Raw genomic sequence first — 142814 nt, forward strand, 5'->3', positions numbered from 1 at the left:
ACTGTCTCCCCGGAAGACAGCTTCTTCGGCTCGGCCGTCCCAGCAGTGCGCTCCAGCAGGTTGTGGCTATCCACGGATAACCCATAAAGGATGTAGGGGAACTGCTCTTCCGCAGCGGGGAGGGGGGGAAGTCATCACCCCATCCTCCGCTGCCTCATCTTCCTCCCCCTCCTCTCTCCGTTCCCCCGTGCCGCTGGCGTGGTTGAGGCCCGGTGCCGGCTTTAGGTGCCTTTTGCTTCCTCTCCTTTGAAGCGCTGCTTGAGAGGAAGAGGAGGGGTGCGGAGCCGCGGCTTTGCGGGGAGGCGGGAGGGAGCCTGTGCCCTTTTCCATGGCGAGGCAGGAGGAGAGGAGGCTCCCGAGGAGGGAACTCGGGAGCTGACTCAGCGGAGCAGCCCGGCATGTCTTCCCGGGAGCACGGCTTCCCTGCCGGAGCCTGCGGAGGGTAGGTACTGGTGCGGCTGGAAGTGAGGTTCCTAACGGGAGGTCAGAGGCTGTGGGCAGAAACGGAATGGAATTGGTTCTTTCGAGTTTTAGGGGTTTGTGTGTGAGCACTGAGTAATTAAAAACACACATTAGTGTCTCATTGCAAGAATCACTTACCAGGCTGGGACACCAGTTATTGTACTGACTGTTGTTAGCTGAAATCATAATTAGCTGAAAATCGTGCTGTATTGTTCTTCCTGCTGGAAAGCTTCCAGATTAGCAAAGGTTTTTACAATAGCTATACACCTGTTTCCTTGTGAACTGTTAGGAAAATAGTTACCTGATGATTTGGGAACCTGTCTGTTCAGAGTGCAGCAAATCCCCTTTGCACCTGGAAAACTTAAAGGTAGATGCAGGGATGTGTGAAATCTGTCAAGGCCAATTTGTGTTTCTCACAGAATAAATACTAGCATTGACTCGGTTATTGAACTGGCTCAGCTGCAGCAGATGAGAATTATTTTGAGGGAGCTGTATAGAAAGATCCCAGGATTGAAATAGCAAAGGATACTGCAATACAGGAATACAGGGCATGAGCAGAGTTGTGTGTGTGGAGGCAGTGGCTTAGAAGTCTGCAAAAGGGATTCTTGCACTTCAGAATTGAGAGTGGAGTCTTTAGCAGTGGATCAGCAGTGCCTGTTTTTAGTTTGGCTACCTGCTAGAAATTAATGCACTGCTACCTGCCACCAGTAAAATCCTAGTTTAGTCTGCAGCATTTTCCAGGTCTTCTGCTTCCCCTTGTTGCCACTTCCTAAAAATTAAGCTTCAGCAAGTGTAGATTCACACGTACATATTCCTGTCTCAGCCTGTGGAATTGCTTTCCTTTTCCAGAAAGATGGCATTCTGCTCTTTCTATTAATAAAAAGCATAGTGCTTTTCATTCCAAAAGTTCCAAATTCACAAATGGGCTTTGAAGCAATAGTTACAGTGACTGCAAATAATTGTGGTATTTTGAAATGAGATAACATAAAATCTAAGTAATTCTCCTGGACTTTTAAAGTCCCTCAGCACATTTCTAATCTGGGGTCATGGCAGAACTGAGAGCATCTCTACGTGTGTGGTAAGACCACTGATTTTGGCATCTGCTGGCATCTCTTGGCATCTATTTGGTATCTGTTTGACAATAGAACTGTACCAGGATTGACTGGTCAGGAGCAGTTGCTACATGGAGAGCTCAGGTCAGTCCAAAGTGTAGGGATGAATTTATGATGAGAGAACAAGGGCAGGACTGACCACACTGACCTCATGTAGGAGCTGCCAAATTTCCATGATGCACGTGTGCATTCTACTCTTACTGAATGATTCGGGATTGAAACCAGTGCCATGCCAAAGCAAAGCACTATAGCATGGAACAAGGCCCGGGGGTATCCAGTTGCACTGAAGTTCTACTATTACACTTCTCTGGAGTTGGCTAGTTTCTGAAAATGAGAGCTTATCAAATTAAGCTCTTACCCTTTCCAGGGCTTACAGAACAGAAAGTTCATGTTTCTAAAAGAAACAATAAAATCTTTCATATACTGCCTTGGGCATCAATTTTATCAGTCCCAAACATACTTCAGGTAAATGACTAAGATGATAAGTAAAGTTTGTGTTGGTATTACTAATTTAGAATAAACTTGCCATCTAACTATTCCAGTATTTATTTGAGGATATCAAGACTTACTCCTACATCTCCTTTCCCATATACTTTATGGCTTTAATCTCTAAATGCATTGCACAGATGTCTGTCATTTGAATTTCAGGAGAAAATAATGGGATGGAAGCATTGTGTTATTTTTGTGTCGATCAGCCTATGTGCAAGTTACATGATGCCTTTGGGCTGCTAGAATAAGTTGTGAATTGTCAGAAAGTTAGTGGTCATAGAAGATGTAGATGGAACTTGTAATACAGTGTAGCTTCCTGATTGCAGAAATACGTTGTATTTCCATACAACAGGGAATGTAGCCACTGGTTTCAAAGCAAGAGTCTGCATGACTTATAAATACCAATTTCTTAGTGTGGAAGAAACTGCAGTAGGATGCAGTAGGAGTCATGCATGTAACAGCTAGAGGATAGCAGTTCCATCACTGCATTATATGATCGCATAACAACCGTATTCATGCTTGCATTGCAAAGTGAAGTCTTGTCTCTTGTATTAGAAACTTGCTTTTTTGTTCCAAGCTCCACCTGTGTGACCTTCATGATGACTTAAAACCCAGTTGTGACTGCTAGTAAAAACTGTGAATAGTGTGGGACATTTATTAACGAATAGTAATAGAGCTGCATCAGTGAGACTGTCCATAGTGCAACGGGCAATGCAATATATGTCTTTTAAACTACTGTTTGAGTTACTTTTTTGTTTTCTCTTTTATGAAATCAAGCAAATGCTGCTGCTATTTGTGTACACTGCTGCTCTAGCAGGGGCCACAATAATAGTAAGTTTTCAATAGAAGTTGTACAGACAAAAGCCTGGGCATGCTGGCCTTACCAGCAGTGGAGACACAGAACTGTGTCTGCATCTCTCCTGCATGGTGTATTGGTTCTGTTCTAGCACCATCCCTGTTATGCTCCTGTCTTGGAGACTAATACCCAGACTGTGACAACTGGGGCTGTTCTTCAGCTGCTCATATTCAGGTATTTCAGAGCTTTCAGCTCTTTTAATATGGTTCAGTTTTGAGATCTGATCCCAAAGCGTCCCGTGGGACCTAACTTTAATTCTGCTGCAAATCTGTAATAGAGGAGGAACTTGGCAAAAAAGATCATTCAGCACTTACATGGCAGTTGTGGGGAAAATATTGCATGTGAACAGAGACGGAACAGTTGGGGTGGGAAGATTTTTGCTGTTATATCCATAGTGTTTGCAGGTGGCAAGTCTCTCAGGGAATGACAGCTTCCTCATAGGCAAGAAGTGGTCTGGGTAGAGGAAGAGTAAGTGGAAGGCAAAGGAGACAATGCGGGCAAGCACTGGCATCTCGAGTTCTCCAAGAGTTAGAAGTTCTTTCTTCTTCCGCTCTACCCATTCTGCCTCTCTCTTGCAGGAGGTCTGAGAAGGGGGTGCACTGCTTCAGTGATGTTATAGACTCTCCCACCCAAGGCTTTCCATGTGCTCTCAATCCTGCTGTCCCCAACAAGGTAAAGGCAGTCCGTGTTCATGTGGCTCAGGGGTGGGATGTGCCTGGAACCACTGAGCAGAAGTGACTAAAGCAAGCTCGTGTGCATACATGTGGTCAGGCACTGGAGCAGGCTGCCCAGGGCAGTGCTGGAGTCACCGTCCCTGGAAGTGTTCACACACCTTGTAGATGAGGCCCTCAGCGCCATGGGGTAGAGGTTGGACTGGATGATCTTAAAGGTTTTCTCCAACTTCATTGATTCTGTGATTCCATGTGTTATAGCTACAGTTGCCCACTTCTGTAAGAATCCTAAACTTGTTCATTTAATCGTTTCTTATGCTATGCTGTATCAAGTTGATAGTCTGACCCACTGAAAGAGAGAAATTCCTGATACCTGTCCAGTTAGGTTCCAGGTCAAACTTTTGCAACCAAGCTGAAGACTATTTGGCCAATTGTATTGTCCATGCTATCTGTTAAGGAAGAATGATTTAATCTTCAGTGAGCAGGTAGTTTCTGTGCCAAAACATGGAAAAAGCTGTTGGATCCTTCACTAACCTTCTGTGGGTTACCACAGAAGCTAATGCTAGCTTCTGCAAATGTTCAAATTGTTTTCCCTGTTGTCTTTTCCTTTTCACAGACTGTGGACTTGTTTGAGATGATTGAAAAAATGCAGGTAAGGAGAAGTTATTCTGTCAAACTTTGGGATCTCTTGATTTTGTTTTCATAGCCAACTGAATAATCAGCTCCTATTTGTCTTGCCGCTTCAGACCCAATACCCTTTAATTTGGGCTTGCAGAATATTTAGATCTTCTAGGCCTAAACTTCTGTGCCTACTCTTGAATGGGGTTTCAGAAGTGTTTTCCTGTGTTCATTTCTCCAGCCATCACAATGGAAGCAATTGACACAAATTATTATAGTTGTGTCCTTTGCAGAAGTGTGATTCTGAGAGAAAATCAGAGCTGCATTAAGGTATCTCTGTCATCTTTGCCATGAAACTGTGTATCTGCTGGGTGGCAGCTGCTAATGACAGGTGATTAATGGGATGTTAACATAACTGTATTTAGTAAGGTCAACCAGTTTAATAAATAACTACTGCAGACCCTGTCTTTAACTTGCAGAAGACAGGAGGACTCAGGCTTAATTCTCTTACGGAAATATGTGCATTTAATTGCATGTATTACATTATAAAATTAAAATAGAGTAAAAGGGGAAAAAACCCAACTCTGCCCTACCAAATAAAAAGATCATGATGTAATAATGTGTTATATATGTAAATCAAAAAAATCTTTAAAACTGAATTTTCAGATGATTTGTTCACAGAGCATTCTTGGAGACTACCAAGATTTTCTCTGAATGGTACAGCTGTCTTTAAAATGCTGCAGTTAACTTTGACCTAACATAAAATGTAACATGGCACATAACTCCTGCTTTTTATTATGTGCAGGAATTAAACTTACAAGAAAAAAATAACTTTCTGGAATTTGGGTAATCAAATTATGGGCATGAGGAAAATGCAAGACTTCGGTGGGACTGCAGAGGTGAGGGGGTGGAAGGTAGCAGCAAAATGCTGGGCATTTTATAACTCAGTATAGAGTTATGAGGCTGATGTATAGAGTTATTTGACAGACTAGAAAGGAAAAGTGAGGGAAGGAGGGGCTGAAGGTATATCTTCTGTATATTCATGTGTATATGGATACAGATCTTGAAACCACTGACACTGAAACTATGGGGTATGTTCTCAGTACTTTAGAATAACAAGCATGGCTAGCTCATTTAACTCTGCTAGAAAGTGAGCTGGAGTGTGGAGAGCTTCTTGTTCAATTCAAGAGCATGTTGAAAGGTGTGACAATCCTTTCCAGGCCTTTTGGAATCTGTATAAGGAAGAATCGCTAGCAGATTTCCTTACTGGAAGACTGTTGCTTAAGATTCTCAGAGTTTATCAGTTTCCAGCTTACCAGGGCCACGAGGATGATCAGGGGACTGGAGCAGCTCCTGTATGAAGACAGGCTGAGAAAGTTGGGGCTGTTCAGCTTGGAGAAGAGGAGCTGTGTGGAGACCTCAGAGCAGCTTCCAGTATCTGAAGGAGGCCTACAAGGATGCTGGAGAGGAACTCTTCACTAGGGACTGTAGTGATAGGACAAGGGGTAACAGGTTAAAACTTAAACAGGGGAAGTTTAGATTGGGTGTAAGGAAGAAGTTCTTTACTGTGAGGGTGGTGAGGCACTGGAAGTTGTGAAGGCTCCGTCCCTGGGCAGTGTTCAAGGCCAGTTTGGACAGAGGCTTGGGTAACATGGTTTAGCATGAGGTGTCCCTGCCCATGGCAGGGTGGTTGGAACTAGATGATCTTAAGGTCCTTTCCAACCCTAACTATTCTATGATTTTATATGAAAGCTGTCTCTCACTGGGTTTGGACCTCTTTAGTTAGAGATATAACTGAAGGAACCGATATGAATTTCCAACAAATGCAGACCACCTAATGTTCCATCTAGATTCGTTTCTTAGCTGCCCATTGTTAAGACATAAGGGGTTTTTATTTAGCTTGTTTCGTCACCTGGCTTGCACTAGAAGAATTAGTAACTGCTCCTCAAGTATGACAGCAGTTTCTTGAAAGAAAAGCTTTCTGCTTTTAAAGAGGTGTAAAGGGGGGGGAGCTTTCCAGTTTTGATGTCAAACTAAGGGACTGGCCAAGTTCTAGCTTTACTCCTCATCTTTATTCCAGACTTGCGTAATATAGAAGTTTATGGAGACAATTACTTATATTGGAGATACAGAGAAGGACACTGAGGGTAAGTGAAGCAGACATGCTAAAACATAGGGTTCACTGTCTGTGATTTTTATGTTTCCAGGGAAGTCGTCTGGACGAGCAAAGATGTTCCCTTCCAGCTCCTCTCAAGGTCAGGCCAAGTTGTTGTTGCCTCCTAAATTGCTGAGAATGACAAATAATTACTGACCTGGCTTGCAGTGTATTTTCATCTTGAAGTGAACAGGGAGACTACAAATAGCCCAAGAATGCATATGTGCTTGCCTTCTTTTCTGCTTCTTCCTTGAGCTGTTGCACAAGAGGGTGAAACTATATAGCTGAAATAGAATCAACACTTGCCATTACAAATTTAAGTGGTTCCAAGAGATGTTTCCTATTATTAACAATCTTAGCTTTGACAAAGTAATTTCTTAAAATTTATTCAGTTGAAAAGCTATAATAATAGTTTTGAAACCACATTGTGTTTATTTCAGTAGTCTGCTTGAGGACTCATATAGATGCTACTAGAAAGCTGGTGTATTTCCCTCAATATTAGGCCAGTAAGAACAGATTCCCAACTTCAAAGTCTGAAATCTTCTCCATTTCTTCAGTCTCCGCTCAGGCACAGTAACCTTAAAATCCATCTTGACATCAAATTTAATCTTGGAATGACTTTAAAAAGAAGCCACATAAGGAATTGATATAGCTGAATTCTGAAAGAGATAGTCAGTGCTCTTTGTGGTGATGGAAGGGGCATCCGACTGGCATAAAGTGGCTCAGATACTGCTCCTGTTCTTACTGTGATGCCTCAGGACCGCTCAGTTGTATACCTCAGGTCTAGCTATGGAGATGACACAACCTTGATCCCATTGTCAATAATAGTACTATTTCTACCATCCCTACTGTCATCTCTGTCTTCAGAAGAGCAGCTGTCTAGCACTGTGTGGAAAGAGAGGAGAATGGCTCTCACTCCTAACCTCATACAATTTCCCTGTAGTTTGGCTACCTCCTCGTTTTGTATGCCTGTATTCTGTGTAGTTTCAAAGAGGAAGGTGGGTGAAATCCGATTCCTAAATTTATTGTTCTCAAAGTTCTATATTGCTGAGACCTGGAAAATGGAGTCTAACTTTAAATCCTAAAGTAAAACTCTAAAGATGAACTACGGCAGAGTGGAAGCTGAGGGCACAGTTTGCACCATCATGAATTCATAACACTTAAAAGATGTCGTGCATTTTTACTAATGATCTCTTCTGATTTCAGACAGAAGAGGAGTATATTCCTTACCCCAGCATCCACGAGGTGAGACCTCACCTGGAGTATTGTGTGCAGTTCTGGTGTCCTCAACATAAAAAGGACATGGAACTCTTGGGACAAGTCCAGAGAAAGCCATGAGGATGATCAGGGACTGGAGCACCTCCCGTATGAAGACAGGCTGAGGAAGTTGGGGCTGTTCAGCCTGGAGAAGAGAAGGCTGCGTCAGACCTCATAGCAGCCTTCCAGTATCTGAAGGGGGCCTATAGGGATGCTGGGGAGGGACTCTTCATTAGGGACTGTAGTGACAGGACAAGGGATAACGGGTTAAAACTTAAACAGGGGAAGTTTAGATTGGATATAAGGAGGAAGTTCTTTCCTGTTAGGGTGGTGAGGCACTGGAATGGGTTGCCCAGGGAGGTTGTGAGTGCTCCATCCCTGGCGGCGTTCAAGGCCAGGTTGGGTGAAGCCTTGTGTGGGATGGTTTAGTGTGAGGTGTCCGTGCCCATGGCAGGGGGGTTGGAACTAGATGATCTTAAAGTCCTTTTCAACCCTAACTATTCTATGATTCTATGATTATTGCTGTCCTCTGTTTTCCCTTGGTCTTATGGGCCTGTCAGCATTCATGGTCTCTGTCCTTCCAAATAGGTATTACAGAAAGGGTGGCCATATCCTCTCATTATCTTACCCCAGTTTGGGGGCTACTGGATTGAAGGGACCAGCCACAACCTCTCCAGCTCGAGTCCAACTGTGTCTGATGTACCGTTTCCCTGGAGTGGTAAAGTGAAACTGGAAAGTGACCCTACAGCCAAGCTGTACCGCAAACATTTCCTGGGGAAGGTAAGGGTGTCCTTCAGAGCCTTCTCTGCCAGCCCAGCCTCAGGGCTGAGATGCATCTCGGGCTTTTTCTGATGGACTTAGAAATAACTGCACAGCTGCTGCATTTCAGTTCCTCATGATGCCATGAACCAATGTAAATGAGGTACAAACTACCATATGGCCTGTAGTGTTTTAAGTTGGTCCTGTCCCTCTGTGATATGTGCATCATCCTATGTGCTAATAGAAGAGAAAGATTTGTACAGGAAATGCTTATATTTGGTAAGAAGCTCTTCTGAGGCTCCATGACCAATAACAACCTTGGGATGATAAAAAGGGAAAAAGTGTAATAATACTGGGAATTGAGATGGTACTCTTTTTAGAGGGGACTTCAGCACTGACAGTGCAAGCTCCTCAGTAGTAAGCAAAGTGGTTCATGTTTCTCAATAGCAAGTATAGTCACCACAGAATGCACATGAAGAAACTGGACAATGTGCTTTATAGTTGTTTGTTTGGTGCTAAGTGTTCCTTGTCTGTGCTAAGTGTTCCTCAGTCTGACAGAGGGAAACAGAGCTTGGCCTCACAAAGTGGATGTTTGCTGCCTGGCCATTAAGGTCTTTTAGCCTGTTCAGGGAATTGATCGATTCCCGAACTAGATCTCAGGATGGTATTAACCATCAAGAACAAGTGAGAGCAAACCCATGATCTCTTCTGAGATTTGGTTCATGGCATAAGGAGATAAGAAAGCCTGACAGGTATACTTGCAAGGCATCTTAGTGGTCTCCCTCTGCAGCTGCTTAACAAGTTCAAAACTAGGGAAGAGGTGAACCTTTGAGCAATGCTGGGGACCTCTTCTGCAGCAGTTGGGCTTGTCTGAATGATCTTTTGTAGTATTCAACGCTAGAAACCAATATTAATATGATGTTTATGTAGTGGCCTTTGTGGAGGCTTCCCCTCTAGATTGACAGATAGGAAGAAGGTTGTAAAACTTTATGTCTTACACTGTGGGAATTATTCAATGTCTGTGTTGTTTCCAAGACTACAATAAAGAGAAGCAGCTTTAAGCCAGGAAGGATTTAATAAAGGTATACCTTGGGAATACCAGACAGAGAACCTTAGGATGGAGTTTCACAAGCACTTGAAGCTGACAGTGTTGATGAGAGAAGCTTTCTTGCCATATGTTCATATGTGGTCATGTATTTCTCCATCATGCTGTCTTTTCCTTGTGCTGGTTTAAGTGTTGCTGCTGCAGTGCTCTGAATATGGAGTATTCTCAGTAGAAGGAGCTATGTCTTAAGTTATTAGTGTGAAATTCTAGCTTAACCTAGGATAAAGAGGTGGAAACTATTTGAAGTAGTCAAAGGACGTTTTTATTATTAGGTGTAACTGTGATAATCTCTTTTGTTACTTTAAAGTGTCACTAATTTTGCTTCACTACAAGTCTGTGCTTTTAGTAAACATGTTCTTCAACTTGCTGAGACTGCAAGTCTTCTCAGATTCTTAATCATTTCCCTCTGGTATGCAAGTACATGTGTTTTGGAGCTTGTTACTGTTTTCCTGTCATGACAAGCCCAAGACAGAGCAGAGATGCAGAGAGGGCCTGCAAGAAGACAACCTTATCAGGTATTATTTCAGTACCAGCTCAGCCTTAGTGACTCTGCAGTTGACAACAATTGCGGAGAGTCTCGGTCCTTGTCATCTGACTGACAAATTAACACCTTGAACTTTTCCAACAAGAAGGCTTCAAGTATATCAACAACTGGAATAATGACGCTGCCTACTCAGTATTGTATGGTTTTTAGTTATCTGTCATTGTTAATAGTTTTAGATGCTCAAGTATCATAATATTCCTGTAGGTCATCATGTAATCATTCGGCCACCAAGGCTGCTTTTCTTCCTTCTTCAGGGATGAAATTATCCCAGTATTTTACCAGGTGATGAGAAGTTGCAAGCTTTTTCAAAGTTAATTGTTTTTCATAATTTTCAGTTGTTTGATCAAATAGAATAGGCTAATGACTTTTGAATCCTGGAAAGACCTTTTCGTGTTCTCTGGCTTCCTATTGCTAAAAGAATTGATGAAACACATAAGGCTCGGAAGCCTCTGTTCCATTTTTTGGTCTTTGTAGCTCAGTGTTAAATTTGGCTGCAGCTAATTTCAGGCTTTGGCTCCTATTCCTGTCTTCTGACTTCTAGTCTTGACTTTTGGTGGCATTGTGCCATCTTTTTCCTTAAAGCCTCTATTGGACATCCACCTGAGCATATGACTTCTTTGATTCATGTATCTCTGATTCTAAATTTCAACTGCCCATTGAACATACTCTTTTGCTCTTGGAGTCTGCCCGTTCTTCAGCTGCTCTGTCTTTCTGCCCTTGGACACAATGACTACTGCACCTGATTCTTGTTCACATCCCAAAAATGTATTAGTATCCTGAAAGTCATTGTCATGGAGAAATAAATTGTCCTGTCAGCCTTGGGATTCCCTGGATTTCATCTTTTCTTCCCAAGTAACGTAAGTTCAGTCACAACCAATGATTTGTGTGACAGATCAGTCTGGACTCCTGTGATTTGAACACTGCAGCTAGCAGCCACGTTATTCTATTTGCTGCTCTTTACCTTATACCTTATCTTTTCCAGGACCCACTTGTTTGGATGATGCTAACACCAGAAGCCATGAAATTTCTTCCCTGTAAGTCAGTAGCAAGGCAGTTCTGGGTGCTCTTGTGTGGTTTTGTTTGTTTTACTTTCTGTGTCAGAGAGGAAGTGAGGACAATGACGTAAGGACTCTAATACTTAAAGTAAGGTCAGTGGCATCATCATCACATGCAGGTTCAGGGCAGTGACTGTGGTCTTAGTTATTCTTTTACCTTCTCCGCAGAGAGGGGACTAGTTTCTCTCTGTGTCCGCCCACATAATCAGAGGATTTCACTAGATGTATCTTTACTTCACAGTGAGTCAGAACTATGACTAATATGAAAAAAGAGTTCAGAGTTTTCCCACAGCAAAAGCCAATCTCACCAGTGTGTTGAGAGAGGTTGTGATCCACCAAAGAACAGTCCTTCTGTGTTTTCTAGGCAAAAAGCTGAGGAAGGAACCATCAGATGAGCAGCTCTTTGATCAAATTACACACTTTGCTCCTATGGAGTTCTTCTTCTTATTTTTTTTTGTGTGTGTCTGGAGTGTTCCTTTCACAGAGCATATTCCAGATTTGCAAGTGCTGACTGTACAACTGGACACTTACCTTACTGTCCTAGTGCACAGCACCCTTGTGTCATGCGCAAGAATGCATTTATACAGTGCTTCCTGTGATGCTTCCCCTGAGTCTTGCAATCCTAGTTACTTACTTCACACTCTGTCACATCTGGCTGTCTTCTCAGGTTGCAAGTGGGTCTGTCCTTGATTTGAGGTGACTGCTATTCTGGTGGTAGAACAGCCCATTCATTAATTGCAGGGCTGTGCAAATCTCTCTCCCCCATTTAATTTGACCATGACAAACACTTCTACAACCAAACAGCATAAAACCTTTGGTGTACATCAGAAAAAAATCTGTACACACTAAAATGCATGCAGAGTACTTTGAATGTATCTTTCAGGTAAGCTGGTGATGGACAGTGCTGTGATTAGAAAGTATATCAACAAGCCAGATAGCAAATGGTGCCTTTTCTCTGTGAAGCAATTGACCAGTGGAATTGAGGAATCAAGCTCCCCATTAGAGTGTGTGCATTTTATCTCCTGGGAACATCTGACTTTTGAGTGAGTGGACAGAGCTTCTTTTTCGTACAGAACCACAAGTGTGTAATCCAGCTGGGTATCTTGACATTCATCATCTGTCTACAGGAGATTCCAAAAGATACCCTTGGTTTTTATTACTTTGTTTTCTGTTGCCTAAACTGATTCTGCACTGACGATCTCTGTGGACGCATTCCTGGTTCCACTATCAGCAGATTGCTGTATAACAGTCTCCGTATTTGCATGGTGCTGAGGCATAAGGAGGCACTGATAATTCTGCCAGCTGTAGGGTAGCTGAGACTGTCTTGGTTTGGAAATTCTTTATTCTGTTTTATTTATTATTACTTTTCTTTGCTGAGAAGAGGTCCTACCCCAGCTTCCATCGGTGCTAGCTCAAAAGTGTGATACAGATCTTACTATATTCTCTTGGGTTGGAGGCTGAATACTGGAATGTACTACTGCCCCTTTCAACAGAAGTATTTATTAGCAGCAAGAGATTAAGATATTAATCTAATAAAATCTAATGCGAAGAGAATTGGATTCCCTGCATGACATTCGCTAGTCTCTATGTCCTGCTTATACCCCAAATCTGGGGTATATACCCCAAATTTGGACTGTTTGCTGAAAGCATGAGTTCAGTCTCAGTTCTTTGGTCAGACTTTATACAGCAGCCAGCTCCAAAAACTAGCCATAAAGTGGTTTTCCACTAGGAAGACAGGAGTGATCTAAGCATTTCTGGATGATTCCATCTATACAGTATTGTCATTGTGCTAGAGGTTTCCGTTCACATCCCTTGCCGAAAGGCCTCTAACCACTTGATGTTAAAGGTCATATATATTGATACCTGTTGTATATATCTGTCTCAACATATAAAATATATATTGTTATACCCAGGCTGTTGGCTGTATACCCAGGAGAAACGTATGACTGCAGCCACTTGCATATAGAGCCTGTGGAAATGTCTGCATTGCAGTTCATTGTTTGACTGAATGACACTCTCTGTTCGAGGCATGCTTACGCTTTAGTGTAAGTAGTGTTAGTGGCACTGCTGAGAACAGTCTTCATCTGCAAAGAAGCCACCTGAACCTCTGATGCATCCTCACTGAGATGCGAGTGCTCTTACAGATCAGCCACTTGCTATAATGATCCTGCCATTACTCATTCGTATCGAAAATTCCCATGACCACATCCAATTGAATGTGCTGGAGACCACTATTTAGTCGTGAAGGGCCTGAATGGATATAGGGAAAGTCCGTGAAAGATACACATTTATTTACGGGAAAATTGATTTCTTCAAAATGTGTTGCTGAATGTTCTCAGCCTGTTCCTTCTCAGGAGCCCTTATGATGATGGACTGCTGAGGAGAAGCTGAGCTGAGAGTGGATGAGCTTTGATTGATATGCTTATGCACTGATCATCAAGGGGGCTGGGAGACAGTATATGCCTGTCTTCAATCATGCCATTGATAGTCAAAGAAAAAATCAGCTATTCTTGGTGACAAGTTGTATGCAAAAAGTCTGGTAAACTTCTCTGGGGAGCGTGTTGGGAATAAAGCATTTTGGTTTCCTGTTTTCAGGAGCACCAGAACTTTTACTCCAGTGACATGTCCTTGGGCTACCTGGTACTTTCTGTGAAGTATGAACAGATCGAGAAACAGGAAAATCTACGCCTGTTGCTCAGGTAATAGTGCCTGTTGTTGAAGTGTGTGTCACTGTGCGGTGTCTGTCGCCTTACCTTGAGCTTTCTCAATATGGATGCAAATCTCACGTCTTTCTCTAGTAGTGGACTGCAAAGAGACCTTTGAGCCTTCTTTTCTTGCCTTCCCCTCTAAGGGAACTTAGCAGTTTCTTTTAGGAAGCTGAAGTCATGTTTGCAGGAACATCTTTATAGTTCCTGGGTGAACATCTGTTCTTCTCTCAAAAAGAAAGTTTTTCTGTTTATTCTGCTTACTTAGAGGCACGTGAGTACTCTGTAGGAGAATATGGATTCCCTGATGGAAGGCAGCCTAGCCCAGGCCTTTGGACTTTGTACTTGAAACTAAGGCTTCCTTAAAGGTGAGCTAGAATGTTCTTTGGCTTCCCAGGACAGCTTACAATGTGCCATAACCTTTAGGGCTTCCACAAAGAGCCATTACCCAGAGAGAGCTGATGAGTGAACTAGAGGACGAATGGAGGCAGTCTTGCATAGGTGAGAGGCACGCTGCAGGAAAGCTTTTTACCACACTGTGGTGCACTTCTAGTAGGCAATATGCTCCTGGAACCAACTGATGTGCAGTTGCTGCTGTCAGGGACTCACCAACGACTGAGGGGAAAATACTGGCTGAATAGGAGTTGGCTACAAGAGAAGCATTGGTGGGTTTCCTCCATTGTATGTGGAGAGCACTTTAGAGTGCCATGCAGAGCAATAATCTGGAGAGGGAGAGAGAGCCTATTCGTGAGCTGTGCCAGGAAATATTTCCTACATGGAAGAGACTAGTGAAGAAAAAAAGGGGTAGTAATTCTTTTATTAAGATACTATATTATATGCAGTACCTTTTGCTCAAGAGCTTTTTATAACGGTTTGAAGAGGTCCCTGACAGCCCAATATTTCTTCTTCCCTAGAAAGACCTATCTCTTTACATATACATATATAGAATCATAGAATATTTTGGGTTGGAAGGGACCTTCAAACCTTATCTAGTACAACCCACCTGGAATGAGCAGGGACATCCTTAACTAGATTAGATTGCTCAGAACCACATCCTTTATCCACTGATGTAGTTACTCCATCATAGAAGGCCATTAGCTTTGGTCAGGCAAGACTTGCCCTTGCTGAAGGTGTGCTGTCTTGAATCACTTCCTTGTCCTCCATGTGCCTTAGCGTGGCTTCTAGAAGGATCTGTTCCATGATCTTACGAGGTGCAGAGGTGAAGTTGACAGGTCAGTAGTCCTGGGTTCCTCCTTTCTACCCTTTTTAAAGCTGGATGTGATATTGCACTTTTTCCAGTCACCAGGGGCCTCGCCTGACTGCCATAACTTCTCAAATACTGTGGAGGTGGCTTAGCAACTACATAAGACAATTCCCTCAGGACTCTGGGATGGATCTCATCAGGTCCCATAGATTGTGTATATTCAGGTTCCTGAAGTGGTGATGAACTTGATCCTTACTTATAGTGGGAGGGACTTTGCTCCCCCATTTCCCACCTTTCAGTTCATCCACTCGAGATGTGTGGGGAGAGAGCTGCTGGTAAAGACTGAGGCAAAAAAGTTGTTGTGTGCCTCAGACTTCTCCTTGTCCATTGTTCCCAGTTCACCAGTCTTGCTCACTGAGGAGTGGCACACTTTCTTTGGCCTTCCTCTTCTGCTTGACGTACCTGTTATTCTTTGCATCCCTTGCCAAGTTCAGCTCCAGCTGCACCGTGGCCTTCCTAACCCCATCTCCACACAGCCAGGCAGCATCCCTATACTCTTCCCAGGATGTCCCTGCTTCCATGGTCTGTGCATCTCCTTCTTGCCTTTTAGTTTGACCAATAGGTCTCAACTTCTCGCCTTCCTTACTTGATTTTTACATGGGGGATCACAATCTCTTGTGCTGTGTGGAAAATGTCCTTAAAGATCTGCCAGCCCTGTTCTGCTCCCTTATCCCTGAAGGCAGGGGGTCCTGATGACTAACTCCATGAAGAGGTGGAAGTTGGCTTTCTTAAAATTCCAGGTCCTGACTGTACTTTCTGCCTGTCTCACCTCCCTCAGGACTGTGAACGCCACTAGTGCGTGATCACTGCAGCCCAGGCTGCCTCCAATCTTGACATCACCTATTAGCTCACTTGCATTGGTGACCATTAGGTTCAGTATCATATACTCCCTGGCAGGGCTATCTGTTTCCTAGCTTAAGAAGTTATCCTCAGTGCACTCCAGGAGTCTCTTGGATTGCCTACAGCTCACCGTGCTACTTTTCCAGCAGATGTCAGGGTAGTTGAAGTCTCCTGGCAGGATAAGAGCCTACTAGTGTGATGCCTCCTGTAGCTGGGGTAAGAAGGCTTCATCAATAGTCTTGACTTGATTGGGTGCCCTGTAGTAGAACCAATCACAGGGTTTCCTTTGTTGCCTTGGTCCCTGATTCTTATCCATAAGCTTTTGAATCTGCTCGTGGCTATTCTTGAGAGACAATGCTTTGCACTCTACCCCTTTCTTAATGTAGAAGGCAACCCCTTGACCCTTCCTTCCTTGCCCATGTCTTCTAAACAGCCTGTAGCTATCAAGAGCTGCACTGCAGTCATGGGATCCATACCACCAACTTTCAGTAATGGCCACCAGGTCATAGCTTTCTAGCTTCGCGGTGGCTTTCAGCTCCTGTTTGTTGCCTATGCTGTGTGCATTGGTGTAGTGGCACTTCAGCTGGGCTGTTGGCCTCGTCACCTTCTTAGAGGAACACCTCTTAATTCCTTTGGAGTGTTCGATTTGTGTTTCCCTGTTGGCTCCTATTTCCTCAGGTGCCCCTTCCTCATCTCTGTGGGACTTCATGTGTGTTCCTCTGTGATCAATGCATTTCAGGGCCATCAGCTGAGGATCCTCCATCAGCTTTCTGGAACAATGCTACACCAGTTTGTACCTCCTATACTTGACATAGATCTGCTTTCTGAGGCTGTCTCTCACATACCTTTTAACAGTCTTTCAAACATTCATTGTATAATCTTATGAATCCATTATAATGCTGTGTCCATGAATTGTATTTTAGCATTTAGATTTCTGTGAAAGAAAATGGTAGTAGTGGGAAAGCAAAATACTTCTTCAAGGAAGAAAAGAATGCAAAGGAGCAAGAGACTAAGCATCCCTGTTTTGTCTTCCTCTGCTCCCTACAACAACTGATTAGCAATAAGAAGTGTAAATAACCTCCCTTTTCCAGTGATTTTATGCACCAGACTTCAAATTAACCCTCTGGAATTAACTGCTTTAAGGATAACTTGAAGGAATGGCTACTGTAAAGAGCCAGTGTTGCTTGTGTCTCCCTGCAGCCTTTTCTCTAATTACTTTTTGGTTTTGTGTCAGGACTCGGACTGGCACCAAACATGACCTGATCCCTATTTCCTGTCTGAATGAGTTTCCTAATGCTGTCCAGATGGCAAAGGTGAGATTCGTGCTTGCTTGATATTAATGCCTCATTCTTCAAATTGTTTTTACCTCTGTGCTCCCACTTCCCTATTTTCTACCATTCTTCAACAGTACTGTCATGTACTTCCCTTATATACTTCCCTGTATCTTCCCTTCTTTCTCTTCTAAATTTACCTCAAGAGTTTTTGCCTGACTCCTATCAGATAACTGGAAGCAGTGCCCATGCTCTCATGCCCACAGCGAACCAGGACACATGATAATCTCACTTCTGTTTCCCTCTTGCTCTCTCTCACTCGACAGCTAGTGTGTGAGGATGTGAATGTTGAACGCTTCTTTCCTGTCCTCTACCCCAAGGTACAATATTCTGACGTGTCCGTATGTCCCTTTTCCGTTAAGGTGTGGCTAATGACGTCCAACTGATAACTTGTATTTTCATTGCCTCAGGCTTCGCAGCTTATTGTTGCGTTTGATGAACATGTCATAAGCAATAACTTCAAATTTGGGGTCATCTACCAGAAACCTGGACAGGTAAGCTCCCTTAGATCCCACGATAATTGAGGCAAAACAGAGTCAGTTCTCTTAGCTTAAGTGTAATAAGAAAGTCTGTGTTACACTGTGAAAAATAAAGAGAGAGGATGGAAGCTTCATCCATCAAGTTGATTGATTTGTTTGAACAGGTCCTCAGAGCTGGTTGAACTGTGTATAGAAATTGCTGCCTGTTTTTTTGTACTGCTTGTGCTCCTTATGACTTCTCCTTTGTCTTTTGAAGACGACGGAAGAAGAAGTCTTCAGTAACACAGAAGAGAGTCTGGGTTTCCTGGAGTTCCTGGATTTCCTTGGTGACAAGATTCAGCTGCAGGATTTCCGTGGGTGCGTACCCAGCGCAGTTAGAAAGTCAGATGGAGTTAGCTAATACCATGTGTTCAGAGACTGTGACGCTGTTAAGTGAGGTGTCCTGTGAGTCCCGGTGCAGGTGGAGAAGCCCAGAATGCTTTTGTCAGCAATCATGTCTGGGAACAAGTTGGAGTTTAGGTCTTTGCTGGTATTTTCATTTAAAGGTCTCCTTGTATTTTAATCTGACCCACAATATCAGCAAAGAATAATTTTATTGGGCTATTCAAAGGTAAATTTGTTTCACAGTGATGTGGGTCAATATCGTTTTAGTCTCTCTGTGGGGCGGCTCATCCTTCCTTTGTTTCTAAAATATGGATTGTATTTCTCAGAAGACTGTCAAAGAAAGTAGCTCCTTTGAAGATCCCTGGTTTAACTTCATGACTTTTAGCAAGCAAATATGCTCATCACCTGAAATACTGTGCAGCTTCAATCAGTGCATTTGTTTTGGGAAGCTTATTGCCTTCACTGTCGCTGAATGCTTAATATATACCTCTGCTAATATTGATGTACCAGCTACTGTTATTGATACCATTTTTCATCTCTCCACTTTCTAATCTCTGTCCTAATGCCTGACTGGTGGCACGGTATGGATTTGCTCAGGTTCCGGGGAGGCCTGGATGTTACCAGAGGTCAGACAGGCACTGAGTCAGTCTATACAAACTTCCGGGGCAAGGAGATCATGTTTCATGTATCTACGAAGCTGCCCTTCACAGAGGGAGATTCCCAGCAGGTACTCAAGGGAGAACTAAGGAATACAAGAGTGGGGCTAAGAGAGGAGGGGTATTTGGTGAAAGACTGCATACAGGGGAGAATGCCCAACTGCATAATATTGGGAATTACTGCTGGGGTAATGGTAAAAGTAGTGATGAGGGATTTGGTAGAACACATGGGTTAGAGATGGTACACAACTCATGTTTGAGGCTCTATTTTACTGTTCTGCTCATTTTCACCTGCCTTCTTGCTTTATTATTTTTTCCTCTCCAGCTTCAGCGGAAGCGTCACATTGGGAATGACATTGTAGCCATCATCTTTCAGGATGAAAGCACACCTTTTGTCCCTGATATGATTGCTTCTAATTTCCTACATGCTTATGTGGTAGTTCAGCTCACTCATGGCGCCACAGGGGACACTCTCTACAAGGTATACAGAGCCAATAAGTTCCTCTGTACTGATTTACTGATACCGATGCTTGAAGTGAAAAGCTGTTCTTGGGCCTTTGGGAGAGGCATAGGTTCAGCCAGCTGTCATCCTAATTTAAGTATCTATACATGAAACCTTGAATATAGTTATATGTTTTTCAAAGTAGCTGATGAATTTCTGAAGCTTAAAGCTTGGGAATTGAAGCAGGACGAGTTAAAATTAAAAGTTCTGCTTACATCAAAGAGCATGGGGTACAACTGATCCTATTTTGGGAGATGTCTTGCTTGTACTGTATAAGTCACATCATAAAACTCATTCACCTGAGTGACGGCCATGTCTGCATTGCTCATGTGCACAGCACAGTGCTTGAGATCATGCACTGCCTGAGACTGTACATCAGGTACAGCTGGTTGGCCTTATCTGAGCCAGTTACATCTGCTTTGGGGGATCCCAGAACTGATGCCCATCTAACAGGAAAGTGCTACCTGTTAGGGCCCTCCAGTTGGAAGAAGCCCTGCCAGAACATGAATTCCCTATCTGCAGGCTTTGGACACAGCTCTTTCTGTCACATGACCCTGTATGGATGCCTTAATGTTCAACTTTGTCACACTGACAGAGCAGAAAAATATATGGAAGCTTTCATTCTGTGATGTATTTTCCATTGTAGAACCATTTTAATCAAAGTGCTATGTCTCATCTTACGTAGGAATTCTGATGTGGTGATGATGGGTCCTTATACCATGGAGGTCTACAAGAACACCAAGAATATCGAAGTTAGGACAGGTTCCCCATCTGCACTCCCACCAAATAGGGTGCTGGGGATGGAATAGCCACCTTCTGTTGTTCTCTATGCTATGGGCAGCCAGGTCTGTAGTTAGCAGATAGCCTCATGTTGATTGGAGGCATGGTGTTCCAGTTCCCCTCTTGTCCTCTATTTTGTAGGGCACAGAAATTTGCTGGATTTTTTTTAATGACAAGGGAAAGAGCTGGGGAAGCTTGATATTTGTCTTGTCTCTTTCTACTACTCCTGCTTTCATCTTTGCCTGTCAGCAATGGCACTGGTTTTGTTAGTGTAGTAGGGTTGCTTGTACCTTTTAATGAAAAGCAAGTAGAACCATAGAATCATACGTTAGTTTGGGTTGGAAAGGACCATAAAGATCATCTAGTTTCAACCCCCCTGCCATGGGCAGGGAAAATAGTCCCAGTCTGGACACTGGAGCCAATGTAGAGTGTTCTGTAAGGTTTTTCCAAAGGGGTGTTAACTTACCCTGCCTGGAGAGTGTTCAAGTGCCTAAGAGCCTGCAGTTTGGGAATGTCTTTTCCTATCCATTTTGCCTTAACTTAAGCTTTAGTGCCTAGTGGTTAAATTGGAAAATTAATGGCATTTATTTCTTTGAATCAGCTTTTGAAGTCAGAAAACGAAAAATGCATGGCAGGATTTTAACTAATAGATAGCTATTGGGCGGCCTTGTAGCTACTGGGAGGTAGATAGCTAGGGAGAGGGGGGCCTTGTAAGTAGGGGAGCTGGCCTACAATGTAAGAAATCTGATTTAAATCAAGGGCCCCTTTCCTTCTTTCTCTTATTAAACTCATGCCTCTCATGGGCTCTGTGACATTTACACTGAAGTATTATTTTGAGGCAGTTGCTGTTGTTATGATATTGTTCCCTGTTGTATGAAATGGCAAATAATGGTATTGTTCCATTACATGTGTCTCTGAGAGGTGGTGTCACAGATACTCCCCTCTGTGTGCACTGTATCTCCACTGAGGATTCTCTGTCAAAAAACCCCCATACATATTGGTACATACGATACGGTACAACCATATTGGCAAAGGGTCTTTTAGTGGAGGTAAATATTGCAGGCTGAATAGAAGCATCTTGTTGTTGTTGTTCTAAATACACTGGTTATTATTAAAAATATTTACTGAAAATACTGTTTAAAAAACCTAATTATTTCAATTGGTTTTTGTTGCTCTTAATGTGTGCACATCCAGCTGACTGAATTTCTGGGAGGTAAATCAGCACATCCGTTCACTGAGTTCAGAAATAGGTGGGTGCACAGGGTAGCATGTTAGATCCCTTTCAACTATGTAAATGTTCCGAAGGGATTGGATGTACCATAGTAGTTTGAAGGCTTTGGTAGTCTCACTTGTGTTATAGTACTTATTTTTTGCCCCTTATATTGTTTCAGGTTTCAGTCACAGCCCGAGATGATGTCCCCTTCTTTGGACCCCCTCTGCCAAATCCAGCCATATTTAGAAAGGTTTGTTTCTCTGGTCCAGTGTTGATGGCAGGGGGATGTGGTGCACACCCCTGTGTTCTGAGTCAGTATTGTCAGTCTGGCTAAGGGTCTTGGAGGTCTAAAGAGTAGTAAGGTGGAGTGTGCTATTTTTACTACTGTTTTCATCTCCAGTCTAGTCTTCGTCTTGACTTGTAGAGTGCAGAATTCCGTGAATTTCTCCTGGTCAAGCTCATCAATGCTGAGTACAGCTGCTATCGAGCTGAGAAATTTGCTAAATTAGAGGTGGGTCTGTTGCCTGGTTGCTCCCATTAGAAGTTATAAAACAGCATTTCTGACAGATTAAGAAAATACAGTACAATTTTTTTACTTCCTTCTAATGTTGTGTTGCTTGAAAAAGGAAGATGAAATGGGATTATAATTGGCTGTGTGATGCTTCCTTTATGTTTCACAACAGGTGTGATAGAATATGCACAGGTGCATTCTAATGTAAAGATCTAATCCTCATGTCAGAACGGGAATATGATGCATTTCCTTCATTTTGCTGGAGGAAATCCTGTATTAGCTGAAACTGAGTATTGTGCTTCAGGTTTTGTATTAATATTACTGATTTTTGGCTCAAGGTACCAAAATTCTGTTCCAAACTCTGCTGCTTCCCTGATCAAGAACATACATGCCTCTGTTATGTCACCTGTAAAAAATACTGATGTCTTCTATGACTTGCTTTAGAAAGACCTTAAGAGGACTGGGTGTTACTGTAATATATTCCATGCAGATACAGCTAAAGCCACTTCATACTGTTCAAAGTAATTTTTGTGATGATTGATTTATTTATTTATGTATCAAGGAGTATGTGAGACATTGCCAAAATAGAGACAAAAAAGAATCCCTCCACTCCAAATAATAACTGTGTTTTCATTCCTGATATTGATGCAGGAAAGAACCCGGAGTGCCCTCTTGGAGAGCCTTTTTGAGGAGCTACAGCTTCGCAGCCGCAGTATGATGGGATTACCCATAGGGGAGGATGACAAGATAGAGAACGGCAGTGGGGGCTTCCTTGAGAATTTCAAGGTGAGCTGTAGTGGATTGATTCATTACCCAGTTGCTCACACTTTTCTCAAGTTCATCGGGTAACCTTGCAAGGAATATTGACCCTGCTGAGCAGCTGTGCTTAAGTCTTTCCATACTTTCTTGAGAGCATCTTCTGCTGTGCTTTACCATGTCTCTCAAGAAGAGACATTTTTCCCCTTTCTGTGTTCCTTCCTACAGAGCTGCAGTGCGGTCCAGGGTGGAATTCCATGCTGTCCCTCAGAAGTCTTTGTACTTCATGCTGGTGTCAGATGGGGTTTCACTCTATGACTACAGAAGAAGGAGTGTTTGGAAGAGGAGCTGTAGTAACTAGTAGCAAGCAGCTCTCAGTTCCTCCAGCAGATCTCTTCCAGTTCATTCCCACTATATCTGAAAGAGTTGCAAGAGCCACTGCAAGAGGGTTTCTAACATACCTGTTCATGCACTTTGTACAAACACTGTGATGCTTATTTACCCTGTAAAAGCCAGAGTTAATTTACCTTCATTCAGTGAAGATGATGCTTTATTTTTGTGATGTCAGGACCAAGTGACAGAACTCACTTTCAAAAGTGATCAAGATGATATGAGGAAGCAAAGTTTTCATGTGAATAGGCAAACCTGAGTTTTGAACCAATTATATTGAGAGAATCTTGTATCACTTTTCTATCTACTTCACCTTTCCACTTCTGTGGGTAATTCCTCAACACTTCTGTTGTATAATAGGTTATCTGTCTGGATAGAGAGATGTGTTATAAATAGCGTTTCTTCAGATGACCTCCACCTGCTTTGTATAGGGGGCTGGTTAGAATTTTTAAGGGCTGTGAGACTAATCCATTCAGGTATAGGTTTCATAGCTATATGCATAGCTTTGGTCAGAGCTGGGATGCTTTATTGAGGTGTATTCTTACATACAATCTGCCTATCCTGTCTTTGCTGCTAACCAGGAATTTTGTACTCATCCATATCTTACACTAATTATCCAGAAATGTCCTTTTTCTGACTTCTAGCAGATATTTCAACTTGCGTGTCATGTAGACATTTGGAAAAGGTTGTAAAAGGCTGAGTAAACTTAGAAAATGGCTTTTTCTAATGCTGCCGACTTTGGTATGGCTGCTTTCCCCTTGGAACCAGCGCTCAAGTTCGTGCAAGACCACCTAACAGTCTTGAACAGTATGATTTTGTGGCCTGTAGTGGGTGGGACTTGTACAGATTATGCTGGTCTATCCAGTATGCTGGGATAGTAGTAGGGAATCTATTGCAACAGGACAAGGGAAGTAAAAGTAGAGAAATACTTGAGGAAGAGTTCTTCCCTAGCAGTGAATTGCCTAGGACCAAAAATGGGTAATATCTAAGATGCTTCCTTCTAGGAATTAGGATTTCTGTGGTTCTGGTGTCGGTCTGTGACAACTTTCCACCCAATCTGTTGTGCTTTATTTTCATACTACCCTACCATGTGCATGTCTATATGTGTATCTGTGTTTGTCTGTTTCCCTGCCTCCCTCCTGTTCAGCGGGTGATCAGAGGCCGCAGCCAGAGCCTGGATACCATGGGAATATCCATGAGAAAGCAGCAGCCAGCTACCCTGCCCAGCCGCCCAACGCCAGCTGGCCTTGCCCTCAGCCAGAGTGTCGCCGAGGGCCCTAAGGCTGTTGCTGCGGTAAGGTATTCAGGTGGGCTGTCAGGAGAAACCTGGCATACCTTTGTGACCCATCCGTAGGTTTTGTTTCTCTTTTCCTATTAGTTTGTCCTCTTGTCCTTCTGTGAATCTCTTACCATTGTATCATCCTGTTTCACAAGTGGTGACAGCACGCGTTGCAGTCTGTTTTATCTGTGCTATTTCTAGCCACAGTTCAGCTGTAAACTAGAGCTGACGTTGCAGACTGGGGGGGGGGAAAAGCCAAACATGATTCTACATCAGACATCTATCTCTGTTATCCTGGATTAGATCCTGTACATTACCATACCTTAAAAGAATGCATGCAGAGTGGTTTGACCACAGTGGTATTGTATTGTCATGTGGCAAGTGCTCAGAACATAAGGACACTAGATCTGTTCCATTTGCTTCAATTTCACCAGTCAGATTATTTTCTGTAGGATAAACCAGGTGCGCAATGTTTATTCAAGGTGCTGTTTTGCTGTAAATAGAATTTGCATGTTGGGAGCAAGCAGCAAATTAATAAAAACTTGGGGTGACAGAAAAGAGTATTTCCAGTCATCATCAAAGACTTTATTTGATGAGGATACTAAACATCCTTGATCAGTGTAAGCGTGATAAATCCATGACAAACATTTCCAGGAAAGGATACGTGCTTCTGACATTGGAAATATGGTTACCTTGGTCAAAATCCATCCAATTGACTGTGGTCTCTGCACTAATGATGTCAATACAGGTAAACAACAAGAAAACATCTCTGTGTATGCCAGGAAGATGCCTTTCAATGTGGGAATTCCTTGGTGACAGGTTGTTCAGTTGCATGAATTCTGTATGCCAGCACAACAAAGTCACAGAATAGCAACAACTTGGGTTTGCTGCTACCTCCTCTCCTTTTAACTTGTAGTTTTCTTACCTTCTCCTTCTCTCATCATATGGGATATCTCCCTTTCTGAGTCTGTATCTCTGTATACGGGCTGTATATCTTGTTCTGCCTTTGTTCCTATATCTCTCTCTCTCTTTTTCATACCACCTTTATAAGCCTAGCTTCTCTTTCTCACTGACAGAGAGTGCTCCTTGCACTGGTGGAGCTGGGCCCTGCTACTGTATTTCAAAGTAAAGGAGAGAATCTGGATCCATGTTGCAAACCCTATCCCATGCTTCCAGTTCTCCACAGTTCTCCCTGTCTTGTTCCCCTCCTTTCTGTCACACTTTCCTTTTTTGTAGTCTTTTGCCTTGCCTGGTAGGAGCCCATCACGTACTCGAGCCAGCCGCTTCCATGGGCGACGGAGTAGCGCTATTGGCATTGAGAACATACAGGAGGAAAAGAGGTATGAGCTATGGGAAGATGAGACAGAGAAAAGAAAGCAGCAGGAGATGAGAAAAGGAAGATAGAAAGGCATATATAAGGACAGAAGGGAATCAACAGGAGTGAGAACTGAAATGGAAATGGTTGGAATGGGAAGAAAAGCCTAATTGTTTACTAATGGAGAAAGGGACAAATGGCAGAAACAGACAAAATAAAAACGGATGTGTGGAAGTAGAGAGTATCAATATTTGAGGAAGAAGGGAGGAGATGGATGGAGGAACATGGTAAGACTGCTCTTGAATATTGTGCAGTATGATCCAGGACTCCTGGTTCTTCTGCATTCGCCACCTTAGCTAAGAGTCAAATGAAAAGCTTTTACTTCAGAAGGGGAAATTGGGTGTGTGTGTGCGTGTTTTCACGTTAAAAAGTTCAAATAGGCAAAACTGCCAATATCTTAAAGAGATCAAATTAAAAATGCCGTAAGTCAAAATGATTAGTGTTTAAGTTAGGTGGGCTTAGAAATAATTATAATGAAGAGGTAACATACGGATTCAAGGCATGACATGGCGTATTTGACAGATTACAACCAGTTAGAAGTTGTCTGTTGATGATGAGAGATTATTTAGGTAAATGGATAAATTTGCCTCAGCTCTAGCTGAGACACCTTTTTAAGATTATAAAGTCTTAAAAGTCACAGGAGTGTTCTGCATGTTATACAGTTTTCCCAGTTGCAAGAATTCCAGGGAACAGTTTAATGACTCAGTGTAAAAGGGGAAAAGCCATCTTCTATGTGTAAACCAGTGATTTCACAATAGGGATAATTGCTACATTTTCCCCTTCATTTCAGTTATTCTCTTGGACCTTTTCTTAATGAGGTGCCTATGACCTAATCTGAATAAAAATACTATAGAACTTTCTTAGATAAAAATAAAATCTGAGCCAAATTCCCTGTAACAGTCTCAGCCAACACAGTAACTACAGCTCCTGACTACATTAAACAGTTTTGCACCTCATGCAGCTGTGCCCCTCAATTCATTACTTTGCGTGCAGCATCCTTCACTGTCCCCTTTTAAGATCTGTAAAAGATTTTCTACAACAAGGAAAAATCCTTTCTTTTTCCTTTTTTTTTTTTTTTTTTTCTTCCTTGCTCTTTGCTAGAAGGGAGTTTGGTTTCTTTAGCTTTCCTTTTGCTTATTTGTAATCGTAGGTATGAGGCACAGTGAGCCTTATCTTGTGTTCTGTGTAAGTCTTTCTGGGTAATTCTTGAAGGTGCAGTTTCACTAGCAACTGGTCTAAGTTTATTGCTACTGAAAAGCAGATACTGTACTTTCCCTCTCCTGGTTTCTCTTTCAGCTGTCCTGTCCTGTTCCTAAACTCAGATGTGTAGTGGACCCTTCATGGAACTGATTCAGCCCATTAATCTAACAGAAAAAGTGCCAACTTTCTTTTATTGGATTAATTGGCTGCCAGGTTCTGCCATGAACTGGCTTCACGGAGAAGCCTGATGAGTACCAGGGCATATGAAAAGTACACTCAGTAAGAGTGAAGGAAGCTGGAGTGGTCTCGCTCTCTGGCAACAGTGTCCTCAGCATGTCCTGTGGGACTGAAGCTTTATGATATGCAGGCTCTGATGACAGAGCTGACCCCCTGCATCCTACTCATTCCTGTGTCATACAAGTTTCAGGGTTGTTTCAGTTTCAGGATTGGTTTTTGGCAGGATAATTTCCAGCCCCACAAACATTTGTATTAACACAACTGAGGGCATGAGGAGCTGTGATGTGAAGGGGTACAGGTAGGATCAATTGGCCAAGAGAGCAGAAGAGGAACTTTCTGAACTCCATCACCGAAGCCACAAAAAACACCCCAACAAAATCCTGAGTTTTCCTATCCTTTATTAAACATAGCCCGCTTGTCAGTTACTCACATGGACACCTTTCTGCAGAAGTGTCTTTACCAGTACTAGTAGCAATCAAACTAATGGAACCATCCTGAAACAAGGAAATTTGCTGAATCCTCTTTTATGCAAGAAATATGTAAATATATTTATATTATATATTATGCATTATAAATTTATACATTATATAAATAGAAATATATATTATAGATGTGAATATGTTCTATGCAATAAATAAGCTCTAATAAATCATAAAGCTTAAAATCAATGAAATGGAAAAATGGGGAGGGGTAGAAGAAAATGTTGAATTTAAGGAGAATACTGGAATTTTATGCTTTTATATCAATTTATGCTTTTATATCAATTCATAAAGAGTTTAAAGTTGGTGATTTCTAATATATTGCCCTCAACAGGTGACATCTGAGGAGTCTGTCCTTTTCAACACAACTGCATTTGCTTCCCTTTCTTGTGTATACGAGAGATCTAGCTTTGTATTCTTGTAAGGAAGTGACTTGTACGGAAGTGTTAGAACAGACAGTGGTTAATTCTATCCTTGGGCTATAGCTGGTTTCTCTTTTTGTCCCAGCAGAGACACTGCAGAGAGGATACAGAAGATGCTGGACAGTCCGGGGACGTTCTTTGACCTGAAGTCTGATGGATCATCCAGTCCCAGCTCCCCAGAGTTCCCCAACAGGAAGAGCAAGTGAGTTGAAAATAATGTTAGTATTTGGAAGTTGCTCACTGTGTTTGGTATTGGCTGAAGTGTGGTGGTGCATGTCTTGCTCTGTTGGAGGTTTTCCTGACATTGTCCACATCAGGCATTTCAGCATCTTAAAAGTTAGATGTCTTCTGGCCATGGCAGAATAATTCAGAGCATGTAAGGAACTGAGCTTTCTTAAACAGCCAGTGAAGAATGATTGGATCACTTAAAGGTGATTTTGGCTATATCTTTACTGTAATGTTAGCTTGCATCCAACAGGATACACAAATCCCTAGCTGTCCAGTTACCCGTGCTTATTCATGTGTATATTTCCTCTATAGTTTGCTCTGGAGTGATTTTGGAGCTTTATGGAGAAGTTTGGACAAGGGTATGTTGGGTTGTACCCAAGTTCTGCCCCTCTAAGCAGTATGTATGCTGCTACTCCCAACCAGTGTGAATTAGGTGTCTTCAGTCATCCCAGAGTGTTACAGCAGGGTCTCATGTGCATGTTTCATTGATAAAGCATGCCACACCACAGCCAGTGTTCTGCAAAACACTACATGCAGTAGTCTGCAAAAGAGTTCTCCAGCTTCTGGTGGTCAAAAACTGGAAAAATGCACTTTCTTGATAGTGCAGCTTTGCTGTTGCTAAGCTGTATTATGCTGGGCTGTGATCCTATCAAGGATCCTTTGGAAATTCATGAAAACCACACATTTCTATTTCCAAGACTCCAGAGCAGTCTGTCTTTTAAACCCATGACTGCAGCTGACTTTCTGGAACAGCCTGCCCACACCTGATTTTTGTCATGAGAATTTGGATGAGACCTGTGGCAAAAAGGGCACCGAGTACTTTGTAGTGGGGCATGTCCCTTTCTCAGGACTGGGACTGCTCTAAGAAGATTTCAGAAGGTGCCCCACAACCAGGCCTGGATTGTTGTAGTTGCTCCAGGTGCCAAGTCTGGCAAGGAAGGGCCTTCCTTCCAACTAGACCCAGTGTTCCCTAAGAATTACAGCCTGGTGACTGTTTGCAGTAGTTCAGCTACCCAATTGTGTGCTGTAGGACTGCCCAGAATTTTATCACAGCCCAGATGCAGAGTTCTGGTAAGTATGTTTTTGTTATACTAGTTTCTAGGTTGTGTGGGTGTCCAAAATTTTGGTGTGGAGGAGGATAAGAGCACAGCTAGGAGATAACAGACCATTTAAGATGCCAGCTCTGACAGCCAAGGACAAGAGAGAATGCAGGATGTGGAACTGCTGACTGGTCAGCAACCCCCATCTTCCAGCATTACCTGGACCTTGTTAGTGAACTAGAAGTTCCTGGCTAGGCGGGTGTGAGAGACTCTTGCTCTAATTAAGTAGCTGAAGTAACCTTGCATAATCAGCCAGAATTCTGCCTAGTAAGAAAACACCTCACCTTGGCTGGTCCTGGTTACCCTCCTGTAGAACATGTCCTGGAACAAAAGGATGAAGCTTTCTTGACATCAGTTCCTGATTTCTGCACTTGATTATGGGCTTCTCCCACTTCCCAAAGCCCCATTCTCCATTCGTCAGCTGAGGAAGTGAGCCCGCTGCAGTGGCTGTTTCATATTGGTATCACATGCTTTCAGAAAGCAAACATAGCATGGGATTTCACTAACGATACTTGCATAAATATTGTTCATGCACACGAGGCATGACGTATACGACTTAGCACGCTGTCTACTTCTGTCCCCAGGATTCTCTCTAGGCCTCTTTTTCCAGTAATGGGCTCAAACCCACTTGTACAATCACCAGAAAAAAGTCCTTTCACAGTTGTGGTAGTTTAGCCCATTCCTGGACAGTTTATTCGTGAGGTTGGATGTAGCATGGAGTTCTGCAAAACTGGTGATTAGCCAGAGTTAGAGTTGTGATTTCAGAGTTAGGGACCAGCCCTTCTGCATCGTACCTGGAATAAGGAATCAAGAACATGTAATTCCACCATGTAAAGCACACCATTTTCACCAAGAGAGCATTAGCGCAGTATTGCAGGAGCAAGCATGGAGTGTAATTCTAAACAGTCTGTTCTACTGAAGTTTTACTTTAAACTTTATAAGTTTTATTCTATTGATTGGTTGTGGAACTGCAAATCAGGATCAGGATATAGACATATTTCTAATGCAGAAAGTGTTCTGGCTGGTTCTGTGGTAGTTTATGCAGCTCATATTAAAAATATTATCTCTGGTAGCATGTCATTAACCCACTCCGGGTACTCTCCAGGGAGTAGCATCACTAGAGATTTCTCTGTCGCAAAAATGCCCAGCATCTTGCTGCTAAACTTAAGTAACAATTTCAAATTCCAGACTTCAATGATCAAACTCTTCATCTATGTTCTAAAAACAACTTGGAAAGAAATGCAAGGGGAATGCATAAATAATAGACTTATCCTTTTACAGTAGAGACAAACCAGCATTTACTTTTCGTGTTCTTGCATGCTGGTTTTCAACACACCCTTCTGCAGCAATCAGCCCAAAATCCATGAAACCTCATCACTCACTTGGCCTAACAGTGTCTTCTCTCCTACACATAGGGACAATTGTCCGTAGTTTTTCTGGTCTCCTGTTCACGTAGCTTTCCAAATAATCTTTTTTCCCATGGACAGACTCAACAGAATGAACCCAGCCTAAGTAACCAAGTAGCAAAACTCCTCAGGAGCAGATGGCTTTTAGGGTTGCATCTCAAAAATCAAGCACTGTACTGTGTATGTTCATGTCCTAGGAAAAGTACATGGGTTTTTTTGTGTGTGTGTTTTCCCTCCTCAGACACATCTGAGTGGGGACATCAAGCCAATCAGGAGTGGACCGGATGCTACTCAGTCATTGGTTGCCTCACTGAAGATACTGGCAAGACTTTTGGGGTGAAATGAGAGTCCGGGCTAAGAGGAGCATGAACTTACTTAGAGGACCTCAAGGACTGTGGAGAGACCAAGTGGCATCAAGTAACGCTCCACTGGCAGTTTCTGGAGCAGGAATCCTGGGAAAGGGAGATGGACAGATAGCTCCTATTGGAGCATTTTGGCTCTATGCCCTTCCTATTGCTCAGTCAGCAGCCACTCTACTAATGATGGGGAAAGGAGGCCACCTTGAATGCCTCCCCTTCTGTTCCCCTCCCTCACATGAGTGAGAACAGAACAGCTTGGCCCACAGAAGGCAAGAGGAGAAGAACGTGTCTCCATCTGTCTCTAGTGCTTTTCAATGACATAGGTCAGGAAGTGCAGTGCAGAGAACAAGGATGGAGAAACCTGCTGAGGAAGGATGCGGATAAGGAGATACTTCGTGGAAATCTAAGTCCCAGTTCATTTAAATTCATGTTATTGATTTGTTCTGCCAAGGGAGAAGCATGTTGGCCTTCATTTCCTCCAAAATATATTTCCTAATCTCCTGAGGAAATATCGTGGCCTATATTGGCCCAATCTTTACTGTTCTCCCTATTGCATGCTGGCATGTAATGTGCCTGGGACTTTAGGTTTCATTACTGCTTGTAGGTCAGACTGGCCATATTTTGCAGTGTTTCTGAAGGAATAAATATATTTAGTATGTTAAAGGTGTCTTATCGTTCTTGCCTCTTTTAGCTTTTTGGGGTTTCTTAACATTTTTGAGCACTTCATCTCTCTCTTATTAGCTGATCTCTTGTGCAGGCAGTGAATATTCTGTCACAAATGCCAGGCTTACATGCACAGTGCACCTTCCACCATGTGAGCATATCAGCCTCATGGACTGCTCTTTCTCCGAGACGACTACAAGCAGTGGATCCCAAATTCTGAGCTGTGAGAAACTGACCTTAAGGGTCTTTCTTGATAGATAAGAAATATGCACCAGGCTACCTCAGTGTCCAGAAACATGGTGGTAACAGTTTATAAGATCCATTACATGAAAAATATGCCTTTGTAGTCCCTTTGTACTGTCTGGAATTTCACTTAAGACCAGATACGATGGGCTGAGAGTGGCTGTGGGAATAGGTGGCCTTAGGCTGAATAGCACCTTCCCTTTATACTCAGTTTAACACCTCATAATGTTTTATTTAGGCTCCTAAAATCTCTGCTCTCCAAAATGAAGGCATATGTTGACTTCAATGAATGTCTACAGGTAAACAGTGCTTAAATTCAGGTGGTTCGACTCTGCATTAAGACTGTTAGGTCATACAGTTATCAGAATGGAAATAAGAAGTGGTGTTTCTACTAAATGAAGTAGCCACTAGAAATGAAGGAATGCAAGCCAGTTGATCTGAATTCTCTTCCTAGGTGGAAAAACTAGCTGTGGATGGAGAATTTCTTCTGTTTCTGACTGCTATATAATAAAATATGTCACAAGAAGTGCAAGCCTGTGTATAACAATAAACATGATGATGTTTGAATGCTTACATTTCACAGAATGCTCAGGAGTCAGACTTCAGGATACTGTGTGATGCAGCCGTTATCACGTTCTTCATCCAGTGTAAGCAGTTGTTGTAGTGGTTTGAGAGAAAATGAAACATCTGAGGAAGACGAGAATGACAGGGTGGGTGTATGATCTCTAACAGAGGCTACCCTCCCTGATTTTACCAAGTGCATTGTCAAAATACATCTTCTTTGCCCTCTCCAGGAGCTGATGTGCTCTCTTGAGGGCCCTCCAAAACAGGATTCAGTGGTTCACAGCGTATGGCTGGATGACAGTGACTGCACACCCAGTACTTCCAGCTCACCAGGTAAAAAAGAAAGAAAAAAGGAAAAATCCTCTACTTGAGCTTCTGGAGGCACAGGAGAGGTTGAGCCATGTCTTTTGTATGCTATACTTAAGATCCGAGAAGCATAGGTAGATGATAGGCACTAGTAATGCGGAGAGAAGACAGCATGTAAACTTTAATGGGGAGAGAATAGGAGGGGAAGTGCGTTTCAGTAGCATGAGTAAATAGTGTTGTACACACTGTAGAAGAAGTTAGAGTAAATTGCAAATAATTAATGTGTTTGTGTTGCTATGGAGAGCATGTATTTTACTGGTTGCTTTTTTGAATGCAGTGCCCATGTCTCTTTATAAACAGGATCGTTCAGATATGGGCATTACAGAAACAGTCCTTCCTGAACAAAGCACTGTGCTTCTGTGAAGGTGGATAATCAGGTAGCTAACCTACACTGAGCTATTTGACTGCTGAAGCTGGGCTCTTAATGTAGTACTTGACTAAATTTTGTAGTTGATTAAAGTCAGCTTGGATTCATTCACAGTGCAGAGATGATTATAGCCATTACAAGTTCTCTTTAGTGCTACGGCAGGCAGAACTACTGCAATATCTGTTGTTGAGGTTGTATCAGCTGCCCTGATCTCAGACCCTGTTTGCAGCTGTTTCACTTTGTTAAAATGAACTGGTTTGGATTGAAGCATTCCTTATTGAGCATCAGCCTAAAGCTAAAACAATGGAAAATTTAAATCAGTTTCAGTCTGTTTCTGAGAATTCAGCTGAAGGGACTGTGCAAGATTCTGGGAAGGTATGATTGAAATGACTAAGCTTTTTTGAGACTGGGAAGCCATTAGGAGCTGTGGAAGGCAGAACTTAATGTTTCTTGGTGAAGGATTCTGGAATAAGAGCAGGTTGAGATGGTAAGAGATACTAGGGATTATGTAGATGGTAAGAGATACTAGGGATTCTGTAGAGGGCAAGGAAGAGACTTGTTTGGAAGGAACAGTAAAATCTTTATAGGGATTACGTGAAAAGGGATTGTTGAAAAAGGTTACAAGGGTCAGAAAGCAGAGCAGTACTCTGAAGGCAGAGTTAGGTCTCTCAATCTCTGCAGCAGCCCTGTATGAGGTACCAAGAGCAGACATCAGATCCCTGCTTAAAATTGCCTATGTCTTAGCAACGGCAATGGAACTGTGCTACTGCAAGATGTTCTGCAGAGACCTGTGTTCTGTGAGATGTTCTGTAAGATTTTTCCACTCCTGCAGAACAACTCACAGCATGATTGCTGAGATGCACAAGAGAACCCAAAAAGATGATAATTGAAACTGGAAGAAAGGGATAAACAAATGGAGCTACTGATCATGCAGAGGAAGAAGAGAACCATACGTTATGTTAGAGTTAGGAAGTAGTGTGCTGCATGCAGGACCTGCCTGTCCCGAGGGTGAGACATAAAGGTGTTAAATGTGGTGATACGGAAAAGGAACATGTAGGGAACCTTCACAACAGGAGACAGCTAATGAGCTGCTATTAAGAGGCAGAAGCTGGGAATGAGCTTCTGTAGATCCTTGTGTTTAAGGCTTTCAAGTTTAGTGTTATCGGCTCAGAGTGATAAATAGATACTATAAAGCCAGGAGGTCCAACATGATGAAACTGTGTCTCTTTGAAGTGATCTGAAAATGACACCGTAAAGGCAATATCTCCTTTGTGCCTGGTGGTATGAGGATTTTCACCGTATCACCATGGCACTGTGCAGCATACCATTTCCACAGGTCTGGGACTATCCTGAGCAGGCCACAGGCCCCCTCACAAACATTTGAGCTATATTCACTCCTGCAGTCTTAGTGGCAGGTATGATAGCTCCCCATCAAAAGTGAACTAATAGCTTGTGTTTACTTGTAATGAGAAGTACTAACGGGAGCAGAAAATAAGTGTAAAAGCAAACTGATTTGTTTTGCTTGAGTCTATTGTCATCAAGTAAAAGATTTCACATTCCTTTTGACCTTTTGGGTAACTGCAATTCCCCTTGCCCTCCATTTTTTCCAAGAGCACTCCCAGTCAGATGTAATGCAGTGCTGTTTTTAACAGTGCTGTATGCCTACCCTGCCATGGCCCATAGTTTAATCCATGTGTGATCTTTTCACAAATCCATTTACTACTCCCATCTGCCGGTGTCAAATAAGGCCAGGTGGAAGTGCTCCATTATAAACTTTTATTATATTGGCTGGTGTTCTCTTTCCTTTTGCCCCTCTACACACTTGTTCAACAGTTTTCTTCCTGCATTCCTGTTTAAACAGAAAATCCCACTGGATCCTAGAGCTGTAGCTGAGATATGAAAGTTCAGATTGAGATCCAAGGGTGAGGTTGATAGTCCAGGTCCCAGCCCGCTCTGAGCTCCCAGCTTGTCACCTAGGGAAAAAGCTGCTGACTCAATGTACTCTCCAGTAGAAGAGTGCTAGATAAAGACATAGAGAACTGCTGCTGCCAAAACTGCCATTTTCTGCGTTGCTTTAAAGCACCAACATGTCTCATGTGCCACCGCTTGTCACGTGAGGCAGAGCTGACCTTCCCCCTAGCCTCAAGGCCAGGGTATCAATTCAGCTATAACCCACCTTAACACTTTCTTTAAGACACTTCTGGGTTAGTTAATATGCATAGTTGTTTTAAATGTGTTTTTAAGTGACTATTAGTCACTACCTACAAACATATATCATAATTAAATCTCAAAGTACTGGAGCTGGGATATATATAAAATGGAGAAGAACCCTGGTATTGCAAATTCATGTTGTTTAAAGCCACTGTTTGGCAACAAATGACAGTGATGTACCAGTCTTGTTTTTAAATGACAGAGTTTTAAATTACAGCATGAAATTGGGAAAGGGAATAGTCCGTCTTTGAGAAACTGCTGAAACACAGTTGCATCTCATCCGTTCCCTAGCAAATACTGATATGATCACGTATAGGTCAAAAAGAACAAATGTTCCTGTGAGGAACATCTTGGCTTGCCACCTTATTGCAGGAATCCGTTGTTAGCTGATTTTTACAGCTTTCTAAACCCGCCTGATGGAGCGGTGTATGGGTATGCAGCAAAGTAACTCATCTGCTGCTTCTGCCACACTGACACCAACTCCTTAGTTCAAACTCTCCCTTTTCCTCTGATTCAAAGAAAGCAGTTACAATTTGCAATAGTTACCGTTGCAATACAGCTATGCATTAAATCCCAGAAACTCTACTATTTATGAAATGATTATATTTAATAATTGTAAACCATCCTTAGTGCATAGGATGGAGGGTTACCTACAGATAAATGAGGCTGATGTAAGAAAGAGGGCTGTTACGTTAAAAGACACTATACTCATTTCTTGTGAAATGTGTACAGTGAATATGAGATGAAAGCAGAACTATGTTTTACATATGTGAATTTGCAAAGTATTTCATCCCTGGTTTTGCCATGGTGTTAATATGTGATGATAGGCAAATTCCTTAAACCCTCAGGTCAAATGTGGGAAGAAGGAAGAGAAGGAAGAGAAACAGAATGATTAGACTCTGCTTCACCAAGTGTATTCGTAAGGATAAGGGCACAGATGTATTCATTGGCATTTCTTAGCCTGACTGCATGATGCTGTCACCTGCTGGAACCTCCTGTACTAGTTTAAACTATTTTTTGTGTTGCAGAAATTGAAAATGGGGTCTGATGGAAGCATCTGGGAGGTGGACAATGCCTTCATTACTCATTAGGTATAGCTTATTTAGGCAAGAAGCTATAGCCATAACAGCTATGGCACTGAAACATGGCCTTGAACCAGTGGGCCAATGCTTTCTATTTTCAATTTTCTTTTTAATAATATGAAAGCCAAGTAGTCATTTTCCTTGTGTTGCAAGCTGAAATGAGGACTAGGTCAAGGTAACAGTCAAGTTAGGCGTGGATACATTCCTTTCACTCTTACATGTGCATAATCCACAGATCTGTGGAAATTTTGGGTAAAACTATGTGTGCACCTCCTGGATCCTCTTTTGATTATTTCTTTATTGTTCTGTGCTTGGTTCCCTTCTAGGAAGCAGGTTGCTTCCTTCCAGCAGCGTTGCTGGCTCCACTGGGAAAGGAAGAGACAGCAAAGCAGATGCTCAGCACCATAATCCAGTAAGTGCTTTAATAAGACATTTCCTTCTCACTCGCACAGAGGTAAGGATGGGAGAAAGGAGAGAAACCTGATTTAGGAGGCTTTGCTTTGCTGAGGGTTGAAAGGACAAGAAGATGATTGCAGAGGAAGGTTAAAGAACTGCCTTGTTCTGCAGGCTTCCATTTTGTGCTGCGTGTGAGGTCACCGCTGGAGGACGGTGTTGGTGCACACTGGGTGAGGAGCAGAGGTAATGGACATGGAGAAGTGCTGCAAGCCCATGGTTCAACATGGAGGCAGGCCCTTGGGCTACCTCTAACCTCACAGAAAGAGCAGAGCAAATACTGTGCAGCTTCACAGCAAACCTTCCCCAAAGGCTCTTCCATGGCCAGCCAACTCTGGCCTGTTTAATCCACCTAAGCTCTGCCCTTCTTAATTGCCTGCTCCCTGTCACAGACAGCATTTTTCATTGAGACACCTCTCTGCCTTAATCTCTTTTCCTTCTCTTCTTTCATTGTCCAGTTTCCTTTGCTCCAATGCAGTCTAGCCGCCTTTGCACGTATCCTCTGCTTCCTGTGGTTTCATTATACACAGAACCACTTTCTTTCTCTCATTTGTGACTTTCTGCCTACTCTACGCTTGCTTGTTTGCTTTCAGCCTAGCATTAGTGGGAAAGGCAATAAACAATGTAAGGAAAATCCCGAGTTTGAATTTTCCTTATCTTGGTATTGTTTAAGTACTATTTTAGTACCTATGGTGTTCAGCATTTCCTTTCCACTGATTTCAGGTAGGTCTAAGGGCCTTTAAAATCATTCTGGGAAATCATAGAATCATAGAATAGTTTGGGTTGGAAAGGACCTTAAGGTCATCTAGTTCCAACCCCCCTGCCATGGGTAGGGACACCCCTCACTAAACCATGTCACCCAAGGCTCTGTCCAGCCTGGCCTTGAACACCGCCAGGGATGGAGCACTCACAACTTCCCTGGGCAACCCATTCCAGTGCCTCACCACCCTCACAGTAAAGAACTTCCTCCTTGTATCCAATCTAAACTTTCCCTGTTTAAGTTTTAACCCATTACCCCTTGTCCTATCACTATGGTCCCTAATGAAGAGTCCCTCCCCAGCATCCTTATAAGCCCCCTTCAGATACTGGAAGACTGCTATGAGGTCTAAATATATAGTACTCTGTAAGATCCATCTCATTTGGTCCCTCTGCCAGTCAACAACGTTCTGTCACAAAGGCTGGTTTTTTTTTCAGTCAAGCTGGTTGAAAGGACAAAGTTTCATGAAACCGTCTTTCACCATGAAATGACTTCAAGATGTTCCTTGCATTCTTCCCACCTTCCTACCAGGGTTCATTACCTCCCCAAAAGTACATTTCACCCACTTCTGAGACAGAATTGCTTCTGGCAGTGGCCCCAGGCCAGTGGGGTGATTTGGCCTAAAGTAATGTTTCAGTCCTTCCATTTTTATCACAACCTCAGAGTCAGTTTGGTAGCACAGGTTGGAGACCAGCAAATTTCAAGGGGGGAAATGGTAAATTTCAAGAGACTCAAAGAAACCTGTGTCATCCGCCTACATAACTTCCTTATCATTCTAACCCCTAAAGGAGTGTAGCCTCTTGTATCTCACAAAGATCTCCTTAAATTCCAGGCAGGATTTGCCCAAAGAATAATGGGTGCACTGGTGGAAAGGAGGAAGAAGTTCTCAACTGATAGGATATTTCCTGAAGAGTTGAAAGAGGTGCAAGAAGGAAAAATTGTGGATGGGGAAACACATGATACTACCACAACACTTACAGGTGTAAGAACGTGAAGGATACAGGTTTCTTTTTTCTGATGCTTTGTTCCAGGCTTTGCTGTTTAAGTGAACAAATATGAGTGTGCTTTACTTAAATTTCAGAAAGCAACAAAAATGAAATTCCAGCTGCTTCTAGTTCTTCTGCTTCCTTCAGTGGTGTGTCAGAGACAGCCAGGAATCACTGAGAAATCAATATTCAAGTGTGTTATTCCAATTCAGCCAATACCAGGGCCAGGTTCAAACTATTTCAGTGTGAAATTTCTTAAATGCTGTTCATTGCCTGTCTTTCTCTCTGCAGAATATATGATGGGAAGTCATATATAGCCATATCCAAACCACCTTTGCATAGCGAGCAATTAGACCACCCTTGAGGAAGCAAAACACGGTCTGGTTCAGTTACCAGCTAAATTCACATGGTATTTACCACTGTCCTCCAAAGACATGACTGTAAAAAGAGCATTAATTTAAAACCCCTGCAGGGTCTGGGGTTAGTTCCCAAGAAAGCATTTGTGTGATGGTCTTCTCATATGTCAGTCACCACAGAGCAAGGTGTATAAAATACTGTCCAGGAGGGGCACAGTTCCTTCTGAGATACTTGACTGGTTCCCTAGAGTTTTCATTGGGCTTGAATTGTCCCTCTGTCTTCCACCCTTCTGTCTTGTGTCCTCTTAACTGCCGTGCTGCAGAGTAAAAAGCAAGTGTGAAATACCTCGTCCTGTGCTTCTCGTGTCTATGTAGTACCTTGGACTTAAAATAAAAGGAGAATGTGGCCAACTTCTCTTAAGCTATGTGTATGTGTGTTTATACAGGACAAGCAGGAAGGTATGTGAAATCCAGAGATCACAGTCCCATAACAATTTAATCCTTGTGCTTTTGGGGTAAGAGAAAGAGAACTGATCAGGAAAGAAAAACGTTTACTCTCCAAGAAGTTCAATGTTTGATCTTTAATGTTAATCATTAAGCTAGTGAAAGAAAATAAGCACGTTTTAATTAGCAAAGACCTCACCAGACTGGCAATACTGTCAAACCTTGAAATTCGTCATAATAAGAGAAGAGAATGAGCTGTAAAGTTAGCTGTTAAGGATGAGAAAGCCATCTCTCCATAAAATTGGATATGTTCACATAATCACTGAGGACTGACCATGTACGGATATATTTTAATTCTTATACGTTTCCCCAGGACTTTTCACATCTTTGGGCTTGGAACTGGTCCCAGCCATTTTTCACCTGCAAGACAAACCAGCACAAAAGAGAAAGTTAGATGCATGTTAAGTGATCGGTCAGTCACATTTCTGCACTAGGATGACTGTTCCTACTTCCTTTCTGAAGGGTATCTACTGCTGATGAAATACAGGTTTGTATCCTGTCCAGCATGCTTCAGCCAGCTCCATACATCTGTCACTGTCTAGTCACAACTGAAGCTGTACAGGAGGACTGTTTTCCTCTGTCACACAGATTTTGCAAGTCTGGGGCGCTCCACATGAGGGACTCCCGTTCTGAGGGGCTGGGGGTAAGGAAAAGAGTAAGGGTGGAAGGCTGGGGAGTCAGAGAAACAAAAGGAAAATCTGTTTAAATCCTTGGAGTTGAGGCTAGATACCAGGCCACAACATTCCAGTTAGGGTTAGTGACTATTGTAGAGGGTGTTGGGTATTCATCTTCCTCTCTCTCCTTTTCAACAAGAGTATTTTTATAGGATCAGAAACCAATCCAGAAAATAAACCTCAAAAAATTCCCTTCTGTTTAAGCCTATCACTTAAACCAAACGCATCACAGCTAATTTATATGCATAACTCTTTCTAGTGACAAACCCTTTCAAGTGACAAATCTTCAGATCAAGAGTCAAATGTGCTCCAACTCATATAAAAGCAGGTGACTGAGTTTTATTAATCACAACCTATTCCAGTTATCTTCGAAAACCCAAAATTTGCATAGAAAAAAAGAAAAGAAAGATGGTCAGTATAGGAACATCTGTTAAAAAGTTGTGTAGTTATGAAATTACAAGTTATGGACTGGGAAGTTGTGATAATGTGCTCCTATTAAGAAGGAACATCAAGTGTCAGCCATAGTCTTAATCTTAGCCCAGTACTGAAAGATTAAATATGAACATCTGAAAATTAAAGAGTTTTGGTACTAATTTGAGAATGGCATGTGGAGCACAAAGCCTTGAAATATAGAGAGAGAGGACGGAGGACTCAAATTACTTCTTGTTTGGAAAAGGACTACATCTTTGGTCACTCTTAACTGTACTGAGATACATTCCAGTCAGCAGTTTCATCCCATGAGAAGGACACCCAACATTATTTAATATTTGAAAGACCTTAAGAGTGTTTTGTTTAGCTGTATTACATACTTCACTCAAAGAGGGTGAAAACATTAAACCCAAACTGATTTTATTAGGTACACTCACCTATAACGCTGCCTAGCAGCTCTAAACGATCAGAGCCAAAAAAGAGATGAGGTTCCCCATTAAAATGTGCCACAACAGCAGGCATCCCAAATGCCTATTCACACCATGGAGATGAAACAGAGAACGTTACAATGCGAGAAAGTTTTGCAGACACATCATCAAGCCTCTGCAATAAAAAGCAATGCCTGACTTTTTTCCTCCCCTTCTTTTCACCTTCTTCATTCTGAAAGATAAGCTTAATTGGAGCCATCACAAAGAAGACTCTCCAGAGCCTGTGTGCCCCTTCTGAAGGAGCAAAAAAAAAAAAACCAACCACCAAAAAACCTCAGCCTGACAAATCCACAGTTTTATGTCAAGTAGCAATAAATGGTATCTCCTAGTGCTGGTCCTATAGCTCCCCATCCTTGTTGTCCAGCTGGAATGAGCTGGATGGCTCAACCTTGGTTTTGCAGATGACAATGAGAAAAACTACCAGTGACAGTGAGTTAGCTTTCACATGGTCAAAAAAAAAAGCAAAGACCACTTAAGGGAGATGGTCTATATTCTGCTTTCTAATCATCACCTTCACTGTTCCTTGCTTCCCAGTATTCTTAATAGGAAAGGAATGCACAGCTGTGATGCCAGCTGGCATTGGAAGCATCTCACCCCATATTTTATTGCTTCCTCTGTTGTCTCTTTCAGTCGATTCTTCACTGCAGGGGATGAAATCATTTCAAGTGTTTTCTGGGCAAGTTCTGAAGATAGCCCAGCCTGTCTGGCAACCTGAGAAAACATGACAGAATTAAGAGTATTCTCATACTAAATATTCCAACTCCTACTATGGTCTGATTAGTTTAATCTTCAGTATTGTCACCCAAGGGCTATTACCAGAAACATTACAAAATACCCTTGAAGTACTTCCTGTGCAACTGCCTTGCTGTGTTCCCAACCCATTCATCATTGATGAACTCGTAGACAGATAGAAAGCAGAAGGGCTATTCTAAACTTCCAAGCCCGAAGCTGCACGCACTTTCAGGAGTTACCAAACAGGGAAAAAAATTTAACCTCTGATCTGATGACTTATCAGATAATAAAAAACAAGTGTTCTTCTGAAAATCTTACTGTACAAGCCTGCCAAGACAAAATTTATGGCCACGTAGGATCTGCACGTGATACTGCATGAAAAAAGACCGTAACTCACAGAGGTTAAACAATTGCTAGTGTTCTTGCTCTATCTTTTAAACCTCCTCTGCACCTCTGCCACACAGGAAGGAGATAAAGTGATCAAAGGTAAAGGTTCAATGTTTACCGGTAACTGCAAAGTTACAAGTACCTATTTTAATCAAGTATTCCACAAATGAATGTTAACTTCCTGCCATCTACCTGAGTGACATAAATTCTATCAGTATTGCATGCGGACCAGTAATCCTGCACATGCAGGTGTTAATGGGTTTTAATTTCTTTCTCTTAATCACTTTCCTGTTTAGCATCCACATTTTCTTGTGCCTTCTCCTACTTCCCCATGGAGATTAACAGCTCTTTTTCACTCTGCTTGACTAGCAAATAAACAAGTGCAGCACTGGAATAGAACAAATTCCTGTGTATGTTTGGTAGCCCTGGTGTTTAGATGGCAACATTTACAAAGAGATGTAGTATCTGGTCCTCACCATTTTAGGGCTGAAGGGGTATTTAAGTGGATTGGGGCAGGAGTCAAAGACTGTACATTCCAATTTATGTGAAGTTACTGCTGAGTAGAGAAAGAAGTGAAAAATACTGAGGAACCATACAAATATGGTTTATAAATATACCATCTATAAATACACCAGCTATAAATACGGTAAAAATAAACAACATTTCATTTTTCTAATTGATGTGTAAAATAAATTCACCTATAAAGACTTGGATGAAAGAGTTGGGATGCCTCACCCACCTCCGAATGCCGTATTTCCAGAACCAGTCTAGTACTTGCTGCGGGGGTGAATGGAGACAGACATGAGCAAACAAAATGCTTACCTTGTTCATGCCTTGCTGAACACAGGGGGATGCTCACAGGCCACCAAGCAGTGGTTCTGTGTGTCATTCAAAGCCTGACCCTCCACCCAATCATTCCAAACAGAGCTGCTAGGAAATGAAATCCACTTTTTTCTAGCTGAAATTTCTCAAGACTCCAAGTGATCATTTGACTAAGCTGACTTCATGTCTATTACTGATCCAAGCACCAGTAAGAATCTGTACCTGAAATGCAGAAGCACCAACAAAAAGGAGACACTTACAGCCAATATATTTGCTGGCTGACTGACATCTTCATGCTGGTAAAAGAATAAAACATGTGATTCAGTATTTAAGAACAAAAGCTTAACTCTGGGCTTCAAGGTTCCTGACTTTGCATTAAAAGACATTTCCTTTCTCTTGCTCAAATTCCACATTTGAACAAAGTGGGATGGGAAGGGTGACAGAGCACGGATCAAGAAGTTGGCTTCATAAAACACTGACCTGTGACCAAAAACGTAGCCAGAACTCCCTAGATAAGGATTCCACATATTGTGGTTGTGTCGTATCAATGGCTGTGATAAAGCGCATGGCTCCAAGAGTGCCTGGGGTTAGTGGGAAGACAAAAACATACTGAAGGCACAAGATCAGGAACAGATATGGTCTGCACAAGTACTACCCAAGAACAGTTAAGATCTTCTCTGTAACAGTCCCCACACAGTGAAGGTTATGTTGTTTCACAGTATCTTCCATGCTAGTATCATTCATAACCATATTTCTCTATAAATTTATGGTTGCAAATGTACAAATGTCACTGCTCAAAGATATAGGAAGAGGCTGTGGACAAGGAATTCATCTTTACTGTTAGGGAGAACTTGAATCAGAAGTGCTAGAGCTGAAAGATGCCAACTAAGCTAAGACTCTAACTTACCTGTACCAAGGACACGTTTGAAGTCATCTCCTGAAATGTGTACAGGCACTTGGTAGTATTTTGCCATCCTTTTTATGTCCTTCACCAGGTATTCTGCACGCTTTGGCAACATTGCTGGGGGCTTGTTACCTTTCAGGGAAATAGTTCTGTTGAGATTTTTCTGGACAAAACCAAAACTGGACAAATGAGACCTCATGCATACACGTGCCTAAGGAAGAGCGTAATTTCATACTGACTTACTGAAACATACGCAGCTTTTCCAAAGATAATGCTAACATTTAAACATGATGTAGACTGGTTTTGCACAAACGGACCCTTTAAGTTAGCAAAATCAGTTGTAAACCATAGTAAAAATGCCCTAGCAGGGATTTATACTGATTCAGACAGATGACTTTTAAGCTAAACAACTGTTAATGCACGGGCAAACAAATGCAGAGACTTGTTAATTTCATTATTTGTCTCAGTGATTAATTTCTAACAGGGCCATTAATTACTAATAAGGCCACTAGTACCATTTTAGGTCATACTTGGATCCTTTATGCATATTACAAACTGCAAGTGTTCCACAAACTAATTCTGGTGTGAAGCCAACAGAAAACCCTTAGGAAAACATTCCATATCAAATTACTATTATCCTGTTTTAGAACTGATGCACTTTGTCATACACTGTATGTGCCACAATCAGCGGCTGTGTAGCTGCAACAGCATGAAATTCCTTGCGGCTTATTTCTCAGTCACTACTGAGCTCTGCAATTCTATACTTAGTTATTGGTGCCAAAACTCAGTTTAAAGCTGTCTTTGTAGAATCTGCCCTCACAAAGAGCTTACCCACTAGCATCGTACTAGTGGAGAAGGTATTTCCCTACGGAGCTAATCTCCCTGTATTGCCTACCAGTTGCTTGCATTATGCCCCCAAGGAAAGCTGGACGAAAGCGCAGATCAATGTTCCAGATGTGCTGGTACCGGCAGAGCACCTGCAACATAAAAAACCACTGATGGATTAAGTCAGAATAGATGCCTATAGAGCTGTGCACAGCTAGGAAATAAGCTAGGGCATTAAATAGATACTGCAAATAAGTCCTTTCCTATTGTATTAGTTATAGTCTTAAAAGCCTTTTGTGGATGCCGCTAGAGAGTTCTGATCTCAGAGAAACTGTGTTACAAGTCTAAGCAGGGCTAAATAAAGGAAAGATCAAAACCATGAGTGGATCCTTCCGCTTGTTAAACATCAGAACTCCAAAACACACACAGGCTGTGCTGCCATTCGGCTGAGACGCGAGAGGAAGAAACCGAAATGCCCCTCACGAGTGGGACTAAACCAAAACCTAAACGTAAGGTGGGAAGAGCGCTGCCGCCGGCCGGACAAGCTGCCCTTCAGCCGCCTCCCAAAGGGGAACCAGCAGCAGCCGGAGCCCGCACGGCCGGGCCGGGCAGCGGGGGGAACGGCGAAGCTCCCGGGAACGGCCTCCCTCTGCCTCCGCCATGCCCTCACCTCAAACGCCAGCCAGGAGTAAGGGGAGACCACATCGTAAAACAGCTCCACCACCGTCCGCCCCATCACTGCCCGTCACGGCGCCACTACCCAGGGAGCCCCGGCGGCAGCGGCACCTCCCCCGGGCGGGGCGAGGCACGGTGCAGGCGGAGCCGGAGCGCCCTTCGGCTCCCGTTGGCAGCGGTGTCCGCTCCTCAGCTCGGCTCCCCCGCCCCGTTCCCCCGTGCCGCTGGCGTGGCTGGAGCCCGGTCGCGGCTTCAGGTGCCTTTTGTTGCCTCTGCTTTGAAGCGCGGCTTGAGAGGAAGAGGAGGGGTGCGGAGCCGCGGCTGACGCCTGTGCCCTTCTCCATGGCGAGGCAGGAGGAGAGGAGGGAACCCGGGAGCTGACTCAGCGGAGCGGCCCGGCATGTCTCCCCGGAGCACGGCTTCCCTGCCGGAGCCTGCGGAGGGCGTGTAAAATCAAAGGGAGAAGGGAAATCGCGTCATTTGGGGTAACAAAGTGAAGTCTTTGCTGGCTGGAAAAACCTTGCCGTTAAGAACCATTCTTTCTAAACCCCGGCAGTTTTTGTAAGCGTTTTCGTCTGGACATTAAGGGGTGTTAAAAGACAACTGACATGGGCATCCTCTGGGGTCTGGGAGTTCCTCCTCCCAGGCCACTGGAGCAGGCAGATGTGGTTGCTGCTGTATGAGGTGCAGGTTCAGCCAGCGGTGAGGCTGCGTGTGTCCCCCACGGAGATAGGTGCGTGCACACACATACGCTGAGGATGCTAACGTGGCTGCACGGACTGAAACAGGCAGAGTGCTGACTGTAACAGCATTCACATACAACATACCAGAACTAAAAGTACATACAGATGCGTAGTCCCGTCCTGGTGCCCTATAGCTGATTGGGGTTAAGTTCACTAGTGAAAACATACCCTTCGCCCTATTGATTCACGAGCACGTGAACATTTACAGACCCCTTGAACGGGCACGGCCCCCTAGCCCCTCTCATGTTCATGCCCCGATCCTGAGCCGTCTTACCCACTATATGGGTCTTTTGCTTGCCAGCTGGCCTGGATCAATACTCACTGGCAGAGGTGCGCACTTACACGCTTCTCCCACAATCATTGTTACACGCATGGGTCCCTCGATTACCCACAGAGGCTTGGCCTATGGGCTGTGCTCTAAGCTCCCTTAGCAACCTCCCACTCAGACATGAGTCTTTCCAGGTTTTAGTTCTATGAACCAGGTAACACAGCTTGAAATTGTAGGTTATCATCAGGTAAAAACAATACTCTGCGCATCCACAGAGGAGCACAGAAAGACAATGGGGGCTGGGGGAAGTCCCCTGCCCTGCTTACTTCCAAGCCTATCCCGGGAGCATGCCACAGGTACATCTCTGCAAGTACAGAGGTGCTCAGGGCACCTCAATGGCACGTGAGAACCCAAACCGGGTCTCTCTGGAGGTGGAACACACTGTCCTGCCCTACCAAGGGCTGTCCCGGGACAGACATCAGCCCCATGGTCTAGGCACTCATGAGGTGAGCAGGAACAGGACTGTTGGAGGGTAGGGATACTGCAAAAGGGTCTGAGTTCCAGGGGAAGGTCATGTTGGTTTTACAGTAGGGGTGTTTCTGGGAGGAAACAAAGACAGGGAAAGGAGTGAATCCGGGTGGTTTTGGGAGGAATAACTGTGTGAAATTAGAGGTATAAGGGGATAAAAAGGGTTGGTCCTATGTAAACATGACTTGGCTGCCACAGGGACCAGGGGTGTCCGAGTAAGCTCTGTGTATCTGTCTCAAAGGGCAAGCCCACAGAAGGACTTGGCTACCAGAGGGGACCGGGGGAGTCCCAGCCAACTGCTGGGTAATTACGAGTGTATGTATGTGTGTGTCAGTGCCTGGAGGTCTGTAACAGCACCCGGAGTTAGGCTGTGGCCTCAGGGGCTTCTGTGACCAAGTGCCAGCAACTGAAGAGACTGGGACCCAGTAGCTAGCTGCTATGTAGCCGGAGTGTGCTAGCCCAGCTGTGGGGTGAATCCACGTTGTACCTAATGGATCTTTGTTCAGATCAGGTGGAGCAGGAGCAGTATGAGGGTGCTGGTTCTTGCCTGGATTTAGATGTCAAGGTGGTTGCATTCCCTTAGGATCTCTTTGAATGAAGTGCCTTATCTTTGCCAGACTTGTCTGTCCTTTTGAATTTCCTTCTCACTACTTCCAGGCCAGCTTGGAAAGGAGAAAGTTACACAGATAGAAACATCCTATGCATCACAAAATCATAGCAGTACAGAGCACTCCGGTGCTCCCACAATATTCCCCAGGAAGCTCCACTCGGTGCTAAAAAGAAGGAGACAGGGAAGTGTAGATTTGCCAGGATACTCACTGAATACAATGAGGTATTCAGTTCATCTCAGTCCAGTCTCTTCTGCCACAGTCCTTGGCACAGGGTTGTAAGGTGTCCTAATGCTGAGCTAATGAGGTTAGTGAGGTTATTTGGGAAAGGATTTCCTTGTCTATGTGTCTTCTCAGCTGTTTGGGACAAACTCACGTTTCTTTATGTGCCATGATGGCTAGAACCAGTGTTGTTTTCATGTGCAAATGAGAGTCTCATCTAGATTATGGTGACTGTTACAGGTATTACTTCTACGATACTTAGTTGATTTGAATAAGGTTCATTAAAACATTCTTTCACATTCACGACCTGAAAGAAACTTCATTAGGAGCCAAGACAGCAATACCTCACCTTCTAGTCCATCAAAATGTTGTCTTTTTCAATCTGCTTTCATATGACTAGAAGAAATGACATGACAGACACCTGTAGGTATGACCACCACTTGCCATTTGTGGAAAGAAATTGAACTCGCTGTATAATTGGTATGGGTTTGGGAGGAAATAAGTCATGGTATAGAGAGAGAAAAGAGAAGCTTTTCCTTCAAATCAAATGTGTGATTCACTTGTACATAGCTCAGATGACAGACCTACATCTTAAGTGAGGATGAGAATTAACCTCCTGTTGAGTTTCTCATCTCTCAAAGCACTGTCTCAAAAATCAGTTCTAGTCCTCACATTCTGTGTGACAAGCAAGAGTATCCAAAAGGTGAGCTGGAACTTTGATGATTTTCTTACAGCTCAGTTTCTGCTCCTAATAAACTCCAACAAGCTGTCTCGTGGATCTGGGAGGAGAAGCATAAATTTGAGAAGACATCTTTACACAATTTCTGATAAAATATCCAAAGTTGAAAGGCAAATTCGGAAGAAAAAAATTGCAGTGAAAAATATTGTAAAATAAAAAGCAAAAACTGTCCAGGTAGTCTTGACAACAGGAAGTTATAGGGGAAATCAGAGAGATTTTCTTAACAGTCATGCTTGTGTATCTTCTAAATATGCAATCACTTCTCTGGAAATAAACCAAACTTAGGTAAACTAATCCTAAATGCAAGTTGTTCTGGTTCTACTGGTACCCGATTAGCATTCTATTAACAGAGGTGTATTAACAGAGGTGGTTGGTACAACTCAGCTGTCTCTATCAGTGTCACAGCTCCGCAATGTCATCGTAACCTGCATCTTCAAGAGCAGGGGATGAAAGTCTGTCCGCTGCAGAGGTCCTGTTTCCTGACACAGTAGGACTCCAGCCTGAAAACGGGAAGGGAAGAACACTGAGATAAATGCACATCCTGAACATATTATGTGGCTCTGCAGCTGTCAGCATGGGCTATCAGCTGTCTCCACCAGAAATCAGAACCTTACATATGCATGGCTATGATAAATGTTTGATTCTGCCTCCTGCTACACATACGCATGGTCATTGTACTAAGAAGTAACAATTCTAATTCGCAGCAGTCAAGACTTGGGTTAGTCCACAGGCAATAATTTTATAGCTGTAAGGTATAAAACACAGCATAGATTACCTTCAGAGGTTGTGGAAACACTGCTATTGAATGGCTGTAAGAACAGAATAATAAGCATCTAACCTACTCTCCTTGTGTAGGTAGGTAGTGTTCCTTCCTGACAGTGGTTAGGTAAAACCTGGGTGATACCTTGAGATACCCTCCACCTTGATTTGCCCCGAGTTCAGTACAGTAACTATAGATTATGAAAACCAACAGCCTGCTCTTCCTCACCTGTCCGTGAATCCTTGTTTCTGTTACTTTCTTCAGGGATCCCAATGATTTCCTGATCATTTTGCTCCGAAAAAGGAGCATCTTTAGGTCCAGGAGCTTCTGTCGCATCGTCATAACTATCTTCCAGGGCATTTTCAGGCAGTGGAGAGACCTCTGGAAGAGTAGAGGTATTAACTATAACAAGGAGAGATCTTCCTCTAGAGAAAGCAGTAGCTGATGATCCAGCCATAGTGGCCTGTAATACTGACATTGTCATCAGCTCCAATAGTTGCTGAGGGTGCACTCAATACCACTACCTATATCATTAAGAAGGGTATTGAACAGTACCAGTCCCACTATGGACCCCTGAGGGACGCCACTTGGTGATCTCCATTTGGACATTGAGCCATTGACAGCAACACTATGGATGCAGCCATCCAGCTAAATCCTTTTTCATTGAATAGTCCCTCCATCGACCTCGGTTCTGTGAGAAGCCAGCTGCCTGATTCCTCAGGGGCAGCTATCTCTGTGATCTGTACTTAACTGCAATCCATCCCTTGTTTCACTGTTTTATCATATATACGTACAAACATGGACATACAAATAATGCGTATATAAAATTGAAAGTCAGACAAAGCATTCCTATTTCACTTTTACCTTATACTCAATATTCAATCCGAATAAGAAAAAGATCTTATTTGGCATAATTATCTTACTGATAAGCATTTCAAAGCAAGTAAGGAATTATTTTGGTTTAATTTTAAGTAATAAAAACCCCGTAATATAAGAAAAGCAATAAAAAGTAAAATTAAAGACTTGGTAGCACAGAGAGTCCGAGATATGGGCAGATGAGGTCCAAAACTGCTTGTGCATATGGCAGCTGATCTCTCAGAGACCAGGCAACAGCTAAGAGAGCTTTTTGATCAGCTCTAGGAAAACACAATTCTTCTCCAAACACTTGTTTTCCCTCAGCTTTTCCAAATGAAAAAAAGCCCACAAACCCCTCATGTTTGGTAAACTGCCTTTTCTTCAGATCGCTTGGATTAAAATCCCTAAATCAATTCCAATCGTATGTCAATATTCTCATTTGGAGCATGCTTTTTTACTGTCTTAATTCTCCCCGTTTATTTCAGAAGAGAAGCTGCTGCAGTTGCAGTTGTCCAATTGTTGGGTTCATGTGACTGGGCCCTGTGAAGGCTGCAATACTACCAGCAAACATTTCTTTTCAATTTCGTATATAAAAGAGAGCATCAGCACTTGGGTGCGAGGGTGTACGACATTCTTCCACCATAAGAGTTAATCAGAAACTTTTGGTTCACATCAAAGCATCATTAGTAGATATGAAGTGCAGCAAAAACTAACAATCACCAATAATGCGTTGGGAATTAAAAGCTACTCTGAGTTTGGGTCTCTTCTTTTGTAGGTCCCCATTATCCATTACCTTGGGTTGCTCCAGGACCATTTTCTTCATCACTGTCCCCGCTATAAAATTGCGCCTTTGTTTTTGAACTCTCTGAATAAGTACCTAGGCAAATGAGAAAGAATGTGATATCAGATTAAACTCTCCTTAACTGCTAAGACTTCATGAGAGAAAGAGATCTCATGTATGTACTATCCAAGTCCAACAGGTTCTTGTACAAGTACAAGTCAGTACTATTCCTACAAAGTAAAGGGTTTACAGAGGAATAGGCAAGTATCCTTCAAGGGCCCCATAACACCTCTGTGTCTTATGGAGGAGGTAAGCCATGAAGGGAGAAAAGCGATCAAGAGGAGGAAGCTTACAGGGACACAGAATTGCTGGGATGGGGGATAAAAATTATTCCTTTACATGTTCCTGCTTTAAATAGTTGCAGCAAGAGTTGTTTGTGGTTTGGTTGGTTGGTTGACCGATACTGATCTGTGCTTTAGGGCTGTGGCAAGGACAGCGCAAAATGAATTGTTCCTAGGAGAAGAATTGGCTTAGTCCAGTGGGGAGGAAACACCTCTCCTCAGATATAGGAATTTTCAGTTTCCCAGTAGATTTGGGAGCTGCAAAGTACTACACCGGGATCTGGGCCACCAGGAGGAATTTTCCCTTGACAAGAGCAAGATATACAGACCTGAGAGGCCGGTTATGCCCTGCTTTTCCTTCGTCATGTTATAGTCGATCTCTTCATAGACAGCTTCAGAGAAGGGGTCATAGGGTAATCTGGAGCCTGAAATTAAAAGGCAATGATCACTTACACAGTTTCTGCTCATACTCAGGCTGGGGTAATGAAAAGGACAAGTGACCTAAAGGGGTCTAACATGGCCTGGTTGGTACCCAGAAAGTCACTGAGAGATGCTGACTGAGGATGAGCACTGCCAGATGGTAAGTGAAACTCTCAGTGTGGCAGCAGATGCCATTCGTCTCACTCACCCATCCCCAGCCAATTAAACACCCACCAGCCATGTCAAGGAGGCATTTCATACAAGTCCTGAGGGACCCACCTTTCTCCTGTGCCCTGGCACGTTGGATCTGCCCAGCAAGAATGGCAAGGACCAGGCAGAGAAGGGCCCCCAGGACGATGCAGAGGATGATAGGTGTTGAAAGTCTTGTGCTGCCTGTTGCAGGGCGGCGGGGAGGATCTGAATGGAAATGAAGAAGCAACAGGTAGAGAATTAGCTGATCAAAAGGGCTGCTCCTCTGTAGCCTCCTGCTGTGGCCACGCTGGCAGGTCACCTGCTGCCCAGTTGTGGGTCCTGCTCAAGCAGCTAGAATTCAGCAGCTGGGGATAGTGCCACTTAGCTCTCCTTTACAAAAGGCTGCTGGAGATGCTTTCTGATGAGCTGGAATATACTGCTGATGTACCTGCTATGCAGTATCAGGGACATTAAATCCTATTTGATGCGAGAAAAAAGGGGGAAGGAAGAATGTTTTTACCTGCTCTAGTGGGTGATGCTGTTGTTTCTGTTACACCTGCAAAAAGAAGGGAAGTGCAGATAAGAAAGAGGCAAGTGTGAAAAACAGGGAGAACCCATCATTTGTGAGGTTTCTGCAGTCAAATTATGAAGGAGCTAGTCACTGGAATGTACAGCTGACATAAAGCTCTCCCTCCTTCACAGATCTGTGTAATGAACCAAAGGCCCAGTCACTAACCGGAGCACTCCACAGCAGCATCTTCCTTATGATCACAGTTTTTGCCAAACAAAGGTTTGGCAGGACAGTCCCAAAGAGATAGTTCTGTTCCTTTGCAGTGCACCTTCTCCAACCAGATGGGACCAGTTCCTTCCCCAAAGGCAGCTTCGCCCAGAGCAGACAGAGCAGATCCACAGCCCAGCTGCCTGCACACAACGTTAGCATCTGCCAAATCCCAGGAATCATCACAGACTGTTCCCCAAGAACCTTGCTGCCAAATCTCCACTCTGCCTGAACATCCGTACTCTCCTCCTATGAGTCGTAACTTCTCCCTGTCTGGAAAACACAGAAACCTTCTGTGTTACTGAAACAGCAGGAAGGTCCGGAGGGACCGATAAGGAGAAATGAAGAGGTAATGTACCTGAACAGCTTGTAGAGTTTGGGCACTCAGCAAATGTGGCTGGAGATGTTGCCTCTTTTCTTCCTGCAGAATTTAAATACTGAAGTAAATAGATTATTCTCTGAAAAGAGAGAGGGAGTATAAAATGCCTGAAAATTAATCATAAAGGTGGGGTTTTTTTCCTATAATAGATACACGGCCTATCTAGTACTTGGTGGATCGCTCTTTGGCTAATGCTGTGAATAAGATAACCTTCCTGGAGACTCTGCTTTGTCCCTTCTTGTGTGAGGCAGCTGCAATCCCTTTGAGGAGATCTGAATGTCATCTAGGATTCATTTATATTATAGTGGGAACCCACAGGTATGACATACTGTCATAAAAGCAGGCATTAGAAATGGACCTTTAGAACTGAGCTAATACATACATTTGATCATGGCTACGTGCATGCATATGAGTACATGTACATATGCACTGATACGCCTCCTTACATGTAGAAATACATACATGGCTCTAGACTTCTTGAGAAGTCTGATCCTAACTCAGATCTCACAGACTGATTGTCTATCATAGATTTTTGCCTTAAAAATATGTAATGGAACCATCCTATGAGGGACTTCCTTGGGATTTCTCCTGGGTAACTGCACTCAATGACACTCATATAATTTTAATACACTAATTTATGTCAAGGGTATAGAAGAAGAAAAAACATTTTCTCATGCCATTTGCTTGAGACTAGAAATAATACATACAAGATAACAAATGAACATGATGTATTTACTGCAATGTCTATAAATGCATGCATAGGTTTATGTATCTATCTAGACAGTCCTGTACAGATGCATTTCTAATTACCAGTGCAAGAAATATGGGTCTCTTCTGCTCGATTATCACATGACTGAGCATTCCAGGGGTCTGACTGACATTGCCAGAGAGAGCTTTGTCGCTCAGTGCACTCAATGTGGTCCAGCCATGTGGGCCCAGAACCTCTGCCGTATTCGAAGTCTCTTGCGATTTCCCCACCGTCTCCACAGTTCAGGTGTTTGCACACAGTTACGGCAGTGAGTTGAGACATCCGATTGGAACAAATGCTCCCCCATGTCCCATTGTAGAAAACTTCTAGCCTCCCAGTACAGTCATCGCCATTCGCCAGCCTCAGAGCCAGGAACTCTGGAAGTTAAGACATAAAAATTGAATTACAGGGGCCTGATTCTGCTAGGAACTTGGCTGTGATGGCTGAAACCCAGAATCTGCAAACAATCCTGTTCATCATTCTGAACGAGAAAGTGCCAGAGGAGACCACTCTAAAAGTGACAGACACTTAAACCCAAAAGTTGTACAGCAGCCCTCTATGGTTGGGCAGCATTCATCAGTTTGTACATCAACAAACAACGGTGATGGTTACCCCCTCAGTTACAGGCATATTTCTTCGGTATGTTGAAGCATAGGTGCCAAGGAGTCGCATGGAAAAGATGAGAGGTAATAGGCGCAAGTCGCTCCTGGGGACGTTCTGACTGGACACAAGAGGAAAATTTTTCACAATGAGAACCATCAGCCATTGGAATCATCTCCCCAGGGGAGGAGTGGATTCCCCAACACTGGGCACTTTTAAGGTTTGGCTGGACAGCGTGCTGGGACATCTAGACTAGGTCATGCTTTGCCTAGAAGCACTGGACCAGATGGTCCTTGAGGTCCTTTCAGCCTGGTATTCTATGATTCTCTTATTTTCTGCTCAGATTTGTTGAAGTTTTGGTGTGCAATGACTGGTTTACAGTGTTTTCAGAGCCAGCTGGAATGGCTCCCCTGCACAAGCACAGGGCAGCCCTGCAGCCTCCAGTGACCGAAACCCTGCCACTTGTAGCCGATGTATTTCACCACTCACGTCTGTGAAGCACCTATTTAAGAAGTATTTGAATACGCATCCACTATAAACTCTACTTTACCATCATCGTAATCACAAAATACATACATTATAAGATCTACCATTAGTTCCAGATAATAGGTATTGACATTGTAACAACGGGCACATGTAGTCACTAAAACTATGCCTCTCATTCTGGGAACCACATTATAGGAGTTAACATCATACCAGTCTCAGCATCTATTTATTACTAGATTCAGACCTTGTCCCTGCAAAACACATAAACAAGAAGGTAGTATATGAGGTAAAGTACGATTACTATCTTCTACTTATTTTATGTAAAGGCACATATTTCATTGGTCCAAAGGCCAATTGGTAAGTAAACCCTGCTCTTCAAATGGTAGAGACTTATTTTCTGAGGGATTTCAGTGGCTGCATGCTTCCAAATCCAGGGGAAGGGCTGTCCAGTACTTTATCACTTAAATGAGCTCAGGTTTTCTTTTGGGCTGCATGAGTAAACCATTGCACAGCTCTACTTTTCCAGCTGCCTGGCCATGTACCCACTCTGCTCATTATTGTATGACTGTAATTGGAGAATCATAGAATAGTTTGGGTTGGAAGGGACCTTCAAAGCTCCTCTAGTCCAGCCCCCTTGCAATGAGCAGGGACATCCTTAACCAGAGCAGGTTTCCCAGAACTACATCCAGCCTGGCCTTGAATGTGCCCAGGGATGATGCATCCACCACCTCTCTGCGCAGCCTATGCCAGTGTTTCATCACTGTCGTTGTGAAGAATTCTTTCCTCACATCCAGCCTGAATCTCCCCTCTTTTAGTTTAAAACCATCACCCCTAGTCCTATCATCAGGATAAGAGGCCCTGCTAAAATGTTCCTCCCCATCTTTCTCATAGGTCCCTTTTAAGCACTGAAAGGCAGCAATAAGGTCTCCCCATGGTCTTCTCTTCTGCAGCCTTTCCTCATAGGAGAGGTGTTCAATTGCTTTGATAATTTTTGTGGCCCTTCTCTGGACCCTCTCCACAGGTCCCTGTCTTTCCTGTACTGGGGGCTCCAGAGCTGGATGCAGTACTCCAGGTGGGTTGTCATCAGAGCAGAGCAGAGGGGCAGGATCACCTCCCTTGACCTGCTGGTCACACTCCTCTGGCTGAAGCCCAGGATATGATTGGCCTCTAGGCTGCAGGTGCACATTGCCCTCTCATGTCCAGTCTCTCACCCACCAGTACCCCCAGGCCTTCTCCTCAGGGGAACTCTCAATCCCTTCATTCCCCAGCCTGTATGATAATTACTTAGGTTGTATGATTCCTGCCTAAGCACCATTTCATGGTGCCAACAGATAGTGTCTGTTTAATCTTTCTAGGGTGCTACCTGTGTTTGCTATCTGAGTGGGCAAAGCTTCTAGCCACCCTTGTGATGCTCTACCACTATGAGAACATAGCATCTGATGATGCTGCTGGGGAGGAAAGGGTTGGTCTATATAATCCACTTGCCAGTCATCTCCAAACTTTCATTTCTCTCACTGTGCATACTGTTTCATCATCCACACTGTACGTTGTATTATTCCACAGACATCACACTATCTAATTGCTTGCATTATGTCTTCCCAAGACAAAAATAAGCATCCTTCTCTGTCCTCAACCCCCCACATCATGCTTAGCCATTTTGATGGGACCAAGGGGATATGCTGACCAGCTGTGCTTGTAGTCAAGAAAGCACGAGGCTGTCCAAGGAAGTCTCTGGTAATCTCTTCTTCCCTTTTATGCAACCCTCCCCTTTCAACCCACAGGCTCAGAAAAGGATTTTCTGAACACACCTGAGCATAGGACTCCAGCATCCTCTTTGTGTTGGCAGTTGTGATGGCCCAATGCCCTAGCAGGACATGCCCAGAGATCAGATTCAGCCCCAGTGCAGTTTACATCATCCAGCCAGATCTGTCCTGAGCCTTCCCCATAATGAGCAGAGTCAAATGCCTTGATGGCATGTCCACATCCCAGCTGCTTGCAAACAACAGTAGCATCCAATAGGTCCCAGTTATCATCACAGATGGTGCCCCAGATGCCATCATGATAAAGCTCTACTCTCCCAGCACAACGCTTTGTTGCATTCACCAGCCTGATCTGTCTGCTACCTGCAGGAAGAAAACCCATCTGTCAACCTGAAATAGAACAATAATACACAGGTGCGTGTTATGGCTGTATGTTTAAGGCACTTTTAAGGCATCATGTTCTTGTTATATTCCAGCTCTTCTGTTGCGGCTTCTTGGACAGAACTCCTGAGGAGCTAAAACCACATAAAGGGAAAGGCCTACTCCTGAATCAGGTAAATATTTGAATAATTACTGTGAAAAACCGCAAACAAGGAGTGTTTGGTCATACTACGTATATTCAGAGATCAACTTATCTTAGAAAGCTGGAGAAGCTGTTTTCTACCTAAACTCACTTAGACAGAAACAATTGCTGTTACAGATGGGTTACAAAATAAGAGTAGAAAGAGTTCTAATTTACTTTACAAAGGCCGCAGGTAACTATAAATATGGAAATGTCACAAAGGAAAACCTATTTAATTCCTAAGTGACAGTCAGAATGTGTGGCAATATTGGCCAAATCAGTATCGCTATGGCTCCTATATTCCGTTATTTCTCTTTTGATTTTGTGAGATAAATTCTATAAGAAATTCAGACGAAGAAAGCATTGAATCAGTTACACTTGCTTCCTTGACTATCATTTGTCCCTTAGGGTATACAAGCAGGTAGGTATTACAAGCTCAGACCCATGCCTGTTTAATATTTGGTGAGACCACAGCACAAGGTGGGCTAGATTTAACCCTGGGAAGCATTCTGCACCTTTTGCACAGTAACTCACCTGAGCAAACCACACCGACATCTTCAGCAACTCCCGATGGCACTGTGTGAGAATGGGAAGTCTTACAGAGCATCAGCTGAGTCTCATTTCCAGCACACTGGACACTTCTTAAGCCAACAACACCAGTGCCTCGCTTAGACCTTGGAAGGTAATAGGCTTTCTTGGCAATTCCACACTCTAGTTGTCTGCATACCACATGGGCGTCCTTAACATCCCAGTCATCATCCAGGACCCTGCTCCATATGCCATGGAGTAAGATTTCAACTCGCCCATCACAGCGGCTCTCACCACCTGAGAGTCTGAGTGATTCAGCAAGACCTGGACTCAAGAGAGTTGGAAAATGTGTTGAATAACATCTACTGCTCTGATTGCAGTAGAAATAACATGCGAGACAGAGATAGAATACATATTTCTATGTTAGTAAAACAATAATTCTCAGTACTGTTTAAAGGAGACAGACTGTTAAGGCTTTGTTTGCTTTCATGCACTTAAGTGTCTGCAATGGGAAGTGGGAAAGTCTTCCCCAGCTTAAAGACTAAATCCCATGAAAAGTCAGGCACAGCTGAGTCCTTCTACTAAATGAAGTTTCTATGCTGAAATGAAGACTGGAGGGGTGGGGCAAATAGGATTGGGAAGGGCAAAGGGATGGAACGTGGGGGGAAGGAAGAGAAGGGAAAAGGGAGGGAACTTGAGGAGAGGAGAAGAAAAGGGATAAGATAGGGAAAGGGACATACCAGACTTGCTTGGCAGAGTAACATCACAAATGCTGCTTTGGTCTGAAGCTGCACTACCCCTAAAAGCCCACTCCTGTCTTACCTGAGCAAATAACAGTGGCTGCTTCTCTGGCTGAACAGCTTGGATTTCCCAGAGTCACTTGAGCACAGTCCCACAGGCAGGACTCTGTCCCATCACAGTGAAAAGCATCTCTCCATACAGGCCCATCCCCGTCCACAAAATCATCTCCTGTCTGGATTGACTTTGCATAGCCACAGCTCAGCTGATGACAGAGAACGTTGGCAGCTTTCAAACTCCAGTGGGATCGGCATAGACTTCCCCATGTGCCTCCATGGCGGATCTCCACTCTGCCAGAGCAGGTGGTGCCATTCACCAACCTGCTCCCTGGGCACCCTGAATATAAGAAGTGAGTACCGAGATGTCATGTTTGTATGTGCTCATGGTCATGACCTGAAAGTGACTGGGACATGGGAATGACTTTTCCTTAGTATTCAGTAGTAAAATACTCCACCGGGCCGCTGGAACTCCCATACTCATAACTAGACTCCAATCAACCCTATTTTATGGAGAAGGATGACTAGAAACCAGGAGCTGTTCCCCTTTGCAGTTTTTAAACGTGGGGCACTAGGTTTCAGGGCTCTGGGTGAACCAATAGACCTTAGTTATTCTGACCAGCCTCACCCAAACGTGGACCAGGTCTTCAGTCCTCGGCTCAGCTATGTGACTGGTGTAACTTCTCCAGTCTTGTCTCCTGCTACTCCTGTCTGTTCTTTCCAGTTGGACCCTACATCTGATAGTTTACTTTGCCTTTTCTGGGACTGTCGAGAGACCAGACACCATAGCTTGGCTCCACGTAGACCCTCTGGAGTTTGGGTCCGTATTTTTCCTCAAAAAAAGGAGTTCTGCTCTGCTCTTAGACTTTTCCACTGCTCACCTGAACACACTACACGAGCGTCCTTCCCAGCAGGGCATTCATCACGACCTAGCACACTCACAGAACAGTCTCTCAGATGTGAGCCATTGTTCTTGCAGCTGAATGTCCCGTTCCAGACAGATCCATTTCCTTTCCCAAAGGACTGTCCGTCTGGTATCTGTAGGGCAACCCCACAGTCCAGCTGCTGGCAGAGGTCATTGGCAGCTGGTAAATCCCACAGGAAGTCGCACAGAGTTCCCCACGTGCCGCCATGAAGAAGCTCTACTCTCCCTGAACATGTGGTGCTGCCATTTGCCAACCTGTACCCGCCATAGCCTGCAGGAAGAAAAAAGGAACTCAGCAGGGTTGGAATTCTGGGTTTGGTGGGGGTTTGTGCTTTTGCATTGAAAACTGTAAGAGACATCTAGCTGCAAGGAACTAGCTACAAGGAACGCGCACTCACTATGCCTCCAGTTACTGGGAACAATGTTAGACCAGAATGCTCCTAAGACAGCTCTGAAAAATAACCCCGAACCCTTATTGTCCGTGTTGTAGCCTGCATTACATGACTACAAGGTTTTTGACTTTGAGTTCAGTCTCTCCTCCTCTGCTCTGCTCTCTCCTCCTACAACAGTAACGTTGCTACCCTGCAACACCTTTTCTTGCAGAGGCAGATCCAGCATTGCCTTGCGTTTGGAGCATGTGAGAAACGCTAAGTAGCAGCTACCGGTAGCACTCCCTCTCCCAGTAGTTGGTCATCCCAGTAAGCAGCAACTGCAGTGCTCAGTTTGCAGCTTTTGTCTATGCTGCAGCATAAGGCTCTGAACACAACAGTTCATGCCCGTCAGCATAGTCACAGTAATTTAAGTGTGCCACAGGTAGGACTGTGGTGTCCTGTGCCAGCCCCATGCAGTCTGTCTATTGCCTCACATTGTTACTTCTTACCCTTGCCTGGTTCTTGTATTGTACTCCCCTAATGAGAGCTGGATTTCTGCTCCAATGTGACAAGATGGTTGGTTACTGATACCTCAACTAGTCCATTTAGCTGCCACCGCTCCCCAGCCGAAGCTGAGGAGTCACAAATAAAGTCATCCAGACCCCTGACAATTCTTTAAAGCACCGTAAATTTGTAACTTATGCCTCCTTTGAGCTTTAGGAGGCATGGCAGCTCTCCCGGTTTTATCCTTAACTGAAGTACATGATTAACATACACACTGGCAGCAGGGAAAATGTCCCTGTGTGTCTGCTCTGGCCACCTCTCCTGTAATGTACGTAACAAAGACACAGAAGGAATTCTGAGCACTAATGAGTGCATGCCTCTAGTATCATGAAGGAAAACACAGCCCTCTTGAGATTTGAATCCCTGGTGCAGAAATGAAGCGGTTAGAACAGCAGGCTCTCAGTAGAATGAATAAGAGATCATGGGGCTGCTCTGTTACTTCCTGGCCTTCCTTGGATGGCTCAGGATGTAGCAGAAGTACCTAAGAACACTGAGGACGACAGAACTATGCAAAGGCTCCGAACTGTGGGTTGACAGGAAGAAGACACGTGTAAATTATGTCCATAAGTTCAGAATCTCACCTGAACATACAACAGTGGCATCATGAGAACATGTCTTACTGTGGAGCAGCGTTCTGGGACAGTGTGCGAGGTGAGTCTCATTCCCTAGACAGTGAAACTTTTCTTGCCAGATCAGTTCAGGTTTGTCACCAAAGTGAGCTCCTCTCGAGATATCCACAGCCTCTCCGCACTCTAACTCATTACATATAACAGAGGCAGTTTTGAAATCGATGTGTGAAAAACAGACTGTCACCCAAGTTTCTTGCTTTACTTTCAGATGTCCTGAGCAGGCAGTGTCCGTTCCAGTCAAACGCAGCCCAGTGAAACCTGGAGAAAACACAAACCAAACCAAACCAAGAAATCCAGCATCGAGAGCTGCTTGTACTGACCTAGTTTAATAAATCCCATGCCTTCATGAGCAAGACACATGTCACTTCTCTGAGGACCACTGACACGTGGAAGTAATCATTGTGGCGATTCCTGTATGCTGCTGAAGTACCTAAGAACACTGAGGACCACAGAAATATGCAAAGGCTCTGAACTGTGGGTTGGCAGGAAGAAGGCATGTAGGGCGCATGTAAATTTTGTCCATGAGTCCAGAATCTCACCTGAACATACAACAGCAGCATCACGAGAATGATGATTTCCACTGACACGTGGAAGTAATCATTGTGGCAAATCCTATATGCCGCTGACAAGAGAGAAAATGTATGGGAATGCTTATTTCTTAGTATTTGAAAATGCTTTATCATTGGGAAGCTACAGAAGGAGGGGAGTTCTGACTGTTTGCCAAATACTTGAGAAGGGGCAATCCCTAAATGAAAAGTCATTTACTAGTGTGTGTCCTTGAAACTCCATTACTGAAATGAATAGGGAGCTGGAAAGCCCCAGAAAGAAGAAACAGGAAATGTTGCATTCATCCTCAGGAAAGGCTAAAAAGACAGTCTGGAGATCTAAAGGCTGGTCAGCCTCACCTTGGTGCCTGGGAAAAGCATGGAGTGAGTCCTCTTGTAACACAATGCTGGGCACAGGGTGAATAGGAAGAGTCAACATGGATTTACCAAGGTTAAAGCATGCCTGTGTGATATTTTTACTTCCTCTGATGAAAGTGACTGGATTTGTGGATGAGGGGAAACCAGCATGTCATTTACCTCAAATTTAGCAAGGCCTTTGACAGTGTCTTGCATAATGTTCTTGTGTTCAGACCAGGATGTTACAGTCTGCGTGGGTGGACAGCTACACGGGAAAGAAGGTAATTGGATGGTCAAACTCAAATACTAGTGATTAGTGGGTTTCAGTCTACCTGACAGCTGGCAAGAAGGGAATATCACTTGTTGGGTCTTTCCTGGTGCCTGTTCTGTTTAGCAGCATTTTCAACAACCTGAAGGAGGTCATGGTGGGCACTCTTATCAATTTGAGGGGTGCGGGAGGAGATAACCCTGAGGGCAGAGCTGCAGTTCAGAGGGAACTGGACAGGCTGGATTAACGGGCTGACAGGAACCTTATAAAAATCAAAAAGGACAAACGTGGAGTCCTGAAGCTGGGAAGGAAAAAACTCTTGCAATGGTTCTTTAGCCAAAGAGCAAAACCAGACACACAGAATCATAGAATAGTTAGGGTTGGAAAGGACCTTAGATCATTTAGTTCCAGCCCCCCTGCCATGAGCAGGGACACCTCACACTAGACCAGGTCATTCAAAGTCTTGTCCAACGTGGCCTGGAACACCACCAGGGATGAAGCATTCACAACTTCACCGGGCAGCCTGTGCCAGAGCCTCACCATTCTTGCAGAGGAAGGCATACAAACCGCCATTGGGCTCGTTTGCCGTTGCAGACTGTCCCATCTTAGCTTACATGAAGATCTGAAGAAGGGCAGTTGTATGGCATAACACAGCACTTTCTTGCTTCTCCATCTACACCCACTTTTTTAGCCCCCAGTCCTCGCAAAGACAAGTTTACTACTGTTCTCTGGTTGCCTGGGTGAGCTGTGGTAGAACTAGTGTTTCTGTTATATGTCATTTACAATGTCTTCTTCCATTCTGTGTCAGTGCTGTGCCCAGGAAAAGGAGACATACACTTGTAGTCAGCAGAAGACTTAATGCTGGTGCAACTTATTTTGCCTGAATGGATTCCATGGAGAAACTGCTACCTCTGTGCAGTACATGGCTTTATCCACCTAGGACAAAGTTTGATCTCACCTCATAGCATTTTTATATTATGGAAGGTTAGATGACTTCTTACCTGAGCAGATCACTCCAGTATCAAGGGTATGTGGGCAGGAAAAAACACCCCAGCCGGCATGTGAGCAGTTCCAGAGAGTGGATTCGTCCCCACGGCAAACAACTCGATACAACCATGTTGGTCCAGATCCTTGTCCGAAGCTAGCTTCATTAAGAGCCTGAACAGCATATCCACATTGTAGTTGCTTACAAACAACCTCAGCATCTTTTATGGTCCAGTCACCATCACACACGGTTCCCCACCGCTCCTCATGTTTTATCTCCACTCTCCCAGAGCAGGGGCCAGTTCCATTTGTCAGCCTCAATTCATCAACACCTTCATACACAGAGACAGAGCAAGGTTATGGGAAGAACAGTGCCTAATCATAATTACCTATTGCAGATAGTTAATGAAGTTGTTATTACTCTTAAACCAGACTTATTTGGTTCACTTTTCTAAATAGTCTAATTTAAAGTGATTTTTCTTTTTTCTTGCAGGGGGTTGTCTGTATTTACAATTTTGAGCTAACTGCACTGCTGAAGTGTGAGTTATTTCTAATGACGGGTGAGCTTTCACTTCTTCTGACCTGTCAGGGCTGGGAAATGCTGAGTGACGTCCCTACTGTGTGATTCACAGAGGCTTCTTTCTTCGTCGTTCTGCCATGATGATATCCAGCTGAAAATGTTCACTGGGTAATGTGAAATTTCTTCATTCCTGTGTTCTTTAGTGCATGAAGAAGCGATTTTCCTTGTCTGCCTCAACTTCTTCTCCTCAGAAAAACTATTACTTGCAACTCAGTATCCTAATACTATTTATTCTTTCCCTTCTCTCTTGCCCTAACCACAGGGTCCCCTCGTCAGAGATATCTGATGAGAGAAAAGAGACACTCCTGAGGAGTGGCAGGCTATCTCAGGAGGTGCAGCAGGATAAGAAGGAGACAGATATACAGGTATTCATGTCACTCCTCATGCCCCACCATCTCTTGGGGTGCGGCTCATGCCCAAAGAACCCTCTTTTCCTCCTCTGCTCCCAAGTCTGCCTCTTTCCTTTGATACAGATACACATTTCCCAGTCCTTTTACCTGTGGACTCACAAAATAACATTACAGTCATCACAGAACACTTAATAAAGAGCCTGACAGAAAAAGGAAGATTCACATATTGGTTTTTGGCTTTACAGTGTTGAAATGCTACTGTAGATGCTTTAAATATTATATGGTAGCTTAGCACAGAGACTTAAAGGCTAGAAAAGATGGGGATAATTTTGTCACATCACATTCAAAGGCAGGAATAATGGTGGGACACAGAAGCAGTTCTTAGGAAGCCAAGCTACACAGAGACCTGCTAGGACCCAAGAAACACGGGGGAAGAACAAGGCTGAGTTTGCGTCTTACACAGTAAACACTGGAAAACAGACACAGTAAACATTGGTGAAAAACTGAAGCACGTAGTCTAAGATGTAATGACATGTAAAGAAAAAACCTTCTGTCAAAAAAAAAAACCCCAAACTAAATCTGCCAGATTTCATCAAAACCAGTCATTGTTGTAATTAAACAATATGGATTCATCTGTTTGTTAGTTTATGTGATACAAAGCTTGTCTCCATGTGCAAAGGCGAACAGAGGAACAATGATAGATGGGGGAAGCCCAGTAATGCAGTCAGGACCCTACCCTGACCCTTTCTGCGGCTCTTTCAGCAGAGAAATCAATCCCACTAAATACCACTACCTATGCCATTAAGAAGGATATTGAACAGTACTGGTCCCAGCATGGACCTCTGAGGGACACTACTTGTTACCGATCTCCATTTTGACATTGAGCCATTGACTGCAACTCTTTGGATGCAGCCATCCAGCCAATTCCTTATCCATTTAATAGCTCATCCATTAAACCCATGTACCTTCAATTAATCACAAGAATTTGTGTTGGGAGCATGTAAAAGGCCTTACAGAAGCTAAGATAGATTATATCAGTTGTTCATAATTAGGCAATTGGTGCTATGTGTGTTTGTGTCGCTGCTACATCTTTCTATATGTGTGGCCAGCCATGTATATATGTGTATGTGTGTATGTGCACATACCTGTATATTAGTATATGCGTGTTATGTATGTGCGTGACTATTGGGGCTACAAGTTAGCCTCACTACCAATTGGACCTCAGGAAACAGAGCTGTAGCTGCCTTATCTCTTATCATGCTACTAGTTTCAGGGACCCCTGCACAAGACAGGTTTTTAAGAAGGGTTTTATCGAGCAGTAATCAGACATTGAAGCAGTGATAATGCAAAAAGAGATGTGTCTTAAACCTTGGGAAACAGGGCAACCTGAAATGAAAATGGGTATGTAATTATTTGCTGGATATAAATGCTCAATCCAATTACACATAGAATATTGAAATATTTGAAAGGAATTTTATGTTTCAGAGGAAAGGAAGCCCTGCAGCTTTTGTGATGGTGTTAGGAAGCCTGGGGCACTTTTTAGAGATTGAAGTCTGCCCCTTAACAACTAAATAGTTCTGCACTGACCGTGTTCATCTGTTACCCATTGCTGTTGCTCATACATGCCTTGTAAGCAAGTTGTTGGAGATGAGCTTTGTGCTTCTCAATGAAAAAACTTACAGAAAAGCCATGTTGCCATTGCTGAAGCATGAGAATTGGAAGCCACTGGTGTTTAAAGCATGAAAGAGGACACAACAAAATGGGTGGAAAATCAAAAGGTGGAAAACCGCGTGCAGGATCTTGGTATTTCCATGTGTAAGGACAAACTACAAGCTAAGTGCACACAAGAGTCAGGAAGTGGTTGATGGCCACATCTGAGACTTGTCTTCGCTTTGATCAGATTTGAATTTCAGCATCTAACAGAGCAGGTCAACCCCTGAAGAGAACTGGCAGCTTCTTTTGGGGCCTGGAGCGTCATTCAGGTTGACCATGTAGCTAGAGAAGGTTTACAGGGCAGACATGTAAGAAGCCTAGTAAGTTTGGTCCCAAATTAGCGCTGTCACTACCTGAGTTCGCTGTGTTCAGTTCAGGCACAGCCATGCCTGGTCATGGGCCCTGTTGGCCTATACTCCGGGGCACAGACTGATTTCTCAGCTTCACCTTGGTCTTGCCTGATCACCATGAACTTGCCTGATGATCTGAGGCAAGTGGGCCGCTAGAGTTGAGCTCAGCTCTCACCCCTGGGTCTGCCCTGCTTGCCTCTCTTGGGGTCTGAACCCTGACTGGACTCTGGAGCAGCTGACCCTTTCTGTACCCTCATACCAACTCTACAGACTGCACAAGAAAGGTATCAGAACCTGGTCAGGTACCAAGATAAACCTGCAGTACTCATTATGACCCAGCACTGGGCAGTAATGTAAACAGAAAACAGTACAGTTTGCAAATAGCCCAGAAAGACATTTCTCAGAGACCATCTCCTGTCAATGATGGTACTTGATAAGCCACAAAAGAGAATTAATTTGCATTAAGAGCTTTGGGTTTTCGGGAAGGTTTTCAAAACAGTATGGTATCAAAAGCATCACCTTCTCTTTCTTCCTCAAGAGGGAAGTGTTTCTACATATCACACTGCTTGCTGTCATTTGAGATAGTGAGTAACTACAAAATCCCTTTGTACTTGCAACATGTTGTCTCTCATGTCTTACCATGAAACTCAGTTCAGTGGTACTAGTCACAGAGTGAGGTTCTGCTTGGGTAAGAAGGCATCAGATTTTTAGCTTGCTCCAGGTCAAGACCTAGTTTCACTCATCCCATCCACCCTGCAGGGATGAGAATGAGCCGTGCATTCCTCACCAAGACCCTAAGTGGAGGTTTTCAGCAGATGGGAGGGCTTGATGCATCCCTCCCTGGGGAGCAGCAGAGGGCTGCGGTAGCGTGAGAGTGCGAGCACAGAGCAGAAGCATGGGTGCTAAGTGCTGAGCATAGTGTCAAGGTAAAGCTATTGCCGTTTGCATCTGCCAGTTGGTCACTCTGTTACTATTCCCTGTTATTAAAAAGAAGTTGGAAGAAAACTCTCTCATTTCCGCATTACTGCTCAGATGACACTCAAACATTGCTACAAAGATGCCTACATACAAATGTTTGATGTTGTTCTTCACACTCCTTCACCGAGAATGGCCTGCGCCTGCTCTTGCCATCTGCTTGAATTGTGACTACATCCACACAATTGGTGAGAACCTTTAAGACTAGGGCATGCTACATCGAAGTATCAACTATGAAGTCTTTTTCTCATCATATGGGTATGAGCTCCAAACATGTACACATAGCTCTAGAAGAGCTAGACAAATAGCTATAAGCTTTCAATATACAGGAACAGCTGAGGGGATGGTATGTTCCCCAGCCAAACTCCACTGGACACACAGAGCATAGCAGCATAATTTTAACTGGCATTGAATAAAAACCTGGAATTATTCATTCTGTCCACAAAGACCTTAGGAGGGGAGGCAAGGCACTAGTAAGAATATCCCACTGATTTCCACTACCAAACTTGGACTCAAATTCCTGTGAGAATGGCCAGCTACTGTTGTCTGAGTAAAATACAAAACTGCTACAAATGGCTTAAGCTTCTTTCTCTCAGAATCACCAAGGAGTTTGAATCAAAGACAGAAATGTATTTAAACACCTTCTTGTCACTTAGCCTTACAGGTTGACGAAACAACAACCTATTTATATTGAATTTACATTCTTTTCCTATCTCACTGCCTTATGTAAAATAAAGTCTGTACTTACCCAGGGAGACCTGAATGCAGAGGACGAGCCACAACACTGGCATAGAAAGATGTCCTTTTGTTGCCATCCTGATAGCAGACGGATGAAACTTCGCTCTTTGTTAGGCACTGCCTAGACCGAAATCTGCTTGGGCTTCTGTGTCTCTCACAAATGACTACAAAGGAGGAAATATATAGATTCACATGCTAGCATGAACTACGTGAAGGAACCAATAGAAATATTGTTCACCTTTTTAGACATTATCAACAGATGAATCTCAAATCTTGAGAGAACCAAAGCCTCCAATAAAATTTGAAAATAGTGCCTGTGACCTTATATGAAGGATGATTGCGCTTCTGAAGCCATCATTGGTATTGTCATGATTTACTACAGCATCAACACTGGTGGTACAGGCAGAGCAGTCCACAAAATGGTTATTTCTCATTTGACAAAGCAATGTGAAAGTACAGAATGTCGGTCATTTTATCGATTACTTTGGAAGAGAAAAAGGCAAAGAAAATCCCTATGTGTGTAGCCCTATCACCTGCTTGGGAGAAATTGTACATCACTATAAGATCAACAGAAGTGGTGTTTATCATTTGCGGTACTTGTCTGAGTAGAAAATGACACTCGCTGAGTTCATGAGGCAGGCACTTCTCAAGGCTTCCTTATTCGGTCAAAACCTGCAAACAGACAGAAGATCTTGAAAGGCCACCTTCCATAGGATGTGAATTACAGGAGCTCCTGTTTCCTATACTAGGCTTCTCTTTGTTTCAGGTTATGTATGACCATTGCTGGTAGTTCTTACCACTCTCCCATTCACTCTAGAACGGTGAATTAAGGGAAGCAAAAGCTGCTGTTAATCACTGTGGCTACTTGACTCATTCTTGGCAAGTGGAACAAGTTTGCAGGGCACTATCTATTCACACCAGTCTAAACACACAATCCTCTTTATGACACTGACACATACTCTTTTTGTCTGATGGCATCTACCTGGTGTATATCCATAATCCCAAGTTCAGTGATGTGCAAGCTGTTAGGTCTTTGCTACACCAACAAACTCTTTCACTTCTCAGTGGGCTTTGTCTGCCTTTTCAAGGTCTGTATAACCTTGCAGTGGAATCTTGGATCAGACTGCTGTGGAAAGAGCTGCATGAGAAAGATCAGAGAGAATTTTGGTCAGAGGCTGCCCATTCTTTGTTCAGGAGTTGCTCAAGAGCTCAGACACTTGCTTGTGGTCTCTTCTAGAGCTATATGGCAGCCAAAATTGGGTCTGGCCTTGAACTTTGTTGATTCTGACCCTGATCTGCTGACTTGACTCTGTGGCTTGACCATGGACCCACCACCTTACTATTGTCTTGTCTGGATTGCCTGGACTGCTGACTTCACCTCGCGGCAGTCACCGGACCTTATCTATTCTTCTTGTTCAGGAACTATGGGACTATGCCCGTTGGTGAGGATGCCTCATGCCTGGCTTGCTGTCAACTTCAGTTCCTGGCTGACCTGCCCTTGCAGAGCAGCCTGCTTCTGCTCCCTGATACAGACTTTCTGAAAAACAGGAAGTCACTGTGACTCCATTGGAAATCGGTTCAGGGTGAGAAAAAAACACTACACATGTGTTAATGACAAGGTATCCATTATAATGTCTGGTGGTGTACCAAGGTTCAGTGGTTTCACTTAGCACTCTTCCACTCTGCTGTTAAGCAGCCATCAACAGAATTCTCACTGACATTTTAAACCCACTCCAGGAAGTCTGAGAGCAAGATCTGTTTCTCGGTATGCAGACCCTTAATGGCTAGAATCTCCTTCATGGGCACAATGACCAAGTGAACAGGTACAGTGCCCATAGATGTTAGAACTCCAGAATTCTCAGCTAGGGAGGAGCTGGTGTTCCCTTTTTCTTCTTTGCAGACAGTGATGTCGTCAGAGTCAGTATTCACTTGGGTTGAGATTGGCCGCACGAATTCTCTGTGCCCAGTGGCAGTCGCCATGATGAATATGCCTGATATTCAGCCTGAATTATGTCTGATGACGTCAGGATGTGCTTCCAGTCGAATGACCAGGAGGAGACATCTATTCAAGGGCAAGTTCAATGGCAACATGACACATCTGTCATCCAGCCTTATCTACCTAGCAATGTTTTGTGAAAGACCTTAAGGTTATCTTCCCACTAGATTTGGACACAGAATATTTCTATATGGAAAAACATGAGGAAAACTTATTGGTTGCTATTGCACAGTCCATCGTTACTGTTGGTATCCTTTGGATAGAGAGGCATTCTGGTAAGCCGTCAATGCTCAGATAGCAGAAGAAAAGCCAGCACCATCTCCACTGAGCACAAACAGCTTGGTCTACATACCCATAGGTTCTGCTACTTCCTCAGATGGATGAAACCCTCTTCTCTGAGGCACTCACCATCTGCCCCTCAATCAAATTCTCTCCCTTCTTCACTTCTTTCCCTGGCCACTTACAAGCCAGTCACAGCCTGAGGATTCTGTCTCTCCTGGAAACATGGATGCTGACAGCAATCTTGCAGATTTCTTTGAAGTCCACCTGTCATAAACTGGGTACCTGTTTGGAAAAACTTCTCTGCCATCATCTTCATCCCTCTGGACATCCATGAAGGAGAGGTCAGAGTGTTTTGGGGCACAGCTTTCTCCACAATGACCTTCAGGAGACACAGAAAAGCTGTCCACGACCATCAGCAATGGCAATGGTTTTTTAGACTTGACCTACACTGAGGTTCACATTCATGTGGGAAGTGCTTCTGTATATCAAACCAGCCTCTGTATGTTCATATATGAGATGCCAAGGTCCCCTTTCATTACATGCCTTTGAACAGCTCCAGGGATCTGATGTTTCCTGGCTTAGCCACCCTTAATGGCTTTGTGGTAGTGGAAGGAGGCATCTGGGAGCCCTGCTGACAAGTGTTCTCTGGAATTTTCCAACATTTTGGGGTATGTTATGCTACAGCCTCTCACTTTTGGGTGCTGCTAGCTCCTCCACCATAGCCAAGTAGCTCAGGAAGATTGTCTGGCACAATTAGCTACCTCATGCGTTCTGGCTTTTTGAAGCACAGCTGGCCCTGGGCCAGTATCTTTGCTCTTTCAGAAGGAAGCTTGCATCCATGAGATGCCACCCCTTCCTTGGCACTTTCAGGCACAGCAGATGCCACTGCATCTCCACAATGTCCACGGTAGTGTTTTGGTTTCAGTAGCTGGCTGGCAAAAGTATTTGTGGTTTTGCTAATTTTCTTACATTTATAGTGTTTTCTAACCCAATTTAGCATTTTTTAGTGTGGCACCACACAGGTGCAGATGGAGATGCTCATGGTTTCTTTCTGTCTCTCTGCCCTTTTATAGAAAGTCACAAGTAAAGTCTGAGATCTACTGAAGGAGTGGTTGCTTCTTTCAAGCGTTTGGTGACATGTTTCCTAACAATAACATTCTAGAAGTACAAGAATGTGTGCTCAGTCAGTTTCCGTATTGTAAGTAGTAAATCTCAGAATGACTTTTTTAACCTTTTAAGGCTTCATATTTCTGAAACACATCTAAGTTCATAGGATACACATACTTCAGATTAATAAGCATTTGTTAAGGGTATCTGGCTAGGCTATACAGATACACAGGAAGCAATCAGACCAAGAGTGACAAATCAAGAACTCGGAGGTAGGCCAACCTAATCCCTCTGAAATAGCCACTCCCAAAATCACTGGAGATGGCTAATCACATGGCTAATTTAGTAATTGCCCCTGTTAATTGAATCACTCAGTGGTGATTCAAATCTCTTTGGAATGCAGTGCGAATGAAGGCAGACTACTGCATAGAGGAGTACAACCATTAAAATTAGGAGCTTGAGGGAAGAGGATAATTTTGTGGTTAAACAATGGGCATGATTTTGAATATTATAATGAAGGCAGTTCATTTCAGGATACCTTAGAAGTTAGTTCTTTTTGCCAAGTTAGGGAATCGAATGATCACTTCCCCAAACTGTCAAAAAATTCATCCTTTTGGTGCCACCAATCCTGGATGTTCTCTGATGCTTCAAACACAACCAAGATCTGCTTGTACCCATGAGTTGCTTGCTCTAAGTGGGTCACTTCCTCCCAGGCTCCAGATACAGTAGCTATGTAACAGCGGCTACCAATTGCAGATGCACTATACAGCAATCATCTCATATCAGAATGATGTTGGTTTTGACAGCTGAGATCCCAGAATTTAATTGAAAACTAAAGGTGACCTCTCCATTCTCTGAAACAAACTCATACCTTAATGCACCATCATTAATGCAGCTTTTCAGAAGTCATTGGACCAGTTGTTCTGTCATTTGTTGATTGCACACTCACGATGAAATCCTGCACAGTTAACCTCAAGTTAATTTTGCCATCTACGGCTTGATGAAAATAATAAATAGTGATTTATTATTTATTTTAAGGAAAAATTGAAAAAGAAATAAGAAAGAAATAATGGGTACAAAAAGAAACCACCAAAGTTTCCCTGTATAAATTAAGGTATCTCAGAGAAAGTGCACTGAAAAAGTCTGTCTTAGACCAAAATTCAAAGAAGTCACTGAAATTTCAGTTTCCATTTGCTTAACTCTTGGTGAAAAAAACATTCAAGGGATCATAACATCAAGATACAGTTTATTCTGAATCCGAATGACACCTCAACTTTTCTTATAATATGAATCATATTGGCTTGCTCTTGACACCTTTGTCCAAGAAAACAATTTTTTCTCAAATATGTATTTTATATACATATATATGTATTTTTAACTATGCTTTTATCAAATCATACCTCTGTTGGAAACTAACTGCCACTTCTCCCAAAGCATTTCTACCCACAAGAGGGTAACAAAATGAATGACTAATTCTTAGAACTTTTTGAAAGATACATCTGTGAAGATTCACAAAACTAAATCCCTCTTGAGATGACTTCATTTCAGGTGTTTCTTTAAACCATTGTCAGTTTGAGATACAGAGATTAATCTTCCTCAAGCGCAGGTTTAACTTAACCACAAGATACAACTCATGTCTTTGAAAATCAAAATCCCTCCAGCACAGCCCGAGTAAGGAAGCGGTTTCCTTCCTAACTGCTCGTTTTCCTTTAGATGCCCCCATCTTTACCATTAAGTGTATTAGTTCCATTTCCTACCTCTTTCTATGTTTTGTTTCGAGATAAGAGCAGTTCAAAGACACATATATAGCTCCAAAATAAGTGTTTAAGCAGCATGCATTAACAAGACATCTGTTTGCAGTTTATCTTCATTCACTTTCATAAACGTATGGGATGGAAGGTCTTAAGACTCAGAGGAGGCTTTTAGAAATCCATTTAATAACACTGTAGGGCAACTGTTTAAGAACTTCATTTTGCCTGTAAGCCTAGTAGAATCACAAAACAATAGAATGGTTTGGGTTGGAAAGGACTTTAATATCATCCAGTTCCAACCCCTTGCCATGGTCAGGGACACATCCTACTAGACCATGTCACCCAAGGCCCTGTCCAGCCTGGCCTCCAACACTGCCAGGGGTGGAACATTTATCACATCTCTGGGCAACCTGTGCCTTTGCCTCACCACCCTCACAGTAAAGAACTTCTTCCTTATCCTATTTATAGAGGCTACTATCAGTACATTGATTTCAAAAGCTACTCAATATCTCATAAAGACCAAAGGGAGAATCGTTAATGAAGCATAAATTACAATGCCATGTGTATCAAGGAGCAGCAGGAGGAGCTGTTCCATAAGGGAAGGTGAGCAAAGAAGTTCTCATCACTACAAGGCAGGCAGTCCCAAAGCATGTGAGCAAGGATAGCAGATAAGCTCTGTGATGGTAACTAGGGTCAGCCAGTAGCCCAGTGGTTGCCAGACAAGTCCATAGTGATAAGACATGTCCATCAAGCCAGGAATTCAAGTCTGCAGGTCAGGATCAGCTAAGCACGTGTAAAGGCACAGGCCTAGCTGCAGCGTGGCTCAGGTAGAGACCAGGGGTTTCTAGTGTTAAAACTTAAGAGATATAAAATGTGACATATATTCTCATGGCAAACTTCTTAGAAGAGTTTGAAATAGAAGCTGCAGGAATGTCGCAGAGAAAACTGATCCTGCCTTTGAGAGGTGGATGGAAACACAGTTTATTCATTTAAAATCTACTAAAAATGTATTTGTTTCCAGTCTGGAAGAAAATCCCAGGTAATTATGCCGTTCGGTTTGACTTTGTGCACTACAGTAACACCTCATAATCACAGAGGAAATTATTTAGTTAAATTCCCAAATATGCCGCATTGCTGGGCAGACACAAACAACTCCATTTTACAGATGTACGGATAAGTTAGCAGATGACTCGAAACCACATGTTACATCAAGATCAAAGATAGCAGCGGAACCTGAAATCTTCAGAATCCTGATCATAGGCCTTACCTACTGAAACAGTGCAACAGCTGTACCAAACAGGATGAAAAGGGTAAGAAGACATAAAATGAAAGCTTAGCGGAAGTACAAGAGTGAGAAAATAGAGAGTCCGCTTGGGAAAGGCAAGGTCAATTTTTTTCTTATTTTTTAGTTTTTAATTAAATTGTGTCAGGTCTCTGCATTTCACAAGCATTATTTGTGATGTTGCAAAACGTATGAAAAGCTTTAGTATCAAGCATGATCTGAAACACAAATGGGGACAGCAGATGTGGGGACTGAACAGAAGAGAAGACTTTTTATCACTGACACGTCAATACCTGGTCCACAGCTCTAATGAATGGTAAAAAATATAGACTGAAAAACAGTGTTCTTGCTGACACCTTCTAAAGCATTGCCAATGCCATGGAATTCCTATAGTTTCTAATTCAACTGTAAACTGCTTGCTTCTGCATAATTTCTTGTGGCATTACAAGCAAAATATACATGTTGATTCACAAATATCTGAGTTTTAGTCAAATAATTATTGCATTTTAACAGACATGTCAAGTGATATTGCATCATAAGAACGTTATTGATGTGAAATATAATTGAGTCTGCTTGTTAGCCTCGCAATCTCTGAAATTCAAGGCCCTTTTTGCCTCACATTAGCACCCATCCTTTAGGTTGTATGGTTATTTAGGCTATTAGGTTATATAGGCTATTTCACTGTCACCAAGCACAGAACTTAGCCTGAGTTTGCCTTAAGTAGATATTAGTGAACAACTCTGCATTTTACACAAGGTTGTCTTTCACCTCAATTGGATCTGCAGGGCTAATGAAGTAAAACACAGGACATCACCATTTTTTGATTGTGTTGAATATGAAAGGGGATTTTTTTTGTTCTACTGATTTTTCAGAAACAGAACTGAATTTTAGAACAAATATCATTTTAAATCAGCCTGCAAATGATTTTTATGGATAAAGTAGGTAGCCAGTAATGTAAAGAACTATGGAAAATGGCTTTGTAGGATGTATTTTGGCAGGTGGTGCACTGTGAAGAAACAAGAAAAGCGTTGGTACACACTCAGTTCTAACAGAGCCCCTCCAGCAGTCTGTTGGACTTAGCAATTTCATTTACTTCAGCATGCATCCTTAATAGCAGGCTGTGTGGCTGCTTATTCAGGGATTATGCTTGGAGTTTTTTTCTTGCCTTCCTTCATTCGAAATGAACGTTTCAGAGGCTAGGGCTTGCTTTTCAGAATGGAAACCAGCACCTCAGGTGTGTTTTGGGGTGGTTTCACAATTAATGCCTGGATGTGTAAAAAGATATACACCTACAAGAAACCTCATTTAATATAATTCTGTTGCATAAAAAAAATTCAAGTACTCACTAGTACAGTAGCTGCAACTAACCTCAAAATCATTAACAATAATCTGGAGCGATATAATTAAGCATATTTATTCTTAGAGATTGTGCCCAGTGAAGCAATAAAATGAGATATTAATGTAACATGGAAAATAATACAAGAGATTCATGTAGGGCAGGATGATGCCCAGGGAGAGTACAATAAATAAGGTGGGTGCTGAGTAGTTTCAGCTTCAGTGTCTTCTCCCATTCTTACTTTCAATGCTTTCCCCTTCTCCCTCCTTTCTTGTCTAGTCTTCTCTATTCTCCTATCTTCTTCCTCAGACTTCAATTCTAGTACCTGAAACCAACCCCTTTTCTGTCATCAAGGCTACCCTTCATGTTTATTTACTGATTCACATACCTTGCATCTATTCTATCTGCTTGGCTTCCTGGTCTGAGTATATTCTTCTTTTTGAATGGGTTAATGAAACTTCAGTTTGGAGGACACACAGGCCAGGCTATCCCACCTTTTTCCTCATAATCTTTAACAGATTCAACCAAGTAACCACACTACTGCTCACTGAGCTAGTCTGTGGTTACAAACTTTGGTCTTTCTCCTTCTTCCTGCTTCTTGTGAACCTAAAATCTTTTGACTGGTGTTAGTGGTTAGAAGTAACAGTGACTTTTCTGTCCATTTTCCTAAATAAAGATGTGGAACAAGAAGCCCAAAGAAGCTGGAAGAACTGCCCAGGGAAGCTGTGGATGCCTCATCAGTGGAAGTGTTTAAGGTCAGGTTGGACGGGACTTTCAGCAACCAAATCCAGTGAAAGATGCCCCTGACCATGGCAGGGAGGCCAGACGAGATGATCTTCAAAAGGTCCCTTCCAACCCAAACCACTCTGTGTCTCTATGATTCTGTGTACCTCATGGACTGAAGATAGATGGAGAAATCTTGGTATTTGGTGGGAAAAAAGGGTGGTGAAAAGTTTCCATCTGCGTAAGTGACTTGAGAGTCTCTGAGAGCATTTCTGCCTCAGAAAGGGTATCTCTATGCCACCTACCGGGCAGTTAGAACACTCTGCTAGATCCCTGACTTAGCTCCAATTCTGGGCTTTTTAAACTGAATTTATCCTGTCATCAGTCCTCCCATCCACAATGCAAAACGTAATGGCTTTCAGGTTATCTTGCCTCAGGTTCTTTGAACTTCGCTAGTAAAGCAACGAGCTCTCACAGTGCTACAGTGTTCTGATGTTTTCCAAACAAATTTGTGCTATTGATGGTTGCTAAAACTATTATTACTAACCTTTGGCAGACAGTCTTTCATATAAATGAGAATTTCTTTCATGTTTCTTTAATCCACAGATCACACTGATCACTGTTGGTACCATCAGTGACCATTTGAGGTAGAAAAGCTTAAGTTAGACAAGTTTATTTTCAAAATGAAGTATAGGGATAACCTTCCGTATGAGTTTCCAAGATGGCCAGTGCCATTAACATTGCTGCATCATGGTTTTCCAAAGCTCCTTTTTTTCATTTAATCACATAACGATGGCAACTTTTTGTATAGTTTATGATACATACCTATTTTATGGAAGTTGAAGCTGGAATATCAATATGTGAAGCAACACTTCACCCTACCAAACTGTTGCAGGGGGATTTACTATTTACACAATGTAGAAGATCAAAGTCCCAATTAAATTTCACTTCAGGACAGATATTAAGGAAATATGTTTTAGAAATCTGCATATATTCCTAATCATCTTGAATGCATAAGAAATGCTTGCAACAGTATCTGTCAAACACACATCAATACACTTAATTCCACATTCTTTGAATTGTACGACTGTTTAAAAGATAATTGCTATTAAAGCTTTTTATGTGTGACAGCTGGAAGACATGTCAAGCACCGTGTTCTTTTCAATGTGCTGATCAGTATTGCATTTGGAAAACCTAATGCACTATATAGAGAAGAGAAAGTGTCTGCCACAGAGGAAAAAGCTAGAGGTCCTTCCAACTAGTTTATGGGCTCAAGAGCAAGAGAGCTGTCATCTGTGCCTCAACGATAAGAAAAGAATCAGTCGATAAGGATTATTTGTGACGTCTTCCCTACAAACACCCTCTTCCTGCTTCTGTAGTTAGAAAAAGTTTACAGGGAAGCTTTTTGTCTTCGCTTCTGCGGTTGATAAAGGAGTCTTCAAAGAAACTTCTGTGCCAGCAGGGAAAAAACAACTGCACATATACAGCACTGTATGCTTATATATATGAATACTTCACATACTTCACAAGCTCTCCAAAACTCTACAAGCTCTATACTCAATAAGATGTCAGATCACACACTGTCATAATGCAATCCCCTCCAAAGTAGACTGTTTTCAAGGCTTAAAGACATATACAGGCATTACACTGTCCTGTGGCACCTCACCTGAAAAAACCTTCCAATTCCAACTGATAGTTTGGAAAATGCAATATGTGCTTCCCTGGCTTATTGGTACCAGATGCAAACATGCTGTGTCCTTACTCTGACAGATAGAAGAAACTCTGCTTGAAAAGGTACATAACTACAGCCTCTGAATTACTCAGCTTCAGCTAATGACCACAGTCACACTGATTTTTCTGGAGTGTGGGGTATATGATTTTGGATAAAAGATGTCTTATGCCTGCATCTCTCAGAGTACAAGCGCAGAGAGAGCACCCATATGAAATAAATCCATATCCTTTCCAAAAAGAAACATGAATTTTGGAATAAAAAAGAAAAGAAAGCCTTCTCAGTATCACAACACCACTGAAGTACGTACTAATTCAAAGACCCATGCTTTTCACTCAGAAAGTGATGTGCGTTTCATTTCTTGAAACATACTATCATGCTTATAATGAGGATGTGATCCAACTACTTTTCAAGATGCATCCTGATTAGCTTACAAGGTCTTGAACAAATAGGCCATATATACACATTCACGGTAATTTCAGATAGTGTGTGTGACAATCCATATGGAGTGTCAAATTGTGTGGCAAAGTTACATTTAATCCAGAGGAGATAGCAGACTTGCTTAAAACATACTGGCTCAGGAAACCATGTTAACTCCAACCATATCCCATCGTTATATTGACTAAAAGGCTTTTTTGGTCTTCTCAAGTTTTCCTTTAAAACTGAACACCTCAGCCAATGTTTTATTACTTGCTTTAATTTAAATTGCGTTGTATTCAAAATGATCATATCTATTTTATAAGCAAAAAGGCAATGAATTCCTTAGCCAGAGAAATTTTAAAGCCTACATAGTACTCATTAGAAAACCAGAAATTAATCTAGCTTCATTACTTTAAGCTTGGGAGCTGTAGGACGCTGTAATTACAAAGATGGAAGAGTCTGATAAGACAGATAAATAAAGTGAATATTGTCATGAGCAAATTTGTCCAGTCGCTATCTTCACTGTAAGATTGCTCATAGTTAAACTTCGTCAGGTCACTACACACATTTGCATACCATTTCCTTGTCTACATTACCAGTGCAATTACTGAAAAGCATTTGTGAAAGCGTATTAGAACTGTAGCTACTGTGAGAAAAGATGTAAAGCAGGGAAGAGTGGAAAAGGCTCAAAGGTAAATGTGGCAGAAACGCATGGAAGACTTCAAGCTATGTTAAAACAAAGGATTATAAGGGATGAATTTTGCTACATATTCCCATCTTGCATTTTGCACAAAGATTTGAGATTTGACTATCTGTAAATGAATTTAAGCTACAATGACCTGCTAGGCATTATGGATCACAGTAATGCTCCTCCCAGTGATGTGAGTTGTGACTACCAAGAATGTCTTATTACTTCCACTAAGTGGAATGTGAATCATTTATGCAAGAAGTATCTGCAAATTGGATTCTGATGTTAAACTGAAGGGAAGTGACCTATTGCAAGGAAAGCAAGGACCTTTTTCTCAGTATGCAAGGACCTTATTTTACAATACTCAGTGCTGCTTGATAAAGGTAGAAATATATAGCTACCAGTGACCTGAGAAGTAGAAAGAACTGAGTTTAAGTTGTTTCAGCTATAGAAGAAGTCTGTTGTCACAGTATAATTGAGGTGTTAAGAAATTATGCAGTCATTACAGGAATAGGAAAAAAAATCTGATGAAGGTGAGAAGATCTGGACTTTAGGAGAGAACAAAAATTTGGGAAGCTCTGAACAACTAAACAGATATCTAATTATATTCAGACTAGTGAACCAAGACATCGTACTCCTCTGATAGAGTAGCAAGTTTGGGAGGTAAACAGTTCTGTCCCTGTATTCTGCTTGTTTCAGTCACTTTGGAAGCTGACACCAAGACTGTGAGAGGTGCTGAGGCGCTGGCAAAGGGTGCCCAGAGAAGCTGCGGCTGCCCCATCCCTGGCAGTGCTCAAGGCCAGGCTGGACACAGGGGCTTGGAGCAAGCTGCTCTAGTGGAAGGTGTCCCTCCCCGTGGCAGGGGGTTGGAACCGGATGAGCTTTAAGGTCTCTTCCAACGCAAACCATTCTATGTTTCTGTGATCTCTTTCAGCTCCCAGCTGCCACTTGAGAAGGTCTCAGCTCGCAGTGTTCACTATTCAGTTTTAATGCCTCAGGGAAGTGCTCCTGGTTCCCAGCCTTCAAAGCAGAGAAACTTCTTTCCCAAATCTTTTGAGTATGCATCTCTACAAACAACTGTGAAGAGAATCAGTAATTAATTATTTCTTTTATGCCACTTAATGCAAAAGAAAATGAATCAGAAGTGCCTATGTGTTCACTGTTTGAATGGACTTTGGATGCAGATGAGTGAAAGCAAAAAGAAAGTCAGCATATTGGCCTTATTTTGCCTGAGGAAGAGCACTTGGATTCATAACCCACACTATCTTGCAATAGGCAGAGGCCCCCAGGCCCCAGAGCAGCAGGTTGAGACAGGCTTACTAGCAGTGAGAATATCAGCCCAAACCAGGCTGCTTGGGTGGGCAGGATGGTAAGGCAGTTGCGGAGTAAAGAAGCAGCAAATAGTTGAGGCTGGGGGAGATAGAGAATCACATACTTCTGTTCAAAAAGATTTCAGTGCAGCTCCAAGAGACAGACAGACTCTGGAAGAGGTAAAAGGGAACAAAAAAAATACAGGTCATTGAGAAATAGACGTGTTAAGAAGAGAAGGCGAGTGGAGAGTTAAAGAAATGTATCCCTTTCCCTCCCTCACATTTTCTTGAAGGGCGTTTTTCTCAAGGCTATTCCTCTTTTCTCCTCCCCACAGCAATCAGCCAAGCTGGGAAGAAAAGATTGTCTCTGACCTTACTAGTGTGTCTTGGCACAGAAGACTGATAGTAAACAAGTAAACAGAGTTGACAACTGTGGTAACCAGGGGAGCAAAACCTGCTCCGTGACAAGGATGAGGACTATTCCAGAGGTAAGGAAATGGGTCTGTCTTGTAGTCTGCTGAGGTACCTTCGCTGCACCCCTCTCTTTCTCTTCTGCTGTCACAGCTACACTGCTTATTGCCTGTGGGAGCCAGAGCAGTTGAGATTTTTTGACAGGTTAGATCCAGAACGGGCTTGTCCCAGTTTCAGAATTAATGATGTGAAATAGGATGGGAGGATTTAGGAGTTTTTTGCCCTTCCTTTTAGTCATCCAAATGGTCATTCTGAGGCTGTGTTCAGATCTGTTTGAAGCGCTGACCAATAAGTAACAACATCATCATCAACAACAACAATAACAATAATTTTCATCTTTCAACAAATGACTGAAGAAATTACTGACGCAGAAACATGCAATCCCCCCCCCCCCCCCCCAAATAGCTGTGGGTAGACATGGCATAATTTTCTGAATGTGAGAATGGCATGGTAAGAAGCCTAATTGGTCGCCATGTAGTATGGTTTGCTTTTCGTGATTTGGTGTCTTATATAAATAACTAGTAAAGTGTTAATTGCTCATTCACAGACAAATTGCACTTGAACTGAATTGCTTCCTCGGGGTTGGTAAAAGGTACAAAACATTCAAGGGCAACAGAGATAAGTGGAAGTTTTGTGTGTAACATTTACATTGTGAATGTTGATCATTCACTGTCTCATAAAGGGTGGGAGATGAGAGCTTCCACATCAAGGAATACTTTTTCTTCTATTTCAGCCAAACTAATTTCCTTTTGCTCACTTCCCTGCCATACTGATAGGTCGTGACACTTATTCTCTACTTGAAGAGTAAAAGCTAAAGTGTTTTACCTACAGGGGCATATAAAAGGAATTTGGTATTTCCTCCTGTACATTTCCTATGCTGTACCTTGCCAGTATGATCATGTTCTCTATTAGCACCTTTTAATAACAAGATTCACTTGTATGTACATGCTCTCCATTTATTTACTTTATATCCTGCCTAAAGAAGTCAAAAGAATAGGATTTTAAAGAAGAAAAGCAGTTAGGCATTTAACCTTTGTTAGTAGTTTCCATTAGTCAAGTCTGCTGACATATGCTTTTGAGAGGCTTCTGTGAATGACTGAATAAAATGTATGTTTGAAAGGTATAAAATGAAGCCTGTTTTCCTATTTCTTTCTGTGTCTTCTGTTACTGTTTTTATACAGGAACTGTATATAGTATGTTAAGCAAGATGATTAACAGCACTCATTTATTACATGCTCTGAGGTACTTAATTCTTGTATGATTTTGCTTCATTTTTTCTTGTGATTTTTGCAAAGATCTATGCTTTCTGGTTCTGTGGTAAAGAAGATACATACTGAGTGTGGTGACAAATGCAGTTTAGCTGCGGCATTTGAAATGAGCAAACTGTAATTGTGCAAGACTGCAATAGAATAAGGAACCACCAATCCTAGCCATCGTGTTATCAGCTTCATGGGCTCAAAAAGGCTTTGATATCTTCAGGATGTATATGCAAGGTGATTCCATAAACCAGAAGGAGGTATGGAGGGACAGCTGGCAAGCTGCCTTTCTGGTGCATAACACTCATAACACTGTGTAACAGCTTTAGCTAGAAATGACAGGGAAACAAACGAGGTGAGAAAGTTCCTCGCGTGATAGTCACCTAGATGACTTGGATGGCTGCCGGTATTCTGGCACTAGTCCTGTGAGTTATTTTCTAATGGGTTAGGTGACAGATGGAGTATATGACCAGTGATAATTTTAATATGATTTTTTCTTTCTTAATTATTTTCTGTTTGTCTTATTTTTCTCTCTTCAGACCCGTGACCAGGAGCTGAGAATGGATGCAAAGAAAGAACGATGCCTTCAGAGAAAATGCTTACTTCTGTGTACACTTCTTCTCAGTACACTCCTTGGCTTTGCTATGCTTATCACCTACATCGTGATGACTTGTGGTCGAGGTATAATACAGGATATCCTTTCCCCTGCTTCATCACCCACCCCAACTGTAAGACCTCTTTCTCTCCTGCTTGCCTTCATTGGGTATTAGGCTCAGCATCTGCATTGAGAATCAGTTTTCAGATTCTCAAAGTATCATAACACTGGTTGTAAAAAAGATAACACTGTTCTTCCTCTCCCTTGGGCCATATGGGATAGGCCACTCCTGTCCTCCTCTGGCTGCCATCTAACATGCATGGGCCCAGTTTTGGGAGAGAGCATCATTGCATTGTCTTTCATCTCATCATCACATCATGCTCTGTTGTAGTCACCTCCAGGAAACTGGTCTGAATCTGAGATTTGGAGCTCCTCCTCCACCTTTCCATCTCTGACCAGACCTTAAATCTGGTCCTAGTTTTCTAGCACAGACCAGTACAGTTGTAGTCTAGAAAGAAAAGTCATGCTCTTTTGCTAAGGAAGGGAGCTGTAAGCATGGACCAGAAATATTAATTTGCCTTTCAAATTTGTTGAAAAACTCTCTGCAAAATGGTCTTTGTAAACGTTTATGTGTTTAGAATGCCCAGTACTGAATGTGCATTCATATTGGTGGATACAGACATCCCCTGCTCCAAAATAAGCATTATTGACTCTTTACCTAGCATTTTTCTTCAACCCGTGTATTGGAGACCATTCACTACAGAGACCAAGGGAAAACTTTAAGTTTAGATTTTCTCTATTTTCACTCTGCCTACCCCTTCCTATATCAACTGTTTAACTGGGAAGTCTTACTTTGATTTACAAGTGGCTTATTTCAGTAAATAATTGATCTCATCTGATGTTGATACAAGATACTGAGCCAAATGAAAAGACCTACTCAGTGATTTGCAGCAGTTTAGATAAAGAGAGCTTTAGATCAAAGCAAGATGTACTAGAAAGTCTTTGTTCTGCTCTAACAAATGTCATTGCTGAGAAATATTTCTCATGCTTGAACATCTCTCTCCATCTTTCCAGCTTACCTCCTTACTTCCTCGGTGCTATGTCCTTCCTCTGCTTCATGTACTCACACTTACAGTTGCTTCTAGTTTATCATTTGGACAAATATGGCTGATTCAGAGAAAATACACTGAGAAGGCAGAATAACCCAGCCTGTAACTGCCTAGATAGTATGAAAGAGAGGACACTACCTCTGGGCTGATTACCTGTCCTTTATTTAAATAATCTTACTTACGAAGTGTAAATGCAATCTTCTTGTGAAGTGAAAGGCAGAACACACTTTGTTCTATAGTCAGCAAAAACTTGCGAGGAATTTGACACTCTGCGTGCAAAAGAGTTTGTACCAAACAGAAATCTTCGGGTGGAAATGTCCCACGGATAACTCATTTTTGTTGTTTGGAGCTGTTCTCACTCCCTATTGTTACTGCTTAGTTCTCTCCTATTTGCTTCCTGCCCAGGATCCTGTGATGTTGAGCTGGGTCTTACACTGTTGTTCAGACTCCTGAACTCCAGGAATGTCACTGTGGACCCCTGTGAGGATTTCTACCAATATGCTTGTGGCAGCTGGGAAGGCAAATACTCAAGCAGAGCTGCAGAAGAGTCATTAAATGTATTTGATGTGTTGATGGAAGAAAACCGGTTGATCCTGAAAAGACTTTTAGGTAGGGACAGATGAATGATGTATTTTCCTCAGTCAGAGCTGACAATACCAGTAATTAAGAGCACAATAATTCCTAACAGGGTCTGAATCCAGTCTTTCCATTCTTCTGTCATTACAGGTACAGGTTTATTCTTAAGCATACAATAGATGCATTTTAAGCATTTTAGTTCCACTTGCCAAGTGTAACAGACCAAAGTCACACTGTGAAATTCTGATGGCAACCCAAACTATTTTCATGTTGACTTGTAAAAGTAGACCTTTGTTGCTGTGCTTGTCTGAACGTGCGCTCTGGTCATATGTCCAGACTCCATGGGGCACTGAAGCCCAGACACATCACCTTCCTGTTGTGCTCTTGTTCCACTCAGAGAAACTCACCTGTCTGGCTTCAGGAGGAGTCATGGCACTTGCTTTGTGTAACTGTGAGAAGTATGGATATCTACTATATTGTTCTGAATCAAAGTGCAGTGTAGCATTTTCTTATAACCTTTCTCTGCTCTAATACTGCCCCAACAATTTTTTAACCACTTTTGTAGTTTTTGATTACTTTTTTTTCTTCAGAGAGCCCACAGTTTGGGATAAGAGGCTCAGCTAAGGAGAAAGCAATCCAGTTCTATCACTCCTGCATGGATACCCAAAGGATAGAATCCCAAGGAACTCAGCCATTGAAGGACCTCCTAAACGAGGTGAGCGTTTACGCTGTTTCTTTTCCCTCCAGAAGATAATTCCTGCAGGGAAAAGGAAAGTGTGAAGTTAGTGTCATATGGTCCTACATGATGGAATTTTGCTGGTGTCTATCCCTGAATTAAGCTCATGGTTCACAGCACAACCTCTAACCTTCTAGATTTAAATACTGTTTCAAGATCCGGTTTTCTAACATCAAGTACCTGAATTTTTCCTCATGTTCTTATATATCACTTTAGGACTGTACAACAACCAAGACTGTAAAGAGGGATCACTTCTAATCTGAGAAGCTCAGTTTCAATAGGATCCTCTTTTCTCTTTCCTTCTTCTCCTGCTTTTTTTCCTGCACACTTTGTTGTGTTGATAGCTATCATTCCTTTTCCCTGTGTCATTTCGAAGCTTGTTGCTTTGCTTAAGCGAAATTGACAGGTCACCTTAAAGGCAACAGGGTATGTAAAACTCTTCATGAGTTTCCCCTGTTTCCATCTGCTTTGCTGTCTCTCAGTTGTCATCATGAGTGAGCTCATAGGAGTGAAAAGAAAGATTTAGTAAATATAGATCAAGCAAGCGTTTTTCTCACCTGCTGCCTTGCTCTCTCCCTTTCTAGATTGGTGGATGGAATATCACAGGTGTGGGGAAAGCAAAAGATTTTAATGAAACTCTTCAGACTCTCATGGGCAGATACAGCACCTTTCCCTTTTTCAGAGTCCTTGTGGGTCCTAGTCCTTTTGACCTCAAGACCAATATTATTCAGGTAAGTGGATTAAAGAAAGAGAATCATTCAGAAGCACTAGGAATAAGAAGTCAGTTACACAGCCCATGAGGCCCAGGCTTGCTGAAGTTACACCTATGTTCTCCAAAGAAAGTTTTCCTAACTTTCAGTAAGCTGCTTGATTTTATTACATAAAAAGCACTTATTTCTAGAAAAGGAGCAGATGTGGAAGAAGAAGTTGCTTGCTTTCTCTCATCAGCTTTGCCTGACAGTATAGAATGTACTTCATGGTGTTACATTTGCGATATGACTAGCAGAATAATGGACAATAAGTGCGCAGCGTGTTACGAATTTTGCAGTTCACTGTTGTGGTTTAAATGAGGTAGGCAGCGAAGCACCACACAGCCACTTATTCACTTCCCCACTCAGTGGGCTGGGGGGGAAATCAGAAGAGTAGGAATGTGAAAACTCATGGGTTGATGAAAACACATATTAATAATTAAAAAAAAAAAAAAAAAAGAAAAAAAAAAAGAAGTGATTAAAAAAAAACCCGTAATTGCTCACTGCCAACCCTGGCCAACCTCCGTCACCCCCACTTTTATTGTTAAACAGGACATCATATGGTATGGAATGTACCTTTGCTCTGCTGGGTTCAGCTATCACAGCTGTGTCCCCTTCCAGCTTCTGGGACCCCCAGCCTGTTTGCTGGCAGGGTGATATGAGGAGCAGAAAAGGCCTTGACACTGTGTAAGAGCTGCTCAGCAATAATGAAAACATCCGTTTATTATCAGCACTAATTGCTTTAATCACAAATCCAAAACACAGCCTCACACAAGCTTCTGTGAAGGAATTTAACTCTATGCAACCCAAAATCAGTGCCCCACGTAGAGATATTTAAAAATGTGGTTTACATGCGACTCTCAGTCACCACAGCTTTGTAAATGAGCTGCAGAATACGATAGAGCCAAAAACTTGCATAGCAAACATTTTCCACAGGTGAAAACAGTTTATTAACGTTTCAGGTTTTGTGGCACAAAGCAAAGCCTGTTGAGTACATCCTCTCATTCCCAGTGTTTCTGGAAAGAGTGAGATGTATTGTACTAATAATCCATAGTAATAATAATAATAGTGAGATGTGTGCACTTCTTTTTGCAGATTGACCATCCTGAGTTTGAGATGCCACCTGAGAGTAAATTCAAAGAGAAAAATTATCTTGAGGTAACATATCAGAGGCTGAAGAAAGGTAAAAATAGCTATTTGGTGTAGGGATCTCCTTGAATTGCCTCCTGGGTCAGAGTGGTCTGTTCCCATGCGTTACGGTCAGTGACCTCAGAAGAAGTCTCCAGGAGGAATTATCCACACAACTTTCTACTTTTCAAAAAAGACAGTTTGCAAAATGTAACCCATTTCTAGACGCAAGGTTTAAAACTTCTGGTGTAGAAACAGAATAGTGTCATTTTCATTTGTATTTGCTAAGAAATATGAACCTGGTCTTTCATCTCGGTTTCCCCTTGGATGTTCTTATCCAAAGTAAGGCTTTATAACTTTAACTCTGTGTATTGGTGGAGGGCTAGCTAACATTTTAAAAGCTATTTTAAAATGGTTTAAGCTGAGCTGCAGAAACAAGCTCTTGGATGCTGGGAGTCATTGCAACAAAGTGAATTTCATCACAGCTCTGTCATTTGAATGAACTTTATAGGAAAACTTGAGGCGATTTCAGTTTCTCAGTCTGAGTCTTTCAGAAGAGTTCTCAAAAAAATCAGTCTGTCTACCCATCGCAACCATTCCTTTAATACCTCTTGACCAAATACAAGAAGCTGGCGTTTTCTCTCCATCAAATTACTGGCTTGTCATAGCACTACATCTCTCTCCCTTGACTCCAGAGATGGCAAGTCTACATCTCTAAAATGATTCTGATACTTAATGGTACTTTAAACTGCGACAAAAATAGCCTTTTGGGAATTCAGTGTTCATCACTGGGAGAGGAGCTCTACTTGGCAAACTCTTCAATCTGAAGATGGTGAAGAAGAGAGTTTTAGGGCTGGGACTGCAGTGGTTTTGTAAGATTGAAACATATAGTCAAGATGGGTGGTTAAATGGATGGATGAATGAATAGGTTGCCTAATTTTCAGACATGTTTCTCCCACTGGTCATATGCTTTGTATTGCAGGTTCTCCGTGTGTATCTCTCATATTTGAAGAAACTGGGGGGCCTACTTGGAGGGCTGCAGGATGGTCCCCCGGATTCTTTTTCCCTTACCTTGTCCTTCATCTCTAACCTCCAGAAGTTTGTCACCCCACTGCAGGAAAGACAGCAGAGGGGGATGCTGTTCTTTCACACTACCATTAGGGAGCTACAGGTATCTATGCCTTAGAACTTGAGCAACACAGTAACACATGACGTACTCATTCTGGAGATCCAGATTAAAAGAGATAGGATAGGATAGAGCTTAGATGCCATTCCCTTGCAACTTACACTTGGAGACTGTTGAGCTTTAAATAGCCTATTAACTTGAAGTCTTTTATTGACTAGTTGGATTTTTCAGGCACACAACTCTTTCCCCTCCCTGGTCCTAATTCAATAATGAAAAAGGCGATTCTCCTTTTCTACTGTAATAAATACATCATAGAAACAGTTTAACTTGTTGAAAGTATCTCTTAAGTGTATTAAAGAGACTGCACCAGTTCCTCTATTATTTCTTGTCATTCAGTTTAGATTCATAGCTCAGTGTGTAAGCTTTGTTTTACTTCTAGGAAAAGGCACCAGCTATAGACTGGTTGTCATGTCTCCAGGCTGTCTTCCATCCTATGCAGATGAACCTGTCTCAGCCAATTGCAGTGCATGACATGGATTACATAAGAGGCATGTCACAGCTTATCGAACAATGGCACAAGGAAAGGTAGGAGTCAATCTCTATGGCTGTAGTTATTCATGCTTCAAGGAGTATTATCCATAAATTAAAGAGGTCTGTGTTACAGTCAGCTGAATCCAGTAGCTGAAGAATTGCAAGGCTGCTGTGGCCTTATATCCACAGGTTTAGCCAGTACTAAGGCTTAGAATATTTTAGCAATAGACTTGTACATGCACGCAATACATATGTGTACACATACATATATGTGACACGCAGATGAACAGAGATGGAACGCAGTGCCTTTACTGGCATACCATTTTCCCTCCACTTCCTACCTCCAGCACTCATACAAATATGAATAGCTCAGACAGCCTGATCCTGCTTCTCCTCTCCAGCTGATCAGGACTGATCTATACTAGTGAAATATATACACACACATGCACATAATGTGGATCATACCAATAGCTGGTCTTAGATATTCAGGCCAGCTGTATGTCCAGAAGCTAGCCCCAGATCCCCTGATGTCCACAGCTGCTGGCACCTGAATATATGAGCCCCTGAGTCTTGCAGCCCTACTTTGGTTGCTGATGCTTTGATCTCTTCCTGTTAGAAACATACATATATATGTGCAGATCTCTCCAGTAGCTGGTCCAAATCACTAGGCCACTCTCAGATCCCTGCACTCCCTAGCATCTAGCTTGAACCAAAGTCCCTCCAGTATATTTTCAGACTCCTTGTTTCTCCAGTATCCCATCCCCACGCAGACAGTAGAATGTTATTTAAGCATAGCATTTAGTAAGATAGGACAGATCCTAGCGACCATGTGCAGGGCTCAGTCAGCCAGATGTCATGGCAAGCCACGAGTTTACACTCAGACATTCCCTCTTACCTCTTTTCTTCTCCCTTTTCCCATGTGTGTTCCCCCCAGTCCACCATGATGCTTCCATTTCCCTGCCTTTGGCCCTTGCCACAAACATCCCGTAATAAGACTTACAGAATCCCACAGGCCCCTCGAAATATTCTATAATAAGTTTTACCCAGTCCTAAAAAATGGTCTCTCTCCTGCTTCCCATGAAGAATACTATGCCACAGAAGGCAATTACCCTTGTGTCTTCATGGTGTTCTGGGAGAGACAGTGTTTCTCTGGTTGACTCATGTCATGCCATCCTTCTCTGACAGACAAATGTGTAGCCCATTCAGAGTACTTTGTTGTCATTATTCAGGTTATTAGGGTTCCTCTGCCACAAATTCTTTCTCTCACACGTGCCATACTTCTGTGCTTATAGTGACCAGCCTTTGATCTTCAGTCCTTTTAAATGCTATTTTCCTACAGGGTCCTTCACATTTATATGATTGTTTGTCTGGTTGGGAATCTCTCCCCAGCCCTTGACAGTCGATTCCAAGATGCACGCCTGGAACTATCTAAGATTCTTTATGGAAAAATGGGATCTAGAATGGTGAGTTAGCCTTTAACCGTCTTCATTCAGCCTCCGAGAAGCTGAACACCCTATGGCATGCCTTGTGGATGTTCTCTCAGTGCCTTGTCTGGATGGATGCTTCTTAGATTTCAGGAGGAAAGCTACTCTCACTAAGCCATTAAGTGCTTCCTTTTTCTCAAAGAAATGTGGGAGTAAACAAGACACAAAAAACTTTGGAGAGCTATACTCACTGCATCATGGGATAGGGAACAATATATAGATGGTCACCTTTCTTCCATGTATTTGTCTCAGCTACCATATGAATCTTCATCTTGCGTGAAAATAACTGGAGTAAATCATAAGGAAATCAATGTTTTAGTTGATTAAATTCTTCTGAGATACCTTAAATGGAACTACATTACTTATCATTCACTGCTGTCATTTTTAGATAGCAGCAAGTATGTTACGGACTGTGTGTCTATGTATCTTTTTACTGTATTGCTATCTCTCTGTCCTCACTGTCATGTGTCTCTATTTCTTTCTCTGTTTTTACAGATCCCAGCTGAGCGCTGGAGGAAGTGCTTGACTGATACCAGCTCTTTCTTTGAGCCAGTTCTAGGACAGATGATTGTGCAGGAAATTTTCCCTCAGCAGACAAAGACACTTGTAGGTATTCATCCTATTAATCCCAATCAGCTTCATCTTTCCTTTTTTGACATGCCAGCTTAAGACCACATCAGGGCAGCAAAATCATGTGTAGGTTTTTATACCTTTTTACATATTTGTGTACTTCCGCGCTTCCCCTCCTTTTTGGGGAATGAAAGATGTCAGAACCAGATATTGCTGTCGTTGGTAGAAGAATCATTGCCAAATGCCAGTTATTATCTTTATATCAACTGCTAGCAAAGTCATATGTGCAGCACCAATGCTTATGACAGCCCTACAAATGCATTCAATCTCAGTGCGCTTCCTGGAATGACAGTACTAACAGCATTCATCACCAATATGACATGTTTAAATAAGACTTTAAATTCCCAAGCCATTAATGTGTTGTATGGCCATTTGTACAGGAACAAATCAATGCCAAAACATTCTGAATGGATCCACAGTGAAAGGAACACCTGCCTGCAGTGTGGAATTTTTCTTTCTCCTTTGATGACCAGAGTTCCTTTTTCTTTGAGGGAAGTTAGTGTAGGCACCAGGTTTTATGAAGATCTTGCAGTGTATAAACTGACAAGAGTAAATAACTGCAGCAAAAGTTAATGGAAAACCAAGACTACATGTAGTGAAGCACAAAGCTGAATGAACAAAACATAATTCTGTGAAGGAGACTCTCAGATTGCCATAAATTTGGAAAGGAAGAAACTAGCATGAAATATTTGTGGATCCTGAATTCTAATTTTACTCAAGAAGAAGGGCAATCACTTAGTCCACTCCTATCCCATAAGGGATTGAATGAAAAAGAACTATGTTTCATTCTTAGTTTCCATGAGAAACAAGTTGAAAAGGTGTGCGGAAGAGAATGATAAGCCCTGTGAGGAACCACTGAATGCCGAATAACTTAAGCCTACATCATTGTAGAAACTGAAAACTCCTCTTTCACCACAAGAGGAATTTTCCCTCAGTTATTCTGTGGTTGAATTGCTGGAACATAGGAAGGTGGTAGCTAAACCTGAAAAACGCTTTTCTGCAGTTCTGGCCATGCCTTCTTTTCTTCACGGCAGGCTGAGCAGATGTTCTCCGAGATCCAAGATGCCCTCTATGACCAACTGGATCAGTTGAAGTGGATGGATGAACAGACTCGCCAAAAGGCTAAAGTCTTGGTGCGTGCAGAAAGCAAAAGTTACTGAGACCTTCCTTTCCCTGAAACCTTTGCAAACATATTCCATGTTCACAAATTCCGACCTGCTTCTACAGGCACACAGTCTTAAACAGATGTCTTATACACACTGAGAATTTTAAGTGGTTCTATGAGTGCCACCATGCACATGTGATCAGGCATTGATGTGTAGGCATAGAGAGGCGCAGTGTTTGTTTGTCCATTGGGTACTCTGAATTAATTGTATCAAGATACCATTTCAATATTAATTGTATTATGAATTAATTGTATTGAGATATTCAGTTCAATACACTCAGAGAGGTTAAAAACTATGAAAGTGAATGCCAGAAAATAATGTTATAAAGAAAAAGAAGATTAGAACGCCACTAAGCCTCCAGTCATCGAATCAAGAAAGCAAAGTAGCAAGAGAAGATGTCTTGTTGAAACAGAGTAGCTGTTGTTTCCAAAGGGTTGAATCACAGATCATAATTAGGTTGTTTAGAAGAAGAGTTTAAGAACTGCTGCTAAAATGTAAAACCTTGTATTGCTCATGTTTCTTGTTGTTGTTGTCGTTGTTATTAGGTTTCCAAACTACAAGTGGAGATTGGCTACCCAGCTCACATACTCCAGACTGACAAAGTGAACGTGGAATACCAGAATGTGAGCTATATAATGTAAACATGCCTGCCTCATTATTGGCAGTTTACCTCTACCAACTGCTATCTGGTCTGCTCCTAAAGGAGAGTATGACCTCTGTACCAGTGCACATTTTCTACTGTTCATTTTCTGAAAACATATGGGCCCAGAAAACCTTTATGTATTTCTTCTATATTGTTACCTATATTTAGAGTGTGGGTGGCCTGATTGATAGAGATTGGTTATGACCTGCTTGTATGTTCTGTTTGGCCTGCAGATAACATACTGTCATATCTTAAATTGGAGTCTTTGGAACTGATAAAGAAAAAAACACAAGTATTCCGTTGGTTTGTCTTTTGATGAACCCTTTTTTGACCCATGGGACTTTTTCTCATACTGTCCAATTAGTTCCTTGCTCATGCCCTATAACATTCACATTACCTGTCTCTTCCCTCAGCTGGTGATAAATGAAGACACTTTTTTCCTCAATGTGGTGGCTTGTTTGAAAGTACAGAGGGAAAATTCCTATTTGAAACTCCTTCAGCATCCTTCACAGAATAAGTAAGTGTCAGCAACCTGAAAAAATACAACAGAATCACACACTTATCGACTGAGGTTAGGAAGGGACCTGTGAAGACCACCTAATCCAACTGTCCTGCTCAAAGCAGGATCAGCTAGAGTAGGTCACTCAGGACTGTGTCCAGTTGTATGCCTGTATCCCTATAACTCTTTTAGTGTGGAAGGAGTAGTGCAGATGGGGAGTGTGTGTGTGTGTGTGTGTGTGTGCAACTGGACACAGTACCTCCAGATGTGGTTTCACCAGTCCTGAATAGAGGAGCTGCCAGCAACACTTCTCCTAATGCAAGACAAGATGCTGTTGTCCTTCTTTGATGCAAGACTGAATTGCTGCATCCTGCTTAAAACCCCCTTGAGTATGGCAGCCTGTCTTGCATTCAGCCTGAGCTCATGCTACCAAAAAAACCCCACTGTTGTGAAGGGAACCCCAGACCCCTGAAAAAGAAAGAACATTCTTTGTCAATAGACTAGGGATTAAGGGAGCTGGGTGGTTGTCCTGGACTTAGCAGCAAAGCAAGCAGCAAAGCAAACAGCAAAGCACTGTGGTGACGTGAATGCCGGCAGGGTGACCTCAAAGGCATGACATGTGGTGCTTCATAAGGCAGGCAGTGTTCACAGGCATGCTTAGGACCTCACACCGCCTGAAGTGTTTCTGTGCAGGACTTCACAGCAGGTTATGAATCCTGACTTGGCAGGGAAATTGTGAGAGTGAATCCCTTAATGTGTATGAAAGCTAAGCTACCAGTTCTGGCATCTCTAAGCAAGTAAAGGTTTATTTCAAACACCTTTAACTGTAGAAAATGTGAATTTCATCATTTGGTGCTGCTTCATGAACAGCTGTACTGAGCAGGCCATTTCTGCAAGACCAATGGAGGAAAAGAGTGAGTGACGAGATAATGCGTTAATACATTTTCTTATTTCTCTTTTTCTGCTTCTAGCTGGCATGTGTCCCCCTGGACTGTGCGTTCATACTACTCAATAAGGCAACACATGGTGGTCTTTCCTGCTGGAATGTTCCGCAGCCCTTTTTTCCACACAGAGTTTCCCAGGTATGAAGGGGCTGCAGAGGTGGAAGCTGAATGTAGTCCCTCGGCTGTGCGATGTTTACAGGAAGAATATTGATGGGGCTGTCTTTCATCACTTTTTCCTACTGCATCTGAGAAAGACCGGGGGGTGGGGGGTGGGGATGATGGTGGTGGTAACAGCTTTTTCTAAAGCCAGATGGATGCTGCCTTATGAATTCTGAAAGTGTGATCATTGATACAGCTGGAGCAAAATCAGAATCTAGGTGAAACTAGATGTAAGGAAGAAGTTCTTTGCTGTGAGGGTGGTGAGGCACTGGCACAGGCTGCCCAGAGGAGTGGTAAATGCTCTACCCCTGGCAGTGTTCAAGGCCAGGTTGGGTAGAGTCTTAGGTGATATGGTCTATCGCAAGGTGTCGCTCCCAATGACAGAGGGTTGGAACTGGATGATCTTAAGGTCCTTTCCAACCCTAACTATTCTATGATTCTATGATTCTATGATTCTGTGATTACAATCTCTTGCTTGTAGCAAGATCACCAGCGCTGGACAAGAGAAATTGTAGTCAAATCTTCATTATTTTAATTTGTCTTGCCATTTTTGTATATTTTTTCACTAGAGAACTGTTGCAAGATTGTTTCTCCATCCATCCTGCTTTTGTATGATTACCATTGCCATCGCTGTTTGTGCAGCAGTTCAGACAGTACTGAGTAAATAAGGACATAATTCAGTAGAATCACAGAATAGTTAGGGTTGGAAAGGACCTCAAGATCATCTAATTCCAACCCCCCTGCCATGGGCAGGAACACCTCACACTAAACCATACCAGCCAGGCTTTATCCAACCTGGCCTTGAACACTGCCATGGATGGAGCATTCACAGCCTCCCTGGGCAACCCATTCCAGTGCCTCACCACCCTTACAGTAAAGAATTTCTTACTTATATCCAATATAAACTTCCCCTGTTTAAGTTTGAACCCGTTACCCCTTGTCCTGTCACTACAGTCCCTAATGTAGAGTCCCTCTCCAGCATCCTTATAGGCCCCCTTCAGATACTGGAAGGCTGCTCTGAGGTCTAACGTTAGACAGTAGATGTCTAACAGTAGTTGTCATTAGAATTCATAAAGGCAGAATCTCATTCACAGACTCTTCATTATTATGATGACTTACTAGCTATAAATACTTCAATACAAGTCCATAGTAAAAATTTAAGCATTGATAGAATAATTTACACTAGTATTTGCATTTTTACAGAGTGTGCCACATCTGAGAGACAGTAAATAGAAAGTGCTTCTGAGTGCTCTCAGGGTAGAATGCTCCTGTGCAGCCCACAGTTGTGCTCAGTGGCCATAAGGAGCACTCACCTGCCCCTTTTGTCTTTCCCAAAGCACTCCTTTCATGTTTCTTTTTCAGTGCTGTGAACTTCGGAGCCATTGGGGTCTTCATGGCACATGAACTTCTTCACACATTCTATGGTTACGGTGGGTACTTCCTGTGGTGTCTTTGTTTATTCTTCTAGGTCCCCACTGGTACTTTCTCTTAGTGGATCTTAAATCCTGGCCCCTCTATGAATGTACACCTGTATTAGAATGTAGATGAAGCTAAGAAAAACCTACTACAGGCCATACTGACTACTAAGATGACTCAATGATTAATGTGAAGAATACAGGTGAATGCCAGAAAAACCTTTACTTTTTAGGAATTTTTTTTCTCCCACAGTGCTGCCTGGGGGCTGTCCTACATGCAACAGGGGTGCACTACAGAAATCTATAGACTGCTTGGTTGAACAGTATGAAAGCTATGGCTTTAAGGTCAATGGTACTTTTACACTGTTGGAGAATACAGCTGACACTGGAGGGCTTGCCATTGCTTACCAGGTATTGTGGGATACCTACCTCTCTAATCTTACAGTCTCACCACACAACTCAGCTGTTGTGTCACAAGATTGTTATGCTGTTTTTATTAAGGCCATGGTCAGCAGCAGGGACTCTCAGAATGAAGAGAGAGAGATGCAAACTTGACAATTTATTAAATGAATACTAGATTTAGATATTTCACTGAGAGAAGACATGGGTTTGGGACACTATCCGAAGGGGGATTTATTATTATTAGTTTTCTCTCTCTACAGGCCTATAAGAATTGGCTGAAAAAGCACAAAGAAGAGGATTTACCTAATACTGGACTTTCACATGACCAGCTTTTCTACCTCAGTTTTGCTCATGTAATGAATTTTAGGCTACTTGTGTCTCTCTCACTCTCTTTTGTCTTTCATATTATTACAGTTTGTCTTTCTCAATATTCACTTTTCCCCCCTCTTCCCAGAACTGGGAATAACCAATGTGTCCAAGAGAAAACTGAAATTCACATATAGGACCCCTAACCTGTTATGGGTCTCAAAGCTAACAAAAGACCTCTCTGCAATTGCATCTTTTCCAAAGCTCTAAAACATACAAAAATTAAGTTGTAGAAGCAAGTTGTGTCAGTGAAAGCATGCTTCATTGCCAGGTTCTAAGTACTTTTTTACTGTTGTGAGCAATCTTGAACATGGAAAGTGGAATTTTACTGGAAAAAGCGCACATCTCTCCATGCCTTCCTTCACCCACTTCTCCGTCATGGTGAATAACTAAAGGTCATATCATTCTGAGCAACTGAGAGTGAAAAAAGGGATTTTGAATGTTAATTAGAGGTAAAGAACTAGAAGCACATGCACACATCATTGAAGATTTCTGTGGAAACCTGGCTTAATGATTTCTGCAAAGTCTCACCTTTGTCATTGTGCAGTTGATTTCCTCATAATAGATCATTGGATTTCTCTACTCAGAAAAGTCACACTCTTATAAGTGACTGTAATTGTGTAAAGGAAAAGGTTTTGTGCAGGTATTTACATTAGGTCAGAGCAGCGGGTAGAAAAGCAGTTCTGAAATCACAAGTTACTGGGTCTTGGTGGAAAGTTTTGCATTTCAGAGGCTGTCTGACAGCTATTGCATCATTTGTCATGGAATAAAAACTGAAAACACAAAAGTGAAGACTTAGATTGCTAGTTTAACACCAGTAAAGTCACATAACCTTCCATCCACTCTTTCAAGTAGCAAAGGGATGTCATCTAAGCATAAGCACACATTGCTTTTGCTCAAGAATCTAAATCTAGACACTGAGACTACATCTACACCATCATTTTAGATGGAGTTCAAAGTTCCATGAGCCTAAACTCCAAATTGGTCTGAATTCCCTGTGTTCTGTACTATGCAGTATAGAAAAAGAGCAGATCGCTTGTCAGATAGGGAAATAGGGTCAGAGAGGCTTAGGGAAAGGGAGAAGAGTCAGGAACTGTGGTGGTGGAAGGAAAGACCTGAATGTAGTTGGCACCCATGTGTGTTTCCTTGTTTACTCCAGCAGCCTCAGTCAAATGTACAGGGGCTTGAGAAGCCTAAAGTCTTGTTTCTATGAGGACTTTCAGTCAGATTGACTTTCCTGGTTTGCTTCCTTTCAGGCAATGTGTGGACACCAGGATCCTGAGAAATTACAGTCTTCCCTGAACACAGATCCACACAGTCCCCTGCCACTACGTGTCTGTGGGCCTGTCAGCAACAGCCAGGACTTTGCCAAGCACTTCCACTGTCCCAGTGGATCCCCAATGAACCCAGACAAGAAATGCCACATCTGGTGATCTGCATGGAAAAAGAGGAAGAGAGATGTGACCACAGGGAGAGGAAGGGCTGACCTATAAAAGTATGACCATCTTCTCAGGGCCCCGAGGGTGATGTAGTGCTCTTATTCACCCTCCCACCTATCTTTTAGTATCTTTTTCTCAGCAGTTGATTGTAGCAAAATCATTAAACTGAGTCATAAGAGAAGAGGGTCTTCTACTCCTCTCAACAGCGTCCCAGATGTGACAACTCTAGAGTTTAGCAAGTCCTAAGGTAGCAAGATGACTACCTAGTGAACAACAATTTACGAGTCATTATAAACAGAAGGACTGTTACATTATTAGTCCCTCTGTTCAGTGCATTCCCTGCCTATTCCTGCAACCTCACAGTCATGTTGAATGGGCAGGGCAATAAGCTGGAGCTCTAAGACCTGTTCACATAAGATATGCTGTTAGGGAAATCCTATGGGTTACTGTGTAGTAGTTTAAGACCAGCTGGTAACTCAGACACACGTGTGGCAAACCACACATGTAGGTTGCCAGAGAGGGAAGAATCCTCTTCTCTTCTACTGCCAATAAATGGGGAAAGGACCTAGGAAAAGCTCTAGCTTCTAGGCTGAAAGATAAGTTCACCTAATAGCGAAGGCTGCTGAAGACCTTCCCTGTTCTCTGTTTCATCAGCAAAACTCCTAAGAGACAAAAGAGGGAAGAGGAAAGCACCCTCATTAGTGGGAGTAGGATTGGGTGCTGGGAAGAGTCTGACTTTCCTCTTTCTTTCTTCTCCAACAAGATTCTTTTTTTTCGGTCTATATTTCGAGTTGAGGATGTGGTTGAGGGTGGAGGAACAGTCACAAGGGGTTTTAGCAGTCTCTGAAGACTGAACAATTGGAATTCCAAGAACTTCTCAGATCCTGAACCTGGTTCTCTCATCCATATATTTGCAAATGTATAACATCCAAACAGAGGAGTAGAGCTGCTGTAAGGTTTTACTTTCTACTTGAAATTTGTTTTTTTTGTATTACATTACTTGAAAGGAAAAGAGAACAAGAAGTGATATATTTTAGGGTAGCAGGAGACCCTTAAAGCACATTCTCAAGAGCAACCTAATAATTCATCAAGTTCAGGTTCTGATAATTGGAAAATATAGATCAGTGTTCTAGAGCTTATCAAAGTTGTTAAATATACAAAACACGACTACCTTTTGTGTGTTCTTCAAAGCGTTCTTGATTATAGGAGAATTTTGATTTTACTTATTATACTGGCTGCCTTGGGATTGTTTGTAGAAGAGGTGCAAGTGGAAATAGCCGTTTTCAACGTAAGCATTGTACAAATTCTTAAAATCCTAATTACTCCGTTATTCTGTTCCAGTACTGACTAATGCAGGTAAATACTTTCCAAGAACAGATTTTTCAGAGATTTTGTTTTCATTAAGTAACTAAAATGTTAGTAAAGTGTTTGCTTCAGTGAAAAAAGTTGTTTGGATTGCAAACTCTTTTATGACCAGGCCTGTTTCTTTGTTCTGTATTTGTACTGTTCCCAGCATGGCTGAAGTTCATAGCTGAACCTCACAAGTAATAAATAATAATACCTAGAATTAATTCTATACATTTGCATCATAAAAAATAACAAATTGGGCTTGTGCTTATTTTTACTCTTTAAACAGTGTATGCTCTTCCTCCACTCATTTGATGAATTTTGTCCTAGCAATATGTCCACACTATCTCTTAGATTAATAGCAATTAACATTGTACCAGACCTTGTGTGTAATATAGACGTTATTTCAGTGTGCTGAGATTACTTGACTTCTTTGTGTATTATGTATAGAAAAAGCAAAAGCTATTGACAGTCTGCATTTTGAAGAGTCTTCAACTTTTCTTGTATCTGTCTTGTGCGTGGCAGGGACAGGTCTCTAGGGTATGCAATTTTTTCTTGTTCTTACTATGTATGATGAATTTATGAATATTATGTTTTAAAGACAAGGTCACCTTGAAGTTGGTGAGTTGAATCAGTTCCTGTTTATTGCTATGATGTTTTTATACAAAGAACATGTGGGAAGTGTAAGAAGGGACATCTAGCTTATAAAAAAAATGCATACACTTTGGACTGAGAATTCATTGTGTTTCTCAAGGAGAGAAGGAAACACTCTCAATAACTATACAAGATCCCAGCCCTTGTCTCAGCGTTGCAAGTTCCATGGGACATGATTGGTGAAGAGAAGCCATGCTGCCTAATAGCTGAGCATAAAACACAGGTAGATGTTCAAACTGTTATCATCAATGACCATAGCAATTATTTCATGCTTATTTATTTCATTAAAAAAAGAGCACAACACTGCCAGTGCTCAGAGCAAGAGCCACATCCAGCACCAGATCCTTCACTGCTGAATTCCTCAGTCCCTCTGAATCCTCATGCTGCACCATGTCGATCACCTCCGTTCCTTCCCCTGTTGATGAGGCCGCAAATGTTTCCTCCATTTTCTCCCAGTCTTTACCTAGGGGAGGTTAGGGACAAGATCAGCTTTCTTCTAGTTTTCTTTCTTCATACTTGGATATTTTCACCTCTGTTTCCCTTCCTGTTTTTCACCTCCTTTGACCTGCTCCTTAGGGGCCACCTGACCCCCACTGCCCCTTACACACATCTTTTCAATCCTCTTCTCTTATTTATATTTATTTTGCAAACCCAAGCTTCCATGTCCATTCCCCATCTCATTTTCTGCCTTTGTTTTGCTTTCCAAGCCTCCTCTTTCTCATCCTCTCACTTCAGCCTATCAGCCTATCCTCTCACCTGCTGATGGACTGTTTTGCTCTTGCTGTTCATTTGTGGCTATATGAATCTTGGTCTCGCTTTTCAGTGGTATGAAGGCATTAGAGAAGACTGGACAGTAAGTGGCTGGGAATATGCCCATCATATAGATGGTAAATCCCAGGAAAACTGTCAGGGTTAGTTTACCCGCCATCCAATTCTCCTGCACCGCACAAGACACTTTTGCTCCTCACTCCTTTTCAGCCAATGGAGTCGTGATTTCTCTAGCACCGGTCTCACCTGGGACGCATTGTGATGTCATTGGACTTGTCTTCCATACAAGGGTGTCAGGCAGAAACACTGTGGACTTTGCATCAGGTGTAGCTAACAACATCCTAAAGCATGAAAGGAGTGTGAAAACTGATGTGAATAATCACACAATCCTAAACATCTCCCCCATACAAGCAGTGCTCCCAAGTAACTGACTGAAACTGGACAAGAAAGGTCCAGTTATAAGACTGGTCCGACTAGAGGGGAAAGAAAAATGTAATGACTTTTCCACTCAGGTGCTTAACGAACTAGTGTTTTGCAACTGCCTGTGTGAATAGAAATAGGTTTAAAAACCAAAAACCAGTAGAATGACAAGCAAATGCTTTAAAATGTCCTCTAGATGGTGATCTAACATCAATGCAGAAAGTTTACCTTACAAATCACCTATTCTACTGGGGGAGAAGGAGGAAGGAAAGGGAATCTCTTGGCTTTTTAACCCTTGACACTCACTTTGCTTATTTGCTTTAATATGAGGCCATGTCCAGACCATAATCAATATACTGGGTATCAGTAGCTATATAGTCCGACACAGGAGAAGGATGAAAGCTTCAACAGATCTGAAGATGGAGCACATCGGACAGAGTAAGAGGGACTTGGACTGGAATGTGGAACTTTCAGTCCTGCAGGGTGTCTAGTAAAGAAACTTCCCCGGGCAAGTTCCCTACAGAGATCTCTGGATCTAAAGGAATCTGTATCCAATTCAGTGTAAGATTATATATCAAAAGTGTTCTGCATTCCTCACAGGGAGTGTGGAATACTTTCAAGTCCTCACCTGCACCTCTGAAATTCTTTATTTAACCAAAGTAGGTAAGGAAATAGATGCCAGATGTGGAAACTCACACTACTGCTGAGGTCGTGGTAATATATTCATTCTGGAGTAAGTCCAGAGTGCTGCCTCAGCAAGGGATCCTGTCACAGGAGGCTTATTCCTACATCTTTTCCTGTGCTGACACCAGTGTTGGTCTGGCTCAGGTAATGAGGTATACTACATAAAACCATTTTAAATACAGGTTTTAGTGCATCACTTTTCTAATAGGTGAGTTTTGGATCCAGTTAACTGTGCTGTCACATAAAGGCTAGTCTGCAGCTAGGTAGTAGAAACAAATGATTGGTATGGGATAGAGAAAGGCCAGACTGCCCTTTACCGAGTGGCAAACACTACAAATTCAACAGAAGCTTTATAAAGGTTTTACAATGCCTTATGGTGACTGTGCAGCCATTGCTTGAGTTCAGAGAGTTCTGCTTCTTCTTTTTCTTGGTTTGTGGTTATATAGGTTCACCAGCAAAGAATATGTGTAGTGGAAATGGGAAATGGATGTACTAAGATGAAATGGGAAATGGGAAAGATATTAGCCAATAGAAGTGCTGCTTAAACACAACTCAAAAAATCAAAATGCAAAATTGTTAAAAAAGAAAAAGAAAGAAAACAGAGAACAGAACCAGACTGTCTACCAAATACGTTTTTACTCAGTATTGCTGACAACAGTAGTATATTCAGCTGAGCATCTCAGACCTTGTATTGTGCATTTCTCTGGATGTTCCCTGTTACAGTGTTTTGTGTGTGTGGGTACAAGTATGTATCCATTCAGTACAAGAAAAATAGAGCAAAAAAAGCTTGAAAGAATTAAATGACTATTGACTTTTTTTCTACTTCATCTCTATTCCCAGAATTAAGTCGCACTTTTTCAGCACTGTCACCCCATGTGGAAGCAAAGATTGTTCTACACCATAGAAATCTATCTTCAGTAAACAAATTAAAGTGATTTGTTTAAAAAGTTGTTGGATATTGTGCCTAAACTGGACGTATCTTGAACTGAGTCTGATGTGTTTGCACACTTAGTAGGTTAACATCACTTCCTGCATCACTTCCACTCTGAAGAAGACTGACTTCCATTCAAAAAAATCTTACTCTACATGGCCTTGTCCTTTGCTGGAATCCTCGTGGTTGTGTCTGTTTATTGTCACACTGATTGCACTGGACAACAGATTCCTTCCTAAGGCTGAGCTTTCCTAACCAGACCGAGAGATACAGGTGTATTTCTGTAGCCAGTAGAGTGGATTCTTAGTGCAGGCTGCAGGACTGCCCTGGGACACCTTTGAAATAGAGGCTTCAAGGCAGAAAAGAACAATGGATATGGGTTCCTCTGTCCATACAGTGGATTTAGAGTGGTGGGGAATGAGCAGCCTATGAGACAGATGAGTACATTGAAACAATTGGATAAACTAGAGTCATAGAATCACAGAATTGTTAGGGTTGGAAGGGAGCTCTGGATATCATCCAGTCCAACCCCTGCCAAGGCAGGTTACACAGGAACATGTCCAGGTGGGTTGTGAATGTCTCCAGAGAGGGAGACTCCATAATCCCCTCGGAATCTTGTGCCAGGGCTCTGCCATCCTCTGCATAAAGTTCTTCCTCATGTTGAGGTGTTACTTCTTGTGTTTTAGTTTATGGCCATTGCTCCTCGTTCTGTTGCTGGGCAGTGCTGAAAAGAGTCTGGCACCAACCTCCTGGCATCTGCCTTTGAGATACTGATCTGCGTTGATGAGATTGCTTCTCAGTCTTCTCTAGACTAAACAGATCCATCTCCTACAATCTCTCCTCTCATGAGAGGTGCTCCAGACCCCCCAGTCATAGCAGTAATTTATCTTGCTGGGGATTTTGACTCAATATTTCGTGTTTTCTTCCATTAGCTACTTCTGCAACATAACCCAATGTGAGGTGCAAAGACAATGAAAATACCCAAGCCAGTACAGCACACTGGCCACTGCTCTCAGATTGGGCTGGGGGAGGGGGATAAGACTAGTTAATGGGAGAAACCTCATCAGGTTGAAAGAGCTGGTGCATGAAATGTAGTAAAGCAGCTCTCCGGTCCAGTGAAGCCCAGGACAATTGGCAGCACCAGGAAGGTTATCACTGTCTGTATCAGATGACTCTCCTATGTGAGGTCAAAACCCCATTGGATTTGTAATAAGGAGGTGGAGGAGGCTGTAAAGTCATTCCCAAGATGGAGCAGTGAGGGCCTTGAGGCAAAAAAGAGCCAATGGAGGGAAGAAAGGAAATGGTCTGAAAGATCATAATCAGTGAATTTCTGCATCCTAGCCCAAGGCTCTATTCCTCAGAGAACAGGACAGTGCCCTGCAGCTAAAGGCACACACACTGGCTGATTTTGATGCCAGGATCAGATAACTGATAGAGGTGAAGAACTTTGGATGCTCCAGTCTGTAATGGGGAACTCCAGAAAATGACTGAAAGCAGATCCCCTTAGAAATGCCTAGAACTACAACAGCCAGGGCATAGGTATGGGGGAAATGGCACAAGCAGATCCGTGAGGAGATCCCGGAACAGAAATAAGTGCAGAGATGCAGGTCAGGACAGAGAATTGGCAGAGGCTTTTTTGGACCATAGTGTGGGAATGATGGGGCAGCTGCAAGGTAGGAATAATGGATGTTGGAAGTTCTGGGTTTGAGATAATGGACTGCTGCAGCTCAGGCTGCAGATGGTGTAGAGTGGAAGTGTGCGGTGGAGTGCCTGCAGACAGTTCTGTATTACGGCTACTGATCTGGTGTTGCACGAGTCCAAAAGTGCGCTGCAAATTCTGAGGAACTAGTTCCCCCCTGGCAGACTGTTCTTTTTATTTGTCTGTCATGGCTGTTATCAGAAGGTAACCAGTCTGTTGGGATGTGGGTTTTGTTACCGTCACATGCATGACATAGGAAGGTATGCACTCTTTGCTTTCTCATGCAGAATTCACAGCTTCTAAGCTATACAAGGAAAACTTCGAGGGGGGAAAAAGAGCAGTGTTTGGAAAAATGTGGCCATTTTCCCTCACTAATATTGGATACTGAAAATGGAAATGTCTTGCTTCTTCTAACAGCAGATACCAGCAGTCAGGTTGTATCATCCCGTTCAAGAGATGAAGATAACATCCTTGCCCCAAAGGTTTCATCTATCTCACCATGACACAACAACAACAAACTAGAAACTCCTGAGCAGGGAGTGATGGCAACAGTGGCTGATGACTTTCTTTTTAAGTGTGAACTGGATTACCCAGAAGTCTGGGCTGTTTTGCCACTTTCTTCTCTCATTCTCCCCTTGTGCCATGTGCTGGATGTGTTTTCATATGCTCTTGTCCTGTTTCCTATTAATTATTTAAAATAACAACAGTGGAAGCATATGCAACATACGTAATGTGATCAAGCCTAGTCTTCTTTAATAGCAACTCACCTCCAGGAGGCAATCGTTCTCAAGCATCTCGAACAGCTGGATTAGGGCAGAATAAATTGCTTTCTACATTAACTCAGACTTAACGAAATCTCAAATATCTAGATTTAAGTGGGACAAGCGCCCCTGCTTGTAATTCTGAAGAAAGGGAATGCAGGTAACAAAGGAAGTTCACCGCTGGGAGCTTCTAAATCAGACCATTCCACCCCCCGCCGGGCCTCTGCTTTAAAATGCATGAAGAACCTGATGCCTTCAGCAGAGGAGTCAGCAACAGCCTAGGCAGAAGCTTTAACTCTTGAAGCACCTTTCCGTCTGGCCTGTCAAGCTTCACGTCATTTCTTTATGGCAATCATCAACCAGCTCCCTGTGCATTCAGTGAATGCTGAAATGTCTCTATTATGTTTGGTTTAAAGCATTCTTATGCTTTCTCTCTAATTTACTTCAGGCTACCCTGGCTGAATTCAGACACAAGATAAACCATAAATGACTTCAAAAGAGTTTCAGCTTCTTAGCATTTCAGAAAGTCACAGTCTTTTGAGCAAGTTCTGAAGAAAATTAATAAACTACCTTTTAGATTACAAGAAACATAATATGAGACATTTTCTTTGCCTTCTGCTCTCTGAATGTGTTTGCTTAATGTTTCAGGGTTCTTGTTTTAGGAATGAGATCTAGGAAGTCACTTTTTCAGTAGCTGCCAAAATCGAGAGACTCAGTCGAATACGCACTGTAGGTTTCAAATGTTTTTATTCAGCAAGCATTGTAGTGCTTGTACAATGCAAGTTATGTTAATTTCCCTTGGAATCTGCATATATACAACCCTCTGGTTTTTATTCAGCTTTTATGATTTTCTTAATTTGTGAAGCGCTCTAAGGCCTAAGGAAAAAGATACAATTTCATGATTATTTAATTAAATTGATAACTGTAATTACTCAATTTTGGTTTATAAATTAATATATATCATTACGGCAATGGATTGCAGCCAACAAATGGGTGGAGGCTACATATACCCAAGGTTATTGCAAATTTGAATGTGGGGCAACTCTGCATGTGCTTACTGAAACTACAGAGAAGAGGAATGGTATAGCTACTGTGGGAATGCAGAAGTCATCAGGTGCATTGTCAGGGCCTTGAATTGCTTTCTCCCCAGGCAAAACATCAGTGGCATTGTTCTCACATGTTTTCTTTATGAATGGGCAATTATACAAGGTTCTGTCTTAATTTCTCTTGAACCTGTTCTAGAGTTGACCACATCATGTAACTATTCATTAGATAAGGTACACAAATCACTGCTGCAGTCTCCTTTCAGGTTGTAATTTGGTTTGGGGTAAATGAGGGCAGCACAATGATAAGATGGAGATCCAAGATAATCAGGTAGTTTGTAGGAAAGACCGTGATAGTTTGCTTCTGTCAGAGGTGTTACGGTGAACTGCCCCTGGAGCTGCACAGTCTGTGTCATGCAATACATTTCAGTCACTCTTACTAGCAAGAAAGAATATTTAGTATTAAAAGAACTAAATAAATAATTATTGTCTAAACTATATTATTATTCCTAATATTATTATTAGGAAAATGAGTAATTTCATTCTTGATATTCTAATCATGTTTTCTAAATAGCCATGGAACACTGTGTGTTAACCTTAGTGACTCACTTCATTTCCCATGGGATAGACATGATACCACTTTCTCTCTGTTCAGAGATTTACTCTTCCTGTCTCATTCTTTCTTCCTTCTGTATTTGTAAACCTGGATTGGCAATACTGAATTGCTTTAATGGAATAGAGAGATGTAAGAGACTGCACTACTCCTTTAAATGTAACTGGATTTAGATTTTGGAATGAAGTGAGTTGCAAAATAGAAATGGCTTCGTTTGGAGCCAAGATTTTGCTTAAGTAGTAACTGCATTTGTGCTAGCTAAGTAGGAGTATTACAAACAGTCTTCAGGGTGCCTGACGCAGGTACTTACACAATACAGTACTCTAGAAGTTTGAGTGCTTTTTCTTTTTTTCCCCTTCAGTTTGCTGGAACAAAACCAGTCAACCCAAAATTGAATGTTCCAATGTTGTTTCTTGGTAAATTACTGGAATTGTGTAAACAGTGTTGTCTGGAGAGGGAGAGAGAAGTATTTGTGGACTACTGAAGCATTTGGACTCAGAGGACTATCGCAGGACAGACTGAACAAGTAGTGGCTGCAGCTGCAAAGATACAATCTGAGATGCTTTGCATTATCTACATCTTCTGTAATGTGCTTCTCTTTATCTATTGGATAAAGCACTTTTAAATCTAGGGCCCCTCTTTTACAGATAGTCCTTCCAAAATGGGAATAGGTTGATATTGTTTATAATGCAAGCAAACATATTCGGAAAGTGTAATCTGTAATCTGTATGTTTTAGAATGTGAACCGTGCCCACTACTACAGCACCTGAGCCTGGCTTTTTATACTGAGTTTCTTTGTGTGCATCTTGTAGTCTCACCCTGGGAAACAAATAGAAGTTGTTTTGGAGACTTTTCTATTATAGTTTCTCCTTCTTTCCACACAAGCGAACCCCAAAGGTGGGGAAGTACAAATGCCTTATGTTAGTAACTTACACGACTGCCTTCTGAGCTTCTTTTAATGTGAAATAACATTTGTTACAAGGTATATTCTTAGGGGTTTCCCCCCTCAGCTTCCTAGTCACGGCTTGAAATGTTTGCTGTTGCTACATAGCATAATCAATATGCTATTAAAATAAAAAATATTCATATAGTTTTGTAGGAAAGGATAATATTATACAGACCATAAGCAATATTAAAGAACTGACACAGAAGATAAAATGGTAGAAACTGTATTTGCTTCCTGGTAGTGAGAAGTATTCTTAAAATTGTAAAATTATCTTTATTACCTCTATAGTAAGTTACTACTGGTTTTTAAAGTCATTTGTACATTTGGGTTAAATTTCATTGCATCTCACTCCTCTGTGGTAGATAGCTATGGGAAAATTGAGCATTTAATTTATTTAGTGTTAAATTATCTTATAATTTATTATCATGTTATAATTTCTCTAGTATTTAATATCATTATTATTTATTTATTATTTAAAACTCTGCACAGTTAATGCAGGAAACCAACGGTAGCCGAACGACTGTCCCAATTAATAGAGTCATCACCAAGATCTTTATGAAGGATTCATTGTATGGCAACATGTGAAATAACAATGCAACTAAGAGTTCATCGTATCGTGGCAAAGAGATCGGTATAGGTGGTTTCAGACATAGCCGCAGTAGCTGAAGGAACCACCAGTTCAGATAAGAAGTTTAAATTTATACTGTCGGTATTGTTACTTCCCTTCTTTTTTAATGATAACTAACTCTCAGTCCTGAACTCTTCCCTAACCGTAATTCGCCCTTTCCAAAGGCACTTTCGACCAAAAATGTTACGGAGCTGAAACCGTCCATGAAATAGCTGCAGAACTGCACTCATGGATCTGCAGATCAGTTGTGCTTTGTGAACTGTGGAAATCAGTGGACAAAATAAGCCCTTCAGGTGTATTGATTATATGTACACACTTCCCATACTCCAAATTCTGATGATACTATTTCTGATGAAAAAGAAGCAGGTATCAGAGTTTTGTTACTGGATGGTGGGAATGAAAATGCCTCACAGTGCTGGGAAAAGGGAATTTCCAAATAAGGATAGATTAAAAATACTCTCTACCCTAAAGAAAAAGAGCAAGAGGTAACTGTGTAAAGACTGGAGATAAAACACTGAACAGATGATCTGGTCTGTAATAGAAATAATCAGTATATTACATTGATATTTTTCTGTGTAAACATATGATTTATAATTTACAAGTTTATAATATATGCTTATTTATTTAAAAATAAATGAAATTTATATATAGCTTCATGTGAGAGTAGATTTGGAGTAAATATTTATAGCTGACTTCAGAAGGAACTTGAGAGGCAAACAAGGCTTTAATACATTTTAAAACAATTTTCCTTGGCACTCATACATAGAGGAGAGGCCAAACGGAGTAAATGTATCCAGTTAGCATTTCTTTTTCAGTAAACTTGGTGACTCCAAAGGGCAAATTATGGAAAAATGCCGTGGGGGCACAAGGGATGTTCAGGTGGAAAAATACTTTGTGGTCTTTTCCCCAGGGTTTGCATGAAGGTCACTGAGATACAGTGTTCTTACAGCAGTTCTAGAGACATGACCTCTGATCTTACAGGCTTAAAATCAGAAGATGGGCAAAGACTTGGGCCCTAATGCTGCTATTATTTATGGGGAATCACCTACTTTAGAGGTGAATCAGTGCTTGTGAAGGTCCCACTCTAAGCGAGAGGCCACTCTGACACTTCAAGAAGTTCCTTTTAAAAATAAATGTGATGCCACCTTTTAATTATTCTTTTTTTAGAACAGTGGCCTTGAACCTCCAGCAACTCAACTCTGATACCACGGTTTGCAGCTGAGAAGTTGCTTTTTCCTAACTATAAGTACATGTTTTAAGAGATACCAGTTTAAGCAGCAGAACAGTTCATAGCGGAATCTTGTGTACAGAAGAAGCTAAAATGCTCTTTGTGGAAGTAGGTTTACCCTTGCAGCGTGTAGTGGTGAGATACCAGAGATAGCTCTACATTAGCTAGCATGGCTGGCGGCAGCAGCATATGTTTGCACTGAATTCTGAGCTGCTGTGGCTGCTTGTTGGCAGGTTGTTATCCAAAATCCTTTGGCTAATATGGAAGGATACAAGGTGAGTACAGTTTGGTTGTACCCTTGGTGTGTATATGTCCCAAATAGATCAAGGTTTAAATTATTTGGTAGAGGGTACACCTTGGGAAGACAGCTGTTTTCCAGGTGTTATGAAAGGCGAATTCTCCATTTTGTTCCCCCAGCAAACTGAGATTTTGCAAGTTTATTTTCCAAAAATTCAAATCTTCCAAACCTCGTACATTTCAGTTTATTAAAAAAAATTACATATATTTATATTACAAAGTGAATTTCCTCTTGTTTCCTAAGGTCAGCTTTTAAAAAATGCTCTTCAGCAGAAATAAGAGATGTAGCTTTAGCTCTTGCTACTTGTAAGTACAATTGACTGTTTTAATTATACCAACTCATGTACTGTATCACAAATTGAAGTGTGTTTGTAAACAGTGTAAACACTGTCTCAGCTAAAAATACAAATAAAGCTGGTTCACACAAAACCCCCTGAAGGACAGCAGAGACACATTTATTAACGAGTTGTTCACCTCCAATATCTGCTTTGACTAATGCTTGAAAATAATGACTGATGTGATTTTGATGGCTGTACAGCTCTAGATGCAATAACACCAGTGACCAGGAAGATCATATTTTAATTAAGAAAATACTAATTTTAAAGAGTTGTAGATGTTTTCATTTCAAAAAGTACTTCCTTAGGCTTTTAAAAGGCTGGACTTGTCCTTGCCCAAAGCAGTGCCAACATCAGAACTAGATCAGCTTGCTCGAAGTGTCATTCCACTGAGTTTTGAAAAACTCAAAAGAATGAAGATTTCACAGCCTCTCTTGACAACCTCCCTCACTGGTGAACCACCCTCACTGCAGGGTTTGAAAGTTGTTGCTTTTTGCCCTTGGTACCTCTTAGAAGAGTCTGGCTCTATCTTCTCTATGACTCTGTTTAAAGTAGACAGTGCAATTAGATCTGTGGCTTCCCTTCCTTCCCCTTCAGCTATCTCCATGGTAAACAAACCCAGCTCCCTCAGTCTCTTCTCACACTGTTGTCCATCTTAGTGGCCTTTGACACGCTCCCATTTGCCAGCATCTCTCCTACGCTGGGTGGGGGACAGCCCTGTAAGAAGTCTCTTATATGTGGTGCAACCCCCCTGAAATGGAAGGGAATGATAATTTCTCTGACATATCTACAGTATTGCTAATGCAGCCAAGTGTGTGGCTGACCTTCGTTGCTGCAAGGGCACACTGCTGGCTTATGGTCAACTTGCAGAACCTTTTCTGCAGAGACGGTCTGCACCAATCTTTCCCTAACCTGTACTGACATGTAGAGGTTTTTCTATCCCAGACCCTGGATTGGGTATTTGTTGGATTCCGTGTTCTTCCTGTTGGCCTGTTCATTTTGTTAAGTAGTCTATGAATGGCAGCCCTGCCCTCCAGCATAGCAAAATCTTCACTCACTTCGCTGTCATCTGCACACTTACTTTGAATGTATTTGTGATACCATTAACAATGTGGGTGAAATTTCATCAGTCCAGTAGAGGACAGTCAATCTCTGCTAGTTGACACACAGGACACAAGGAATAGCAAAGCATACGTGCTACCCCTACACCAGCTCTTCTTGTGTTTCATAGATAAGTAGGCTAAAAACTAGGACACCCACTACAGAAACCCTTGAGAATAACTAAAATAAAACATGCATTTGTTTGTTATTTATTTACATTGATCCCTGAGCTTGTGTTTAGTGTCAGTGGATGTATAGTGACCCCACCTCCATACTAGGATATAAGGACTGAATCAAGAAGAAGTGAGCTTATTACTGAGTCATCTCTAATGCTGTGGTACTTTGTTGTGATCTTTGTGACACGTTACTCATATCCCATTAGCAACGCAACTGATATTTTCCTTGTTCACTCCAGGAAAAAGTGTCGGTTCATCAAAACAACAAAAGAAAGAAATCCTTGGTTAAGATCTAGCATAAGGAAGATTTAAACATTTTTAATTGCTTGGTCCATTGCCACTGCCAGGAAAACATCATGAATCATACTTACAAAGGGAAAAGTAACTTTTTATTTCAAGTCCTACTCTTAGAAACCCTCAGAAAGATAGAACACTGCTCTAAGAGTTTGTTATCTAAGTATCTGTCATATTCAGAGTTATGTGAGTCAGCGGAACTTCTTTCCCTGAAGAACCAAGTTAGTGGTCACTGCAAATGTAAGATTTGTATGCTTCAGGAGACTCTTTGTGACAGAAATAAATCAACTGTTCCTGGCAGGGAAAACCAAATTGAAACTAAACAAAAAGAAGAAACTTCTCAGAATAACTTTTTTTTGCTGTGCTCAGTTTTGATACAGCGCTGGTCTGCTCTAGGGAACAGCTTTCTGGTATATTCAACATTCTCAGGGGGAAGAGAAGGTAATGTTTAATTTTAATCATTCATCATGCTCTTAATTGTGTGGTTGCAATGACAAACCTGTTTCTGCTCTCAGCTTCTTGGAGGGGAAGATCAAATCAGCAATGCAAATACAGCTCTTGTGGCTCTTTGGGTGTCATGTCATATCAGGTTCAAAATTCATCAACTGATGAAGTCTACTCAGATAACATGAATGTGGAGAAACCCTTAATATATTATGAAAACTGCAAAAAAAAAAAAAAAAAAAAAGAAATGAAACTTTCTGATCCAACACAGTGTTACGGCAGCCACAAAAAAGAAGAATTCTTCATTATTAAATAGAATCCGAGGGAAACAAAAAATCCAAACAACAAAAAAACTCAACCAACAACTTTTCCAACAGAAATAAAGGTGAAAATAACTAACTCCTAATAAACAACTAAATTTACTAATAAATCATTTTTGGTTTAGAAGTTACTTTAATATTTCATTAAATCAAAACCAACCAACCAGTTCCATTTGTCATTTCCTTTGTCAATGCTGTTAAAATTTAATTTCAACTTAATTTCACTGCCTTCTCCCTGAACAGGTTCCATTTTGTGTATAGCGCTCTCCAGTTTCTACTATAAATTTTCCGTGAGATGTATAGCAGTTCTTTTCCCAGAAGCTTGGAACAATGAGTGCTACAGTGCTCCAGAATTTTTCTTAACTATTGTAATACCAAAACTGCACAGAAAGAACAGGATTACTCACACAGCAACACAGGAACCTGAGCTTTACTTGGGTTAGCTAACCAAAGATGATTAATAGACAAATACTGCCACTCTCTATGGACAAGTCCTTTGATGAATATCCTTATTCAGGATAACCTGCTTGAGAGGCACGTTTCTAGCTTCTCTGCTCTTTCTCAGAGGAGGCCTTTTCGAACTCTGTCTGCTTAGGATCAGGCTCTGGTATACACTCTTAATCAAAGGCCTGCCAATAGTTACAGCAAGAAACCACTGGCTCTTTTGTCACTTCTCTACCAGGAAGAAATATAAGCAGTCCTTCAGATATCAGAAGTGGACTCTACCATTTTTTCAGTAATTATTTCTTTACTGTTGTTGAAAGCAACAAGTTCACGTGAGCAGAGATATCTGTTTCTACTTAAATACTACTTTAGGTACAGTGGGTTGTAGAAGTTAATTTCACAGACCAATCAGTCAAATCTGGCCTCTTCCCATGCTCTCTTGTACTGCCAAAACTTTCAGAACAGGTCAAGACTTCGCTGGGACAATCCTTGATACTGTAATTTGAAGAGCGGTAAGGGCAGAGGTATTTATAAGGCCTTTTAAATTTTGAGGGAAATGTTAAGAAGTAGCAAGGACAGGCTGTGCACTAAGGACAGGATGCTGAGCATGACTTCACACCAGGCAGTACAGGCGCCTCATCAGTAGGGCACAGACCCACACTACTTTGAGTAAGCAGACATAGAGATGGTAGCCAGATTCAAGCAAGAGCCTAAATTGCCTGGCAATTTTGTGGTGACGAGGCATGTCTCAGATCAACCTAAGAAGTTAATCTGTTGATTAGAATGATGTCCAGTGATAGTACCAAGGTCCACTTATCATTACATAGGTCCATGTTGACAAAGCAAGTTTGAAGTCAAGTTAGAAGTCAGGGTTCTGATATCTGGAGCCCATGACCAAATACAAGCATAGGTGTACCTGAACTAAAAATTTATGCTCCTACAAAATAGCTCAGACAGGAACTGAAAGCTCAAGACAGATCTTGAATGGGTGGGCAGGGCATATGTATATGTGCCTATGTATTTGTGAAAGTGCTGCGTTAGAATGGTCAGGGCCATCAAAACCTATCAGTGTGCTCAGGAGCCTAACAATAGTGTCCCGTTCTAGCAGCACATGTCCTCACACCTTACAGGGCCAGAGAGGACTGTTTGTAGAGTGGAAACTTGGGGTTGGGTAGCAGAGCTCAGGCTGCCTATGAGGTCCCTAAAAGCTGAGTGGGCTTTGGAGGCAAGGGTGGATAATGGAGGCAGACATTCACTCTATCCTTAACAAGCTTTGGGGGCAGGGTGGGGCAGGAGGAAAGGTCTAAACTACCACCAGGGAAGCCTTGGAGGCTCACAGCCTGTGATGAGTACGTGTGTGGATGCCACAGGTGAGGCTGGTCAGGGCTATTAAAGCCAATTAGTACACTCAGGGTCTTGACCAAGGTAGAAGAAGGGAATAAAAAGAAGTGAAATGGTTCAGCTTTGCTTTGGGATGTTATAGATGTTTGTAGTATGCCCTGAAATCTGTGATGTATACTTCAATGGCCCTACCAAGACATCAGCAGGACAGATATTTAACTGGGCCTAGATGTGCTGCGTTAACCAGGGCTAAAGCTGAATCCTTGTCATCAGCAGGGTCTACCAATTCCAAGACCCATGTACAGGGCTGCAGTTATGGAATTAAGGGCTTTGGTATTATGGCATTCCTGACCGTGAGGTAAGACTAATTAATGAGGTGTTTCTTTTTTCTGTTAATGTTTTTTCACTCTGTGGTGGGAATCAACACATTCCCAGTAACACTTTGGGCTATCTTACAATTGCAGACCTCTTCTGAGGAAATCCAAATGAGAAAGCTTGCAGGATTTCAGTATCTTACAGCTTCAAATCCTACTGTCACAATTTTTGTTTAGATCTACAGTCTTGGTGAGGTTCCAAGCCCTTCCTTGTTCCATTTTTTCCAAAGGGATATTCTTCTGCTTTTACTGAGTACCTGAGACCCTCAGCAGGAGGCTGGGAGATGGGTCTGTTACCTAAACTGTGGTGAGCCTCCAACCTAAGCTAGTAGCTCAAATCACAATAGCAGGAAAACATCCAGGTCACTTGTCTGGGTTCTCCAGTGAAGTGAAATCCTACTGACCCACTCATTCAAGGTTACTTAGGAAGTTTCTTGGTGATTCTGTTTCACTAAGAGTTCTCCTTTGTGTTGCCGATATAGCTGCATTCACCAGAGGTCTTCAGTTCTTGCTATTGTTTCCTTTAGCTGTTCCTGGAAATGCTAAAAAGTCTGTGGCAGGTGTTGGTGAGGTCAGTTTTATGAAACCTAGTGATCTTTCTGCTGCTGCACCAGGATTTTCCACAACAGCCAATAGAGCTATTACTGATCTCTCACCCAACTCACCAGAACCTTGGAAATGCACCTTTCAAAGCTGTCTGTTCCTCTGCTGCCATTCCCTGCCACAAGTAGGTCATCTTGCTTCTGCTATTCTAAGTCAAGAAGCAGAGACCCGCTCCACTTCAAGTCTTTTCTTAACCAGGCTTACTACACACACATGTTCACATACAATAAACACATCTATTAATAAAGATAATTCAGCATAATTTTTTTATTTGAAACAAGCTTGCCTCCAGCCTTTTGCACCCCTTAAGGACAGGAGACTGATTCACAGAATTGCATATCAGGATTGGTTGCATAAGATATAGTAGAATCTTAAAGGGCACCTATGTCCTGATATAGTTTATAATGCATTGTTAACTTCTATCTATAACTTCTATTTCTGAGTTATCTCTGATTTATTCATGGTTAGGTAATTACTATTTACACAGTAGATAAGTTCTGGTGGAGCTGACACTAGTAGTATGTTTCTTCTGAATATCTAGTTATTTTTCTCTGTTACTTAGTTTTGTTTTCAGATATATACCAGTTGTGTGATGTGAAACTCTATGTAATACCATGCATTTGCATACAATCGTCCACAGCTTTGTTTTCCTGTGCTGCACAAGTAAGATACTATAACTTGAACAACTGGAAATATCACAGTCCAACAGGATTCCCTAACATATCTGTAATACATCAAGCAGTTGTTGGCTAGTCATTATTACAACCTTCTCAGATGGAAGATCACCCATTATACTCATGGAGAAAATCCATCACTACTTACTGCTAACTTTGTAAGTTCTTGACTTTCTTTTCTGCTTTCTGTCTGGACTCAGAAACCGTTATTTTCCTTGCTTTTCACTGCTCTTCTGCTTGCCTCATTCTTTTCTCTCACAATTCATATCTTTAGAGTTTTTATTAGATGCTGCAATTCCAGGCAAAGAACTGCAGTACAACAGAAATGTACAGGGGTGATGCTGAAAGACTGGTCCGGTTTTAGGCTGCACTTCCACTCTTGCTCTTAAGATGGTAGTCTAAACTTGGGTATGCATTCCAGGCACTTTTATCTTTGCTGTTGCTGAAATGACAGAATTTCTCTTCTGATCTCTGAGGTAGGAATTTCTTGAGAGCAAATCTTTACGAGAAGTAAGGTGAAAGATTTTTGTGAGCTGGAGCAAAAGATGTGTTTTTTATTTTGAAGGTTTGAGCATACACGTGATTCAGAAAGAATACATGGAACAAGACAGGGAGAAATATGCAGTGGAAAAATAAAAAGCTTCTCAAATGGCCTGGCAGCTTGTGGCTCTGATGCTGTCCCTAACACAGGCAAGTCTTTGTGCTGAAATTTTGTCCAAGCAGAAGTGTAGGGTCAATATGTATCTCTGACATAGAAAACCTGGGTTGGCCACATGTTAGCCAAGACAATGTGGCTAATCAGTGCCTGTACAGTGATTTGAAGATGTGCTAAGCATCTAGTTATGCTATTTTGTCTACCAGATGCTCAACATGGGTTTGGGGGGCAAATTTGGAAGGCAAATGTAGAAGAGAATTTAAATTCATCGTAATAAGTAAGTTGATTTCCCTTTCTTCCCTTCCTCTTCAAAATCAACTTCACATAATTCTTGATACCATTCATTACATGCTTAGCTGTGCTTAACAGAAATCTTGAAAATCTTTTTAGAAGATAAAAATTGTGAATTTCTACCATGTGCAGCTAATATAGTTTCTCTTTAGGTTTAACAGGCATCCTTACTTTTACGGTGTATGTTTTATCTTTGTTTCCTGCAAATTGCAATTCACGTTCTCATGGATTTTGTTAAAGACTAGGCTTGCACTTTCATCTTTGCAGTAAATCTAAAATACTACGCAGCTCTTGCAATTCCCTCCCACCTCTAAAGAAACTGTAAGAGAAAAGCATGAAGAGAAAAAAGAACATGCACTCCCATCCTGATTTGTCACCAGATAAGCACATTGGATTCAATCCTACATACCTTCAGCACTCAAAATTCCCAAGAAGGTTAACAGGAGTTTTGTGACAACTTGGAATGTAAGGGTCAGGGCCATTAAGAAGGAAAAGAATCCATGCCACGTACTGTGCAAATTACGTCTGTCTCTGCATTAACACTGAAATTACTTTTATAGTAGGCCGGGAAGTATCCATTTTGGTTTATGTTTAAAAGAATGGAGGAACTGAAGGGGTGGCTGGGATGAAAAGAAAGCTGGAGATTGTGTAGGAAATTTTCTTGTCTTTTACTGTAATTTTTCTGTAATGATTTCTCCTTTTCAGGCATATTGCTGGTAAAGTCTAACTTAACTTCCAGGGTCGCCAAAAGTCAGTTCTTTCATATTCAGATTTATGCTATTGTGGTGGGCTTTTTTTAATCTAGGCTGGCCTAAAACAAATGCAGTGCACTATAAAGAAAGTGTAGACTAGTGTCTCTGCCAAGGTCACGATCCCAAGTGGCTAAAGTAGCTTTCTTCTTCCATTGTATTTGTAGCAGGTAGATGAAAATAGGAATTCCTTGGTTGTTGCTGAAGTATTTCCACATATGGGCTTATTTACACATTTTCTATCACTCTACAAAGGGCAGCGCATCCTAACTGTGCTATATGCAATATAGATAAATCCCCTAGAACCATGGAGTGACTTAACTGCATAGAATCAACACCGTTCTATCATTCCTGGTCTACTAGTTTTTTGTTGTTAGCACTGTGGTGTGAGAACAAATTCAGCCAGGTTGTGCTTTGTATTTCATCATGCTTACATTGCTACTTACATTGATCTATGGATATAGGAGAGAAAGTGTGTGTAAGGAGATTTTGACATCAGCTCTCATGTTTGTTAGGTAGGGCCAAGCTGCAATCAAAAGATGCCTGGAATCAGGTCAGCCAGAATCAGCCTGTCATAAACAAGAGAAGTCAAGACACACACCAGGAAAGGGCATCACTGGCAGCCAGGATAAAAACCCTAATTGCAGTAGGAATCTGGAACAAGGAACAGGTAGAACTAGGATAATGTCAGGACATAAAGGTAGCCCTTGAGAATGAGGGCTAGGACCCAGAGTTATAGTATGACTTGGGAGCCATGGAAAGGGGTACAAAGAGCTCCAAGCAGATATCAGGTATGTGATACATACACCAAAATTGTATATACTTAAAATGCACCCCTCAACTCTACTAGGCCTTATCAGATCCTATATATGAGTTTTTTTAAAACTGCTTACAGCTTCCTGCTAGATTGAAAGCCCAGCACTGCTTACAAGGTATGGCCATGATCTGATAAAGCTATTTTGTTCTATGCAATATTCTTACGTATTTCATCCGTCTTTCATCTCCGAATTCTATTACCTTTGAAAATTTCCTCTATCCTAAGTTATGAGAAAATACTCTTTTGTGGTATTAAGACTTAGTATCCATCCAAATGGGTGAAGGAAAACTATTGAGCCAGATTTACTGCAATCTGAAGCTATAGTGAGAGTTGTAATAAACACCCCTCAACAGTGTGGGCAGCCCACCTGAGATACTGGTTTGCAGTTTGGCCAGCCTCTGTTGCCTTCATGGCTAGCTGAGACCTCTATCCTCAGCATGCTGTCTGACTTTTTGTACCTTAGAGCTGCTGTCTGGGTGGCAGTAGCACTGCTGCCCAGAAAAGAGGAATATGTCGCTGCTTGTTTGTCCTGCTGATACCAGTCTTCTAGGGCTCTTACTCCTTGGGGAGGCACTAGAAAGTATTCTCTGCCTGGGAGAACAGCCCAGGAAAATGGAGATTGTGTTTGTCTATCACGGGCACTTAACACTTCAGTGTCTAAATACCTTTCTCAACTTTGAGTGTTTCTCCCCTCAAGAATGTTAGAAGGGATATATTATTGATATTGTGAAAAACCCCTCACATTTAGCTCATAATATCTGGCTGTTGTACTTAGACCTCTCAATGTAGCAACTAATACATTTTTCCCATTATGACAGTTTAACTTCCCTTAAGTCTGTCCTTAGGACAATTCAGAGGGTCTTACATTTTTGTATATGATTCCTTAAGTTTGCCTTAAAGCATTGGTTGTGGTTTGTTTTTTTTTCTGGGTGGTGATTTAGGTTTTTATAGGATAAAATACATCATGAGTTTACAAAAGTTTGGATGTGAGTCCTGGTTTGATAAGTCTGTTATTAAGTTACTTATCAAAGTCTGTTTGATAAGTAATGTCTGTAGTAAGTTTGATAAACCTAATCTCTAAATAAACCAGAAGTTTCTAAGAGATGGCTCAGCTATATTGCATTACCCACTTTACTCCCTTATCTACTGATTCTGCCTAGGAAAAGGCATCCTGACCAGAATCCTTTTCCACTTACTTCAGGAGTAAGAATGAAGGGACATTTCTGTTGATTCAAGATGCAAGAATATTAGGAGAAGGCTTTAGGGAAAGAAGATTAGAAGCTAGGAGCCTGGTCTTCCTGGAGCTTCCAACTTCTTCACAAGGAGAAGGATGTCTTTCCTCTTCATTTTGATATTTTGTCTACTGCTTTGCAGACTCTCCCCCGTGACCTTGATGGTGTTTTTCTGTAGCAAAACCTAGCTTTTGTTAAACTGGAATTTTCATTTGTTTTCCTAAATAAGCTTTTCTGGAAGAAATGTGAACAAATGTGAAGAAATAGTGAGAGATTGTAGAACATTGAGGGGAAAATGAAACATATAACGTTTACACGTTAATCTACAGAAACTCTTCTTTCAGCTTGTAAAGTGATTTTGTTTGACGTAGAAAAGGTGGAGTCTATAATGATAATTTCTTTAATGGGATTTGCAGACAGTTGGGGTGGGAGGTGTGTCCTCCTCTATGCTACCTTCCCAGAGCACAGTGTCTTTTAGGGCACGTTCCCGCATGTTCACTCACCTTAAAGGTGTTTTGCCTGACTTGTTCAGCTGTCTATTTCAAAATTGCTTACATGTTGCTCTCCAGAGGAATTCAGGGATGCATAAGGAGGATGATTACTTCTGAGTTCTGAAATGAAATACTAGAAGCATTGGACATAAGGAAGATGATTACTTCTAAGCTCAGAAACGAAATAGTATAAGCCTAGGACATGATGCTGTATGAATTCTTTAGGGCTGTATAGGGTCTTTGTAAGCGGCAGGCTGCTGGTGAGCTACTTCTAAGTCAGACACACCTCTGGGTTGGGCTATTTTGGAAACTAAGTACTTGATGAGGTTCAAGGTATGGTCTGCTAGGGACAAGGGATTTTATTTTGTGTTTTTACATGTACTTTGATCAGGTGATGCAGCTGAGGGACAATCTCCTTTGTAAGCAGCAGACTAGGGCTGAGGAGTGCTGACTTGCAGTGAGCCTTCACTGTCTTCTTTCAAAGTGTGGATTGTTGGCTTTCAGGCAGCTAGGTAAGAAAGAAAAGGGGACGTGCTATGGGGGTGCCTTTATTTGAGGATAGCAAACCCTTCTATTTCCGGATCTGGGACGGACTAAGTCGGAAGTTGCAAGGCAAAAAATCCTGGGATAAACATCTGGATGAAATCTACTTACTCCAGCAGAAAAGGTACAGTGAATTTCAGCCTTTTCGTCTTCCCTTTCTTCTGCTGCTCTCTCCTTGTAGCTGATTCTCAGTCTTTTCCCTTAGGCTTTTCTGCCAGTAGATAAACTTTAAACAACCCTGGAGCACTTTTCTGTATCAGATTTCTTCTTTCAAGGTGGAATGCTTCTGGAGTTCCAATCTTATCTGCTTTCACAGGTGGGTTTACTAGGTTGCAATTGAATTACCCTGAGCGCAGGACTTCAGTCACAAATGAATAATGTCTTTCCTGCTTCATTGGTAAAGCTTGCAAGTAAATGCAGAAGGGTTTGGTTTGGAGTTTTTTGTTTGTTTGTGTTTGTTGTTGCTGGCTTTGCTTGGGGTTTTTTTGCTTTTAAGTATTGTTAAGAGTGTGTGGGACATGTACTGCAGTCAGCTGAAATACTGGGTATGTTGCAAGGATTGCTTTCTGTATGTCTAAAAGCTGTCTTTACTATGGGATAGAGTGGACTTCATGTTGTTGCACATTCTGGTGGTCAGTCATTTCCTGGGTTGGACTGCTGTTTCTTGCCCCCGTAGCCTGGGTGTCAACACGTACAGTGACACCTCTACTTACTGTTGTAGTAACCTCTTAGACCTTACGTTATCAAGAAGACTGCCTGTGCCTTCACATGTAAATATTGAATCTAGGCTGTTTGTTATTGCTGCGCAGGGTTGTTCCCTCCACAGAGAGTAATGCAGGGGCATTCATGGAAATCCAGCTGCATCTGTTTTTCATTGATGTTTGTTATTTCTGCATGTGCAAACACTGCAGCACTCAGATAACAAGTTACTTCCAGTCCCTGGTAAGATTTGTTTCTAATCTCCTCACAGAACTCTGAACATCTCTGGGCACAAAAAGGTGGTTGTGTGGGGAAAAAAAATCTATCTATACATATATATGTATGTATGTATACACACATGTATAGAAATAAGTAGGAAAGTACCTTAAAAGGGGCAAATATATGTATGTTTTTGAGGAAAGAACTTACATCTATCATCATCTAACTTCTAACCAAATAACAAAAGCCTCTTCTATTTTACTTTGGGGAAGTGGGACTTTAATACACTTCAAATGAGAGGGATAGTGGGAACAGTAGTGTCTTCATAGAATGCTGATGAAAAGCATCACATGTAACTGAAAAATAAGTTTAAAGCAGATTCTGTAATATCCAAATGAATGTGTGCAAAAGTCTAAATATATTAATATTTTTATAATTATAACATTATCTTCACATTTTTAAGTCACAGATATGTGGAAGGGACATCTGGAAGTCCCTATCTAACTTCCCACTTGAAGCTGGACTATTGCCAGCAACAGATCACATTGCTTTGGCTTTGTCTAGTTCAGTCTTGAGAGCCTCCCAGGACAGATATTCTACTATACCTTCAGATACCCATTACAGTGTTGTAGTAACCTCCTACTGAAAAGGGGTTTTTTCCAAATGTTCATCCTGAACCTCCAAAATCATCATTTGATGCTGTAGCCCCTTGTTTTACCATGAAGGATTTATCATAGAATCATAGAACAGTTAGGGTTGGAAAGGACCTTAAGATCACCTACTTCCAGCCCCCTGCCATGAGCAGGGACACCTCACACCAGACCATGTCACCCAGTGCTGTGTCCAACCCGGCCTTGAACACCGCCAGGGATGGAGCGTTCACAGCTTCCCTGGGCAACTCATTCCAGTGCCTCACCAAGCTTGGCTCCTTCCTTCTCGTTGCTTCCTTTCAGATAGGCTGCTATTGGATTGCCATCCAACCTTTGCTTGACAATCCTTATTAGTCACATACTGCAGGCCCACAAACATCTTGTGTGTTGCTAATGATAGAGGAAAACAGAAAAACTGTTAGGCATATAGACCCTTCTCAGTGAACTTCTCTTAGGGCAGTTTGGTGCAACCCCAGAGCTCCCCAAAACTAACATTTCTGTGTTTCTTTATAAGACTCCATGTAACAACACATGTAGTGCCTACAATATCATTGTGAAATCTGGGCTGCATGGGGACACAACTGTTCCCTGCTGGTTTAGGTCTGTGTTTCCCACAACTTTCAACTAATGTTAATTAGTTGCCTGGTATTTGGTCAGAAATTACATAGTGCTAATGTATGGATACTCTTTTCCAGAGAGGGATGGGACCATTTCTCCCTGTTACATGCTACTCTTTCCTTTCCTTTCTTGTCCCCGGAGATACTCAGAGTTTGAGGAGAAATAAAATGAAAATTTTGCAGAAGACTGGAATTAGTTTTATTGATTTCATGCTCTTAATTATGTACAAGAGGAATACATACCAGGAAAACGTATGTGGTGACTTGTATATGGGAAATACTCTTACAAAACCTTTGCTTCTGTGGAAAAATTATTGTAAGACAAGAGGACTTTTATTTCATTCTGTTAAGTTGTTGTGTGGAATTGCAGTGTTGTAGCTTCAGCTTGGGCTCTTCTCAGTGTTAATTGTGCTGGACTATATACAGTAATAAACAGCAATTAAACTCTACTATTATCTTATTGAAAGGTAGTGGTAAATATGTTACTGCTTAGTAACTAGTCTGCTCTGACTACACACAGAAAGTCTGCAAGAGAACAATGTTTTCTCTTGTCCTACAACTGGTGATGGTCATACCTGAAAGCTGGCTCCTTTTGTTATTCTTACCTTCACTGGAGTTGCTGTTCATTCTCTTTGTTCATGTGTAATACTTCTTTGAATTTTATTAGCGGTTGATCTCATAATTAAAGAGGACTTTGAGTTTATTTTGCCTTACTCTGCTGGTTTCTTTCTGTTCAAAACTCTGTTTTAAACAGCCTGTAGGTCAGTGCAGAGTCCCAGAGACAGTGGTCACATCTCACATGTCTTTTCTAGTATTATCTTTGGGCATAAACTCTGGGATCTATACAGCCTAGAGAATACCAACATAAAACCCCAACATAGTTCATAATCATGGGGAACAAAGTGATAAATATGTATGAAAGTCCTGGGCTGACACAGGGGAGCAGGAATCACATGCCTGTCACAGTTTGATAGATCCCTCTATAAGAGTCGTTGCTTCCTTTCTTTGAGTCTGGCCTTCAGAAGAAGAGGTTTATCTCCTTAGCATCCAATTTCATAAACTGTACCATATGAGAACTGCACTCTTCATAAAAGATAACTAATAAATAAGTTAGAGCAAGTGGGTACATGGATCAGGAGACAATAACATTATATGTGTCTTTCTGCTATTGCCTGCCTTTATAACTTTGATAGGTAAATAATCTATATTCTGTGTGTCTCTTCTCTCCCAGTTGCTGCTTAGGGATTGCTGGTATCACCTGGCCTTCATGTCATGTTCTGAGGCTTAATTATTCTAATGACAATAAAGCATTTGAGTGGTACATTAACAAAAATAAAACCAACGCATTTTTGCACTGTAATTAACAATAAACTGCTTTGAGAAATAGTGCATTGGAGGTGCTCAAGAAAATCTGCATAACTTGCAGAAAGCTATGGTCATTCAAAAAATGTTGCAATAAGAACTTCAGGTCCCTGTTAGTTTCCAGGTTTTTTGTGATTCATTACTCTCCAGTTCTAGTTGACATTATTCTTGAATGGTCTCAGATGCAGAGTTTAAAAAGTGAGATTAATGCAAGGAGATTGCCCTGATGGAAAAGACTGAGCAAGATTTCTGTTGCTTAGTGTGGTAGATAGCTAAAGGAGTAAGAGATAATACTTCCCTATCAGTTTCTTGTCTAGTGGTGTTGGTAATCAGTAACCTGTTAATTTCCAGAGGAGTTCTGTTTACCATGAGGGAGCTTCGACGTACAAGAGGTTCCAGGTAACTTGCTGAGTCTTTCTGTCAGTGCTGAAGGAATTTGCTGACCCTGATTGTCCAAGCCCCGTTACTTGTCTTATTTTTACTTTGTGCTATTAATTCCTAACTCATTCTTTAGCATCTCGTTAGATGATTGCTTTGATCCTTTTTGTGGCTGGTTAGTTTCCTTTGAGCACTCCTCTGCTCTCCCGGTGTCTAGCACACATTTACATGAATATACTAGCAGAAGGGAGGGAGAAGACAGTGATTTCATGATGAGGTATCGAGCATGGATATTCTGAACACCATAACAGGGAAAGAAAAGAAAGCTGAAATAATACCCTGCTGATGAGTTTATAACTCACACAGAAAGAACTGCTTTAGACCCTCAGTGACTGACATAGCCATGGGGATAGACCATGAAGCTAGCAGATGCCAAACTTTAACTAGAGCAAACAGTAGGAAAATTCCCTACAGTGAATGACTCAAGCAATAGAATGTGGGAAGGAAAGAAGAGAAAGAGACGCTCTGTTACATCTCTGGTGAGCTCAGTCTTAGAAAAGAAGCTTCAGATTGGTTTTTGTCCAGACAGTTCACGTATTTAACATAGTTCCTTGTTTTAAAAGAATAATCCCATCAATCCAAATTCTTTTTTTTTATAATAGTTAAGACTTATGGACTTGTCATTGCATTCTTTAGCTCTTCAAAAGAGCAGGATGCCCTCCGAAGGAAGTGCTTAAGAAGCTGTAAATCCAAAAAGGTACATATTACCAGCAGAAAGTGCTTGTGAAATCATTAACCTTGTTTAAAACTGTTTTACATGACTCCCTCAGTCAGAATCTGACCTACATTCTAACTTCTCTTTGTTTCACAATGGATTTTGGGGTGTTCCTGACTTTGTCCTCACCTATACTGAAAAACAATTCGCAGCTTCCTGAGCATATCATTGAATCACCTGTTAAGAATACTGGCTGACAGTAATGCATGGTAAAGTTTTACTAAGTGCCCCAACATAGCTATATTACTTAGCTCAGTAAGAAGAACCCAGTAGCGCTTCTGGGTAAGTAGTGTTGTGGTTTTCATAGCCCATGAGAGCTAGTGGTTAGCTATGTAGCTGTGCTTATCCTAAACTGCTCCTGTAAGGCAACATCAGGACTACCTAGTGTTACCACACCTAGCTTACCTGGCTAAATAATTAGTTCAGTGTCCCTTGAGTCCATAGCTGAAGAAAGGAATGATTTAGAACCAGAACTTAACTTAGGTGTGCTGATTTATCTTCTCAGAGCATCTAAATAGGTCTCAGCTGAATAATTCTCTGAAAGCCACACTCTCCATCCAGTGATATAATGGCACTTTGAGGAGATGAAGAATCTACTGTAGGCAGCTCTGTTAAGAGACTGTTACAGATTTTACTTGCTGCTGCTTTGATGCACAGGAACTAAAGTTGTAAAAAGTAAAATTTATGCTGTGTTTGATGGGTCAAGTATAAAATCGGTTAAATATCTAGATCTTAAAGAAATTAAAATATTTTGAAGGATCTAGATTCAGATGACTCTTTATTTTAACTTTTTTATATTAGTGACTTTGTCTCACCTAGTAGTTAACATTTATATGCTCAGTACATGTAATATATTAAAAATGAGTTTATAATTATAATGGTGTGTTTTAAATGAGAGTAAAATGTTTCCGCAATCATGGGACAGAAAATTAAATGAGAGTAAAAGCATGTGATACAATCACGTAAGTCATAGCCCCTTAAGGCATCACAGGCAGTGTGCCATGACATTCATCAACACTTCTGGGATCTTTACCAGCTTGCTGTTTGGCCTCTGGTTCTTCAAGCCCAGTTGGAGGTTCCTATAGTAAGTAGAAAGGCTTGGCAATTTTGCCCTATATTTCTAATAGCCATGAATGGTAGTTATGAGGTGTCTCCCTCTTAGTGGGCTTGTAAGTTACTTAGCTGTTTACAAGGGCTTTGGAGAACTTTGTGAGAAAGGTATTTTGTTTGTGTCCTCCCCCACTGTCTCTTACCCAATCAATCCTCCTCTCTGAGGTCATTTGAGGGATAAAGGCCTTCCACATAAAGCATCAACATATTAATTATAGCATTGTTTATACAATTGAAACCCCACCTCCTCCCCACTTCCTGCCTCTGAACCCTGACATTCTCCAGGAAGACAATATCTTTCTCAGCCAAAATAATGGCAGAGGTGGCAACCTGCTTCTCTGATATTGAATCTTACAACTTTTGCTCAGAGCTACACTTCATCTTGTTCCTGTTTGTCTGATCCTAGATGCAATGTTCTTATCAAATCATCTTGTAATTAGCAACTAATGCAGCTGACATGTAAGATAAAGAAAGAATTCTTCCCAAAACAGCAAGGCAAAGAGTTTGAAGGACACATAAAAATACCTTAGGATAGTTCCCTTGTTTGTTCAGGATGGTTCTCTATATTCTGAATGGTTTTATTTCTTCTTTGTTCATTAGTGTTTTTCTAGTCTAATTTCTAGTGACTTAAATAATGGGGTGCTGTTGGTGACAGGAAATGCTCCTTTTATAGAATGACTAAATATAATGTTTAGTTACTTTTATTGCTTGTAGCCCATGCCCATTAATTTAAACTTATTCAGATGATTCTTATTTATCTGTGTAATTCTGATATTTTGTTCCTTTTGCTTTACCTCCCAAGTTCTCTCAAGTGAGTCAGTATTTTCTGATATGAAATGCACAGAACTTGCACATTTCATGTAGATAAAATCTAGAGACAATGGCATATAAAATTTTCTTTCTTCAAGATTCTGTTGTTCATAAGAGACTAACTTAAATCAAGAAATACATCATTCTGTGGGCCACAGAATCTATGCACCTGCTTTCCTATAGGTTTATGGTTAAATTACCCTATACCTAATAAGCACAAGTTCTGAGAAAACATGTTGTGCAATGGGCCATTTATATTCTCTCTGCCTTTTTCTCTGGTGTGGGTTTGCTTGTGGCTTATGATAGAGTTATTTTCATAGATAACATATTCTAACATCAGTCTCTTTAATAATGTAAAATGCCTATTGCTTTATATAGTATTTGTCCTATAAACTAAATTTCCCCCCAAAATTTTGTAAGTAAATAATAACAGAATACAAAGAGAAAAATCTGAGACATCACAAGGAGAAAGCACTGAATATATCTCCAGGTATATGGTTGGACTAATGTATTTGTCCCACATGCTCTTAAGTGTGCGTATGTGAGTGAGACCAACATCCAGTCCGTTAGCGGCAGTTATACTGTGCTGAAAAGACAGACTGGGGCTGATAGGAAAAGAAGGGTTGACGTTCTCCTCATTCATATCAGCTTGAATTTGTCATTGTTCTACTGTGTTTCTTAGACTGATTCCACATCACAGATTAGAGCATGGCCTGAGCCATACTAGATAATTAAGAACAAACTAAGCATCTACATTGCAAGAAAGCAGTGGTAAGAGAGCATAAAGTTTGTACCTGAACAGAGATCTAAAACTCAACTTACCTTATTTTGAGAGAGGAATCTCTTTCTATTACATACTGGAAATTCATAAGAGGTAGGCTGTTTCTTTGGGTTTGAGGGTGTTCTTAAATCTTTAGTTCCTGGACTTGGGCTATTTAGAATTATTTATTCATATAAAAACAAAAATTAAAAAAACACCCAAGGCATCTTTTGTAAATAAAAGATGAATCTTGAGAATGTTCAAGGATAACATAAACATTTACCCCAAATCAGGAGATTTTGGTTTTCGTGATTTTTTTGAGTGGCCAACTCATTATTTTGAACATTGGCAAAGCTTATTTGGAAGCTGAGCAAGCAGGTGTTGCAGGTAACTCTTTGCACCATCCCTTCAGGTACTTACATTGACAAGAGCGGCTCCTTCTCCAGGCTGAACAGTCCCAGTTCTCTCAGCCTTTCCACATATGACAGATGCTGTAGTCCTATAATCATCTTGGTGCCCTTTTGCTGATCTATCATCAGTAGGTCAATATGTTTTTGTACTGAGGATCCTAGAACTGGACACAGGCTCTAGGTATGGCCTTATCAGAGCTGAACAGAGGGGGAGGATCACCTCCCTTCACCTGCTGTTTGCACCAAAGGATCCTGCTGTAGTGAAGCTTGGTGACTGTACTTGTAAATTCTTCATCAGCCCCAAGGGATCTGCAAAGTAACCCAGAGACTCAGGGAAGACTCGAGGGCATTCTTCAACTATAAGTGAACCTTTCGGCATGGCACTTGCTTGATGGCATGCCCAGGACTGGCATACATTTCGGTTCTCAATAATTTCTTGTATTTTCTCAACATAAGAGGAAAAAAAAAGTGTTACTGAGCTTCCAAATTTTTCTTCGTAACTTTCTATGATGAAGAGCTACATTCAGAACTCATTCTTTTAATTGTACAATTAAAGCATTGTTATGATACAGAGTGAATGCTTGTTGGCACTTTTTCTTTTCCATCCATTATTGGAGTAATTCAGATGCTGTGTGAAAAATCTACTAGCTTTTACTGGCTCCTGAGATGACCAGTCTACTGTCAGGAGGGTTATCATATAGAATCATAGAATAGTTAGGGTTGGAAAGGATCTTAAGATCATCCAGTTCCACACCCCCTGCCATGGGCAGGGACACCTCACACTAAAGCATGTCACCCAAGCCTCTGTCCAACCTGGCCTTGAACACTGCCAGTGATGGAGCATTCACAACCTCCCTGGGCAACCCATTCCAGTGCCTCACCATCCTTACAGTAAAGAACTTCTTCCTTATAGCCAATCTAAACTTCCCCTGTTTAACCCATTACCCCTTGTCCTGTCACTAAAGTCCCTAATGAAGAATCCCTTCCTAGAATCCTTATAGGCCCCCTTCAGATACTGGAAGGCTGCTATGAGGTCTCCACGCAGCCTTCTCTTCTCCAAGCTGAACAGCCCCAACTTCTTCAGCCTGTCTTCATACGGGAGGTGCTCCAGTCCTTGATCATCCTCGTGGCCCTCCTCTGGACTTGTTCCAGCAGTTCCATGTCCTTTTTATGTTGAGGACACCAGAACTACACATGATATTTCAAGTGAGGTCTCATGACCCATCATTTGCTACTTTCTGTACCTCAACTTGTAGGATATATAAACCAGGATCATTTTGGAGCTGGTTATTAACTTTTCCTGTCTTTCCCTTTACTGCCACCATACGGTTAAGTGTCATTAAGTCAAAAGATTATGAACTGCCTGGGTTTTTAGAACTACACTTGCTTGTGACAGGGTTTTTTGCATTCAAGAAACACCTCTCGCGGTAGGTGTGCATTACTGATCTTTCGGTGAAAATGCTGAAGATACATACTGTCTCAGGCAAAGAACATGATAGCTCTGGAGAAAGGCAGCATGTATTTAACTGCATTCCTTATCAGCCACTTTTTCTTGACTATAGGATCTGGGAATCCCCACTCCTCCAGGCTGCCAAAGAGAACAACCTCCCAGCCATTAGGAAACTTCTCACTGATGGAACATGTGATATCTATCAGAGAGGTAACTCAATTATTTGCAACAAATGGTTTTCTGTGGAAGCAAGAGTCTGTTACAATGAGTAGAATAGTACGCTGGTTAGTTTGCTAAAACATTTGCCTTAGCAAATTCGAACTACCTAACTCTGTGTTAGCAGCTTTGCAACAAAGTGAGTTTTCCAACTTGGAGAGCTCATCAGACCCTAAAAGAATGGGAAGATTAGAGGTTTACAGCTTGAACGGGCCTTTTTTGTGGAAGCACGGTGTGCTCATCCACTTCATGCCTCAGACTGCTGTCACAAACACATGAAGTCTCTGTTCAGCTTTCAGATTTTGATGGAGTGAAGGACAGAGACTGTAGTTTCGAGGCTGTTACCATGTCATATGTTGAGGTGGCATCTGGCAGTACTCAAGGAGGGACTAGCACTCCCACAGTTCTCAACCCTAATATATGAATTTCTGCTTTTGTCACATACAGTTGACTGCCTAGAATGACTCACGTGCTTCTCCTACTGTTTCTAGGTGCAGTGGGGGAGACTGCCCTTCATGTAGCTGCCTTATATGATAACATGGAGGTGGCAGTGACTCTGATGGAAGCAGCTCCCGAGCTTATCAATGAGAGGATGACATCAGAGCTCTATGAAGGTGACATCTTACGGAATGAAGATGGGCAGTATTCCCGGCAGGGGGAGAGAGGAAGTACTACCTGTGCTTTTAAGAAAGCAGCTTATACTGTTCCTGGTTCCGTATAGTGCTGAACTGTTTCAAAGCAAAGCCAACATACAAATGGCTCCTGACCATTTGTGGAAGGTGGAATTATATTAAACCCAAGTATGCACATGTACAAACATGCAAATGTGTAACTGCCAAACCCTTTACCACTTATGGGTCTGTTTGCTATTGTAGGATTGCAAGGAAATGTACATTTTACTTTATGCGTATTCAATTGTAACAGAAGGCACCTCTGCCCATCTCTGAAAGGAGAAAAACTAGGTTTTTGGTTGACGAAGAACAGGATTGAAAAAATGTGGCCACCGCTTTTAAGTCTCATCTGAGCCAAGTTTTTAAAGGATGGTTCTGATTGACTACACCGAAAGGCTGGACAGAATCTTGAAACCACTAGAATAATAATGATGGGGCTTTAATTTAACTATTTAACTATTAATACCTAGTTTGAACAATTAAAATAAGTCTACTTTGGGAGACTTGCCTTGACCTGGTCTTTGTGTCCCATGAAGGGAAGCATAATCAGGCACACAGCTTTCAGTGTAATTTCCTGAAGAGTGTAGCATGACTTGTCTTCCCCCAGCAAAAATCTAGAAGGTGCACCCTGTTGGCATTTTTTTGGCAAGCTGTAAAGTCAGCTTTCATGAATTCATAAGAAGAGCTATGTGGAGTGGAATCCCTGGAAAAGCTGTAGTCCAGCCCTTCACGCACAACAGGGATAACTTCAAAGCTAAATAATACAGCTGTTATGGATGCAATCCCCAAAACCTTAGATTTCCCATGACTGAAATGTGAACTGCAGGCTACTGATCAGCCTGAAGCTGCTTCCTTGGAAAGCAAGGTGTTATTTCTGTGTCTTACAGGCCAGACAGCTCTCCACATTGCAGCAGTGAACCAAAACATCATCTTGGTGAAGGCTTTACTCAAGAGAGGAGCTAATGCCTGCACGGCACGGGCTACTGGGCACTTCTTCAGGCGCAGATCCCAGAATCTTTTCTACTTCGGTACAGTCTCATCTTCTCCCCTTGCTGCTATGGGAGGGAACCAGCAGATTGATGAGGGAATATATATGAGGCTTGCTTTAGTCCCCATCTAAACTGGTTGAGTAGAGACTCGTGTCTCCAAGTGTCATCAATCACACATCTTTTAGCACACAGTAATGCTCCACCTGAGTATGTAAATACTACAGAAATATAAATATATAAATCATACAGATTTACAAATACACAGAATATTTGCATGTATACAAAAATATATATTGCATTAAAATATTTTAATTTCTTCCTAGCAGCATATAGGAACAATTACTTGTCAACCTTCTTGTGAAGGTAATCTTCTGAAAAGAGCACCTCTTTCTTTTAGTGCTGGGGGGGGGAAGGCATCCTTCCCTTTCTGAGTAGAATGAGGAGTGGGGCAGGAAGTTTACAGGTTACCTGAGATAACTCTTTGTTTCATGTCCTCTAGCTTGGTAGCATGGATAGCTTTCCCTCATCGTACTTTAGCCTCTTCTGCCTCCTGGAGTCATAATGTTGTTTCTCCCCATTCCTTTCTTTGCAGGAGAGCATGTTTTATCATTTGCTGCTTGTGTGGGAAATGAGGAAATTGTACAGTTGCTCATTGAAAATGGAGCTGATATTAGAGCTCAAGATTATCTGGGTATGTGCTGCGGGGCCTACTGAATTGGACGCTGTGTATGGGGGTGTTTTAAATCAGATTCTGTTATCTGTGCATGCACATATTTTTCTCTCATTACAAATGGATGAGGGATGTGAGGAAAGTAAAAGCCATCAGTCAATTACCAGTCTTTGCAGAGGGCTGGGCAATTCTCTATGTTTTATCTGGTCTGCTTCCTTCATAGGTAATACTGTTCTTCACATCCTGGTTCTCCAACCTAATAAGACGTTTGCCTGCCACATGTACAGCCTGATACTCTCCTACGATAGGAACAGAGAGGGACCAGGATCACTTGAATTGATTCCTAACAATGAGGGGCTAACTCCATTCAAACTGGCTGGAGTAGAGGGTAACACTGTGGTGAGTTTCTGTGACACAGATGCTTCCATATAAAAGAGAATTGGAGAACTTGAAATAACATCATCCGGACCAAGGGAGTTTGTGTGTGCTCTTAGGGGGTAGAAAACACATAACAAATCCTTTATAAGAAAATCCTTCATAAGAAATTTCTTTATCTTAATGAAAGAAATGAGTGCTTAAAGAATAATTCTTTTGACCCAATATTTGAAGCATTTGAGTTGAAAAGGTGTTAATGTAAAGATACACACACCCCACACACCCCATTAATTGTTTTGAAAGCCTAGCTGAAATTGTTATCTTTGATAACAATTCATTACCCTAAATGTGATACATGGGAAACTTCTTCGGGTATTCACAGACATTTGTTAATAGGCAAGAACTCAGTATTTAATGTAAACTCTCATACTTTCCCTTAACAAAGAGACAAAGGTGTTTAGTGTTACTTCTGTAGATCTATAAAGGACAGGATCACTTCCCTTGCAATACCTCTTTCCTGATAACTTGTAAAAAAGTATAAAAGGGTATTTTTTTTTCCTAATAAACGTATAATTCCATATGAAATCTATTGTCAGGATGTATAATTGTGTTAAATAATGTTAACAGTTTGATTAGGATTTAAAGTAAAAAACACTCATCCTTTATGTCAAGTGTGAGCTAATAATCAAATGGGGATCAGGAAAAGTTCTTCAACTTCTTAACCTGCTGTAATTGTTCCTGAAAGATACGAGAATTGCTACAACTGCTAAGTTCAAGGCAAATCCATTGTAATTAATAGGTTTTAACAAGTTTGTTCTCATTGCAAATACACTATATACTGGAAAGTTCCTGGTGTCCTCAAACTCCTTCTTATCTCCTCAGATGTTTCAATATCTTATGCAGAAGCGGAAGCACAATCTTTGGTCGTTTGGCCCCTTGACCACTGTTCTCTATGATCTCACAGAGATTGACTCCTGGGCTGAAGATCAGTCCTTCCTTGAGCTCATTGTCTCAACCAAGAAGAGAGAGGTACTGTGGGCACCACATGCTTTTGGTGTGTAGACCGTGGTGATTATAAAAGAAGAATGATGAGTTTGAAGGTTCAAGCTTTTTTACAGTGTCCAAGAGCAAGGACTTTGTAGCATGTGCTGCAGGGAATACATAAAATGTATTAATGCTTATTAATGACCTAGCTACATCAGATGTATATACATCTGATTTACATACAATTTCTTCTGAGGTGTGAAACTTGAAGATGATTGAAAGAACTTAGCATGAGCAAGCTACAGAAAATGACATTGTGCGATTCAGTAAACAGTTCTCTCTTTCAGCAGGCTCAAACATCTCAGTGACAAGGACCTTTACAGTATCTCTAGCAAGTAGCTTTCTGTAACTGTGATTCTGATTAATTCTCACAATGTCCCTGTGAGACGTGATTGTGTTGAGAAATCCTAAACTCGAGTGCATTTTAAACCCACTCATTCTCTTCATTTAATGACAGTAGGCAAATCATCTCTGCTGCAGGCTTCAACACTTGTAAAGGTATTACTGAAAATTAGAGTAGCAAATGTAATGGCAAGCTTAGGCAGACCTCTAACACTTTCAAGGGACACCACCCTATCAGTTGCAATTACCTTAAATAATACATAGGACAGGAAACGAACAAGAAGACATTTTAATTAGTACAATCCTCCCCATCCCGTATTATTTCCATCTATCGAATCTTTTTTACTTATATGCATTTTTTACTTTGCTTATAAACAAATTCCCTTATGGCAGTTAATTCCTTCTTTCTGTCTTTCTCAGGCACGCCAAATCTTGGACCTAACACCTGTGAAGGAGCTGGTGAGCCTGAAGTGGAATATGTATGGTCGTCCTTATTTCTGTTTCCTGGCTTTATTCTATATACTCTACATGGTCTGCTTCACTATGTGCTGCGTCTACCGACCTCTGAAACCCCGAACAGGCAACAAAACAAGCAGCAGAGACAATACAATCTATGTCCAGAAAATGCTGCAGGTACTGTGTCTATAGGAGTCAGAGCCCCATAGGCAACATTGGGCAAGTCTCATCTAACCTACTAAACTGGAAAGGCCAAGTCTTTCCCAGTTCCCAGCTATTGCAGCTTTCCTTCTTTCTGCCAGCTGACCTTTGTCAGTGAGAAATATGGTGTACTCTCTGTTCTCAGTTGCTGGACCTGGTCTGGTTCCTGTGGCCTGGTCAGTCCTAGTCATATTTATTACACCAACAGTGGGCCTCCCCATCACCCATCCTCCTTTCTTAATTTCCTTTCACTCCATTTAAAATTTAATTTCAATTTCCATTCCCTTTTTTTTCAGGAATCATACATGACGTATGAAGATGAGCTGAGGCTGGTGGGGGAGCTAATCACAGTCATTGGAGCTGTAGTAATTTTGATCCTTGAGGTAAGAGAAACAGTGAGCTCTATAGTTTTGAGTTTCATCAGGACAGATTTTATTTACTAGACAGGCATGTGCTTGTGCTGACAACTTGGTAAGGGTTATTTGCTTAGTCTAAGTGCTTTGATATAGGTCTATGGAAATAGATACTGCCAACAGTATCTGTTGGATGAAACAGACTGTGATAATGTACTAGTAAGACTCCATGCGTGGAAGAAGCAATTAGAAGGATTTGCTGCAATCTCAGATACTGTCTGCAGGGTAATTCCACTGTTCCTTTTAGCACCATCTGTGGATCCAGCTGAATCCCAGCTATTGCATTAGATTATTAGAGATTCTTCACCTAGCACCCCAAAATACTCATGTGTTTAAGGGTGCTGGGTGGAGTGATTTTTTGTGCATACGCAGAAAAGTTTAATTGGAGATCAGTGACTGTGTGGATCTGTAACAGGAGCTTTACTCAGCCAGAGTTCAGAGGTGTTTAGGTGTTCTTACCATGAACTCTCTCTCAAACAAAAGGCAAAGTTACTTAAATGAAACCAAACACCTTTCCCACTTGATTTTATTATAATGTGAAAAAGAAGACTGAAACTTTTACATGCGAAAACTCAAATGATGATGCCAAGGAGAACTGAAATAATACAGGGCTTGTAAACAGGCTTTTCTTTGCCCATCTCTGTTCTGGAAAGACAGGTCCTTCTTCCTGTGTTTGATCATGACTCTAGGACTATAATACAGTTGACACAGTGAGAATAGGAACAAACTCAAGAAGGTCTTTTTGTCTTAATTTCTGACTCTCGGCTGTTTGTCTGGTCACTAATCTATATGAACTTCAGGCTCACAGCTCTGTGCTGCAACATCTCTCTGCCACATACCGAAGTCTCTTGATCTGGCCAAGTGTTCTTAGATTTTCCAGCAATCTCTGTCCTATCACAAGAGTGGATCACCTGACCCAGTCATTCTTTTTTTAAAGTAGTATAGAAATCAGTCTGTGTATCAGCCAAGCAGATGCAGCTGGTCCCAAGATCCTGTGAATATTGGTGATAACCACGACATTTTATAGTATAACAGAATTCATCCAAGTCCTAAAGTGAATAGGATGTCTCTCTTAGATCCCAGATATCCTTAGAGTTGGAGCAGCAAAATACTTTGGACAAACCATCCTAGGAGGGCCCTTCCACATAATTGTGTAAGTACACCACTTTTGTAGTATCTCATTTTCTCCATTGCTGTCCTTTGCCAGATGAGTCACTTGCTCCGTTCTTTTAGAGTATTCCTTCTCTTGTCTTATTGGCTCAGCTGCTGTGTAGCAGGTCAGTAGCCATGTAGAGTTAACAGTACTGAGAGTTCTTTGCCTCTGGGGGTGGTGGCTGTAGGTGCCTGTCTTGGAATTTTTGACAATAAAACAAAAAGGAGGGTAAGGTTCCTCTACTGAACTTTTCTCACTGTCTCTTCTTCCTTTGCAGCATCACATATGCTTGCATGATTCTAGTAACTATGGTGATGCGTCTCACCAGCACAACTGGTGAGGTGGTGCCCATGTCCTTTGCCCTGGTGCTAGGATGGTGCAATGTCATGTACTTCGCACGAGGCTTCCAGATGCTCGGACCCTTTACCATCATGATTCAGAAGGTATAAGACAAAAGAGATATGGGCTTGTTACATCATGACACCTCTTTGCAGGTAGGACTGCGAAGGACTAGTGTTAATGGCAAATGGACAAGCTCTTGTTTGCGTAGATGGTTTGGGATTTTCACATTCTTTAGTGCAGAAGTTTTCTTTAGTCCACTTATGGTCTTAGAATCTGCAAAATGGTTTACATAGGATTGTATTGCGAGTTGGTGGGACAGTTGGGCCTTTTGATGGTTCTGTCTTTGTTCTACAGATGATATTTGGAGATCTTATGCGCTTTTGCTGGCTCATGGCTGTGGTGATACTAGGCTTTGCCTCAGGTGAGTTTACAAAAGTAAACCAGCAATATCATAGAATGAACCAGGTTGGAAAATACCTCTAAGGTCAACAAGTGCAGCCTTTACCCCAGCACTGCCAAGGCCACTGCTAAACCATGTCACTACGTCTACACAGTTTGTGAACCTTCCAGGGACGGTGACTCCAGCACTGCCCTGGGCAGCCTGCTCCAATACCTGAGCAACCTCTGGGGAAGGAATTTTTCCTAATATCCAATTTAAGCCTCCCCTAGCACAGTATGAGGCATTTCCTCTTGTCCTATTGCTTGTTACTTGGGAGAAGAAACCAGCCACCTCCATGTGGCAAACACCTCCATGTTAGTAATGCCCTGCCAACTTCTTTAGTATGAATGAAGTGTGTGGGGTTTGATTTGTTCTCAGGTTGTGCTCTGAGTTAGCTGGCAAAGGTGGTGATGGTGTATACCCTCTATTTTTTTTGAGTATGGTCACTTTCCCAGTACAGACTTCTGTTCATGCAAGTTTAATTTTGAACTCTTTCTCTTTCTGGGGTAACAGAAATTAGAACAACCCATGTAATTCCACACACATGTATAAGTCGAGGTTTACAAACATACTGCATTTATGATACTTGTCTTTGGAAAATGAAATTAACATTCATGATTTATTATGTCCATGAAGAAAAGAAATTCACTATTTTGACAGCAAAGGCAATAAAATAGTTCTGAGTAATTCTTGAATGAAGTCCAGTGATTCTGGTGAGAGATTTGTCTTTGTTATGCTGGGTACTGCACTAGCATAGGAGCACATGTAGCTCCTTCCCAGACCACTTTTTGTTGCCAGCATCCCTTACAGGACCCCGTTGTTGCTCTTGGAATGTGATTCCTGTTGTTTAAACTTTCTCTTTTTTTCCCCTATTGCTCTCCTCCAGCTTTTTACATCATCTTCCAGACAGAGAACCCTGAGAACCTTGGACAGTTCTACAATTATCCCATGTCCTTGTTCACCACCTTTGAGCTTTTCCTCACCATCATTGATGGCCCTGCAAATTATGATGTGGATCTGCCTTTTATGTACAGTGTGGTGTACTTTGCCTTTGCCATCATTGCCACGCTCCTTATGCTCAACTTGCTAATTGCCATGATGGGTGACACCCATTGGAGAGTGGCCCATGAACGGGATGAGCTTTGGAGAGCCCAGGTAATCTAGTTTAGGTGCTAAAGTGTTCACTTTTAATAAAGAAGGGGAAAAGTTGCTCAAGAAAAATGTGCTAGACAGGCCAATTACTTACTCTGCCATTCATGCTCTTAAGGAGGTACTTGAAAACCTTTCCCTGGCCTTCACTTCTCTCAGGGGCTAGTACAACAAGCCATGTTCTTTTAATTCTGTTTTACAGCTTCTGTACATCAGCCACCAAGTTTCTTTTCTCCTTTCTATGAATCTGAAGTGATTAAATGCAAGACTCTCCTCCACATCTTCCCCTGTGAAACTGTCTTACAGTATGTCTTTGCTCTGTGGGTATTCCTACCTTATTTCAAATAGCAGCTAGAAACCCATTCAACCTTTTTGTCCATCCTGTATCTTCCTAGCTCTTTGGTCATTACACATGAGCTCTCTTGTTAAATAGAATTATAGTTACATCCTTTTTTACAAACCACATTCTGTGTAACTGAGAGTTTCATTATAATTATAGGGATTGACTGAGGTGGGATAGAATGCAAAGTAATGATGGCAAGTAGGTCAGTAATATCTTTAGATCCATTATGAAAAGTTGGCTTAACTCTTGCTCAAAAGACAAAAAAAGAAATCAACCAGATCATTCATATAGCTGCTCAGCAGGAAACCCTTTTCTGTGGGAAATCAGTAAGTCAAATGGTTAAATGTAGTTATGTGGCCACATTGGTAAGTTCTGACAACAACTAATGCATGTATACATACTGTTCTCTTCTCTAGCTTACAAATTAATTACCCTACTCTTTGCCATGAGGAAAGGTATTTAACAGTGTTTTAAGAGCACCATTGCTTCCTCAAAACATGTCACAGCTGTGACTAAAATTGTGAATTGCCCTATGATAGTGTTGACTCTCATTTTTTTTTCATTACATATGGGGCTGTAACCAAGTATGGTAATGGGTCAGTACTCATGAAACTGATAATTTTGAAAGAGAGTTTTTTCTAATTCATCCAAGTTCTTTCTTGTTTGTTTGGTTGGTTGGTTGATTGATTTGGTTGTCTTTTTTATTCTAAAGGTTGTTGCTACCACTGTCATGCTGGAAAGGAAACTGCCAAGGTGTCTCTGGCCTCGCTCTGGGATCTGTGGCCGGGAGTACGGTCTAGGGGATCGATGGTATCTCAGGTGAGTTCTCTTCTAGTGTGTGCCTATAAGGATCCTAGAAGAGGAATCCAAGGTGTGGATGCTAATAAGAAACATGACAGGGATGAAGGTCTAGGAGGTAATTGTATGATAGTAGCTGCTAGTATTGTGCCTATAAAAGATTTCCTGTTTCTGTGTAGATTTTCTGGGATCTCTAGGTCAGTAGGCATATTCTTGGGAGGGGTTTGCTGCTTGTGGCTGCTTGGTTTTGTTGATAAACTGGCATATTTCTACTTCATCAAGTTTATCTTTTTAATCCTCTTACAGAGTTGAAGACAGGGTTGATCCCGTCAAACACAAGATGATGCGGTATACAGAAGCATTTAAAGCTCAGGATAAGGATAACTATGACAAAGCTTTGGAAAAGCTGGAAATCAATAGGGACATCCTGTACAAGAAGGAACTGCCTGCCTTCTCATTGTCACGGAGCACATCCAAAACTAGTTCTCACCGTGGCTGGGAGATCCTTAGGCGTAACACCTTCCACCAGCTTCATGAGGAGGTTGGACATGGCATGGAAGAGGAGGTCTATAATGTCTAAGAGGCCTCTTCTTTTTTCTTTTCTTTTTTTTTTCACAACACAGGTCACTTTTGCCACAGCAGTTGTCTTCTCCAGCTGTTCATACATGTTCCAGCATGCTACTCACAATCAGCCTTGAAGAACTCTGCTGGTGAAGAGTTCATGAACATTTCATGGTGTCTATGCTATGATATACGAATGCCATCTTTTCTCTCCTACACTTACGTGTTTCTGCTCTTGCACTGATATTTGCACCATGCTGGTGGATTTGTTGAGCTAAGATCTGTGGTAGTTTTTTATGCTTTGTAATGCCCTACAGAAATGAACAAAAGAAGCCAGCAACAAGATTTCACCCATTTACAAAGAAGTGATCAGTAAGCCTTCTCCCAGACTGTTACACTACAGCATAATCTCTCCCTGCAGTTTCACAAAGTTCCAGTGTTCTCATAGGAACGAGGGCTGACTGAAGTTCTGCTTTATGATTTAGTACTAAACTGGAAAAACCTCTGTAACTAAGCTCAGGAATGAAAGTAGTTACTGACATTGTGACGATGAAAAGGACTGTAACTATACAGCTGGCATTCAGGGCCTGACAGATTTTGCCCTCTGAAGAAAAGCAGTCTCTATTAGCTGCATTTTCAGTGCTACTATCTTAACAGGACTGGTTTGGTTTGAGTTTGGTTTTGGTTTGGTTTGCTTCTTCGGGTTTGTATATGTGTGTGTGTGTGTGTGTGATTTTGTTTGTTTGAATGATTGATTGATTGTGTTATGTGAATGCACTTTAAGATTTTGAAAAGGAGTGACAACTGCTATGCCTGGGAATATTCTGAAGGATCTAAAGTGGGGACTTGTTTTCCTAATGAGAGCATGAATGACTTGGTTAGGTGACTTTCAGCAACATGACATTTCAGCAGAGCTATTAATCTCCCAAGTGATCTCCCAAGTGATCCCAAAGCTGGTCTTTTGTTTTCTGTGGAAGAGTAGGATTCTGAACCATAGTTCTCTGACTGAGCCATGAAGGCTATGTGGTAAGCTACAATATAGCACTGAAAGAAATGAAGAGGAAATGTTGGATAGATGAATAAGAGCTCTTGCAGAGGCAGTTCAGAGTATGGTGTGTGCCATTTCTGCCTCCAAAAGTCTGAAACTATCCAATAAACAACTGAGTCATCCACACGGTTCCTTTCCAGGTGATGCTGTGTCAGTTAGACAGTTTGTCATCTGTCTACAGCCACTTTCAGAAAAATGGATAAATATTCAGAGAAATGGACTGTCATTTCAGGGTTTTCTTACATTCTCAGGAGCGTGGAGTTTCATTCCGATAGCAGAAGTAAGTGGAAAGCAATCCATGGTCTTCACATTTCCTTCCCACAGGACTAGTAACGGAAACTGCTTTTTAAGAAACCAAGGATTATTACCAAGCACAAGACTTTGAGCCAAATCGCCTTGTGAGAATGAAAGCAGACAATGAAAATGCTGAATCCAGTGGATTTCTGATTGTATTGAGCTATCACAGGAAGCATCTCCTCCATCTCCTCTCTTGCAGGTGCTGTAATGAGCATCATTATCTTCGCAATTATGTGGCTTTATTTAAATGCCCTGTTTCTTTTACTTGAACGTGTATTTATGCTCCAGTGGATGACTGACAGAGGCTGTCTCTCTGGAATGCAGCTACATACTTTGACTTGACTCGTTTTGTTGAATCGAAAGTTTTGCCTGGTCTCTCTCACTTAGGTATTGTCAGTCCTTCCCAAAACCTTTGGGGTTTGTACTGGTGGTCTCTGGAGATGGGAACAATGTGGTACATTGACCAGAACTGTGAATTGCTGCTGTAATTGTAGACGAATTTTCTTTCATAGTGAACAGGAAATAGGAGGAAGAGGAGGACTGATGGCTTCCCCTTCCTTCCCAGGCCCCAAGTATAGTATTCTTCTCACTGGTTTGAAAACCTGGAGAAATACAATTAAGATGGAGCTGTATATAGCCATTTCTACAAAAGGACTCCTCTTTGTGACATAATAAAATAATAATGATAATTTAAAAGCTAGTTTGAAGTAGTGTAAGATATGTAAGCCTTGGTGCTGATTTTGTGTTCCTCATTGCCATGAACAACATGAAGAATTTTGATCTTGGAACTCAAACCAACATACTGACATTGCAGGAGGCAGAACAAAACTCAGCTGTGCTGTGTCTTTATAGATTTCTGTATCTGCTCTCCATAAAAATAAAGGAAAAAATCCAGTAGCAGATAGTTTTAAGCAAGTGCTTTCTCTGTAATAGCTTTCAAAATCCTTGCACAGAACAGCATTAGAACTGTATGATTTCTCTTCTGGTTTTTGAGTTGCCTAATGTAAAATAAGGTAATCATAGAATATTTTTGGTTGGAAGGGACCTTTAAAAGCCATCTTATCCAATCCCCTGCAGTGACCTTTAAAAGCCATCTTGTCCAATCCCCTGCAGTGAGCATGGACATCTTCAACTAGATCAGATACTGTTCAGAACCCTGTCCAACCTGACCTTGAATGTCTCCAGGGATGGGCATCTGCCACCTCTCT

General features: G+C 41.9%; 5 protein-coding genes across 21 annotated transcripts; 3 read left to right on the plus strand and 2 right to left on the minus strand.

Annotated features, from left to right (window-relative positions):
* Positions 1-257: 257 nt before the first annotated feature.
* LOC136012952 (rap1 GTPase-activating protein 1-like) lies at positions 258-39448 on the plus strand. 14 transcript variants are annotated; one of them, XM_065676066.1, is made up of 23 exons: positions 258-442; positions 3498-3591; positions 4207-4242; positions 6416-6463; positions 7570-7608; positions 8209-8400; positions 13679-13782; positions 17127-17205; positions 17634-17717; positions 17959-18059; positions 18684-18813; positions 19068-19223; positions 21416-21487; positions 21662-21748; positions 22400-22534; positions 24042-24188; positions 25410-25513; positions 27972-28088; positions 32469-32595; positions 32680-32782; positions 36802-36887; positions 37043-37114; positions 38518-39448. In XM_065676066.1, the coding sequence occupies exons 1-22, from the start codon at positions 399-401 to the stop codon at positions 37064-37066; spliced, it is 2109 nt and encodes a 702-aa protein (XP_065532138.1). In that variant the 5' UTR covers positions 258-398; the 3' UTR covers positions 37067-37114; positions 38518-39448. The 14 variants fall into 14 exon arrangements, 9 of the variants coding, with proteins under 9 accessions (XP_065532138.1, XP_065532139.1, XP_065532140.1 ...); XM_065676067.1 differs by having other exon boundaries at positions 27975-28088; XM_065676068.1 differs by having other exon boundaries at positions 3501-3591.
* A 141-nt stretch (positions 39449-39589) lies between these two features.
* On the minus strand, positions 39590-45687 carry GSTK1 (glutathione S-transferase kappa 1). Of its 2 annotated transcripts, XM_065676076.1 has the most exons (8): positions 45463-45685; positions 44863-44944; positions 43971-44099; positions 43544-43644; positions 43324-43359; positions 41717-41833; positions 41072-41165; positions 39590-39891 (listed from the first exon to the last, which is right to left on the minus strand). In XM_065676076.1, exons 1-8 carry the CDS (start codon positions 45526-45528, stop codon positions 39851-39853), a joined length of 666 nt encoding a protein of 221 aa, XP_065532148.1. In that variant the 5' UTR covers positions 45529-45685; the 3' UTR covers positions 39590-39850. The 2 variants fall into 2 exon arrangements, with proteins under 2 accessions (XP_065532148.1, XP_065532149.1); XM_065676077.1 differs by lacking the exon at positions 43324-43359 and having other exon boundaries at positions 45463-45687.
* Positions 45688-48197: 2510 nt separating this feature from the next.
* On the minus strand, positions 48198-68019 carry LOC136012538 (antigen WC1.1-like). Its single transcript, XM_065675633.1, has 16 exons — positions 67919-68019; positions 63220-63534; positions 61001-61306; positions 59441-59755; positions 58588-58899; positions 57772-58089; positions 56724-57038; positions 53892-54206; positions 53061-53123; positions 52661-52975; positions 52445-52480; positions 52012-52149; positions 51642-51737; positions 50984-51067; positions 49564-49716; positions 48198-49075 (listed from the first exon to the last, which is right to left on the minus strand). The coding sequence occupies exons 1-16, from the start codon at positions 67983-67985 to the stop codon at positions 48975-48977; spliced, it is 3249 nt and encodes a 1082-aa protein (XP_065531705.1). The 5' UTR covers positions 67986-68019; the 3' UTR covers positions 48198-48974.
* Positions 68020-81002: 12983 nt separating this feature from the next.
* On the plus strand, positions 81003-98011 carry KEL (Kell metallo-endopeptidase (Kell blood group)). Its single transcript, XM_065675634.1, has 18 exons — positions 81003-81020; positions 82799-82940; positions 84369-84572; positions 85130-85254; positions 85860-86006; positions 87120-87182; positions 88135-88323; positions 88718-88863; positions 90149-90272; positions 90789-90899; positions 91958-92056; positions 92635-92712; positions 93146-93249; positions 94203-94313; positions 95697-95764; positions 96003-96160; positions 96412-96504; positions 97774-98011. Exons 1-18 carry the CDS (start codon positions 81003-81005, stop codon positions 97948-97950), a joined length of 2157 nt encoding a protein of 718 aa, XP_065531706.1. The 3' UTR covers positions 97951-98011.
* Positions 98012-114573: 16562 nt separating this feature from the next.
* On the plus strand, positions 114574-142677 carry LOC136012955 (transient receptor potential cation channel subfamily V member 6-like). 3 transcript variants are annotated; one of them, XM_065676080.1, is made up of 16 exons: positions 114574-114788; positions 120821-120983; positions 130212-130309; positions 130807-130929; positions 131874-132014; positions 132568-132666; positions 132869-133044; positions 133903-134049; positions 134827-135039; positions 135360-135446; positions 136553-136629; positions 136907-137072; positions 137326-137392; positions 138297-138565; positions 139615-139721; positions 140007-142677. In XM_065676080.1, the coding sequence occupies exons 2-16, from the start codon at positions 120853-120855 to the stop codon at positions 140278-140280; spliced, it is 2175 nt and encodes a 724-aa protein (XP_065532152.1). In that variant the 5' UTR covers positions 114574-114788; positions 120821-120852; the 3' UTR covers positions 140281-142677. The 3 variants fall into 3 exon arrangements, with proteins under 3 accessions (XP_065532152.1, XP_065532150.1, XP_065532153.1); XM_065676078.1 differs by lacking the exon at positions 120821-120983; XM_065676081.1 differs by lacking the exons at positions 114574-114788; positions 120821-120983 and adding an exon at positions 121745-121801.
* The last annotated feature ends 137 nt before the right edge of the window (positions 142678-142814 follow it).

This window comes from Lathamus discolor, chromosome 4 (genome assembly GCF_037157495.1).
Source record: "Lathamus discolor isolate bLatDis1 chromosome 4, bLatDis1.hap1, whole genome shotgun sequence".
Lineage (NCBI taxonomy): Eukaryota > Metazoa > Chordata > Aves > Psittaciformes > Psittacidae > Lathamus > Lathamus discolor.

Bases quoted from the DNA above. Each gene is read 5' to 3' on its own strand.
- LOC136012952 (XM_065676066.1), top strand. From the start codon at position 399: ATGTCTTCCCGGGAGCACGGCTTCCCTGCCGGAGCCTGCGGAGG. The intron at 3,592-4,206 runs GTAAAGGCAGTC...TCCTTTTCACAG, and splicing joins ATCCTGCTGTCCCCAACAAG to ACTGTGGACTTGTTTGAGAT. The intron at 32,596-32,679 runs GTGGGTGTATGA...TGCCCTCTCCAG, and splicing joins AGGAAGACGAGAATGACAGG to GAGCTGATGTGCTCTCTTGA.
- GSTK1 (XM_065676076.1), bottom strand. From the start codon at position 45,528: ATGGGGCGGACGGTGGTGGAGCTGTTTTACGATGTGGTCTCCCCTTAC. The intron at 44,100-44,862 runs GTAGGCAATACA...TTTCCCTGAAAG, and splicing joins GGGCATAATGCAAGCAACTG to GTAACAAGCCCCCAGCAATG. The intron at 43,360-43,543 runs GTCAGTGTTTTA...TTCTTTTACCAG, and splicing joins GGCTACGTTTTTGGTCACAG to CATGAAGATGTCAGTCAGCC.
- LOC136012538 (XM_065675633.1), bottom strand. From the start codon at position 67,985: ATGGCAACAAAAGGACATCTTTCTATGCCAGTGTTGTGGCTCGTCCTC. The intron at 58,900-59,440 runs GTGAGCAGTGGA...TCTTATATTCAG, and splicing joins CGCTCGTGTAGTGTGTTCAG to GGTGCCCAGGGAGCAGGTTG. The intron at 52,976-53,060 runs GTACATTACCTC...TGTGTTTTCCAG, and splicing joins AAACTCTACAAGCTGTTCAG to ACAGGGAGAAGTTACGACTC.
- KEL (XM_065675634.1), top strand. The intron at 82,941-84,368 runs GTATAATACAGG...CTTCCTGCCCAG, and splicing joins CGTGATGACTTGTGGTCGAG to GATCCTGTGATGTTGAGCTG. The intron at 96,161-96,411 runs GTATTGTGGGAT...CTCTCTCTACAG, and splicing joins GGCTTGCCATTGCTTACCAG to GCCTATAAGAATTGGCTGAA.
- LOC136012955 (XM_065676078.1), top strand. From the start codon at position 114,601: ATGTATACTTCAATGGCCCTACCAAGACATCAGCAGGACAGATATTTA. The intron at 114,789-130,211 runs GTAAGACTAATT...TCTTGACTATAG, and splicing joins ATGGCATTCCTGACCGTGAG to GATCTGGGAATCCCCACTCC. The intron at 134,050-134,826 runs GTACTGTGGGCA...TGTCTTTCTCAG, and splicing joins TCTCAACCAAGAAGAGAGAG to GCACGCCAAATCTTGGACCT.